The sequence below is a fragment of the Drosophila miranda genome (genome assembly GCF_003369915.1).
Source record: "Drosophila miranda strain MSH22 chromosome Y unlocalized genomic scaffold, D.miranda_PacBio2.1 Contig_Y2_pilon, whole genome shotgun sequence".
NCBI lineage: Eukaryota > Metazoa > Arthropoda > Insecta > Diptera > Drosophilidae > Drosophila > Drosophila miranda.
Window position 1 is genome coordinate 5,862,136 of NW_022881614.1, and position 107,697 is coordinate 5,969,832.

Genomic DNA, 107,697 nt, shown 5'->3' on the forward strand with positions numbered 1-107,697 from the left:
ACTCTGCCAGCGCTGACGCATCTCGGTCGGAAGATCTTCGTCCCATCCCACTTCTTGCAAGCAGATCTCTGGCATGAAGATCTTTGACCGGACAATGAAAGGCGCCAACCAGCCCGCAGGGTCGAACAACCTTGCCATCTGGGAAAGCACCGCTCGCTTGGTATTGGATGCCGTAGATGCCAGTTCTGGCGGAACGAAGAAGAAATCGTCTGTTGTCGCCTTCCAGCGAATTCCGAGAGTCTTGGCTGTGCGTTCTGCCTCGAGTTCAAGGAAGTCGGTGTGAAGGAGATGGTCATTCGGAATGGTAGTCAGGATATCCTTGTGGTTGGACGTCCATTTTCTCAGTGGAAACCCGGCAGAACTCAGGGCGGCCTGTAACTCGCGGATAGCTAGTTGAGCCTCAGTGGGAGAGTCTGCTCACGCTAGGACGTCGTCGACATACATACAGGACCGAATGATGTGACTGGCTCTTGGGAATCGGGACTGGACATCGTCTGCAAGCTGTTGCAACACCCGGATGGCGAGAAAGGGAGCACAATTGACTCCAAAGGTGACAGTTTGCAACTCATAGTCGCGTATCTCGAAACAAAATTCGCTGGAAGGGGGGGTGCTTCGGATCTACCCAAATCTGCCGATACATCTTGGTGATGGACAAGATCGGGACAGTCGGGGGTTCGAGCTGATCGTTCAGTTCGGCAAGGCATTGCGCGTAGACCGCGTAGCAGTCATCGTACATCCCCTGGACGTCAGCTGCCCCCTACTACTTCCGTTATAGCCTCCACACAGGTCTCGAACTCCGCGTCCACCTTCGCCCACAGGCTTCGGAGTTGATCTCGATGGACTTGGGAGAGCGAGCGGGTAGGTGTGCTAGCATCTGGAGCGCTGAGCTTCTGGTCGAAGCGTGTCAGTCTGCTTGCAGCCAAGGCAAACTTAGACCGTGCGGAACTGACGACCGATTGGGCCATAGTGCTCGGAACCGTGCGAGGGACGACCGAGGGGAGCAACAAGGCCTCAAAGGCATGTGGTGTGTGAGCCCTGGACGTGGTCGGACCTCGCTCAGCTGGGGCCGGACGGGAAGCTGTGGGCGTAGGGATTGAGCCGTTGGAGCTGGGTGGATGGGTCAAACTCAGCGAACTCCCCCGCCTAAACTTCTTGCGAGATTTCTTCTCACCAGTGGGCATGGTTGGCTGATGGATTTGCGATAGCGCGTATCAGAGTCGCAAAGCAGGTGTGCGGAAATGGAGAAGTGGAAGTTGTGAACAACGAACCGTGGTTATGTGGCCTTGGCGGGATTTATCGCGAGTATTTATATAGTAGAAGTCGGGCACCGCGGCCGGAATATAAAAATATAAAATACTACGATCAAATAAAAAACAAAGGGCCAACCAAGAGCGACTAATAAGGATGAGCAATGATATGGATGCACAAGGTACCCCTATATAGAGTCGGTTGCAAACGAATGTTGAAAACAATATACCCTCGAAGTGCTGGGTAGCGCTACACTTGGCGTTCCGTTACGGTCAAGCGCGGCACCGAAAAATATTCTCCCACCAACAACAGCGCAAGCAAACGGTGGAGAAGCGAAAGCGAAAGGAAAAACGAAACGAATGCACCGCTGCTGCTGCTTGTATGTGTGTGCGTATGGATGTAAGTGCTATGTACCGTGGTTTGGGTTGACGACCCAACCTTTTGGCGAGATGTAAAACAACGGTTAAAACGGTGGATGACCGTTTTATATGCAATATGTATAATTTTAAAATGCGTACGTATGTATGTATATGTAAGATAAATATATATGTGGTGCCGTATGTATGGATCGTGTCTTATTTTTGTTGGCAATATAATTAGTTAAATACGGAGACGCAGTGATTTATTTTCTTTATTTATAAAACCGAAAACCGATGGAACGTTGAGCATGGAAAAAAAAAACAACAAACCAATTGCAAGCATATGAATTTATGATTGTTGTCAGCCGCTTGGATTGCGTTGCGATGTGTACAGGTGCTTGTATGCATGTGCATATGTCAGCAACCAAAGCTCAGCTAGCTGGGAGAGGTAGGAATATATACACTGGATCGGAGGTTGACCGCAGGAGCTTGCTCGGATCAAATTAAACCTTTGGAGAAGTAGGTGGCCACAACCGTTGGCAGAACGAAGTATGGTTTAATTTGGAGCTAGAGCGACGGGTACTCGGACTGGGATGGAAAACTCGCACAAAATCACTGCCCGGGTGTTGGGCTTACTTATCTTGAACTTAGAGCGATCCGCCGATGCTGGCTGGGGTAAGCTTCTCCTTATGGGGAAGGCGAAGATCCGGCTCGAAGGACCAATGTTTGTAGGAGGGCGGATCACCGGAGCGGCTTTCCAGCGACGAGTGGGAAAATATCCAATAAATATGTTCCTTGTATTTCGGTATATATGTATGTGGACTGTAGGTGCGCGTATGTGCACGACGACAGCTTGTAGCGGGGTGGGAAACGTAACTAAAACTAGGCCTTACGATCTATGCTCCATGATGGCTTGAGCGCCGGGTGGATCGTGGGTCGTAAAGTCTCCCGAGCGCCCCTCCGAGCGCGCGAGAGCGAGTTGAGACCGGAGCGCACGAAGTTGGCACAGTGCGCGGCAATCGTCTGCTGCTGGCCTGAACACATCATATACATGAATATGTCTAAAAAATGTCAATTTGAGAAAAGGGTTTATTAGTTACGTTTTATCTTCATATCAATATTAATACTTTTGTTGTGAAATCCTCGATACGAGATTTCAATGTTGAGCAGAAATGCTCTGGGGAATCTTTGCGTTTAATAATGTACTACACGATATTGACAATTCGAGATTTATTCATTTGGACTTCAATCAACTTAAACTTTAATCTTAATCGCGTATAGAGTATGTATGTATGTAATGGGTAATACGGGTTTAAGCGCGGCCGGCTGCAACTGCTAATTGTCGTTGTGATTTCGTCGAAACGCAAACGAAGACTCTTCATGGTGATCGGAAACGAGGTTACGCCGCCCTAGCATGAAACGACGCAGTTCTCCGAGTGGGCAATCGCAGTTAGAGCGCTCTCACTCTCTTTGTAGTTTAACCCTTAGAAAACCGTCCATGCCGCCCCCAATACTGGGACCAGTATTAGAAACCAAAGGATGTCACATGTGAATGCTCTGTGAATAAATAAAGTGTTCGTTATGGTACATGTATGGTCGAATAGAGCTAGCAACGGTGGTAGGATTATTCTGAGGTCTGTGGCAACGGTAGCCGACATACTTTAGAGACCGATCGTTTGTATACGCCTGATGATGTTTTAACAGTTGCGACTCTGACTAAACTGTCAGCTCCAGGGTGAACTTCTATTATCCTTCCCAGTTTCCACTTGTTGGGTGGCAGTCGGTCATCCTTGACAATTACTAGATCGCTGACTTGTAGATTGTCGGTTTCATGTCGCCACTTTGGACGGGCTTGAAGATGTGATAGCCAATCCGAACTCCAACGTTTCCAAAATTGCCGGATCATTTTCTGTCCTTCCAGAAATTGGACTGTGAGTGGAACATCCCTTGTCGTTACATCCGTCGGTGCTAATAATGAATCTCCAATAAGAAAATGTGCCGGGGTGAGGACAGCTAGGTCCTCCGGCTCCGCGCTTAGTGGACATAATGGCCTGGAATTTAAACAGGCTTCAATTTGTGTTAGCACGGTAGCAATAGAGATGTGTTTTGACAGACTTTACATTTGCCTCCCAAAGTCCTCCGAAATTAGGACTATGCGGTGGATTAAAATGCCATTGGACGTTTCGGGCCGCTAAAGCAGGTATTACAGTTGTGGGTAGCTCTCGTTTCAAATGTATTTGCCAGGTTTGAAGAGTCCGGTCGGCACCAATGAAGTTCGTGCCGCAGTCGCTATACATGTGTTGACAGTAGCCCCGACGCGCGATAAAACGTTGTAGGGCCATGAGAAAGTGTTCGGTGGTTAAGCCCGTGACCGCTTCAAGATGAATTGCCTTTGTAGCCAAACAGATGAAAACTGCGATATCCGCCTTGTAGTTTGTGTGTCCACGGAATCTGGATGCTTGAATTTCGAACGCGCCTGTATAGTCCACTCCGGTGGCGATGAATGCACGAGTTGGCGGATTGACTCTATGTAGGGGAAGATCGGCCATAAATTGTGCTGCTGGTTTCGGTCGGTGACGAAAACATCGGACGCATTGTCGAAGAATGCGTTTGACAGTTTGTTTTCCGTTGACTATCCAGAATTTGTGTCGAATAGTGGCCAGCGTTAATTCGGTGCCGCCGTGGAGTGCGAGACGGTGGGCATTACGCACGACGAGATCGGTAAAATGATGATGATTGGGAATGATCATTGGTTGTCGCTGGCTTATCGGAAGGTGCATTGCATTTCGCAGTCGACCTCTGACTCGTAGAATTTGTTGGTCATCCAGAAATGGGGATAATTGACACAGCTTGTGTGTGCCCGATAGTGCCTTGTTTCCCTTCAACCTCAATATTTCTGTCGCGTAGACCTCCTGTTGAATGCTGCGAACGAGATGAATTAAAGCGTTGTCGAGCTCCTGCACACTCAGTGGTCCAGACAGTTTGTCCCCTTTGGCTTGAATGTTACGTATAAACCGTAGAACATATGCCATGACTGATATTAACCTGTCGTATGAGGACGAGTTTTGGATGAAGGCTTCTGGAGCCTCCGAGACTTGCACAGCATTTTGGAACAAAACTGATGGTTTCTCCTCGATTATAGTCCTGTCGATGTCCTGACTGGGAACTCCGTTTGCCGGCCATTGGCTTTCCGGCTGCTGTAGCCACGATGGTCCAGACCACAATAATGGATGTACTGCTAACTCTTGTGGTGTTAAGCCACGAGTTGCGCAGTCTGCTGGGTTTACCGCAGTAGGTACATGTCTCCACTGAGTTGATGTACTATGCTCCAAAATCTGTCCAACGCGATTTGACACAAAGGTTTGCCATCGGTGGGGATCTCCATTTATCCAAAACAAAACGATAGTAGCATCTGACCAATAGAAGGTTGCCATAGGTGGTCCTGCAGTGCGAATTTGGTCCCGGATCCATTTTGCCAGTTTAACTGCCAGCAGCGCACCCGAAAGTTCGACTCGTGGAATTGTGATCGGTTTCGTGGGTGTGACTCGACTGCGTGCAGCTAGCAAATGATTTTGAATCAATCCGTTTGGTAGCTCTGCACGAATATATGCACATGCTGCATACGCCAGTGATGATCCATCGCAGAAAACATGTAGCTGTAATGACGCAAGCTCGTGGATGTTGAAGCGCAGCCATCGTGGTACTTGAATTTGCTCGACATATGGCAAGTTCTGTATGAATCCCTGCCATCTATCAAGCAGTTCGGTTGGCACCGGTTCATCCCAGTCCAGTTGTGCTAGGCTGCCATCGTTGCGTTTGATGCGGGCCATCCATGAGTCCTTCGCGGTCGTGACACAGGGCGTGATGAAACCTAATGGGTCGTACAGTCGGGCGACTGTGGAAAGTAAGGAACGTTTAGTATGTGCGTGACTGATTTCAAAATTTATCTTGAACCCAAAATAGTCTTGATGTGGATGCCAATAGAGGCCTAAGGTTTTAACGGGATCTTGGTACTCAAACTCTAATAATATCTTATGAGACAAATGGTCTGGAGGTATGTCTTGTAGCATTGAAGCGTCATTCGCAGACCACTTTCGAAGTTCCATTCCTGCTGATCGTAAGGCTCCGATCAATTGATTTTGAATTTCTAATGCTCCTTCGCGAGTGGAAGCTCCGCTTTGTACGTCGTCAACGTATATTTCGTGTCGAAGGACCCTTTCCGCGAGTGGGTATCGGTCGCGTTCATCCTTCGCCAGTTGATGTATGACGCGAATGGCTGTGTAAGGAGCTGAAGCGGTTCCAAACGTAACTGTGTTGAGATAATACTCAGCTACTTGGTTGTGTTCGTCATGCCAAAAGATGCGTTGATATTGCGAATCCTCTGCATTCATGTCAATGCATCTATACATCTTCTGAATGTCGGCAGCAAAAACAAAACGATGGAAACGCCAATTCAGGACCACGCCGGCTCGATCGTTTTGGAGCGCTGGTCCGGTGCATAGGACGTCATTGAGCGATTTTCCGTTTGACGTTTTACAGGAGGCGTCATATACTACTCTAACCTTAGTAGTGACACTTTCCTCTTTGAATACTGCGTGATGAGGCAAGGTGCAACATGTGGACTCGATTTCATTCTCCTTGCTAATGGTGCAATGCTGCTGCTCCTTGGTTGTTACTTTGGTCAGCTGGCCTAGTTGAAAGTACTCATTCATGACTTCCGAATATTTGGCTTGCAGCTCCGGCTGCCTTTGGAATCTTCGTTGAAGCATTTGGAATCGATTAATCGCGATTTGACGTGATTTGCCTAGCACGTGCGAAGGGTCAAACAAACGCTTAAGTGGTAACCGTACCAAATACTTGCCGTTTCGTTGACGGATGTGAGTTCGTTTAAAATGCTCCTCGCACCATCGCTCTTCTGGTGTGAGCTGTTTTGCAGAACCGAGATGCTCCATTTCGAAGAATTTCTGGACGAGATTCTCTAGCCTGTTGTGGAGACATCTAATGGTGACAGCGTGTGAGCGTGTGGAAGTGGCTCGACCAAAGACTATCCAGCCAAGCTGGGTGTGCTGTGCAATTGGTTGGTTCTCCTTTCCTCTGCAGATATCTGAAAGCAGGATCTGTGGGATTACGTCCGCTCCCAGCAGAAGATCAATCCGTTGTGATTTGTAGAACCTGGGATCGGCGAGTTCTATTCCGTTCAAATGAGGACATTGCTGCAATTTGATGGATTTTGAAGGTAATTGCGATGTAAGCGTTTTAAGTATAAACGCAGTATCAATGGTAGTACAAAACTGCGAAGTACAAGAACTTAATGACAATTCTGTAGTGTAGGTACACCTGTTCTTGGAGGTGGTCCCAACTCCAGCAATTTCTGCCGAAATTGGATGCCGCTTGAGGTTGAGAGCCTGCACTGTGTGCTCTGTAATGAGGGTTCCTTCTGAGCCTGAATCCACTAACGCACGTACCACAGCTGATTGGCCAGTGTGGGGGTTGTGGATTGTGACCAGGGCAGTGGCCAGAAGGACAGTGCTGGGTCCGTGATGCGTTGCCGTAGCGGAGACTAGTTGCGCAGAGTGTGTTCTCACAGACGAGTCGGTCGCTGCAGACTGTGGATGACCACCGGAACTAGTGTTGGGAACAGCTGGGAGAGGCTGTGCAGTGCTCTGAGTAAGAAGTGGGGTCCTAGCGTAGAGTTGCGTAGGTGTAGCCCTGCCAGATGAGTCGCTCGTTGTATACTGCCAGGAGTTACCGGAACGAGCGCTATGGGAGGCTGCGTGAGGCTGTGTTGCCACCTGAGCAGGAGTTGGGAAGTGCAGCAGTGTATGGTGTCTTTGACCACACTGCGTGCAGTTCCTTTTACTGGTACATTTTGAAAGTGCATGGGAACGGCTCAGACAGTTGAGGCATGCCTTTGCATGATCGACGATGGCTTTCCTTGCAAAGCAGTCCTTGGACAAAAGGTCCGGGCAATGCCGAAGATTGTGACTGTCGCTACAGTAAGGGCAGCGAGTGTATTCGGCAACCGCAGTCTTGGCGTGGAAACTGTTGCCCTTGTATGTTACGTTGCCAACTGACTTCTTCGGGTGCCTTTGATTGACAGGCTGCGGCACAGGTGTCCGCGTCGTGGAGTGGCCTCGATTTTCGAACACATCGATGCTGACGAGACGGTCGTTGAGAAATGATTGTAGCTGAGAAAATGTGGCAAGTTCGGCAGAGCTACCGAGATGGAGCTCCCAAGCTTGCAGTGTCGTGCTTGACAGTCTGGAAGTGAGATGATGAGCCATCCAATGCTGAACATCTAGATTCTTGAAAGCATTGAGACAAACCGTCGCAACATTAAGCATATGTTTTATATCAGCAGACTGCTCCTTTGTCAACTGTGGCAAGTCATACAAACCGTTCATATGGTACATAAACTGCAGCCGTTTGTTGTCGAGACTCCAAGCTGTTGCATAGTTATTTCCCGCAAGCGCCATCTGCTGAATATCCTCGTCGCGATCCGAGGGAAGAGCTTGCTTCAGGAAATTAAACCTTTGGACGTCGGACAGTTTCTGGTTGTTATGGATGAGTTGAACAATGCATCGTGAAATGCCGGCCAATCCACAAACTTGCCTGTAAATGTCGGTACAGGTAGCTTGGGCAATTGCACTGATGATACAGATGGATTTGCTGGCTCCGGATTCTGCTGTACCGGTGGTGCTCTTGGACATACATTTTCGTAGGCCTCTGATATGATGCTGAATGCCGTTGTATAGTCTTCATCAAAGCGAAAGGCCACTTCGCTGGACACATAACTATGCGTACTTGGACATCGAAGTATTAGTAAACGTTGATGATTTTGCTCAAATTCACCTAAGAACCGTTGCAAAGTTTGTAAGCGCGTTTGAAAATAAGCTTTTGTTTTCCGATCTGCGCCATCCTTTCTGAAATTACGCACCGTTTGATTAACCCTCGCAATGAGATTTGTCTGAATAACACTGAGATTGTCGATCTCCACCTGAGGATCGGCTTCGAGGTCGTGGGACTCGGCTTTTGACATGTTGCTGTTATATGTGTATGTACCTTTCTCACCCTTAGTTGCACTCTCTTTGACCCTGTACAAAATACCCACAACGAAACACTTACTCTGGTACTCGGGAGTGCTTCTCTTTGCTTAAAGCGTAGCTTAAGAGAACTTGCGAGTCGTTGTTGTTGGTGTTGTCCGAGCGGAGAGCAGAAACTGTGCTACTGTGAGCGTTGAGTTGAGGCCTTGTGTCTAGAGATGATATGCAGCAACAGAACGCTCGTTGGTCTCTTGGTCTCTGCTTTGCACGAGAGAGAGGCTGCCGTCTAACCGTCGGCTTGTGTTGTTGTTGTGTGCTACTGTCCAGGCGCAGAGCTATCGTCTGGTCTTCTTTGTCCCTGCTTCGTGCGAGAGATAGCGGCTGTTGGATAAACCGTTGGTTTGCGTTGTGTTTGCCGTTTACAGTTACAGCCGGTAAAATATGATTTTATTTGTACATTTAACTGAGCGCGGAACGAGGTAGAATCATATGCGTATAGTACGAATTAAACGCGGTTCCCCCATGGGCCACCAAAAATGTTGTGAAATCCTCGATACGAGATTTCAATGTTGAGCAGAAATGCTCTGGGGAATCTTTGCGTTTAATATAGACAATATAGACGATATAGACAATTCGAGATTTATTCATTTGGACTTCAATCAACTTAAACTTTAATCTTAATCGCGTATAGAGTATGTATGTATGTAATGGGTAATACGGGCTTAAGCGCGGCCGGCTGCAACTGCTAATTGTCGTTGTGATTTCGTCGAAACGCAAACGAAGACTCTTCATGGTGATCGGAAACGAGGTTACGCCGCCCTAGCATGAAACGACGCCGTTCTCCGAGTGGGCAATCGCAGTTAGAGCGCTCTCACTCTCTTTGTAGTTTAACCCTTAGAAAACCGTCCAACTTTCATATACAATTAACAAAATAGGGTATACAAAAGCGTATACCACGGCTTACACGCAATATAGCGACTCTTTTTTTGTTGAACTTTTTCGTTTAAGCCTTTTTATACCCGATACTCAAAATGAGTATTGGGGTATATTAGATTTGTGGTAAAAGTGGATGTGTGTAACGTCCAGAAGGAATCGTTTCCGACCCCATAAAGTATATATATTCTTGATCAGCATCAATAGCCGAGTCGATTGAGCCCTGTCTGTCTGTCCGTCTGTCCGTCCGTCCGTCTGTCCGTCTGTCCGTCCCCTTCAGCGCCTAGTGCTCAAAGACTATAAGAGCTAGAGCAACGATGTTTTGGATCCAGACTTCTGTAATATGTCACTGCTACAAAAATATTTCAAAACTTCGCCCCGCCCACTTCCGCCCCACAAAGGACGAAAATCTGTGGCATCCACAATTTTAAAGATATGAGAAAACCAAAAACGTAGAATTGTAGAGAATGACCATATCTTTAAGACTGCGGAATCTGAATTGGATCGTATATTTATTATAGCCAGCATCAAGAAAACAATTTCATTTTTTCTCGCCCTGTCTCTCTCTAACACACACGTAGCATAGGCGGCTTTGCTTAGAGTAAAACATTAGCGCCTAGATCTCAGAGACTACAAAAGCTAGAGCAACCAAATTTGGTATCCACACTCCTAATATATCGGACCGAGACGAGTTTGTTTCAAAATTTCGCCACACCCCCTTCCGCCTCCGCAAAGGACGAAAATCTGGGGATATTCTAAAATCTCAGAGACTATTAAGGCTAGAGTAACCAAATTTGGTATCCGCACTCCTGTTAGATCTTACTATAAAACGTGTATCTCAAAATTTCGCCCCACCCCCTTCCGCCCACACAAAGGACGAAAATCTGTTGCATCCACAATATTGCACATTCGAGAAAACTAAAAACGCAGAATCATAGATAATGACCATATCTATCAGATTGCTGAATCTGGAGCAGATCGGATCATTTTTATAGCCAATAGGAACAAATCAATTTGCAGTGGCTACGCAGCGCCCGACGTCACGCTCAGACTGATTTTCTGTTTCTCGCACGCACTCTTTGTCGTGTCGTTTAATATTAGCGGCGTCTGCCGGAGGAGAGACATACTGACTTAGTATCGGGTATAGCCGTAGAGTTGCGGTGTCCGCAGCAACTCACAACGTTCCCCCTCGTTTTACAATAAATACAATAAAAGCAAAAATTAAAAACTATCCAATCTTGTAAAAAATTTATTCATCAATGGTATAAAACTATGTGGGCATTGCTGAGAGATTTAGTTAGCCAGCATTATTCAATGGAATATCAAAATTGAGCAATTTCCTTTTTCGTTTGTTTTGATTGACCTATTTCGCTACTTGTTTTTTGTTTTACTTATTTCGCTAAAAACTCTTTTTACGCAAAATTCAATAAAAGCAAGTATTAAGAATACACCAGTTAAGTAGAAAAATGATTTACCAATCGTATAAAACTATGTGGGCATGGCTTAATATTCTATATAGCTAATAATATTCGACGGAATCTCTAAATTGAGCAATATGGTGTCCAATCCTTGACGGAGAACTATTAACCTATTAAAAGCCAAGGGGGTATCTCAATTTTCCACCGAAAATAATGAAAATTTAATTATGTTAGCGAAATTCAGGTGAAAAATATAGTTGTTTTTTTTTTTAAGTTCAGATGAAAGATTGCATGAATCTACAAGAAGAATTTACAATCGTTAATATTTTCCGCCACTTACCTCAAGTAGTGGAACTATTTAAATAGGGGGGCTTTAGTGGGCTAAGGCCAGTTTTTCATCATACGAGACGCTATTGTTGGTGAGGAACCGACATTGATTCAAAAATAATCAAAGTCAAGTATTTCAAATAAGCCTGTCGAGTAGAAAATAGATTCATTAATTGGATAAAATTATGTGGGCAGGGCTGAGAGATCTAGATAGCTAGTAATATTGGAGGGAATATCAAAAGCGAGGAATGTAGAGTTTAAACTAGTCGGTATATTCTTCAAATGAGATGGTATGTTTCGGTATGTTTCTGTGGGTCAGACCGTATATTTTATGGAAAGGTCACCTTACTAGAAAGCTCAAACTTGCGCCATACACTTTTGCGAAAAAAATCAAGTAAGTTTATTATATTTATATATGTAAGGGGAGCCATTTGTTTGTGAAATATTAGCTTGTGCGTATATGCATGGCTCTTTTTGTGTAAGCAAAAGGCAAAGACTTTCGCTCTCCTATCTATAGACGTGTGCAGTCTTTGTTCAACTTTTCTGTTCAAAGTTGAATGCACTCCAATTTCGATGGCGGTCGCTATGGAGTAAACTGCAACTCATGTGGCTTACTAATGAATTGTTGAATCTTTTCAGATCTTCCAATAAAAACTAAGAATGTTCGTTGTACGTCGTAGCGTTTCCCGCCTCTACCCCGCCGGGCTCCAGTAAGTATTTAGTTGTGGCTAAACTGCTAATTAGCTGACATACCAACGTTAATATATGTACATTTTCTGGGTGGATGGGAAGGAGACTTCCCGACCAATTGTTATGTATGTATGCTCCGAATGGCAGTTTTCGTCATTATGCGATAAGATAAACAATTTCGAATTAAATGGCTATACGTTTGACCCCGCAACAGCGGCCGGCTTTCCCTCTGTCCGCCTGTGTTTGTGTGTGTATGTGTGTGTGTGTATACGGTTACTTCATTTGTTGCGTAACACTTCTCAAAGAACAGATTGGACTATCATTTTATTCTCCTGCAGGGTGGCCAAGATGAGTAGCCAGCTGGGTGATCTCGGCAGTGGAGCCGGCAAGGGCGGTGGCGGCGGTGCCTCCATCCGCGAGGCTGGCGGCGCTTTTGGCAAGATGGAGGCCGCCCGCGAGGAGGAGTACTTCTACAAGAAGGTGAGTGGAACGAGAAAAACAAGCAAATTCTTATCAGTTTTATTTGGAAGCAAGACTAACGACAATCCCAATTAATATCACGGCCCGCCGCTTAGCAGCTCTTGAACCCCGCATTTCTGTATGCGAAAGTTGATCTCTTTGAAGTTGAGTCTGGCCCCAAATGCTTTTTGCAATCGGTTCGATAGTGCCCATAGCTCCTCTTTGCCCTCGTGATTCCGCACGATTTTTAGACCGCTCGTGAACTGGAGTCGCTCCTCATACTTTATGGGCATGACCAGATTCTGATGCGTGTAGGGTGTTTGGGTGTTCCAGGCCAGAATGCTGGCTGGCTTTACCAGGCCACAGAGCAGCATTCCCGTCTCGCTCATGGCAGCAGCCACACACTGACTGCCCCGCTTCCCCAGGACCACAAACTGATCCAGAGCGGCGCTCACGTCGTTCAGCTTCCAATTGCTGCCGTTGTTGACCACGTCCAGGGGGATGGCCATCTGCCAGTCGCTGGAGAGGGAGTGGAAGTACATCATTCGCTTCACGCCCAAGGCATGCGGCGTTAGAGTGGTCGACACAGTGCCGTCCCACAGCTGGAAGCTATCTCCCGCGATGGTGAATGTTCCGAAATCGGGATGCGGATAGGTATACTTGTTCTCGATGCGCCACGACTGCTGGGCGGCCACATCGTACACCACAATTCCGTCTCCGATAGAGTCCGCCATGTACACAAATCCCACATCGCAATTGCGCGAATCCAGCTCAATGGTGGGCGATATAAAACGGCTGACGCCCTCCTTGTAGAGGCGTTTTGCCATGCGGTACTGATGCACCACTTGGCCATTCTCCAGATCAATGGCATACAATTGCGGGGCACACAGCTGAACAAAGTCGATCTCGCCGCTGTCCGTGATCCACAGCTGTCCGCAGTCGTCTATCTGAGTCCTGTAGACAGAGGTCAGGCCGTTACAGTCGGCGCCGTGAGTCTTGTGCCACTCGTAACTGGGGTAGGCTTGGAGAAGGGTCCCATTTCATCTCGTTGGTCACATAGGCCAGGGAATAGGGCACACCCTTGGCAAAGCGCGGAATGGTCACAAAGATTGAGGGCGTTGGATCGCCATCTGAACAAAAGGGATGCAATCAGAGCTGTCTTATGGGAATTTTGTCTCGAGTCTTACGCTTATAGTACACGTCTACATCGATGGGAATCACATTGGCGGGATCGTAGAGACCTTCACGCAGCACTCTATCCCGCTCGAGGTCCGAGGGAAAGGCCAACTCCAGATTGTATGCCTGATACACACTGTACAAGGCAAGGGCCTGCACATGCTGTGCGGATGCAGCCAGCAGAAACCTGAGGCAGAAGCAGACGCAGAAGCCGAAAGTTAGTAATGCTGTACCATGCTGTAATCCTTTCACTTTAGCGAGATGTGTGCTTCACTCCAACTACAAACAGAGACTGCGCATGCGCCGCCACTTACTGGCCCATGTCTTTCTAATCCGTCTCCGTCTACCACCAGCAGCAGGCCAATCGGGTCAACTTTTGCAACTGGTTTAATTGCACACAAACATTGTGCATTTAAATTCTCGTTGACTTGACTGTAGCTTGTATTTGTGTCCATATTTCAATAAACGAGTTCCTAGTGCTGGATAATTATGTACTCCACCCATTTTGGCTTCCACAGCCATGCGCCATGACGTCCAAACGGTTCATTGGCCCATTAATTGTTATCAATTGTCCATTTGTTATTAAATTCGATTTACAATCCAGTTTCGGTTTTGTCAGCAGACAAATCGCACAAATCTGGAACGGCTTTGACCAGCGGCGGGGCGTCAATAGAATTGGTACCCCTTTTTCAATCATGTTGAGACAACGCCGCTGCTGAAACCACAGTGAAAACCTTGCATAATCATCTGGCGATAACCACGAACCTGAACTTTGCGACAATTGTGGTGCCGCAAGAGACTCGTAATTGAATAACTCGAGTACATACAGTGGAGTCTGGCATGAAACTAATTTTGTTACGTTACCATATCAGATGATATTATATTATATTACAGGCCTTATTTATCAGGATTATATAAAGTTTAAAGATGCGACTGTCAGGATGAGATTATCCGGAGTTCAAGCCTAGGTCTTGTGGCTACTACTCGAATCAACCAGTTTTAGTCGGGTAGTAGTATGTTTCAGCACTTATCAAATAAATAATCACTTCGTTGGAGTTCAGTGTTCCCGCAAAAATGTTCTGCAACAAAGAGTTATATTTAGTCAATCCACAAGAGTTAGCCATGCTATCCACTTACCTGAAAGCGGTTAAAGAGCAGCCAAAGCTCCTCGTAGCCGGCCGGATTGCGGACCACCTTCATGCCGCTGACGAATTGCAGATCCTCGGACTTGGCTGGCAGGGCGCCAAAGTTTCGCGAGCTGTAGGGTGTGTTGTTGACGTTCCACACAAACAGCTTGATGGGATTAAAAGTGACGCAGTAGACATTGTTCATGCTGTCGATGGCCGAGGCGGCGCCCTCGCTCTTGCACCTGCCCAGTAGCTTAAACTGATCCGCCATGGCCTCCACTCCGCTCGCCCAGTTCTCCCTTCGGTTGAGCACACTCAGTGGCACGGCATACTCTCCAACGCTGGCCAGCGGATGAAAGTATAGGTTGCGCTTGTCGTTGTTCACCGAGAAGAGACCATCCATCAGGTCGAAGCTCTCGTCGGCAATCGTGTGGCGCCCGTAGTCCGGATCGGGGTACATGAACAGGTTCTCGGCTCGCCAGGCAGTATTCGCCTGGTGGTCGTACACGACCAGTCCGTGGTAGCTGACATCAGCAATGTAGATCATGGTGCGGCTGCAAGTGCCGCGTGGTGGTGGATCTTGCACCAGGACACTCGGCGTGGAATGTAGGTGTCGTTGGGGACCCGGTAGCGGTGCAGGAGGCTATCGGGCACAGCTGATCGGTTCCAATTATGCCCGAGTCGATCACCCACATCTGATTGCACTCAGTGCACTCTGGCGGAGAGAGGAGTTTCTGTTTTAACGAACATTCAATTCGTAGTAGGATCGTAGCATTAACTACTTACAGCCACACGGAAGGCCGAGGTGATCAGATCACAGTTTTCGCCATGGCCGTTGTGCCAGGAGTAGCTGGGATAGGGCTGCAGCAGAGGGCCTTTCCCTCCCACTTGATCGGAGACTGTAGCCAGCGTGTAGGGGATGCCGTTGGCGAATCTCGGAATCGTTGTGAACACCCGCACCATGCCATGCTGCGCCTGCACATCGATGGGGGTCCCGTTCTCGGGCACCAGATTTCCAGCTGTCTGCGCGTCCTGCCGATCCTGGGCAGTGTGGAAGCCGTACTCCAGCTGCTGCCATTGCAAAAGCGGCTCTACAGTGCGCACTGGACGGGGTGGCCGTTGTCCGCCTGCGCTGTTGTAGGCCGAATGGGTCAGGGTCAGCGAGAGGGCGATCAGCAAGATCCGGAGATGCTCCATTCTGTAGCTCGGCTGTGAGCTAAATGCTTTAGTCCGTCAATGAGGGGCCTCTTATCAACTTTGGCTTGACTTTGAATAATTTTTGGGGACCTGATAAGTGTTAGGGGAAAAGCGAGAGCAGCGCGGAAACGTATAATCGAAAGGGACAGCTTTGTCTAGCTGTTGTTGACTCTCAATTAGTCTTGTTTGAGTTCCACAGAATACGGAATTTTATTGTATTTAATAATTGGCCAGATGCGGCCTGAAATGCGCAATAATATTATACACTGACCCCAATCTTTCCCGAACACTTTCTTTGCCACCTTTTGCTTGCTCGTCGGATCGGCGATGCCAGTTGACAGTCGTGCGGCCAACTATAAACTGAAAACTGGCTCAGAAGATGAGCACGCGCAGAACAGACACTACACCTATAGGTGATGCTGAGACACACAGATACACACCTGGTTCAGGTTCTTAAACCCGGCAGATGGTTTATCCCAAGCCACTTTTAACGCACTTACAACAACACTTTGTCTTGCTTCGATCTCTTCTCTTGTGTGCCAGAGCTTTGGTCTCCCAAGGGTAAGGTAATTTGCATTAGCCTGACGTGCTAAAAATGTGTGCTACCAAATATTTGCTCGTGAAATTGACGAAGCGGGGAATTGTAGACACTGTGGAGCGGCCAAAGCCTCTCGTCTTATATTGTGACCAAAGTAGGGACGGGGCAGGTGGCTAATGATGACAGGCAGTATTGTCAATAATTGATGAGCGGCCCCGGTGGGGGGCGGAACGGTCTAAGCTAACCCGTAATTAGCTTTTTTACGATTTGCTATTTTCAGTTCGAGTACAATATGTTCTAATCTTTTGTTATGCCTGTTTCTGTCTGAAATTTATTGTAGCAAAAGAGCCAGTTGGAGAAATTGAAGAACGACCAGATCCACCAGGCCGAGTTCCACCATCAGCAGATCAAGGAACACGAGGAGGCCATTCAGCGCCACAAGAACTTCCTCGAGAACCTGCACAAGTGAGCGGCAGCTCGGAGAAAGCTCTCAAATCACAGAGACACGTGATAAATCGAGACATTTACTTAAATGCATTTCACTCAATTGTATTTGTCCTATCCTATCCGATCAGTGCGCAGTTTATACACTCACCAATTTTCAATGTTTTTAAAATCTACATGAATTAAACACAGATATTTTAAAGGCTTTAATTAAACATTAATCTTATAGGCTCTGCACACTGAGCCCATCCCGGGGGAATGGTGGAATTTTTTGACAGATGTGAAACTCCGATTCACACTGCCACCATCCACCATCCGTCAAAAACAGCTGATGCCAATAACAAGTTCATTAAATTTGCGCGGAAGATATATTAATTCTTGGTTCTTATAATGGATGATGAAGATATAGCAATTATTTCGGCTGTGGTTCAACAGCAAAATATTTTCTTGCACCAACTAATAATGTTGCTGAAAATGAATAATGATGATGACGATGACTTTAACATTGACGAGGATGAGATGACCCAGATGACTGCCCTAAAAACACAAAAGCCAGGAAGATTATGGTCGTTTGTGAGTACTTCTACTAACTTCAACCATAGTTTAAAGTACAAGGACATATTTTATGGTTTTAGAAGCGGTTCGGGACATTTTGGGCGTTTGCAATTCCTTTGGAAAAGCGCATCGCCATTGCGCTATACACTTTGGGCTCGTCCTCTGAGTACCGAACAGTTGGCAGGCTTTTCGGTGTAGCTCCAAACAGTGTGTGTAATATCCTGCACGAGTTTTGCAGAGCACTTATCGACGAGTTTTCGAAGGAGTACATGTCGCTCAATTACCTAACTTCCGACAAAATTGATGAGTGAGTAAAGGGATTCGAGGCAATTGGGTTTCCTCAGTGCCTAGGTGCAATTGGTAGGAAATCAATAAGAACTTCAGCAATATGTTTACATATAAATTGGTTTTTAAACTTCCTTTTTATTCTAGATGGATGCCACATCGAAACAAAACCACCAGCAGCTGAGGCAGTAGACCACAATAACTATAAGGGCTGGTATTCCACAGTCTTGTTTGCCCTAGTGGATTATAGGTATGCAAATATCTTGCACAAAAATATGTATTTAGCAAGTTGGTTTAATGTCCTAAATTATTTAAATCCGATTCTTTTTAGATACAGATTTACATATGTAAATATCGGCTATGCAGGAAGGTGCAAAGACTCGATGATATACCAGAAGTCAAGCCTTGCAAAACATATCGAAGCATCGGCATTACTCCAAGAGAAAGCCAAGGAAATAAGCGGAGTAAACGTCCCTGTAATGCTTATCGGGGACTCGGCATTTAGGTTTTCTAAAAAGCTGATGAAATCTTACCCGTTTTCCACAGTCGCCTCTTTGGAATAGCGCACGTTTAACTACAACCTTTCCAAAGCTAGGCGAGTGGTGGAAAATGCATTTGGGCATTTAAAAGCCAGATTTCGAATAATCGGAAAAGGTCTTGATAGCCACCACAAAAATAATAGCGCCATAATAATGAGCTGTTGTATTTTACACAATATATTAAATATGCACAACAGCGCGATTAATGAAAATTGGGAGCTTGCAACAAATGAGCAGCGCGAACAGCCCGATACCAGCAACAGTTCTGCTGACTTTAATCAGTCAGCAGAACAGATACGATCTGCAATCGCAAAATATTGTGTAAACCGTAATGAAAATTAAAAACTTATTTATTTTTATTTTTTAAAACTTCTAATAAGTCGTTCTGGAATTTTGTTTGGGTGCTGATCAAGTCCTGCACCATCTTCTCCTGCCTAACGTCGTGCTCCTCCTTCTTTCTGTGGTGGTCCTTTTGTTGTTCGAGACGCTCCTGGGCGATCTCTGCCAGCCACGAAATGTCGGTCTTTTTCTTTTTCTTTGGCGGACGCCCAGACAAGGTGCTGGAGCTACAAGATCCGTCCAGGTCCATCTCAATAATATCCGAAAAGTACTCATCAGGATCTGCAATGAACACCTTAAATGAAATATATTTTTTTAGCAATAAATTAATAAAACTTACTGTCGTTGTCCAATGTGCTCTGCTCCATGTTGTTTGCACTCAAAATGCCAAATCAGCGAACTTCAGTTCAGCGCCCTGAATGTGACGATCAACCGGCGGTAATCTGATATCTTGCACATGCCGCAAGATCAGCATTATCGCTTATGCCAAGTCGGCTTACCGACTGTAGCTTATGGTGGCTATCAAGACCTTTTCCGATTATTCGAAATCTGGCTTTTAAATGCCCAAATGCATTTTCCACCACTCGCCTAGCTTTGGAAAGGTTGTAGTTAAACGTGCGCTATTCCAAAGAGGCGACTGTGGAAAACGGGTAAGGTATCATCAGCTTTTTAGAAAACCTAAATGCTGAGTCCCCGATAAGCATTACAGGGACGTTTACTCCGCTTATTTCCTTGGCTTTCTCTTGGAGTAATGCCGATGCTTCGATATGTTTTGCAAGGCTTGACTTCTGGTATATCATCGAGTCATTGCACCTTCCTTCAGAGCCGATATTTACATATGTAAATCTGTATCTAAAAAGAATCGGATTTAAATAATTTAGGACATTAAACCAACTTGCTAAATACATATTTTTGTGCAAGATATTTGCATACCTATAATCCACTAGGGCAAACAAGACTGTGGAATACCAGCCCTTATAGTTATGGTGGTCTACTGCCTCAGCTGCTGGTGGTTTTATTTCGATGTGGCATCCATCTAGAATAAAAAGGATGTTTAAAAACCAATTTATATGTAAACATATTGCTGAAGTTCTTATTGATTTTGTAGGGGGCATGAATCGCCTTTGTACGTGTTGGAAGGTGCCTGCCGATCAGCTGCCTGGGCAGCTGACCGCAAGATTGACAATTATCGAAATCAGCCGAGGTCAGGGTTGCTCCAATTTGGCAACCTAGAGGGCGTAACCTCCCCATGCAAGAGTGCATGCAAATGTCAAGTGGCCAGAGCAGGTTTCCGGCTTCGATCTTTTCCTGTGCGATAATCAAGCCGACGAGTCGTGTTTTTTCCAATCAGTGAAAAGTTTTACATCCGCGCCTAATTCCACTAAATATAGTCGAAAGTGTGTACAGTGCCGGAAGGGTTATAAGTGTGGCCGTTTTCTGCGGGGGCAACCTCTTCTGTGGGCGTTCTAACCCCGAGAACCGCCAGAGGCTGGATTAATCTGTGTACATCCACGGATACCGCCGCCACTGCGGTAAGATAAATGTCGATCCCCGTTCTCCGGGCGAATATCTAATAGAGGTAACTCGTATTTTCCGCAGCAAAAGATTTCCTGCGGAAATTGTGGACCAGCTCCTCGGGAAGACGCCGCCTTCCGCGCCCCAGCCTAGCGCGACACGTGCTAAGGCGCCGTAAGGCACCCCACGTTTGCGGCACCAAAAAGTGACCAGCAAAGTGGAGTACTTCGACCCGCCTGGAAATCGCAGGCGTCAGCATACTGGTTCATCGTTTTTCCCGGATCCGCCGAGAGGCTCCGTAGATTCCACGTGCCGCATCAACAAGCCGAGACCGCGTCCACTGCTCGTGGGCTGATGTTCTCGTTCCGTTGGCCGCTCCCCGTCCCCAACCGGCGCCCATGTCGCCCGGCGAGGAGTTTGTGCTGGCAAAACCAGGCGCATTCGAGCCCTGCAACGTTTAATGTTCTAAAGACTTGCAAAGAAAATACGATCTACCGTTCCCGCTTCAACAGACCCCTGTATTAATAGAGTTTCGTCGCCGTAGAATCCAGATCTCGGTCCGTGTTTCAAAAATGGCGCAGTAAAGCCGGTGTTGAAGAAAGACACGGCCCGAGAGCAGCCCAGCAGAATTAAAATTAATAAATACGCTCTTCGGACCCTGATTTCAGTCCCGCCTATCCTCTCCTTGGCAGGCAGTCCGATGCGATTCGCCCAACCCAGTTAAAAAGTAATTGAGCTGCAGGCCATCCGGTCGAATTCGCCAGAGACTCGAACCAATGAACAAGACTCTAGAATCGCTCCTTTGAGCAAACAAATGAAGCTCCTAAAATTTAGCTTAAATATCAGTTAGGCCATTCCGTCGAATCCGACAGAGACTCGAACCCATGAATAAGACTCTAGAATCGTTCCTTTGAACAAACAAATGAAGTTCCTAAGATCTAGCTTTAAATACTAGTTGTACCCGTTCTAATTAAGAATTTATATGAAATATTGGAAAGAATTTAGAGGAAATTGTAAGAAATCTAAAAAGCACCCGAAACAAAACAGAAATTGATTGGATTTAGATCTAACCCCGCCTGAGGGAAATCAAAGGTCTCGAAAGCACTAATGTAAACGAAAGAAAAAGGATAACGTTCTATTTCAGCAGTTGCCGGAAGATCGATCTTTCGCCGATGGAGAAACGTAATTGCGTGAGTAAAATCCTGCGACTTTCGTTTGGTTCTAGCGGGCGCGCCCAATCCTAAGCTCTCGAAAAGTAAATAAGAAACGAATTTACGATGAAATCGCTAATGCATAGCAGCAATCTTACACTTTCCTCACTATATCCTATATTGCCAGTTGTATACAAGCAACCGAATTGAAAGAAAATTTGAATGAATTTGTGCCAGGAATACCCTGCTAACCTTAAGATACACCTTAAGTATTAACCCCACCTCATATCACTTTATATACGCCTCAGAATCTCTCATATACATATACTCGCTGTAGATCTCTAGAATTAGAAAAATATGCCATCGCTGAATATATTAGTTTTGATCGTTTATCGAACAAATATATAATGGAATTTAGATAAAGATACAAAAGGATGAACTCTGTGCCGGCGTGCGTGTAACCGCGATCTAGCTAAAGGGGCCATCTGAAACTTCCGGTTTCGAGGAAGATGGACATAGGTTGGGCGGGCAAAATAAGCTACCACACTGACATCCGTGGGATAGCAACCGATATCTCCTCCTCTTTCCCTCACTCTTCACTCTCTTTCTACTTTCCCTCTCTCTCTCTCTCCCTCATCTTCTCCTTCCTTCTCTTCTGCACTCTCCCCTATTCTTTACGGAGCGTTTCTTTTATCTTTTCGTCGATCTACCGGTAGTTCTAGCACCGTATAGTCGCAGCACGCTCAATTCTTAGGAAAATAAATCGTTAAAATTATCGCGTGATAGTGTTGCTAAATGGAGACGATCTGTACGCGCAAGAACCACCACCCCAAAGCCGACGAGCTAGAGCCGGAACATTTAAAGCGTGCCCCGCCTTTGCAGATCGCCCCTCCTGTCCGTCTAGCGTAGACGAGCGTTACACGTTACAATTTCCTACCAATTGCACCTAGGCACTGAGGAAACCCAATTGCCTCGAATCCCTTTACGCACTCATAAATTTTGTCGGAAGTTAGGTAATTGGGCGACATGTACTCCTTCGAAAACTCGTCGATAAGTGCTCTGCAAAACTCGTGCAGGATATTACACAAACTGTTTGGAGCTACACCGAAAAGCCTGCCAACTGTTCGGTACTCAGAGGACGAGCCCAAAGTGTATAGCGCAATGGCGATGCGCTTTTCCAAAGGAATTGCAGCTCGGCAGTTGGTGTCCTTCTTTCGCAGCACTTCAAGCCGATTCACTAAAATATCAAAGCAGGGCCTCTCCATTCGGAAACTCTCTTTGAAAAACGCCTCGTTGTTTTCTGGTACATCTTTCTCCCAAAATGTCCCGAACCGCTTCTAAAACCATAAAATATGTCCTTGTACTTTAAACTATGGTTGAAGTTAGTAGAAGTACTCACAAACGACCATAATCTTCCTGGCTTTTGTGTTTTTATGGCAGTCATCTGGGTCATCTCATCCTCGTCAATGTTAAAGTCATTATCGTCATCATCATTATTCATTGACAGCAACATTATTAGTTGGTGCAAGAAAATATTTTGCTGTTGAACCACAGCCGAAATAATTGCTATACCTTCATCATCCATTATAAGAACCAAGAATTAATAAATCTTCCTCGCAAATTTAATGAACTTGTTATTGGCATCAGCTGTTTTTGACGGATGGTGGATGGTGGATGGTGGCAGTGTGAATCGGAGTTTCACATCTGTCAAAAAATCCCACCATTCCCCCGGGATGGGCTCAGTGTGCAGAGCCTATTAACCACCAAAAATAATATTTTAAGTAGCTATACAGACTCTAAAGCTGCAGAGTGTTTAAGAAGCCGCATTTCCATCATTTGAAAAAACAAATTCCCCCAAACACAAGCTTGAGTTGATAAAAAAGCGAGTCATTCATTAATTAGCAAACCGGCTCAGCTTTCATTCAGTTTTTTAAGACGTAAACATTTAGCAGTCTATTGTTATGTGAAGCCAATATTTCCATAATTTCCCATTGGTGAAACCAGGGAGCCGGAAAACGGAAAGACACGTAGTGGATATTACTGAAATCTCACAAAGGAGGACCAACCCATACCGATTTCTGATGGTTGGACGGTATATTTATCGACAAATCGCACATCGCTAGTTCTGCAGACACGTATTTATTTATGTTAGATGTTTTTTAATTAAAAATTAAATTGTGATTAAACCAGGTAGCGCAGGCAGTGAACAAGTAGTGCAGCAAGTGGGTCGTCATGTTTGCCAATCTGAAGAATAAGCTGATCGAGGAGGTGAAAGCGTCACCATCCAAATTCCAACAATTAGGGACTGCTGCACAGGTAGGGGGGGAAAAGAAAAATGCAAATTGATGAAAACATACGCAGGCCAAAACAATCTCAGTGTGTGTGTGTGTGAAATTGAGCAAGTGGAGCGGCATGAAAATGCATTTTTGACCCATTTCCACTATCATAATAGACATTATGGCCAGCTGCTGGCCTAGCACGGCACCCAGGAAAACCTTGCACTAACACACATTCCCGCACATGCCTAATGACTCTTGCAGGCGGCCGTGAGCTCATCGACGAACACAACACCAAACAGCTCGGACACCAACACCAGCAGCGGCACCAATGAGAACTTTTTCAGCATCACGGAGGAGGGTGAGCTTTCTTTGCTTTCTGCCAGTTATGTTTGAGTTTCTTATCAGCCCATTTTCCATTCCATGCACACAGACACGCCTCAGAACTCGCCGTACCGCATACAAAAGCTGCCAGTGACGAGCGCTTCTTCGCTGAGGGGACGCTCCTCCACACAATCCCTCAATGGATTGGGCGGCGGAGCCATACCAAGGAGCCGCAAGCTGTCCAACTCATCCATGGCCAGCGATGTGTCCTTTCGCCTGCCCTCCTACGATTTCCCAGCCGTAAATATCGGAATATATGGAATAGTCCCACGATTACGATTTAAAATGGATTACTTTAGGTCTATCACTTGCAATCGGATCTGGATGAGACGAGCAGTGAGTTTGATGACTCTGCTTCGACGGCACGCCTGGATGTAATCACCAAGGATCAGCTGTACGATGCGTACAAGAAGTCCCTCGATCGCTACCACAAGTATCGCTGCCGCTACACGGATCTGGCCAAAAAGTACAAGGAATTGGAGCGTGACAGCACCAAGGCAAGGGGATCTATCAATCTTATCTTTACCAATCACTGATAAGCGCCTGCTTATGCTGTCGATAAAATTACTTTGCAGTCGGGTCTGGTGGAGACACAAGACAAGGCACTGCGTAGGATCAGTGAACTGCGTGAGCAATGCACACTGGAACAGCAGGCCAAGGCGCATCTGGAGGAGGCACTACGGATCGAAATGGATGACATGAGCTGCAAGATGAAGGCCTACCAGACCAAGGTCAAGCTGCTCGGCGAGAATCCGGAAAATATTTCGGCTGTCCTAGAGCGGGTCAGTCAAGGTCTAGACAGCGACAAGCTGATTGATCTGGAGGAATCAGGAGTGAGGTCCCAGCCTCCCGCGAATGGCAGTTCGACTGAGGACTTGTCCCATCTGCAGCAGTTGCTGGAGGAGCGGCAATTGCAGCTTCAAGAGATGACGGAGAAACACGCAGCTCTGCAAAAACAGGAGGAGGAGAACGTCTTGCTCTTGGCCCAGACCAAACAGGCCATTCACACAGAGCTGGAGCACAAGGATATCGAGGTGCGGCAACTGCAGGAGAAGCTGAAGCAATACGAGTCCCAGCGCGAGTCTCATACCAGCGACGTCAAAGATCAGCTGAAAAAGCTGCTGGAAATAAAACAGGAAGGCGATGCGAAGCTCATTGCCACAGAACATCTTTTGAGCACACTCAGAGGCGAGCATACAGCCAAGGAGCAACAGGTGGTAGTCCTCGAAAAGCAGCTGGAGGCTCTCAAAGCGGAAGGTGAAACAAAACTGAACGAAATGCGCCAGCACATTTCGGACCGTGGCTCCGAAGAACTGAAGAAACTACAGGTGGCTAAAGACACTGCAGAAGCTCAGCTCTCGTCCACAAATGAGCTATTGAAGTCCTTGAAGTTGCAACACACGGCAAAGGAGGAACAGGTGGTCGCACTAGAGAAGCAACTGGAAACTTTAAAAGCGGACAGCGAAAGTAAACTGAACGAATTGCGGCAGCAGAGCCAGGAGCGTGGCTCCGAGGAACTGAAGAAGCTACAGGTTGCCAAAGAAACTGCAGAAGCTAAACTCTTGTCCACGGAGGGGCTATTAAATACACTAAAGATGCAGCAATCTGCAAAGGAAGACGAGGTGGTCGCCCTAGAGAGGCAACTGGAAACGCTCAAAGTAGAAAGCGATCTGACTCTGCAAAAACTACAACAAGAGAACAATTATCTCGAGTCCGAAAATAAAGCTGCCATGGACCAACTACAAGAACTACAATTGGCCAGAGGGGAAGCAGAGGCGAGTCTCTTTAGCACCGAACAACTTTTGATCTCCCTGAGAGGCGAATTATCAGCCAAAAACGAGCAGGTTAGGGCATTGGAGAAGGAAGTGCATGCGCTCAGAACAGACAGTGAGCAGAGTCTGCAGGACCTGCGGCAGCACAACGATCAGTTGCTCGAAATTGTCCAGCGTTCCCAGCAGATGGACTTTGAGGGTCAACTAAAGCAGACCAAAGATAATTTGGCTGCGCTTGAAGGGCAGCTGGCGGAGCGCGAGCAGCAAATCTTGGAGCTCGAAAAGAGCCTGGAGATCGAGCGAGAGTCTGTGGCCGCACTGAGCACCGAAAAGACTTCTCTAGAAGAGCAGCACAAGCTGCGATTGGAGCAGCTGCAGCGTGAAATCCAAATGCTTCAGGATCAGCATGAAAGCACAGAGAGTGAAACGATAGCAGCACTGAAAGCACAGCTCGAAACACTCAACCAGGAGCTGGCCGGCAGTCGGGCGAGTCTCCTGGCCAAGGAGAAGGAACTGAAGGCCTCTGGAAATAAGATGAACAAGCTGAAAAAGGAGCACGATCAACAACAAGCCAAGACAAGCGAACAATCAGTTCGCGTAGAGCAGCTCCAAAAAGAGATGGCGGAGAGCCAGAGTCTCGCCAGGCAGGTGGAGAGCGAGAAGGAGGAGCTGCAGACACGCGTAAGCTCTATCCTGGAGGAAATCACCAGCATGCAGGCGTACTTGCAGCAAGTGCAGGACTCGCATGGTCAACTGGAGGGCGAGAACCGCAAACTGGAGACTCGCATCGAGGCTCTGCAGCGTGAGCAGGAGAGCAACAGTGCGCAGGACGAGCGCGCCACAGCCAAGATAGATGAAATTCAGAGTGAAAACACGAAGCTGTCTGAGCGCAACTGTCTGCTGGAGGAGCAGGCGAATCACCTACACCTGCAGCTGCAGGCGAAACAGGACGAACTGTCAAAGGTTCAGGCGAAGATGCAGCAGGTGCTCGACGAACACTCTAAACTGCAGAATGCACAAGAGCTAATGGATCACGACTATCGCACGCTGCAGGACAAATGCGATGCCTACGAAAAGGAGACGCTTCTGAACAAGGATGCCCTGGAGTGCCTGCAGGCGGCCAGTGAAGAGCTGCAGCGGGTCAAGACTAATCTGGAGAGAGATCTGGCCGAGCAGCAGCAGCATCTGTTAGAGCTGCGAGAGCGCCAACGCGAGCATGAGCAACAGGTGAAAGACCAGTCCGAACGCTGTACTGAACTGGAGGCCAGCCACCTGGAGAGCGAGTCCCAGCTGCAGGCGACCATCCAAAATCTTCGCCAGCAGATCGATGCGTTCAGGCTGATAGAGCAGGGCGTCCAAGAAAAAATGCAGGCCACCAGTGTGGCCCAAGCCAGCCAGATGGCCACGCTCGAGGCACGCTGGAGTGCAGCCAATGCGGATGTTGAGCGGCTGCACGAGGCCAATGATGCTCTCCAGCTGGCGATGGATCAGCAAAGTCAGCGACTGGAGGAGTTGCAGGAGACCCTCGCCCAGAAGGATCGTCAACTTGAGATCACTGTGGACTCCACCCAAAAGCTGGCAAAATATGAGGAAATTCAAGTCGAAAACGAGTATCTCCACAAGCACACAAAGCAGCTGGAGCATGAGCTGGCCGAGAATGGGGAGCTCAAGGAGAAGCTAAAGGCGCTGCAGTACGAGCTGTATGTCCTCCAGGAGCAGGTCGAGCATCACGCCACTCAAGTGACCGAAAAGGAAAGCCAAAGTGCGACGACCAATGCGGAGGCAGATCAGCTGAAGACTGCGCTGGAGGAACAGGCCCTCGAACTTACCCGCCAGCGGGAACACGCCAGTTTCGTGACCGAACAGAGCGATGCAGTCCAGACAGAGCTGCTTCAGACTCAGCAGCACCTGCAGGAGAGACAAAACGAGTTGGCCAAAGCCCAAGAAGAACAGATCAGTCTTCAGGCGGCCATTGCGGAACTCCAAAAAGAGGTGGCCAGCCTCAAGGAGCAGCCTGCGTCCTCCGCTTCCGCTGCCACAGATACCGACAGTCTGCGCATCCTCAACGAGCAGCTGCAGCGGGAACTGGAGGGTCTAAAACACAAGAGCAACGGCGCCGAGTCGAATATGCAACAGGAAATCGAGGAACTGCAGGCGAACAACCAGCAGATGGCCGAGCGCATCAATGAACTGGAGACCCTGAGGGCGGGCATTCAAGCTCTGCAACTTCTGAACAGCATGGCCCCCAAACACGTCCAGGAAGCGGCCTCCACCAGCGAGAAGGCCGTGCTGGAGTCCAAATTGAAGGAGATCATGAATGAGGTCCAGGATGTGACGAATCGAAACCTGTTCCTTGAACAAAAGTGTGAAAACTTCCTGATTCTCGAACAGTCCAACGAGCGCCTGAAGCTGCAGAATGCGAAACTCTCGCGCCAACTGGATGAAACACTAGTAAGAATGGATGAATATTTCGTTGATAACAATTTATTTCATGAATCGCCTTTCCAGGTATCCATGCAGCACAGCGAGTCGGTGCCGGCCAACACAGAGTTTGAGTATTTGCGCAACATTATGTTCCAGGTGAGTGTCTTGTCCAGAGATCCACCATTAATGCACGAAGCAAGCCCTAAATATCTATTCCCTGATTGGCAGTACTTAACCGGCAACACGAACAACGAGACTCTGGTCAAGGTGATATCGGCGGTGCTGAAATTCTCGCCACAGCAATCCCAGGTGGCCCTGGAGAAGGAGCATCAGCGTCGATCGTTGGTATGACCATCCCATCTACAAAAAAATGCTCAATGGCTTCTTTGCAGTTGAATAAACTGATCTAGCATGAACTAATGGCTCTCCACGACGGCGGCTGGTGGGAGCCATGCCCAGCCACGCTTCTAGACTTCAAATTTAATCAGAATGGTTAGCAGCCCAAGATCACAACAAGTACCTTATACCTCACCCGCCCCCTCCCAAAACACTGGGCAGAGCAGGCATGAAATATGGCAATGGATTTTGGCGTCCAAGCATTTCATTTCCAGCACGCATAGACCCCACTCCACATAAATATGTATATGTTATTATTATCGATGTTATTATTGTACAGTCCTCCGTGGAACTCTAGCTACTTTTGTCTCTCCCACTGTCTGGCATGCTATGCACTATTGTATGTAAATTTCTATTGAGATTTGCCTCTCTTCTTTCGCGCTCCCCACATCTCCCGCATAAGTGAAATCGTGTTTCTGTATTTTAGTTTAAGTTGAATATTGTAAAGAGCATCGACAAAGATTTATTGCAGTTGCAGTTGGCATTTAGTTTAATCCAAAATATCTATACATAATATACACTATAATTTAAATAAATAGTTGCAATTCATACAAAGAGAATCTCATGTGGCCGCTCCTTGGGCATGGCTCTGTGCTTGCTTCCTCTGGATATGGTAGACGCGACGCCGCTGCACAAAGCAGCGCAACATGGCGCGTGTCAGTGGCGTCAGTTGGTAATTAGGTCTGTAGTTTTGGAGAGCATCGAGAACGTGCTTGAAGCCGAACCGTTGCAGCCGCAAGATGGCTTGAACGGCTGCCTGTTGAACGCCTGCTCGAGGCACTACCACGAGCATGCGCTTGAACAGCCCAATAAAGCTGGAGATGTCGGTGACCAGGGGCAGCGGCTTCAGCACCACCGATATACACTGCAGAATACCCTCGAGTCGGACATCGTACGCATCAGTATGTGCACTTAGATCACAGTAGCTAGAGGCGAGCGGCACCAGGTGCTGGGCGAGCACATTGTTCAACACATCCACCCGCGGGCTGCGACGACAGAAGAGCGCAAGGGCGTAGCTCAGCTGGTCCAGGCGGCCCGCCTTCAGCTTGTCAACCAGGTTCTCCAGCACCTGTTCTTTGGTGGGCTCAAAGGGCTGGAAGTGATACGCGAAGCGCAGCTTGGAGAGCAGCAATCGCTCGCATCCTTTGGGATGACTCACTTCGTAATTCCGGCACATTAGCAGATGCTTGATCACAGTAATCAGGGGATCGAAGTTGTTGTACTCCCGGACCTCGCGGTGCGGCAGCACCGTGGGATGGAAGCACAACACCTCGTACACCAACTGAGTCACATCCCTGTCGTATCTATACAGTATTTTTGCTAGCAGCAAGCGCGACGGGTTCTCATATGGGCAGCGCCCGACGACATGTTCTGACTGATTTTCTGTCCCTCTCGCACATACTCTTTATCTTCAGCTGGTTACCTAACTGTAAATGCACCGTGAAAAATATTGTCTTAATTGAGCAAATATAGCTACTGCATAATTTATGAACAGCGTTTTTAAGTTAATTAGGAAGTTAATTTCATTAAACAAAAACATATGCCGGCAAAATGTACTGGGCGGAGATATGTCGTCGGAGATATGACGCTATGCCCGTCAAACTCTACCTGGAGGTGGGCCGACTGCATGCCAGCCATTAGAATCCGAAAACGGCATGGCGTCATATCTCCGACGACATATCTCCGCCCAGTACATTTTGCCGGCGGAATTATGTCGCTTTTTTTCTGGCGGACTTATGTCGTTTGAAAGCGTCATATCTCCGCCGTGTCACAAACGACATATCTCCGCGCGGAGCTATGACACTTAGAAGCGACATATATCCGCGCAGCGATTTTGAGCAAATTATGCCGATACACCATCAAAAAATACAAAAAAAAAACAAAAAAACAAAACAAAAGGAACAAATAAATTTGCAGTGGCTATGCAGCGCCCGACGACATGTTCTGACTGATTTTCTGTCCCTCTCGCACATACTCTTTATCTTCAGCTGGTTACCTAACTGTAAATGCACCGTGAAAAATATTGTCTTAATTGAGCAAATATAGCTACTGCATAATTTATGAACAGCGTTTTTATTAGGAAGTTAATTTCATTAAACAAAAATTGTTAAAGAATGCCGTGTTGTATTTAATGTAATATAAACGTATTATTTAATATGTAATATGTAGATAATTTATTGTTTTTAAACATGTGCATAGAATAGAATGTTATAGAATATTTATTTTCTGTGCAATAGGCAAAGCGTGCGAGGAGCGCGCCAAAAATATGCCGCATTATTCTGCTGCATTCATTCCGATTCGGTTGCTCAGACAGTAAGAACATGGACTACGAAAATATTAAATTTGAATTCAGAGAAGGAAGCCGAGCGGGCTTCTCGTTACTGTTGTTTTCATTATGCGAGCAACAAATTTATGTAAAAAACAAACAATTAAAACTAGGCGAACCCACATACATATGCCGGGTTAAACTCTGTAAAGCTAGAGTTTATTTAAGTGCAGACAAATCTAGAGTTTACTCAAATCCTGAATATGTTGTGCATAGCCATGGCCCTCAGAGTGATGAAATGGAAAAAATCAGTGCTCTTAGTGAAATAAAACTGAAGTGCGAAAATAATAGCAATTTCGACACCAAAAAAGTATTCAATGATGTTCTTGCTGAGTAAGTTAATATATTAATTAAAATTTTAATAATACATACTGCCTTGCTACATATGTATGTATGTATGTTTGTACAGTGGCTCACAGCTTAAATGAACCAAAGCACGTTAAAAATTTAAAATTTTCATAACTTCTAAACCATTAAACTTACCAATGAAAATCAAATGACAAACAAAACGAACTTCTTATATTTTTTAACATTTTTCTAAGACGTTTTAAATAATAAATAACAAAAATACTGCCTTTTTCCACCCCACAGCTTATTTTGTTCAAAGAGAATTTGAACCAAATAGGCTGTGGGGGTGTTTTCTAGTGCGCATTTTGTTTTTTTCCTTTTTGCGGGGTAACGGAGAAGAATATCGAACTTTTTTTTTTTGGTTGGTAAGATAAGTAAAATTAAAAAATATAAAAAACCAAGATGTTGCATGAGGAACAAATTCTTTTTCAATTTTTGTTTGACGCTTCATGGTACGGGCGCGCGGGGATATTACTTCAATTCTCTTTTACGCTACTCGGCTTCGTCAATGCCTCGGTCAGCGTCGAGTCGGTGTGTCTGGAGAGAAAGAATACAAAAACAAAATATGAATCGTCTGCGTGCCGAAACCGTAGGGCAGCGTGATCGCTGATGTCTTTGGCGCGGCACAGTGGGGACTCAGCCGAAATAGTAAAAAAAATTGTATGAGTGCTTTAGATAAATTTAATGTACGCATCTAATAGAGAATTTTCCAATCGAATTCTCAAGATTGTTTTAGTTTAAAGTTTAACATTTTTTCAGTGTGCAAATATTTATTGAACTCATCGTGATCCGGTGTTTCTTGCGAATCATGCCCCTTTAAGTCCGTTTGCGAGACTTTGGTCGTCGCTCGGTTTTTGACCGGTAAATGCTCGTTTCGAAGTCCGTCTGCGCGCATTGGCCGTGCCGTCCCCTGATGTACATACATACATATGTATGTACATAGGTGTACATGTATGTACATATGTGCATGCGAGCAGACAAGAAATGCACACAGACTGATGTATTATTTTTCTATTCAATTAATTAGGAAAACAAAAGGTGAAGCGGAGATTGAAATAAATTATGACTCTGTCAAACGCACTTTGCAAAGAAAAAGACAGCCTTTCTTGCCAAAGCCTCCATCTTCTGCAGAGAATTTTCTGGAAGCTTTTCAAGACGAAAATATTATGAACCGTTTTGGAATAACCAAGGGAAATACTGCAAATCAGTTCTATAAAAAAGTGTACGCATCGAGCTCGTTTGCTTATTGCATATTTTCATCAGACAAGGTAATCACCTTGATGCAAGCCAACATTTCGGAGCATAATAGGCATTATTTAATTGATGCTACATTTAAAGTGTGCCCTTTTGGAGATTTTAAGCAACTTTTAATAATTTATATTAAATATTTGCAGAAGGTAAATTTCTTCTTATGCTACACTTTATTTACTAACTCTAATCAAAAATTTTTTGTAATTAGATAACCCCTTTTGTTTTTGTTTTGATGACTCGCAAAACGGAGCTGTGTTATCAGCACTTATTCACATATATAGACTCGAACATTTGCTGCCTTAAAGGAGCATCCTTTATATCAGATTACGAAAAGGCAATGCGTAACGCGTTAAAAGGTCTGCATCCCAACATGAATTTTTACGCCTGTTGGTTTCATTTTACTGAAGCATGCAAGAAAAATGCCAAGCAATCGAGTGGTTTTGAAAATACGCTGAAATGCAATAAGAAAGCTTACATGCTATTTATGAAATTTTTGCACTTGCCGCTTTTACCAGAAAGCAAAATTGTCGAAGCATTTAACCTTCTAAAAGGCGAAGCAATAAACTTAAATAAGAAGCTGTTTTCTCCATTTTTAAAATATTTTAATAGACAGTGGCTTAAAAAGGTATATTTTATTTATTGTTTAATAATTGAGTTGTATTTTACTTATCAATTTTTAACCCTAATTTTATAGGAGGGACCAAAAAGCATATCCGTGTTTAAGAGGTCAACTAGAACCACGAGCTCAGTAGAAGCTTATAATTTGAATTTGGGAAATAAAATTCGAGCAAATGGGCACTTTTGTAAATTTGTTCAATGTCTTATTGATGCAGAAAATGAAAAAAGTCGCGAGTTTGCTTTACTCTTTCAAAATGGTGGTAATGGAAATCAGACCCAGAAGAAGAAATTACGTGTAAGTTGAATAAATTTTAAGTTAATCGTTCAAAATAATATGTTAGCTTAATTATTTTTGTTCTCAGGATCGCTCAAAAAAAATAATGGACGCAATGGATCTTTTTGAAAGAGGTGAAATAGATATACAGGGATTTCTGACATGCACTGTTTCCTTAGCTGACCGCTTTTCAAAGCAGGACTTCTTTGAAGGGGTGGACAATGAAAGCAATTTAACTGGAATGTCTTCTGATATGAAATCTTCCACATCGTCACTTTCATCGAATGCTTCTCATTCAAGTCAGTCATCTGATAAATCATTGGTTCAAATGAATCCATGCAATGTGTGCCTATGTAACCCAAAGTCTGTGTTGTTGCGCCCGTGCAATCACGTAAACATTTGTGGTACATGTTGGGATCAAATTGTGGCCCACAACCAAGCAAAAAACGACTTGGAAGAAAATGAAAATATAAAGCCAAAATGTCCAAGTTGCAACCGAGAAGTCGAAGAGGCCATACGCAATGTTTTTATTTACAATTAACTTGTGTAAGTTAAGAACGACAAAATTTAAGAAAACTTCTATTATGATTTCTGTGTATTTGGACTATTGCACATTTTTTAATTTCAATAAAATCATGTTATAAAATGAAATGCTGTCAAAAAAATATAAGTGTATTTTACATGCGAAATTAGTTAAACGTGCGTCAAACGGGGTAGCGACATATCTCCGACGACATATCTCCGCCGTGTCACAAACGACATATCTCCGCGCGGAGATATGACGTTTTGAAACGACATATCTCCGTCGTTCCACAAACGACATATCTCCGCGCGGAGTTATGACGTTTTGAGACGACATATCTCCGCGCGGAGGTATGTCGCTTTAAAACGTCATAATTTCGCGCGGAGATATGTCGTTTGTGGATCGGCGGAGATATGTCGTCGGAGATATGTCGCTACCCCGTTTGACGCACGTGATGGCCCAGTCCAGTTGGATTCTATCCTTTGTCACCCGGAAGAGACGCTTCTCCAGCGCACACAAGAAGCTCTGTGTGAAGGAGGGTTGGTTGGATCTGAACATTTCAAAGTATCTAAGGGCATTCAGCAGGCGATCCAACGGGTCGTTTGGTTTGGGCTCCATCCAATTGTAGGTCATCTGGCAGAAGGCTGTAATCATCACATTATCAATCACAGCCACATCCCGCGTTATCTTAAAGACCTCGTTCGAGAGGTCCCTGCACGTCGAGTCCAGTTGAATGGTGTCCATAAGATATCTTTTTATTGTAGAGCAAAGCAAATCCTTCTGCGTCTCCCTAAGACGATGCGTAGACTGCATTTTACCCTTGGGTGCATCCATCATATGAAGAAGCATAGCCTTGGGTTCGCCGTCACTCTTGCGGCACCCTGACAGCTCCAATGGGATTTCGATGGGTGGACTGTCGCTCTGGTCCGTCCACGTCGAAGTGGGTGAGGCTGGAGACTCCAAGTCATAGAAAATAATCTTCTCGTGCTCCAAATCCTTCGTCTCATTTCTCTTCGCTTTCGTTTCATCTTCCTGTGTCGGCGTCTGCTCTAATTTTTGATCTATATCTTTCGCCTGTTCCTCTTTTAGGCTATTTTGTTCCATTTGGATCTGCTTGGCTCTTAAACGAGTCAAACGAACTTCCTTTTGCGGCGACTCGCTTGCTCTTTCCTTCCTTTTGAGCTGACTAAAGGCCGGTCGCAGTGGCGACTGTGCCATCGGGGATTCTGATATCGGGGACTGTGATATTGGGGATTGTGATATAGGGGATTGTGATATCGGAGATTGTGATATCGGGGATTCTGATATCGGGGAACTTCCTTCATTTATAACTAGAATTTCCGATCCCTCGCTGTTGCTACAACCGAAATTCAACGAATCCCAAGGAATTCGCTGCCGAATAGCTCCAAATGTAAATTTGTGTGCACTGGCGTTGCTGGTTTTGGTGGATCTGCTGCTGTTTTTGCTTCTTCCCATTCCTCTCTGTCATTTTCGAAAGATGGCATATCCTTATCCTTCACGCATTCCCCCAGCAATAAATCTGAGTTACTCATGAGGATGTCGTCATTCTCATTGAGTTCTTTTTGAGGTGGCGACAGCTGTTCCACAGAAGTTTCTTCATCACTGAAGACTTGAAGATTGCATTCACCTGGCAAGGAATTTGTGTCGCTCGTAGCATCCTCCACATTGCCATCGAGTTCTTCTTGCATTGACTTTAGCTCTTCCAGAGAATTTTCTTCATCACTGGAGACTTTCGGATTGAATTTCGCTGGGACGGAATCTGTGTTCGTCGTACGATCCTCATTATCATTGAGTTCGTATTGAGGTGGCGGCTGCGGATTTCTTTCTGAATGTTCCATATTCTTGTCACTTTCCACTGTCCTTCGCATGCCATGGCCATTGGTGGACAATAAACGAAGCAAATACCGCTCTTCCAAGTCCAAATCAAAGTCTAAATTATCACAGTAGGGCATTTTGAAGGTGTTCAGATTGGTTATAAATTGAATCGCCGTCTCTGGTGCTGGGGACTCCCCTTTCTGGTGCACTTCCATTGGTTCATTGGCCATTTGGGGTAGTGCTTGCTCCACTGCTGCTTGATCATGCACAAGCTTTCGCTTGGGGATTGGCTTCAGAATCGAAGACGCTTTGCGTTTTCTTGACTTTTTCTTTCGTTCTTGCGGTGGCTTCTGTGGCAGATGTATCGGCGTGAGCTCTCCTCCGATGCTGATGTTGGACGATTCTGCGATCATGTCCATAGGATCAGTGCCAACATCCATTCCCATGCAATCTGTGCCCGACTCGTAGTTATCTGTAAAGAAAGCGCGTTGAGTTAAATCATTTAATCGAAAGAATATAGCACGAAGACCTTTTTTGCTGCTTGTACTGGAGGCATGATCCGGTTCACGCTGCTTTTCAATCACCGGATGAGTCAGTGTGCCCTCATAGAGCGCGTAGAGCCAACTTGTAAAGTCCATTTGCTTAATGCTGGGCGGCGGTGACAGCGGATGGTTCCATCCCCTGTGGAGCAGACACAACCATTTGGCCAATAACATGCCACAGCTCATCGAAGGCCTGGGGCGGCAGGTTGGCGAGGCAGCTTTGGTTTTGAGGTAGAAAGTTAAGAATCTCCCGAAACTCCTTTGCGATGCCAGCCGGCACGGTGCCCCCCGCCAATGCCTCATCCTTCACACTTTCGAACATGGTGTGCGAGGGTGGCCGAGATGTGGAGACCTTTATCTGTGACGGCACCACAGGCATGAAGTCGAACTCTCGGTGCACATTGCAAAGCATGGTGCAGTTGCCAATATTTACGGTGGATTTCTTGGGGATGATGTCCTCCACCACAAACGGAGGTTCCATTATGGGGCTTAGGGGCATGGCTACAGCGGGGCTGTGCCAGGATAACATCTCATCTAGGATTTGGCGCACATTCGGCGCGGGCTTCGGTTCTGGAAAGCATGTACCCACATCGCGGTACTTGATGAAGGCGGCCGTAGTGGTTCCTCGTGTGGTCGTGGATTTCTTATGCTGCGTCCCCTGATTGCGTGTCTTCACCAGACTGTCACCAGTCACCAGGCTGACTTGCACACCAAAGGAACACATACTGGTCTTCGGCGTTGTCGAAGTTTGTGTGGATTGAGTTTTCATTGTTTGGGTGATGCCTTTTCGCTTTGCTTTCGGGTTAGGACTTTTTAGTTCTGCGACAACAATCTTTGCCGACTTGCAGTAGTCTCTGACTTTTTTCATTACGTCATGACAGCCCGGCATCGTCGCCTACTCTGTGTGCGAGTTTCATGTAGGCCTCGACCAGGTCTTTGGCAGCCATCGGCAGGGCCCTGACCTTCAGATCCTCCTCCAGATTCTCACAGTTGGTGACTTGAGCGTCCAATTTTATTTCCAGCTGGCTGCAGCGCCCTTCGAGCTCTTGACAATGCTTCTCCAGCTCTATCCTTTGCTGCTTTTCTGTCGAGTACAGATCGGTCACCTCCTTGGCTGTCCGCTGCGTGCCGTTCAGTTGTTGGTTGTGGCTCTGCAGCTGTTTCACTTTCCGTATCAACTCATCGCTGTCGCAAATCCGCTCGGACAACCGGCGACGCTTAGACTGGGTGTTTGTGTTGATTTTGGATATCAAAGCATGCCGATACGGGGCCAGGAACGTGCCCTCGTTAGCGGACGGACCCAGTAGTTGATCTAAGTTGACCTCGGGAAACTGAGGGTTCTCCGGCATGGCCAAAGCGCCTCCTCCTCCTTTTTTGTACCACTTCACGTGTTTACGTTGGGCCGCTGGATAAACCCTTAGTTTGACTGCACCTGCGCGAGAAACTGCATATCTATTCAAACCATGAAAGTCAACTATCAATGTGGCATGGGCGCACACTACACGTCTAGTTAAATTGAAAAAACGGAGATAAACAAAAATAAAAAATATTCCGCGTTTTTTTACAACCGTCACAACAGTAGGGATGGTATATTGTCGATAAGACTATCGATACTTTTCTCCATCCCTGGAAAATACAGATATTTAAGTCTGGTATTTTAATACACTTTTAAATACCACATTTTTTACAATTTTATTATGGACAGAAAATGTATCCGTTTTCAACTCATTTATTCGCCGATCAGGTTTAAAGCCAACAAAAACAGCTCTGAAATGTAGAGGCATATATTAAAACTAAATTAATGGCAGCATCGCTCTTGTGGGCCATTTAATGGTGCTCGGCAGCCTCCTTAGCCTGGGACTCGGCCCATGCCTTCTTGTTTCCGGGCGAGTTGGCTGTTGGAAGAAATACTGATTAGCAAGTGCATTTGTTTATGCAATTTCGGCAGGAGCAGGATAACATACCCAATCGGCTGATCTTGTAGAAGACGGGCACGCAGGCAACAGCCGCAATGAAGTAGTAGCGCCAGATCCACTGATTCTTGATGTAGTGCTTGATGGGGAATTGGGCAATCTTTGCCGAGAAAGTGTATGGGTATCTCATGGGGCGGCCCGCGGGCTTTTCAGGAGTAGCTTTGTCGGACATGGTAGTTGTTGATTTGGATACTGATGAGGCGAAGAAATATCAACTTTTGATTTATGCAAATATTATGTAATTTTCCCGATTGTCGAACGTACGTAGCTCGCTGAAAGAACACAATAAAATCGTCAGGTGCAACTCTGGAGTAAATTGCTATCGGGGCTGCAAACTTATGCTATCGTGCGTGGAGATGATCGAAAATATACTGTTGCTGTGTAAATAATTTGTACTATACTGGCAGAATGTAACACAAATATATGGCTTGCTTAGTTTATCTTAATTCTAAATACAGTTTCTTAGAATCTAAGCCGATGTTACGAACCTTTGTTTTCTTCGGGGCAAGGCCGGCTAGCCAGTCATCCCAGGGCTGGGTACTTCCCAAGCCCTCAGGTCGCACAATATACCAACTAATTGGACATCTCGAACAAATTGAAACAACAAAAGTAACCGACAAAAAAAAACTGCAAACGGACTCTACTCGACAAACAACATTACAGTAACTTCCTTCAACACAGACGTGGACCAGGTCGAGGTGTCGATGTTTTTACCCCTGACGTACCCTCCCTACCTGAGATCTGAATGACAACGTTTTGGATCTCCATGCCATGCTGCCATGTGCAGCAGCCTTACCCTCTCGTTGCTGTGGCTCCTCTTCCCCCCATATGAAACGCTTAGCAATTCATTTTCTTCGTTATAATTTTCACTTCAATTTCCTACTTTTGCACGGTATCATCGCTACACTAAGCCTGCCTATTCATACCCCCCTCATCTTATCACTACGGGCGGTTAATAAATAAATAGATAAATAGAAATAATTAATATAATAAATATAAATAAGTTACATATAGATATAATATGGACGGACTTAAATTAGGGGATTAACATATACATATAAATGGAGACGTCTAACAAAAATAAATAATGGGAGTAAATAAGTTGATTGATGATTTTTTTTCTGTCCCTAAATGGGCGAGGGTATTGTGTATTCGAGCCCAGCAAAAAGCAAGCCAGGATGGCGGAGCTGTGACCTATTCCCTACGGATTGGCCAACAAAAAAATTAATTTGGGGTTTCTTTACTCCCCCCTCTGGAGCGGACTCACTCTTATGCTTCTTGGGTCTCTTTCCCGTCCCGCTAGTCCTGGTTCCTGGTCTCTCACTGATCTGGATCCCCTGGAATCACAGATTTATTTATCTTTTTTTTTTCAGGGTGATGGCCACTACTCCATCCTCATCCCACTCACTTTTTCTTTCAGAACAAAAAAATCACTAGATCACTATGCCCGGCGCGCATGCTCCTCCGTTGCGGGAATTTCTTTCTCTGAACCCCCTCTTGGCTTAGCTGCTCTGTTTAATGCTCCCGGGCCGCTGATCCCAATCGCTCTCTTCTATAGCCCTTGAACTAGGTTCAAGGGCATGGCCTGAATCGGGCTGCTGGCGGCTCTCTTTTCTTTGGGGGATGGGTGAGTTGGCTTCGGGACTCCGTTATGGGATGAGATCGGAAATCTTCTCTCATAACGGCTCCGGAGAGCGCGCGGAACTCTCACTCTCCAGGACCAGGTGGCGCCACTCTTCGCTAACCTTTTCCCCTTAAATTTTGGCCTTGCCACTCTGTTCAAACTTCTATCTTCCTCACCGCTTCTATGGGGTATCACCTATCGATATCTTCGCATGCAACACCTAGCGAAAATTCGAGCGACCATGGCCGGAGAATTATTCGCAAACATCGAAGAGTTACACGTTTCCCTAAAACTGCTGGCCTTCCCGGACATTACGGTGCCTAGGATCTTGCAGCGCCCAACGTAGGCTTACACCCACTGATCGGATATTCCCTACGTGAGTGCGTTTTCCTTGTTTCTGACTCAGTCTGAAGTTTTCGCTACAATTTTAGGTCTTTGGCTTGAAAAATCCCCACCGGCCTCCCCGACAGATCCTCCAGCTCGTAGGCGTTATTCCCTACTGTACGTACGACTCTGCATTTTAGGAATTTCCGGGCGAACTTGGCGTTGTAGCTTTTGCCAAAGTCGCTGAGGGTGAAGTTGCGCCTGTAGACTTCTTGGCCAGGTCTGGCGAAAAAGACTCGGGCCCGTTTGTTGTATCGCTGGCTGCTCCGCTCATACGCTTGGTGTAGGCTGCGTTTAATTTGCTCGCGAATGAGGTGTCGCTTATCCGCGGGGTCTAATGCGTGCACTTCATGTTCCGTCAAAGACTGCAGCTTCCTCGCTAGCTTATAGCAGTTCCCATTCAGAAACATCTGTTGTCCAAATACATCGAATCGAGACAGCGAAATACATCGTGCACCGAGTCACGGATTGACACTTCGATTTCCGGTAGGTAGATGTCCCAGTCTCTGTGATCCTTTTCCAAATACGTCCTTATTGCAGCGAGTATCGTCCGATTTAATCTCTCGGCTGCATTGCTTTGCGGCGAGTAGACTGCTGTGCGCATGTGTCGGATCCCGAAGCCGCTGACCATGTCCATGAACGCCTTCGATAGGAACTGCTTTCCGTTGTCGGAGTGGATCACCTCTGGCACCCCGAATTTGTAGAATACCTCTTGCACCAGGAATTGAACGACGTTCGCAGCGGTCGCCTCTCTCATCGCCTTCAAGAAGGTAAATTTTGAAAAGTGGTCTACGACGACGAAAATCCAGGCCTGTCCCCTTTTTGACCTGGGATACTTTCCCAGGAAGTCTATGTAGATCTTTTGGAATGGCCTCTCCTGCCCGACCACTTCCTGCCCGATCCCGACTTGGCTACGGTAATTGGGAGCTTTGGATTCCTTGCATTCGGTGCAGCTTCGGACGTATTCCCGCATTTGTGCCGTCATCGCCGGCCAGTAGTAGTGCCTTTTTAACCTATGCAAGGTCTTCTTCATTCCACCGTGTCCAGCTGTGTGGTCTTCGTGGGCCTTCGCGATGAGGGTTTTCGTCAGTGACGCGGGAATCCATAATTTCCACATGGAACCTTCCACTTGGTCGTCGATTTGCGCGAAGCCCATTCGCTTGAATACCAGGTCCCCGTCTATTCGCAGGTCAGGCAATAATTCTTTGTTCCTGCAGATTTCTTCTTTCAACTCCTGGTATTCCGTTGATTTGAATTCCGTCGTCTGGAATCCGAGGATTTCCGTTGGGTCTAGGACCACCTCCTCGATGCAGCGCGATAGTGTATCCGCCACTAAATTTTCGACTCCCTTGCGGTGTTCGATCTCAAAGTCGAACCTCTGCAGCCGCAATGACCATCTCGCTAGGCGCCCATTCAGGTCCTTGAGTGACATTAGCCATTTAAGGCTGGCGTGGTCAGTGATTACCGTGAACGGCATCAATTCCACATATGGCCTGAATCTTTCAATCGCCAATACCGCAGCTAAGCATTCTTTCTCCGTTACCGAATAATTTATTTGATGTTTGTTTAGCTTGGAAGAAAAGAATGCCACTGGGCGCTCTGCTTTGTCATCATCCAGCTGAAAAAGCACTGCTCCCACTCCAAAATTTGAGGCGTCGCACTGGATGTAGAAATGGCGTTTAAAGTCGGCATGGACTAATACAGGAGCCGTGGTGAGTGCCTTCTTCAGGGATTCTATGGCCGCCCTCGCTTCCGTTGGCAAGGAAAACTTCCCGCGCGGATGCTTCTTCGGAGCATCTGTTAACGGTACCGCGATGGTGGCGAAGTCCTTGATGAAGCGCCTATACCATCCTGCGGTTCCTATGAAGCTCCGTAGCTCCTTCACTGAACTCGGGCTCGGGATCTTTTGTATAGCCACAACCCTATCGGGATCCATTTGCAGCGTGCCGCCTCCGATGATAAACCCCAGGTATTTCAGCGACTTAAAGCAGAATTTGGATTTTTTTAGACCTATCGTCAAATTCGCTCTTTTCAGGCACTGGGCCACCAATCGCAGATATCGCAAATGCGTCTGGAAATCCGGGGCTATCACCAAAAGATCGTCCAAATAAACGAAAACGTTTGATCTGAGCTGAGTCGGGATTACCTTATCCATCACTCTGCATAACCTCTGGGCAGCGTTACACAGACCGAAGGGCATCATCACGAATTGATACAGCGGACGGCCTGCAACGGTAAATGCGGTGCACTTCCGGCTTTCTGGGTCCAATTTAATTTGCCAGAATGCGAATTTGAGGTCGAAATGTAATATGTACGAAATGTAATATGTCTGGTCAATCCTGGACAGTATACCCTCGATTCTAGGAAGAGGGTAAGCATCTTTTACGGTGAGCTGATTCAGTTTCCGCGCGTCCAAACAGAATCTATTTTTGTTTGGCTTTCGCACCACCGTCGTCCGATTGCTCCATGGACTATCGCTGACCTCGATCACTCCTAGTTCCAGCATTTTATCCACCTCGGTCCAGATCACCTCCTGCATCGCTGGGGATTGAGGGTAATGCCGATCTTTAAATGGTTCTGCGCCCTCGATCAACTGGATCCGATGCTTCTCTACCGTCGTTGTTCCTAATCCGGCATCCTCATAGGTCAGAAACTCCTTCTTTACCTTCTCCAGCTCTTCGGTTTCCGTGTCTTCCAGGGTCCAAGCTTCCACATCCACGTCCTCCTGGCGATGTTCGGCGTACTGGCTGATTGGGGACATTTGGATCTCGCCTACTTGGGCCTCGCTGGATCGACTGGGCTCTTCTCCGAGGACTGTGGGAGCCAGCGCGAAGGATCTCCAGAAATCAATACCCAGGTACATGGCTTGCTCTAGGTACGGGCATACGTAAAACAAGATCTCTTTATTCATTCCGTTATATCCTACGCAGAGTTTGGTTTTGCCGACTATGGACCTGTCTTCTCCAGAGGCTATCTTGATGATAGAGACATAATTGTCCATTTCCACCTCGAGGTCGGCAAGGAGTTCACGGCTGCCCTTTCCTAAGACACTAACGGATGCCCCAGTATCTAGGAGTCCAGCAATCCGATGTCCTCTTATCTGCACTTCGGCAAATACTCTGGGATCGCGTCCTGCTCCTCGTCTGACTGCCTCGGCCACCTCTTTGCGAGTCTGTCGCCTTTCCTTAAATCTGGAACGGGCCTTTTGGAGTCTACGACTGACACCGCGCATCCCCTCCAGCTGCCTGTCATCAAAGATCTGGTTTCGAATTTGTATGTATCTCCTCATCCTCTCTTCGGCCGGTATGAACTTCAAACTATTTTTATTAAATTTATTCGGGCTATTATTCTTAATTTCTATATTGATTAGAAATTCATTTCTTCGCGGGCTTCTGTCCCGAGCGCTGATCTCCCGCTTTCATCATGCCCGATCGTGCGTTTCCCGAGCAATTTGGACACGTTGGAGTAAACATTTCTGGCTTTCCGCAGCGGTAACAAAATATTTTGCGTTCCTTCGCCACGCAGTCTCGGAACCCGTGGTCGAACTGGCCGCAATTCCAGCAACACAGCCTGGGTTTGTTCGCCAGGTGAGTTTCTTCTACTATCCTTGCTTCGTCTTCGTCTTCCGGCTCTAGCTCCTCCACTCGCTTCCCGGCTGAATGGAATTTCGGCGCAGGACGGAACGTCGACTTCTGCTCGCGTCCGCGAAAGTGGTACTCTACTTCCAGGCACTCTTCCCTCAGCTGCTCCACGTTTCGGACTCGGATCGCGTAAACGTAGCGGGCGATCTCGTCATCGAGTCCCTTCTTCAAGACTCGCACCATTTCGTACTCAACCAAAGGTGTGGTGAGTCTAGCTGCCAGCCTGCGCATCGCTCTAAAGTACTCTTCCACAGATTCGCCAGATTGTTGTCGTCGCTCATGCAAGGTGCGTAGCCGCTCGAACTCGCCACCCACTGCTCGGAACCGGGATACTAACTCGTCCTTCAAATCCTCCCATACTTCCGGAGGCCGTTCTCGGACAAATTGCCAATACCACTCCGCCGCTTGTCCTTTGACGAGATGGTGAAAGTCGTCAAAGACCTTGTCCCACGACCGTCGGTTCTGCCTACGGAGGAACTCGACCCTGAACACGAAGTCCTGCACCGTCATCTTATTTGGGTCTCCGTCGAAGTGGATTTCCCATTTGTCGACGCGTCCCCATCTCGCTCCTCTCCAATCATCTCTCCTTTCAAATGGTGGCAGATCTGTTGGACCTCCGCCGTCTCCTGATGTCTCCCGTCTCTGCCTTCCAATACCTGGATCCAGGTCCGCCTCGCCTATTCCTCGGCGCCAGTTCTGGCTCAACATCGCCGGCTTCCTTGGAGGCGACTGGGAATTCCATGCGTCATCGTCCTTGGACCTTTTGGGAATGGTCCCTGTGTTCGGTTTCTGCCTGGGGTGAGCTAGAGGCTGCTGATCGCCGTTATTATCCTTGATTTCCTTCTGGTCTCTTTCCAATCTCAGGTCTTGGATCAATTCCACGTTCTGGCGCAGAGGCGCCATCACCTCTGTTATGGCCCCCATCAGCTCCATAAAGCCGCGACGGAATCCTCCTGCAGCGTCTTACTAAGGGTATCTGCCATGCTGCCTCTCCACGTCTCCTGTGCTTGCGCTATGGCGACATTTACTCCTGAGAGAATCTCGGAGGGCAGTGCGTTGGATTGGCCTGGCAAATTCCAGCTGTCGTCTCCACGCCCCTCAGCGCCCTGTGTGTCACCGCCTTGCATCTGTCCTTGGAGGTTACCTGGTGGAGGAGTCCTGCGGGTCATTTTCTGTTTAGACCGCAAGTTGTACGCGCTCATCAACTTGGCCCTATATTTCCCTACCTCGAACTATCCTATTTATCTTTTTATTCACTACAATTATCTATTCTTCTTTCAGAACAATCGCCTAATCACTACCTATAACGCTAACTCACTGATCTTCAGCACAAAAACACTTCATACGGCAAAACAATAATAAGGGGGAAAGGAACCACAACTACTACTAGGGCCAACTCCGCACATGGTGTTCTACGTCTTTTCCTGTCCAACGTCTAGAACTTTGCGAGCGCTGTTGACTAATCGTATCTTCCTTGGAAGATTAAGAGTCAAGGGCGCTCACTTCCCTACAGTCGCTGTTTCCGCCTACTTCCCTACTGAATGTTTGTTGCGGGATGTTGTAGCTGCTCCGAGTGCAACGCGTGGCCGACTTCTGTCCCCACGGGCCACTCAGAACAAAAATCTCATTGAGAATCTACCCTCCCGACTGCATCCAGCGGTAAGCAGGGGAAGCGAAAAACAGAAATCTTTCTGGCCATATCCTAACTTCGGGTATTTCTTTTTTCTTCTTCAGGTTCTCATTTTGCACACCAGGCACCGGGCCGGTTGCTAACTGGCTTGTGGATTCTCCTCTGCCAGTGCCAAACCAAATCCCCTCTTGAGATTTCCTGCTTCCCGTTGTCAGATAAGTGCCGAATCTTCAAACACCAAAAAAAACTTTTTACTTTGTGGATTTTCTTTGCATCCTCAGATCCCTCAGCGCCGTGCTTCTGTGAGCCAACTCGTCGAGTCCCTCACAGGCCACCGGAATACCGATGGACCCCAGATTGCAAAATACCACTCGAGATCTATCTTCCCTGCTGGATATTTATACTTTCTTCGACGTCTGTGTGATTCGCATCCGTACTCTCCCTCTTTGATGGTAGAGCCAGGACTGCGAGTCCACTTCCCTGTCTCAGATTGGGCGCCATTATTGTTACGAACCTTTGTTTTCTTCGGGGAAAGCCCGGCTAGCCAGTCATCCCAGGGCTGGGTACTTCCCAAGCCCTCAGGTCGCACAATATACCAACTAATTGGACATCTCGAACAAATTGAAACAACAAAAGTAACCGACAAAAAAAAACTGCAAACGGACTCTACTCGACAAACAACATTACAGTAACTTCCTTCAACACAGACGTGGACCAGGTCGAGGTGTCGATGTTTTTACCCCTGACGTACCCTCCCTACCTGAGATCTGAATGACAACGTTTTGGATCTCCATGCCATGCTGCCATGTGCAGCAGCCTTACCCTCTCGTTGCTGTGGCTCCTCTTCCCCCCATATGAAACGCTTAGCAATTCATTTTCTTCGTTATAATTTTCACTTCAATTTCCTACTTTTGCACGGTATCATCGCTACACTAAGCCTGCCTATTCATACCCCCCTCATCTTATCACTACGGGCGGTTAATAAATAAATAGATAAATAGAAATAATTAATATAATAAATATAAATAAGTTACATATAGATATAATATGGACGGACTTAAATTAGGGGATTAACATATACATATAAATGGAGACGTCTAACAAAAATAAATAATGGGAGTAAATAAGTTGATTGATGATTTTTTTTCTGTCCCTAAATGGGCGAGGGACCCGCTCTACGTGGCCAGGATTGTGTATTCGAGCCCAGCAAAAAGCAAGCCAGGATGGCGGAGCTGTGACCTATTCCCTACGGATTGGCCAACAAAAAAATTAATTTGGGGTTACTTTATTCCCTTCTCTGGAGCGGACTCACTCTTATGCTTCTTGGGTCTCTTTCCCGTCCCGCTAGTCCTGGTTCCTGGTCTCTCACTGATCTGGATCCCCTGGAATCACAGATTTATTTATCTTTTTTTTCAGTGTGATGGCCACTACTCCATCCTCATCCCACTCACTTTTTCTTTCAGAACAAAAAAAATCACTAGATCACTATGCCCGGCGCGCATGCTCCTCCGTTGCGGGAATTTCTTTCTCTGAACCCCCTCTTGGCTTAGCTGCTCTGTTTAATGCTCCCGGGCCGCTGGGGTATGGGTGAGTTGGCTTCGGGACTCCGTTATGGGATGAGATCGGAAATCTTCTCTCATAACGGCTCCGGAGAGCGCGCGGAACTCTCACTCTCCAGGACGCCACTCATCGCTAACCTTTTCCCCTTAAATTTTGGCCTTGCCACTCTGTTCAAACTTCTATCCTCCTCACCGCTTCTATGGGGTATCACCTATCGATATCTTCGCATGCAACACCGACTTTATTTGTAGTAAAATGTAGGATTCAAATTAGGGCTGCGAAACCATCGATGGCACTATCGATAATATGAAATCAGCTGGAGTTTTTGCCATCGTGAGCAAATAAATTGAACAATTCCACAAATCGTAAGGTAAACAGAGCCCGGGCCATAAAACCCTCTTTATAGTTAGTTACGAAGCCGGTTAATGAGGAATTGTACCATTTGCTAACATCTTTGTGTGTCCTAATAGTGCCGCTACTAAGGGCTTCTTCTCCAGGCTTTCCACTTCCTTTGCTATTTAAATGTCCATGTCTGTCTCCGTGGAAGCTATCAAAATGATTAAAACGAGCGATCAGGTGTCACAGGTATCAGGCCTTACTCACTTAAACCTTATTAGCTCCGTAGTGCTTGGTTTTGCATGCCTAATGATTTGATTTAAAATTGTATCCTAGCTTGGTAGTTATCTTAACTAAACACCCCACTCCCACAGACCGAGAGCCAGACGACCAGGGCCAAGCAAAAGAAACAGAGGCGAAATCGACCCCGAAGCAAACGAAATCGCGTTGAAGATAGCACTACTACTGCTAATACTACTACAGAATCGTCGACTACTGACTCCGCGCCCACTGAGAGTGCAATGCCAGGGGACAACAGCCAGCAGGATGCAACGCGTGAGCAGGTCATGGCAGAGCGCGAGGCCAAGAAGCAAGCCAAGCAGGCCAAGAAGCAAAAGGCTACAACACCAGACACAAAAATCATCACCGAAGTAGAGCAGACGACCATAACTACAAAGCTGACAACCACGACCACAACAACTGCAGGGCCACCAGCTCCTATTGCCGCAGTCACTTGCACTGCGTCGACAGACACGGAAACTGGGGACAAGACACGCGACCAGATTAAGGCTGAGCGAGAGGCTAAGAAGGCGGCCAAACAGGCTGAGAAGGCAGCCAAATCCAGTGGAGCCAAGGTTGAGCCCCCAGTGCAGAAGCTGGCCAACTTAAAAGTGACGGATAAGACTCCAACACCAACCGCAGCTCCATCCTCTGCAGCGAATGACGAAAAGGTAAGGTACAAATATAATTTAAAAACCCCTCATTCTCTGTCATTCACAGAAGAAACCCGCTCTCAGCAAAGCCGAGCGGCGGGCCCTTCAGGAAGCTCAGAGGGCAGCCAAGGCCCAAGGACAAGGACAAGTAAAGAAAGCCCAGCCAGCGGTCAAGGCTCCGGGTGCAGCTACGGCGAAAGTCACGGCCACGGTACTCAAGGAACTAAAACGGGAAAGCGTCTCGCCTGTAAAATCAGCAACGAGTTCTTCACCCAGCAAAAACTCATTAATCACCGCCAAATCAAAGTGCAAAGTAAAGCTGTTCAATCATTTAGTTTGGGCAGAGAAGGGCGCCAGCCTGTTCATCAACGATCCGCTGGTGCATCCCAGCATGGCTCGCCTTGGAGTGCAATATGCTCAGCGCACAGTGGTCGGCTCCAATGCGCGGTGCATTGCCTTCCTGCATGCCCTGCGGCAGGTGGTGCAGGACTTTGAGACGCCTGCTAAGAAGGAGTTTGGGCGCAGCTTGGATGCTGCAGTGAAGCATCACGTGGATCATCTGCACAAGTGTCGTCCGCCGGCCGTCTCCGTGTCCAATGCCTACAAACAGTTTAGGAATCAGGTCACGCAACTGCCGGCAGATGTGCCAGAGGCGGAGGTAAGTCTCTTCTCGTCAGACTCACTCCATCAGTAATGTTGATCCAAATCGTAATCGCAGCTGAAGGAACTGCTCGTCTACTTCATCGACACCTATATGGAGAACCAGATTGGCAAGGCTTCTCAAGCCATAAGCAGTTCTCTGCAGGACAAAATCACCGATGGTGATGTACTGCTCACCTTTGGCTGCTCCTCTCTAATACAGTTCATCTGCGAGGAGGCTAAGCGGCGACAGGTCGCTTTCCGTGTCATTGTGGTCGATTCGCGTCCCACCTGCGAGGGCCAGGGGATGCTGCGGCGCCTACACGCTCACGGAATACCCTGCACCTATGTGCTGATCAATGCCGTGGGCTATGTGATGGCCGAAGCTACCAAGGTGCTACTGGGTGCCCATGCTCTGCTGGCCAACGGCTATGTGATGGCGCGAACAGGCACTGCTCAGGTGGCCCTCGTGGCTAACGCCCACAATGTCCCCGTTCTGGTCTGCTGTGAGACGCACAAGTTCAGCGAACGATTCCAGACCGACGCCATTGTCTACAACGAGCTGAGCGATCCCAACGATCTGGTGCGCGACGACAAGTGCTGCCTCAAGAACTGGACAGCCAAGGCCCATCTCACGCCCCTCAACCTGAACTATGACATAACGCCACCAGAGCTGGTCAGCGCCGTGGTCACCGAGGTGGCCATCCTGCCCTGCACCAGTGTTCCCGTCATTTTGCGTATCAAGCCAGAAATTGGCTACTAATCGTCGCTCAGATAAATCCCGCTGCTGTTGAATAAATATTAATTTTTTTTATTACATTTTGATCAAATCGATAAACAATTTTGAATAGTATTTTATGTTCTTCCTTGTTTTTTTGCCAGGCAGGTTAATCCTAGTGGAATATGGTTAATGCGAGGGACCGCAGCTTAGGAGGGGCGGCGCTCCCGACTGCATCCAGCGGTAAGCAGGGGAAGCGAAAAACAGAAATCTTTCTGGCCATATCCTAACTTCGGGTATTTCTTTTTTCTTCTTCAGGTTCTCATTTTGCACACCAGGCACCGGGCCGGTTGCTAACTGGCTTGTGGATTCTCCTCTGCCAGTGCCAAACCAAATCCCCTCTTGAGATTTCCTGCTTCCCGTTGTCAGATAAGTGCCGAATCTTCAAACACCAAAAAAAACTTTTTACTTTGTGGATTTTCTTTGCATCCTCAGATCCCTCAGCGCCGTGCTTCTGTGAGCCAACTCGTCGAGTCCCTCACAGGCCACCGGAACACCGATGGACCCCAGATTGCAAAATACCACTCGAGATCTATCTTCCCTGCTGGATATTTATACTTTCTTCGACGTCTGTGTGATTCGCATCCGTACTCTCCCTCTTTGATGGTAGAGCCAGGACTGCGAGTCCACTTCCCTGTCTCAGATTGGGCGCCATTATTGTTACGAACCTTTGTTTTCTTCGGGGAAAGGCCGGCTAGCCAGTCATCCCAGGGCTGGGTACTTCCCAAGCCCTCAGGTCGCACAATATACCAACTAATTGGACATCTCGAACAAATTGAAACAACAAAAGTAACCGACAAAAAAAAACTGCAAACGGACTCTACTCGACAAACAACATTACAGTAACTTCCTTCAACACAGACGTGGACCAGGTCGAGGTGTCGATGTTTTTACCCCTGACGTACCCTCCCTACCTGAGATCTGAATGACAACGTTTTGGATCTCCATGCCATGCTGCCATGTGCAGCAGCCTTACCCTCTCGTTGCTGTGGCTCCTCTTCCCCCCATATGAAACGCTTAGCAATTCATTTTCTTCGTTATAATTTTCACTTCAATTTCCTACTTTTGCACGGTATCATCGCTACACTAAGCCTGCCTATTCATACCCCCCTCATCTTATCACTACGGGCGGTTAATAAATAAATAGATAAATAGAAATAATTAATATAATAAATATAAATAAGTTACATATAGATATAATATGGACGGACTTAAATTAGGGGATTAACATATACATATAAATGGAGACGTCTAACAAAAATAAATAATGGGAGTAAATAAGTTGATTGATGATTTTTTTTCTGTCCCTAAATGGGCGAGGGACCCGCTCTACGTGGCCAGGATTGTGTATTCGAGCCCAGCAAAAAGCAAGCCAGGATGGCGGAGCTGTGACCTATTCCCTACGGATTGGCCAACAAAAAAATTAATTTGGGGTTACTTTATTCCCTTCTCTGGAGCGGACTCACTCTTATGCTTCTTGGGTCTCTTTCCCGTCCCGCTAGTCCTGGTTCCTGGTCTCTCACTGATCTGGATCCCCTGGAATCACAGATTTATTTATCTTTTTTTTCAGTGTGATGGCCACTACTCCATCCTCATCCCACTCACTTTTTCTTTCAGAACAAAAAAAATCACTAGATCACTATGCCCGGCGCGCATGCTCCTCCGTTGCGGGAATTTCTTTCTCTGAACCCCCTCTTGGCTTAGCTGCTCTGTTTAATGCTCCCGGGCCGCTGGGGTATGGGTGAGTTGGCTTCGGGACTCCGTTATGGGATGAGATCGGAAATCTTCTCTCATAACGGCTCCGGAGAGCGCGCGGAACTCTCACTCTCCAGGACGCCACTCTTCGCTAACCTTTTCCCCTTAAATTTTGGCCTTGCCACTCTGTTCAAACTTCTATCCTCCTCACCGCTTCTATGGGGTATCACCTATCGATATCTTCGCATGCAACACCGACTTTATTTGTAGTAAAATGTAGGATTCAAATTAGGGCTGCGAAACCATCGATGGCACTATCGATAATATGAAATCAGCTGGAGTTTTTGCCATCGTGAGCAAATAAATTGAACAATTCCACAAATCGTAAGGTAAACAGAGCCCGGGCCATAAAACCCTCTTTATAGTTAGTTACGAAGCCGGTTAATGAGGAATTGTACCATTTGCTAACATCTTTGTGTGTCCTAATAGTGCCGCTACTAAGGGCTTCTTCTCCAGGCTTTCCACTTCCTTTGCTATTTAAATGTCCATGTCTGTCTCCGTGGAAGCTATCAAAATGATTAAAACGAGCGATCAGGTGTCACAGGTATCAGGCCTTACTCACTTAAACCTTATTAGCTCCGTAGTGCTTGGTTTTGCATGCCTAATGATTTGATTTAAAATTGTATCCTAGCTTGGTAGTTATCTTAACTAAACACCCCACTCCCACAGACCGAGAGTCAGACGACCAGGGCCAAGCAAAAGAAACAGAGGCGAAATCGACCCCGAAGCAAACGAAATCGCGTTGAAGATAGCACTACTACTGCTAATACTACTACAGAATCGTCGACTACTGACTCCGCGCCCACTGAGAGTGCAATGCCAGGGGACAACAGCCAGCAGGATGCAACGCGTGAGCAGGTCATGGCAGAGCGCGAGGCCAAGAAGCAAGCCAAGCAGGCAAAGAAGAAAAAGGCTACAACACCAGCCACAAAAATCATCAATACAGACGACCATAACTACAAAGCTGACAACCACGACCACAACCACTGCCAGGGTCAAGCCAGAACCACCTGCAGAAACTGCAGGGCCACCAGCTCCTATTGCCGCAGTCACTTGCACTGCGTCGACAGACACGGAAACTGGGGACAAGACACGCGACCAGATTAAGGCTGAGCGAGAGGCTAAGAAGGCGGCCAAACAGGCTGAGAAGGCAGCCAAATCCAGTGGAGCCAAGGTTGAGCCCCCAGTGCAGAAGCTGGCCAACTTAAAAGTGACGGATAAGACTCCAACACCAACCGCAGCTCCATCCTCTGCAGCGAATGACGAAAAGGTAAGGTACAAATATAATTTAAAAACCCCTCATTCTCTGTCATTCACAGAAGAAACCCGCTCTCAGCAAAGCCGAGCGGCGGGCCCCTCAGGAAGCTCAGAGGGCAGCCAAGGCCCAAGGACAAGGACAAGTAAAGAAAGCCCAGCCAGCGGTCAAGGCTCCGGGTGCAGCTACGGCGAAAGTCACGGCCACGGTACTCAAGGAACTAAAACGGGAAAGCGTCTCGCCTGTAAAATCAGCAACGAGTTCTTCACCCAGCAAAAACTCATTAATCACCGCCAAATCAAAGTGCAAAGTAAAGCTGTTCAATCATTTAGTTTGTGCAGAGAAGGGCGCCAGCCTGTTCATCAACGATCCGCTGGTGCATCCCAGCATGGCTCACCTTGGAGTGCAATATGCTCAGCGCACAGTGGTCGGCTCCAATGCGCGGTGCATTGCCTTCCTGCATGCCCTGCGGCAGGTGGTGCAGGACTTTGAGACGCCTGCTAAGAAGGAGTTTGGGCGCAGCTTGGATGCTGCAGTGAAGCATCACGTGGATCATCTGCACAAGTGTCGTCCGCCGGCCGTCTCCGTGTCCAATGCCTACACTCCATCAGTAATGTTGATCCAAATCGTAATCGCAGCTGAAGGAACTGCTCGTCCACTTCATCGACACCTATATGGAGAACCAGATTGGCAAGGCTTCTCAAGCCATAAGCAGTTCTCTGCAGGACAAAATCACCGATGGTGATGTACTGCTCACCTTTGGCTGCTCCTCACTAATACAGTTCATCTGCGAGGAGGCTAAGCGGCGACAGGTCGCTTTCCGTGTCATTGTGGTCGATTCGCGTCCCACCTGCGAGGGCCAGGGGATGCTGCGGCGCCTACACGCTCACGGAATACCCTGCACCTATGTGCTGATCAATGCCGTGGGCTATGTGATGGCCGAAGCTACCAAGGTGCTACTGGGTGCCCATGCTCTGCTGGCCAACGGCTATGTGATGGCGCGAACAGGCACTGCTCAGGTGGCCCTCGTGGCTAACGCCCACAATGTCCCCGTTCTGGTCTGCTGTGAGACGCACAAGTTCAGCGAACGATTCCAGACCGACGCCATTGTCTACAACGAGCTGAGCGATCCCAACGATCTGGTGCGCGACGACAAGTGCTGCCTCAAGAACTGGACAGCCAAGGCCCATCTCACGCCCCTCAACCTGAACTATGACATAACGCCACCAGAGCTGGTCAGCGCCGTGGTCACCGAGGTGGCCATCCTGCCCTGCACCAGTGTTCCCGTCATTTTGCGTATCAAGCCAGAAATTGGCTACTAATCGTCGCTCAGATAAATCCCGCTGCTGTTGAATAAATATTAATTTTTTTATTACATTTTGATCAAATCGATAAACAATTTTGAATAGTATTTTATGTTCTTCCTTGTTTTTTTGCCAGGCAGGTTAATCCTAGTGGAATATGGTTAATGCGAAGGACCGCAGCTTAGGAGGGGGCGGCGCTCCCGACTGCATCCAGCGGTAAGCAGGGGAAGCGAAAAACAGAAATCTTTCTGGCCATATCCTAACTTCGGGTATTTCTTTTTTCTTCTTCAGGTTCTCATTTTGCACACCAGGCACCGGGCCGGTTGCTAACTGGCTTGTGGATTCTCCTCTGCCAGTGCCAAACCAAATCCCCTCTTGAGATTTCCTGCTTCCCGTTGTCAGATAAGTGCCGAATCTTCAAACACCAAAAAAAACTTTTTACTTTGTGGATTTTCTTTGCATCCTCAGATCCCTCAGCGCCGTGCTTCTGTGAGCCAACTCGTCGAGTCCCTCACAGGCCACCGGAACACCGATGGACCCCAGATTGCAAAATACCACTCGAGATCTATCTTCCCTGCTGGATATTTATACTTTCTTCGACGTCTGTGTGATTCGCATCCGTACTCTCCCTCTTTGATGGTAGAGCCAGGACTGCGAGTCCACTTCCCTGTCTCAGATTGGGCGCCATTATTGTTACGAACCTTTGTTTTCTTCGGGGAAAGGCCGGCTAGCCAGTCATCCCAGGGCTGGGTACTTCCCAAGCCCTCAGGTCGCACAATATACCAACTAATTGGACATCTCGAACAAATTGAAACAACAAAAGTAACCGACAAAAAAAAACTGCAAACGGACTCTACTCGACAAACAACATTACAGTAACTTCCTTCAACACAGACGTGGACCAGGTCGAGGTGTCGATGTTTTTACCCCTGACGTACCCTCCCTACCTGAGATCTGAATGACAACGTTTTGGATCTCCATGCCATGCTGCCATGTGCAGCAGCCTTACCCTCTCGTTGCTGTGGCTCCTCTTCCCCCCATATGAAACGCTTAGCAATTCATTTTCTTCGTTATAATTTTCACTTCAATTTCCTACTTTTGCACGGTATCATCGCTACACTAAGCCTGCCTATTCATACCCCCCTCATCTTATCACTACGGGCGGTTAATAAATAAATAGATAAATAGAAATAATTAATATAATAAATATAAATAAGTTACATATAGATATAATATGGACGGACTTAAATTAGGGGATTAACATATACATATAAATGGAGACGTCTAACAAAAATAAATAATGGGAGTAAATAAGTTGATTGATGATTTTTTTTCTGTCCCTAAATGGGCGAGGGACCCGCTCTACGTGGCCAGGATTGTGTATTCGAGCCCAGCAAAAAGCAAGCCAGGATGGCGGAGCTGTGACCTATTCCCTACGGATTGGCCAACAAAAAAATTAATTTGGGGTTACTTTATTCCCTTCTCTGGAGCGGACTCACTCTTATGCTTCTTGGGTCTCTTTCCCGTCCCGCTAGTCCTGGTTCCTGGTCTCTCACTGATCTGGATCCCCTGGAATCACAGATTTATTTATCTTTTTTTTCAGGGTGATGGCCACTACTCCATCCTCATCCCACTCACTTTTTCTTTCAGAAGAAAAAAAATCACTAGATCACTATGCCCGGCGCGCATGCTCCTCCGTTGCGGGAATTTCTTTCTCTGAACCCCCTCTTGGCTTAGCTGCTCTGTTTAATGCTCCCGGGCCGCTGGGGTATGGGTGAGTTGGCTTCGGGACTCCGTTATGGGATGAGATCGGAAATCTTCTCTCATAACGGCTCCGGAGAGCGCGCGGAACTCTCACTCTCCAGGACGCCACTCTTCGCTAACCTTTTCCCCTTAAATTTTGGCCTTGCCACTCTGTTCAAACTTCTATCCTCCTCACCGCTTCTATGGGGTATCACCTATCGATATCTTCGCATGCAACACCGACTTTATTTGTAGTAAAATGTAGGATTCAAATTAGGGCTGCGAAACCATCGATGGCACTATCGATAATATGAAATCAGCTGGAGTTTTTGCCATCGTGAGCAAATAAATTGAACAATTCCACAAATCGTAAGGTAAACAGAGCCCGGGCCATAAAACCCTCTTTATAGTTAGTTACGAAGCCGGTTAATGAGGAATTGTACCATTTGCTAACATCTTTGTGTGTCCTAATAGTGCCGCTACTAAGGGCTTCTTCTCCAGGCTTTCCACTTCCTTTGCTATTTAAATGTCCATGTCTGTCTCCGTGGAAGCTATCAAAATGATTAAAACGAGCGATCAGGTGTCACAGGTATCAGGCCTTACTCACTTAAACCTTATTAGCTCCGTAGTGCTTGGTTTTGCATGCCTAATGATTTGATTTAAAATTGTATCCTAGCTTGGTAGTTATCTTAACTAAACACCCCACTCCCACAGACCGAGAGTCAGACGACCAGGGCCAAGCAAAAGAAACAGAGGCAAAATCGACCCCGAAGCAAACGAAATCGCGTTGAAGATAGCACTACTACTGCTAATACTACTACAGAATCGTCGACTACTGACTCCGCGCCCACTGAGAGTGCAATGCCAGGGGACAACAGCCAGCAGGATGCAACGCGTGAGCAGGTCATGGCAGAGCGCGAGGCCAAGAAGCAAGCCAAGCAGGCCAAGAAGCACAAGGCTACAACACCAGCCACAAAAATCATCACCGAAGTAGAGCAGACGACCATAACTACAAAGCTGACAACCACGACCACAACCACTGCCAGGGTCAAGCCAGAACCACCTGCAGAAACTGCAGGGCCACCAGCTCCTATTGCCGCAGTCACTTGCACTGCGTCGACAGACACGGAAACTGGGGACAAGACACGCGACCAGATTAAGGCTGAGCGAGAGGCTAAGAAGGCGGCCAAACAGGCTGAGAAGGCAGCCAAATCCAGTGGAGCCAAGGTTGAGCCCGCAGTGCAGAAGCTGGCCAACTTAAAAGTGACGAATAAGACTCCAACACCAACCGCAGCTCCATCCTCTGCAGCGAATGACGAAAAGGTAAGGTACAAATATAATTTAAAAACCCCTCATTCTCTGTCATTCACAGAAGAAACCCGCTCTCAGCAAAGCCGAGCGGCGGGCCCTTCAGGAAGCTCAGAGGGCAGCCAAGGCCCAAGGACAAGGACAAGTAAAGAAAGCCCAGCCAGCGGTCAAGGCTCCGGGTGCAGCTACGGCGAAAGTCACGGCCACGGTACTCAAGGAACTAAAACGGGAAAGCGTCTCGCCTGTAAAATCAGCAACGAGTTCTTCACCCAGCAAAAACTCATTAATCACCGCCAAATCAAAGTGCAAAGTAAAGCTGTTCAATCATTTAGTTTGTGCAGAGAAGGGCGCCAGCCTGTTCATCAACGATCCGCTGGTGCATCCCAGCATGGCTCGCCTTGGAGTGCAATATGCTCAGCGCACAGTGGTCGGCTCCAATGCGCGGTGCATTGCCTTCCTGCATGCCCTGCGGCAGGTGGTGCAGGACTTTGAGACGCCTGCTAAGAAGGAGTTTGGGCGCAGCTTGGATGCTGCAGTGAAGCATCACGTGGATCATCTGCACAAGTGTCGTCCGCCGGCCGTCTCCGTGTCCAATGCCTACAAACAGTTTAGGAATCAGGTCACGCAACTGCCGGCAGATGTGCCAGAGGCGGAGGTAAGTCTCTTCTCGTCAGACTCACTCCATCAGTAATGTTGATCCAAATCGTAATCGCAGCTGAAGGAACTGCTCGTCCACTTCATCGACACCTATATGGAGAACCAGATTGGCAAGGCTGCTCAAGCCATAAGCAGTTCTCTGCAGGAGAAAATCACCGATGGTGATGTACTGCTCACCTTTGGCTGCTCCTCACTAATACAGTTCATCTGCGAGGAGGCTAAGCGGCGACAGGTCGCTTTCCGTGTCATTGTGGTCGATTCGCGTCCCACCTGCGAGGGCCAGGGGATGCTGCGGCGCCTACACGCTCACGGAATACCCTGCACGTATGTGCTGATCAATGCCGTGGGCTATGTGATGGCTGAAGCTACCAAGGTGCTACTGGGTGCCCATGCTCTGCTCGCCAACGGCTATGTGATGTCGCGAACAGGCACTGCTCAGGTGGCCCTCGTGGCTAACGCCCACAATGTCCCCGTTCTGGTCTGCTGTGAGACGCACAAGTTCAGCGAACGATTCCAGACCGACGCCATTGTCTACAACGAGCTGAGCGATCCCAACGATCTGGTGCGCGACGACAAGTGCTGCCTCAAGAACTGGACAGCCAAGGCCCATCTCACGCCCCTCAACCTGAACTATGACATAACGCCACCAGAGCTGGTCAGCGCCGTGGTCACCGAGGTGGCCATCCTGCCCTGCACCAGTGTTCCCGTCATTCTGCGTATCAAGCCAGAAATTGGCTACTAATCGTCGCTCAGATAAATCCCGCTGCTGTTGAATAAATATTAATTTTTTTTATTACATTTTGATCAAATCGATAAACAATTTTGAATAGTATTTTATGTTCTTCCTTGTTTTTTTGCCAGGCAGGTTAATCCTAGTGGAATATGGTTAATGCGAAGGACCGCAGCTTAGGAGGGGTCGGCGCTCCCGACTGCATCCAGCGGTAAGCAGGGGAAGCGAAAAACAGAAATCTTTCTGGCCATATCCTAACTTCGGGTATTTCTTTTTTCTTCTTCAGGTTCTCATTTTGCACACCAGGCACCGGGCCGGTTACTAACTGGCTTGTGGATTCTCCTCTGCCAGTGCCAAACCAAATCCCCTCTTGAGATTTCCTGCTTCCCGTTGTCAGATAAGTGCCGAATCTTCAAACACCAAAAAAAACTTTTCACTTTGTGGATTTTCTTTGCATCCTCAGATCCCTCAGCGCCGTGCTTCTGTGAGCCAACTCGTCGAGTCCCTCACAGGCCACCGGAACACCGATGGACCCCAGATTGCAAAATACCACTCGAGATCTATCTTCCCTGCTGGATATTTATACTTTCTTCGACGTCTGTGTGATTCGCATCCGTACTCTCCCTCTTTGATGGTAGAGCCAGGACTGCGAGTCCACTTCCCTGTCTCAGATTGGGCGCCATTATTGTTACGAACCTTTGTTTTCTTCGGGGAAAGGCCGGCTAGCCAGTCATCCCAGGGCTGGGTACTTCCCAAGCCCTCAGGTCGCACAATATACCAACTAATTGGACATCTCGAACAAATTGAAACAACAAAAGTAACCGACAAAAAAAAACTGCAAACGGACTCTACTCGACAAACAACATTACAGTAACTTCCTTCAACACAGACGTGGACCAGGTCGAGGTGTCGATGTTTTTACCCCTGACGTCCCCTCCCTACCTGAGATCTGAATGACAACGTTTTGGATCTCCATGCCATGCTGCCATGTGCAGCAGCCTTACCCTCTCGTTGCTGTGGCTCCTCTTCCCCCCCCACGAGACGCTTAGCAATTCATTTTCTTCGTTATAATTTTCACTTCAATTTCCTACTTTTGCACGGTATCATCGCTACACTAAGCCTGCCTATTCATACCCCCCTCATCTTATCACTACGGGCGGTTAATAAATAAATAGATAAATAGAAATAATTAATATAATAAATATAAATAAGTTACATATAGATATAATATGGACGGACTTAAATTAGGGGATTAACATATACATATAAATGGAGACGTCTAACAAAAATAAATAATGGGAGTAAATAAGTTGATTGATGATTTTTTTTCTGTCCCTAAATGGGCGAGGGACCCGCTCTACGTGGCCAGGATTGTGTATTCGAGCCCAGCAAAAAGCAAGCCAGGATGGCGGAGCTGTGACCTATTCCCTACGGATTGGCCAACAAAAAAATTAATTTGGGGTTACTTTATTCCCTTCTCTGGAGCGGACTCACTCTTATGCTTCTTGGGTCTCTTTCCCGTCCCGCTAGTCCTGGTTCCTGGTCTCTCACTGATCTGGATCCCCTGGAATCACAGATTTATTTATCTTTTTTTTCAGGGTGATGGCCACTACTCCATCCTCATCCCACTCACCTTTTCTTTCAGAACAAAAAAAATCACTAGATCACTATGCCCGGCGCGCATGCTCCTCCGTTGCGGGAATTTCTTTCTCTGAACCCCCTCTTGGCTTAGCTGCTCTGTTTAATGCTCCCGGGCCGCTGGGGTATGGGTGAGTTGGCTTCGGGACTCCGTTATGGGATGAGATCGGAAATCTTCTCTCATAACGGCTCCGGAGAGCGCGCGGAACTCTCACTCTCCAGGACGCCACTCTTCGCTAACCTTTTCCCCTTAAATTTTGGCCTTGCCACTCTGTTCAAACTTCTATCCTCCTCACCGCTTCTATGGGGTATCACCTATCGATATCTTCGCATGCAACACCGACTTTATTTGTAGTAAAATGTAGGATTCAAATTAGGGCTGCGAAACCATCGATGGCACTATCGATAATATGAAATCAGCTGGAGTTTTTGCCATCGTGAGCAAATAAATTGAACAATTCCACAAATCGTAAGGTAAACAGAGCCCGGGCCATAAAACCCTCTTTATAGTTAGTTACGAAGCCGGTTAATGAGGAATTGTACCATTTGCTAACATCTTTGTGTGTCCTAATAGTGCCGCTACTAAGGGCTTCTTCTCCAGGCTTTCCACTTCCTTTGCTATTTAAATGTCCATGTCTGTCTCCGTGGAAGCTATCAAAATGATTAAAACGAGCGATCAGGTGTCACAGGTATCAGGCCTTACTCACTTAAACCTTATTAGCTCCGTAGTGCTTGGTTTTGCATGCCTAATGATTTGATTTAAAATTGTATCCTAGCTTGGTAGTTATCTTAACTAAACACCCCACTCCCACAGACCGAGAGTCAGACGACCAGGGCCAAGCAAAAGAAACAGAGGCGAAATCGACCCCGAAGCAAACGAAATCGCGTTGAAGATAGCACTACTACTGCTAATACTACTACAGAATCGTCGACTACTGACTCCGCGCCCACTGAGAGTGCAATGCCAGGGGACAACAGCCAGCAGGATGCAACGCGTGAGCAGGTCATGGCAGAGCGCGAGGCCAAGAAGCAAGCCAAGCAGGCCAAGAAGCAAAAGGCTACAACACCAGCCACAAAAATCATCACCGAAGTAGAGCAGACGACCATAACTACAAAGCTGCAAAGCTACAAAGCTACAAGCCAGAACCACCTGCAGAAACTGCAGGGCCACCAGCTCCTATTGCCGCAGTCACTTGCACTGCGTCGACAGACACGGAAACTGGGGACAAGACACGCGACCAGATTAAGGCTGAGCGAGAGGCTAAGAAGGCGGCCAAACAGGCTGAGAAGGCAGCCAAATCCAGTGGAGCCAAGGTTGAGCCCCCAGTGCAGAAGCTGGCCAACTTAAAAGTGACGGATAAGACTCCAACACCAACCGCAGCTCCATCCTCTGCAGCGAATGACGAAAAGGTAAGGTACAAATATAATTTAAAAACCCCTCATTCTCTGTCATTCACAGAAGAAACCCGCTCTCAGCAAAGCCGAGCGGCGGGCCCTTCAGGATGCTCAGACGGCAGCCAAGGCCCAAGGACAAGGACAAGGAAAGAAAGCCCAGCCAGCGGTCAAGGCTCCGGGTGCAGCTACGGCGAAAGTCACGGCCACGGTACTCAAGGAACTAAAACGGGAAAGCGTCTCGCCTGTAAAATCAGCAACGAGTTCTTCACCCAGCAAAAACTCATTAATCACCGCCAAATCAAAGTGCAAAGTAAAGCTGTTCAATCATTTAGTTTGTGCAGAGAAGGGCGCCAGCCTGTTCATCAACGATCCGCTGGTGCATCCCAGCATGTCTCGCCTTGGAGTGCAATATGCTCAGCGCACAGTGGTCGGCTCCAATGCGCGGTGCATTGCCTTCCTGCATGCCCTGCGGCAGGTGGTGCAGGACTTTGAGACGCCTGCTAAGAAGGAGTTTGGGAGCAGCTTGGATGCTGCAGTGAAGCATCACGTGGATCATCTGCACAAGTGTCGTCCGCCGGCCGTCTCCGTGTCCAATGCCTACAAACAGTTTAGGAATCAGGTCACGCAACTGCCGGCAGATGTGCCAGAGGCGGAGGTAAGTCTCTTCTCGTCAGACTCACTCCATCAGTAATGTTGATCCAAATCGTAATCGCAGCTGAAGGAACTGCTCGTCCACTTCATCGACACCTATATGGAGAACCAGATTGGCAAGGCTGCTCAAGCCATAAGCAGTTCTCTGCAGGAGAAAATAACCGATGGTGATGTACTGCTCACCTTTGGCTGCTCCTCACTAATACAGTTCATCTGCGAGGAGGCTAAGCGGCGACAGGTCGCTTTCCGTGTCATTGTGGTCGATTCGCGTCCCACCTGCGAGGGCCAGGGGATGCTGCGGCGCCTACACGCTCACGGAATACCCTGCACCTATGTGCTGATCAATGCCGTGGGCTATGTGATGGCCGAAGCTACCAAGGTGCTACTGGGTGCCCATGCTCTGCTCGCCAACGGCTATGTGATGGCGCGAACAGGCACTGCTCAGGGGGCCCTCGTGGCTAACGCCCACAATGTCCCCGTTCTGGTCTGCTGTGAGACGCACAAGTTCAGCGAACGATTCCAGACCGACGCCATTGTCTACAACGAGCTGAGCGGTCCCAACGATCTGGTGCGCGACGACAAGTGCTGCCTCAAGAACTGGACAGCCAAGGCCCATCTCACGCCCCTCAACCTGAACTATGACATAACGCCACCAGAGCTGGTCAGCGCCGTGGTCACCGAGGTGGCCATTCTGCCCTGCACCAGTGTTCCCGTCATTTTGCGTATCAAGCCAGAAATTGGCTACTAATCGTCGCTCAGATAAATCCCGCTGCTGTTGAATAAATATTAATTTTTTTATTACATTTTGATCAAATCGATAAACAATTTTGAATAGTATTTTATGTTCTTCCTTGTTTTTTTGCCAGGCAGGTTAATCCTAGTGGAATATGGTTAATGCGAGGGACCGCAGCTTAGGAGGGGGCGGCGCATTCTGTATGTGGGTTACAGCTGAAGGAGTTTATATAATCGAGTCAGTTGTGAATGAAATCATTGAATAAATAGTGTGCTTTAAAAATTAAATTGATTAAACAGTATTTTTGCAGCGGTCCCCGCTGTTTCTGTTTGTGTATATCTAACACATATTTTATAGTTTTAATATGCTTTCACTTGTACTCTTGCTTGTGTGTGTTTGTTTCTGGCTGCCGATCTAAGTTTAACAACAAAATATACAGATTTGTGCGCGACTTATGGAATGGGTCGATGCCTGGAAGCCCATCCCTCGCGGTTTAGATGTTATTGGTTTTGCTCTACTTTTTTTGTTTTGTTTTAAATTTGCAACAACTCGAAGGAGCTTCTAAGCAGCTACCACTACAAATGCAACAATAAATATAATATAAATAATAGAATTCATGGTGTTTATAATTGCATTTTCATCCATTCATTCCTCCTCCCCCAACACACAGTCTGCACGGTCGACGACTCAACCGCTATCATGCTCAACAATGTACTATGACTACGGATTAGGCTATATGTTCTGGCACCTTCTACGGGCTGCTCTTCTGCATTTGCCGGAAGCAGCCTCGGCACACGGGAACCAACTTGCCGCTGTCGTGTCCTGGCAGGGACACATTTTTGTCTATGCAGCGCTCGCAGAAGATGTCACCGCAGCGCCAACAATGTGTCTGTCGAGGGGATAGATTAGGGATAAGCTTCGAATAGCTCTGGCCGAGTTCTGCCTCACCTTTTTGCTAAACTGATCGAAGGGCGTGGAGCAGGAACAGGCGGTAACATTGCGCATGGGCTTCCAATCAATGGCCACCGAGCTGATCTCGTCGGGCAGATCTTGCGGCGGGCTCGTCTGCTCTGCGCTCAGCGAGAGATTGGCAAACGACATGTTGTTTGCCTTTAGCGGGTGGTCGTCGTCAGCAGCGGACAGTTCGCTCAGCTTCTTGTCGTAGTTGTATCTGGAATGGGGAATCAGATCTTAGAGGGGGATCATTCAACGCTGCCATTCGCTTGTACTTGTTGTCATTGATCTCGTTGGGAACAGCCACCTCTTTGGTGACCTTGGTGTTGGTGCTGGTGGCATCCTGCAGTTTCTTGGCCGACTTGGAGATGTAGCTCTTGAAGCTTGCTATGCGCTTGGTAAGATGTTGCACATGATCCTCCAGAGAGTTGGTGTGCTCCTTGCTGTCGAGCAGCAGATCGCCCAGCGGTTCTCGCGGATGAATGCCGCTCTCAAACCGGCAGTACATTCCCCGCCAGAATCTACGGGAGGAACAGAAGAAAAGATAAGTCGCTAATGTTTATCTGTCGCTGAGCAGACGCAGACTCCTTACTTGATGCACTGCGGCGCCAGATTGGCCTTGATTGCCTCATCCACATTGGGCCTGTATAGCGGATTGATATACTCGTTCAGGTGGTTGGCCATGAAGCCCCACAATGAAAATGTGCGCTCGGAGAGCTTCAGGTCCAGTCGATCCTTCTCGCAGTTGCCCACAAAGGTGCCGAACTGGCAGGAGTGCACATGGTCGTGCAGGATGAGAAGGAAGCGCTCGTTGAACTCGAAGGCTTCGCTTCGCTGCGACATCAGCTGCCAAGTGCAGTCCAGGAATTGCGTAAAATAGGCGAGACCTCCTTTGCATCCGTCTGAATGTGGCCACAACGCTCGCTGAACTTGTGCCCGAAGGCCAGCCAATCCTTCTCGATCAACGCCTGGAAGCCCTTGATTGTGCGGTAGTAGGGATTCAGCATCAGCTGCGCCAGCGAACACACCTGAGCGGTGCGGTCCCAGCCATCGGAGCAGTGGACAACCACAGAGACGCCCTTGTCCACGGCATTTGCAATGAAGCTGCAAAAAGGAAGAGTAAGAGGAGGAGAAGAATGAGTTTCTGTTTGTTCAGCTGTCACCAAATAAATACGAGCCATCTGACATCTTATTGAATGTTTACACACCTCGACGTGTCCAATATGGAGCGAATGTGCTTCAGCCAGCCAGACGACTCGAGGGCATTCAGGAACGCGCTCATGGTGGGAGACTTCTGTTCGCAGGCCTCCAGCACCTGCAAGCTGGCGCGCTGTACGTATATGTTCTCGATGCCCAGAAAATGGAACTTAATGTTCTCATAGAAGGCCTCGTTCTCGTATCCCTTGCCGGCAGCTCGATTCGCCATCGCATTGATCTGCAAATATAAAAGGGGACGGGACTATTTGCATGGTACTCATCTCTAGGATATGTCACATGGTACTTACACGCGTATCCACCACATACATGTAGTCTGTGTTAGTGTTTGTCTTCCGTATGGCCTCCAGCATTTGTTCATCTTCCAAACAGCGGGCACTGAAGCCAGACAGCAGCTGGCTGCAGCGGCAAATGGAGGCCTAAAAAGAGGGAGACATTTTTCAGCTAATTATCCAAACAATGCTGAATAGCAAAGTGGACCCCCCACCTTGTTGTTGTGCAGATAGGTGAGCGCCGGCAGCCGTCCCTTGGAGCGGAAGCGCGAGCTGCTGATGAGCATCAGAGTGGTGGCCTTCTTGGGCACGTAGATCTGACGCGGATAGGTCAGAGGCCTCGCAGAGCTCGTAATTCTCGTTCATCGAGCACAGGGTCCAATTGTCGTTGGGCACCAGTAGGTGCTTGAACTCGGCCTCCAGGTTGAAGAAGTCCCAGACAGCGCTCTTGGGGTAGTCATCCTTGGCCGGCTGATAGTTGAAGCAATACAATTTGTTGATGCATACTGTGGAGGAGGAGAATGAAGAGTTGGCGATGGATATGCTTTAAAAAAGTCTGCTCACCTGGCTGGAAAAGCTTCAGCAGTGATGTGTAGACGTCGTGGCACTCGGAGTCCTTAGGAATCACGAATGTGACCGACAGGAATGTCTTGCAGCGTATGAGGAGCGGCGATCCGGTTGTGCTCAGCGGCAGCTTCTCTATGCTGGCCACGTGCATGTGCAGAATCTGCAAGTAGTGGCAAAAACCATTGCCAACAATTTCATTTGCGACACTTGACCATGACACTGCCCAGGGTTGCGATTATGCAACGGTCGCCTCGCTGCTAGAAAAACTGAAGCAAGCGCGCCTCCCCCTAACTTTACGCCGACTCTCTATACCCCCCTTCCATGAGTCCACAGAAGTACGTGCCTGGGCACGGAGTTGCGTTCGTTCCCCACTCAATAATTGATGCGCCTCAGTGAAGCACTAAAAACAGTAATTCCGAGTAGCCTGCGAGTCCTGTCCGGAGGATTATGAGAGACTTAGGAACCAATTGTTAAGTGCCACCGAAAATCGATATGCCCTTCGTAAAATACCCACCAGTCGAAGCCCTTCAAATTTAATTAAACCTCTTCTCACTTGGCCAACAAGTGAGTTCAGAGTCTCGCTCTCTCTCTCTCTGCCTTGGGGGGCACTTGTCGCACTTGCACCGGTACTTGCCGAGTGGAGAGCATAATTAATGCAATTTTTGGGCAGGCAATTAAAATGCAATGCATGCGTGCTTTCCTGCTGACAGAATTACGCATCCGTAAGAGCTGTTGCAGCCGCAATTCAATTGCGGTTGCTGCGAACCCTAATTGGTAGAACCACGAGGATTTAATGGAAATTCAGTGGGGATACATAATATGTATATGTACGTATATATATCAAGGACGCGGTTTAAGGCAAATCAAATTTAAGGATAAGCCTTTTTATACCCGATACTCAAAATGAGTATTGGGGTATATTAGATTTGTGGTAAAAGTGGATGTGTGTAACGTCCAGAAGGAATCGTTTCCGACCCCATAAAGTATATATATTCTTGATCAGCATCAATAGCCGAGTCGATTGAGCCATGTCTGTCTGTCCGTCTGTCCGTCTTTCCGTCCCCTTCAGCGCCCCTTAGTGCTCAAAGACTATAAGAGCTAGAGCAACGATGTTTTGTATCCAGACTTCTGTGATATGTCACTGCTACAAAAATATTTCAAAACTTCGCCCCGCCCACTTCCGCCCCCACAAAGGACGAAAATCTGTGGCATCCACATTTTTAAAGATACGATAAAGCCAAAAACGCAGAATCGTAGAGGATGACTATATGTTCTAGAGTGTAAAATCTCAACCAGATCCTATAATTATTATAGCCAGAATCAAGAAAACAATTTCATTCTTTCTCGCTCTGTCTCTCTCTAACACACAGGTTTCATGGTCGGCTTTGCCAATTGCAAAATATGAGTTCAAGGATCTCAGAACCTATAAGAGCCAGAGCAACCAAATTTGGTATTCACACTCCTGTGATATCGGACCTTGACCGTTTCGTGTCCAAATTTCGCCACACCCCCTTCCGCCCCCGCAAAGGACGAAAATCTGGGGCATCCACAAATCTCAGAGACTATTAAAGCTAGAGTAACCAATTTGGTATCCGCACTTCTGTTAGATCTCACTATAAAACGTATATCTCAGAATTTCGCCCCACCCCCTTCCGCCTACACAAAGAACGAAAATCTGTTGCATCCACAATATTGCAGATTCGAGAAAACTAAAAACGCAGAATCATAGATAATAACCATATCTATCAGACTGCTGAATCTGGATCAGATCGGATCATTTTTATACCCAAAAGGAACAAATCAATTTGCACTGGCTACGCAGCGCCCGACGTCACGCTCAGACTGATTTTCTGTCTGTCTCGCACGCACTCTTTGTCGTGTCGTTTAATATTAGCGGCGTCTGCCGGAGGAGAGCCATACTGACTAAGTATCGGGTATAACTGTAGAGTTGCGGTGTCCGCAGCAACTCACAACGTTCCCCCTCGTTAATTTATTGGATTCTATTCATTACGGCTTCATGCTTTCTAGCAAATGTTTCCGCTTTGAGGCATACAAATCGCATTGGCTGGCTTAATGCAAAAAGCGCTAAGCCAGAACAGCTTGACTAAGCTGTTTGTGCAACCACCAAGAGCTGCCCCCTTCCATGAAACCACCCGTAGACTCCATGGTCCAATCCTCTTGCCTCTTTTGTTAGATAGAAAGAGTCGTCTCTGCCCCCCCGCTGGGGGCTTATGCCTGATGAGAATGTACTGTACTACGGTACTGTGTACTGTGTACACTGCTGCTTTTTGCGCAATTAATTTGGTATAGAAATGCTGGCCGGATTCAATTTGTGCGCTTGCAATGGGGCGTATACGCTACGTGCTTATGTCATGCTTTTTCCTCTGCGCACTGATTATACGAAATACACGTAATACACGAAAAGTGGCGCGCAAGCCCTGAGGCAACTTCTTAGCAGAAAAATTTCTGCACTCATGCTTCTTGAGCCAAGTGACGGAACTGCGAACAGCCGGGCCGCGCCGCATCCACGACTGTCATCCACGACATCACTCTTATTACACAGGGCTTGCCGCCTGTAAGATGCAGGAAAAGCCTCAAACTTTTTGCAAATGCGAGGTCAAGCCCAAGTCCAAGCCCAAGCCCCATCAGGAAAACACACATTTGAGCACGTTTTCACATGTCCATAAGAACGGAACGACGGCTCAGGAGACTCAAATGTCGCGACACTAAATTGTTTGCGGCCCAGGCTACGTACCCATTCCACGGGGCTTTTCGATTCCAAAAGTTCCCACACAAACAAGTTGCCCCGAGGAGGGGCATAAAACATGTAGTGTGACTTGTCGGCCAGGAAGGCCTAAAAGTATGTGGGGGAATTGGTTAACTTTCTATCTGGGATCTCTCTTGCAATTGAGTGGAAGAGCCACGTTCGGAGGAGCAATTTCTCCAAATTGGATCGGGTCCGAAGTGGCTCGACGAAGCGGTCGGCAATAAATGGGAAAAGAAAGAAGGGCCAGTTCCCAAGGAGGAGTAAAAGAGTTGAGAAGTGCGCGCTGCTACCAGAAAAAACTAACCTTTGAACCGACGCGAAAAGTTGAACGCGGCTAAAAGCAAATTCCGTCGGACCAAGCCAGTTCATCTGGGCGCCGCATACGACAGCTCCGCTTCAGGGAAGCTGGCCACGACAGCGCCTGTATCCGAAGCCGCTTCGACCTCTACAGCGACGGTATCGGAGGCGCCAACAGAACGGCTTGCCGTAGCAGCTAACATCCCCCGCGATAACGTTGGACGTTACCGCCAACAACAACAGCTAGGCAGCAGTCATTCCGCTAGTCAGCTACAGCGCCCCCAAAACAGCTAGCCTCAGCAGCCCAGTCCCCCGCGTTAGCATCGGCCGTTAGCGCCAACAGAACGGCTTGCCGTAGCGGCCCAGTTCCGCCCGCGCTAGCATCGGCCGTTAGCGACAACAGAACGGCTTGCCGTAGCAGCCAAATCCCCCGCGCTGGCTCCAACAGTTCAAGCCAACAACAACAGCTAGCTTCGGCAACCGAAATCTCCGACATCAAACAACATACAACCGGATTACCATCTAAATTAGTTTAGTCGCCTTCAGCGAAAATATTTATTAATTTATCCCAAGGGAGGGGAATGTAAACCGGGAAGGGGTATAGGAACCCGAAAGCAGCATAGCTGAAGACCCTCGCAGTCCCTCTTCTATCTTCTCCTTCGTTCCCTCTTCTCTCTACCTCAAAAAAAAAAAAATCAAAACAAAAACGAGGGGGAACGTTGTGAGTTGCTGCGGACACCGCAACTCTACGGTTATACCCGATACTAAGTCAGTATGGCTCTCCTCCGGCAGACGCCGCTTATATTAAACGACACGACAAAGAGTGCGTGCGAGAGAGACAGAAAATCAGTCTGAGCGTGACGTCGGGCGCTGCGTAGTCACTGCAAATTGATTTGTTCCTATTGGCTATAAAAATGATCTGATCTGATCCAGATTCAGCAATCTGATAGATATGGTCATTATCTATGATTCTGCGTTTTTAGTTTTCTCGAATGTGCAATATTGTGGATGCAACAGATTTTCGTCCTTTGTGTAGGCGGAAGGGGGTGGGGCGAAATTTTGAGATACACGTTTTATAGTAAGATCTAACAGGAGTGCGGATACCAAATTTGGTTACTCTAGCCTTAAAAGTCTCTGAGATTTTTGAATATCCCCAGATTTTCGTCCTTTGCGGGGGCGGAAGGGGGTGTGGCGAAATTTTGAAACAAACTCGTCTCGGACCGATATATTAGGAGTGTGGATACCAAATTTGGTTTCTCTAGCTTTTGTAGTCTCTGAGATCTAGGCGCTAATGTTTTACTCTAAGCAAAGCCGCCTATGCTACGTGTGTGTTAGAGAGAGACAGGGCGAGAAAAAATGAAATTGTTTTCTTGATGCTGGCTATAATAATTATACGATCTGGTTCAGATTTTGCACTCTAGAAGATATATAGTCATCTTCTACGATTCTGCGTTTTTAGTTTTCTCGTATCTTTAAAATTGTGGATGCCACAGATTTTCGCCCTTTGTGGGGGCGGAAGTGGGCGGGGCAAAGTTTTGAAATATTCTTGTAGCAGTGACATATCACAGAAGTCTGGATCCGTAACATCGTTGCTCTCGCTCTTATAGTCTTTGAGCACTAGGCGCTGAAGGGGACGGACAGACGGACAGACCGACGTACGGACAGACGGACAGACAGACATGGCTCAATCGACTCGGCTATTGATGCTGATCAAGAATATATATACTTTATGGGGTCGGAAACGATTCCTTCTGGACGTTACACACATCCACTTTTACCACAAATCTAATATACCCCAATACTCATTTTGAGTATCGGGTATAAAAAACCCATCCCGCCAAGCTCAAGCGTCGCTCCCGCGATCTGGGACGACCAGCGTAGACCGAGACAGGCAAACGCCGCATTGGTGCGGATGAGCGTAGGGGCTTGGAGAGCGTAATAATGCTCTCTTAGAGGTCTTCGTGTTTTCTTTCTAGCGTTTCAGCCGACGTCGAAGCGCTTCTACGTTGGAGAGGAACGAAGTGCATGTAACTGCCACTTGCAGGTAAAAAACGAGGGGGAACGTTGTGAGTTGCTGCGGACACCGCAACTCTACGGTTATACCCGATACTAAGTCAGTATGGCTTTCCTCCGGCAGACGCCGCTAATATTAAACGACACGACAAAGAGTGCGTGCGAGAGAGACAGAAAATCAGTCTTAGCGTGACGTCGGGCGCTGCGTAGCCACTGCAAATTGATTTGTTCCTATTGGCTATAAAAATGATCTGATCTGATCCAGATTCAGCAATCTGATAGATATGGTCATTATCTATGATTCTGCGTTTTTAGTTTTCTCGAATGTGCAATATTGTGGATGCAACAGATTTTCGTTCTTTGTGTGGGCGGAAGGGGGTGGGGCGAAATTTTGAGATACACGTTTTATAGTAAGATCTAACAGGAGTGCGGATACCAAATTTGGTTACTCTAGCCTTAATAGTCTCTGAGATTTTTGAATATCCCCAGATTTTCGTGCTTTGCGGGGGCGGAAGGGGGTGTGGCGAAATTTTGAAACAAACTCGTCTCGGACCGATATATTAGGAGTGTGGATACCAAATTTGGTTTCTCTAGCTTTTGTAGTCTCTGAGATCTAGGCGCTAATGTTTTACTCTAAGCAAAGCCGCCTATGCTACGTGTGTGTTAGAGAGAGACAGGGCGAGAAAAAATGAAATTGTTTTCTTGATGCTGGCTATAATAATTATACGATCTGGTTCAGATTTTGCACTCTAGAAGATATAGTCATCTTCTACGATTCTGCGTTTTTAGTTTTCTCGTATCTTTAAAATTGTGGATGCCACAGATTTTCGCCCTTTGTGGGGGCGGAAGTGGGCGGGGCAAAGTTTTGAAATATTCTTGTAGCAGTGACATATCACAGAAGTCTGGATCCAAAACATCGTTGCTCTCGCTCTTATAGTCTTTGAGCACTAGGCGCTGAAGGGGACGGACAGACGGACAGACGGACAGACAGACATGGCTCAATCGACTCGGCTATTGATGCTGATCAAGAATATATATACTTTATGGGGTCGGAAACGATTCCTTTTGGACGTTACACACATCCACTTTTACCACAAATCTAATATACCCCAATACTAATTTTGAGTATCGGGTATAAAAAAACCCATCCGGCCAAGCTCAAGCGTCGCTCCCGCGATCTGGGACGACCAGCGTAGACCGAGACAGGCAAACGCCGCATCGGTGCGGATGAGCGTAGGGGCTTGGAGAGCGTAATAATGCTCTCTTAGAGGTCTTCGTGTTTTCTTTCTAGCGTTTCAGCCGACGTCGAAGCGCTTCTACGTTGGAGAGGAACGAAGTGCATGTAACTGCCACTTGCAGGTAAAAAACGAGGGGGAACGTTGTGAGTTGCTGCGGACACCGCAAATCTACGGTTATACCCGATACTAAGTCAGTATGGCTCTCCTCCGGCAGACGCCGCTAATATTAAACGACACGACAAAGAGTGCGTGCGAGAGAGACAGAAAATCAGTCTGAGCGTGACGTCGGGCGCTGCGTAGCCACTGCAAATTGATTTGTTCCTATTGGCTAAATGATCTGATCTGCTCCAGATTCAGCAATCTGATAGATATGGTCATTATCTATGATTCTGCGTTTTTAGTTTTCTCGAATGTGCAATATTGTGGATGAAACAGATTTTCGTCCTTTGTGTGGGCGGAAGGGGGTGGGGCGAAATTTTGAGATACACGTTTTATAGTAAGATCTAACAGGAGTGCGGATACCAAATTTGGTTACTCTAGCCTTAATAGTCTCTGAGATTTTAGAATATCCCCAGATTTTCGTCCTTTGCGGGGGCGGAAGGGGGTGTGGCGAAATTTTGAAACAAACTCGTCTCGGTCCGATATATTAGAAGTGTGGATACCAAATTTGGTTGCTCTAGCTTTTGTAGTCACTGAGATCTAGGCGCTAATGTTTTACTCTAAGCAAAGCCGCCTATGCTTCGTGTGTGTTAGAGAGAGACAGGGCGAGAAAAAATGAAATTGTTTTCTTGATGCTGGCTATAATAAATATACGATCCAATTCAGATTCCGCAGTCTTAAAGATATGGTCATTCTCTACAATTCTACGTTTTTGGTTTTCTCATATCTTTAAAATTGTGGATGCCACAGATTTTCGTCCTTTGTGGGGGCGGAAGTGGGCGGGGCGAAGTTTTGAAATATTTTTGTAGCAGTGACATATCACAGAAGTCTGGATCCAAAACATCGTTGCTCTAGCTCTTATAGTCTTTGAGCACTAGGCGCTGAAGGGGACGGACAGACGGACGGACGGACAGACAGACAGGGCTCAATCGACTCGGCTATTGATGCTGATCAAGAATATATATGCTGAGTAGTGTCTCCGAACTCCCCCGCTTCCCCTTTTTCCCATGCCCCAGTTGAGGTGTTCAGAAGCTTACGCTCGCTAAAATTGTGGTTAACATTCTAGCTGTATAACATAGTTTAACATTAACATTAATCATAATCGTACATAATCGTAACATTAACGTTATACTTTATACATTTACATGTTAATTTTACAGATTAGAGATTTTTAGGGTAATTAATGTTCAAGGGGGTGCATAAAAGTTGGGTCTTCTTCTAAATAAATGTATAATGTTTGATATGTGTTAGAGCGTGATTATTGGAGCCATGCGTCGGGTATCGTCCCTGTCAAGGTAGGCCTAGTGGCCAAAGGGATCGTCAAAACGAGGAGATGGAGATGGCGATCATGGTTGGGAAAGCTATGCGCAAGCTCAACACCTGCTGCGTTTAAAGGCGCCACTATGGCCTAGACCGTTTCCGTCCTGTCTGTAAGTGTATGGGTGTTCTTTGTTGTGGATAGCGTCAAATAGCACGTGATTAGTAATTGAGTTTTTTTAATGGTTGCGAGCCCGGTGTCCGAGCGAGTTTCAAACCCATCCCTACTTTACCGAACATGGAAGCCGGATCCAGCACGTGCTTCGTGTCGGATACCACCACCACCCGCTCGATCGGTATAGGTAACATGCTACAAAGAATTGATGATGTCATATCGGTGGCTACTTACCCAGGTCTCCTTGTTGCTCTCGGGCTCGACGAATATCAAATGGGTCGCTGTCAGATAGAGGGTACCGGCTGTGGGATTTTTGGTATTGTAGCGATCTATCATCCGCACACTCTCCACCTGCCGAAATGTGGACAGAAAACCAACAGAAAGAAAAAGAGAGAGGGAGCAGAAATATGTTATGTTATTTGCACGAATATTTTACATGGAATTTAAGCCCATCTTCATTTCAGTTGCTGCTGCCTGCTGACGTCAGTCGACATCCATGCAGCCCACATTCTGAAACAACCGCACAACCCACTCCCCCCACACACACACATATTACAGAAGCCACTGCATTGCCAGGAAGAAGAGCAAGTTCAAAGGATAAAGGGATTCTTTTATTTTACTTTTAAGGCAGAACAGAACCTACAAGCGAGTGATTTAGGGAACACTTAGGGTACAAGATGAATGCCATTCATCCATTAAACAAAACCGCTGGGCAGCCATCCCATTCGGGCATTTGATGGTCCTCAAACTCTCATTCATCTCCTGCCTCCCGTTTGTGCTCCAGAGCCCCAGCCGCTGGGGCCCGCTCATCAGCCGACTAATTTCCTTTCATGTTATTTCGACGGTAGTTTTGGCTTCTGTTCGAGGCGGGGCCATTGTTGGGATAGATAAGGTCAGTTAATTGTCAGGGGGATGGGCGGTTTATTGTTCCAGGAGCACAGCAGGCGGTCAATTTAGCATGCAAATTGAACCTACATCATTACGAGTCTACTTGGATCCTTAAAGATTTTGGGCCCTTGATTGCAACCCAATGCAATCAGCATCGCTTCCGCTACTCTTCGCCAAGCAATTTTCCACAGCTAGGAAATTGAAAACGGAATGGAAAACAGACGACGACAGTTGTCAGGGGACATGGGAAACCTTTTCATTTGTCAGCCTGTTGCAGTATGCGGTGAAGTCTTTGATGGACGAGTGCAGTTTTCCTAGCCAGAAGACATTCCCATTTGTGAACATGATGGGAAACCCACACATTTAATTGGCCGCACAGCCAGCAGTTCCTCTAGAGTCCTCGACTCGTGTACTGCGGTGATAATGCAACAATTTGTACGTATTTGTGGGAGGAAATAGCTACGCAAATGGCGCCAGGAGGCAGTCGGAATGGAATGGAGTGGACTTTGGCATAGCATCACTGTGTCTAAGTGACCCAAATAGGGAAATGGTTACTGGAGAGAGGCCAAGTAGGGTCAAGTCGAGGTCCCAGAACTTATTGCTCCAGCTCGATGGGTATTTGCATAATTTCCGGCCACGAGCTGGCGGCAATGCGTAAAAAAAAGAAAGTTAGATTGATTTTTGTTTGATTTTCTTTGTAGCGAGATTTGCATAGCAAAGGCAATGAAAGGGAGCTGAGGCCATGATGGAGAATGTCTGTTACCTTCTTGAGCACACAGTTGCCGTTGTAGAAGACGGGCGCCTCATTAAACTCCTCCTCGATCCAAGAGACTACTTTGTCGGAGACAAAGGGTGGCACGGGGACGCCCCATAGCCTCTTGTTGCCATCGGGCGGATCCTCCGTCTCCGGCGATATGTTGTCGAAGCTCAGACGCAGGGCCGATGTGGGGGATAGTTGGCGTTCGATTTCGTTGAATTTATTCATAAATCTGGTAAAGTCCATTTCTGTAGTTTCGTTTTGCAGCTTATGCTAATGTTGTTGTTGTTAATGAGGTTGTTGCACAATGCCTTATTTATTTTGAATTAGCAACAGAAAGAGCGGGCACTGGCCCTTTGGCATATGTGATGGTATGGAACGGGACGGGATGGTATGGAATGGTTGGGTTCCAGACTTTCACTTTTCGCTTTCCACACGAAGAACACACAGTACGTATAAATATGAAGGTGTGTGTATATTTGGACACTTTGTTATTCCCTCTTTGGGGGTATGTGTGTGGGTGCGCGTGTGGGTGCCTGAAGACCGCAGAAGAACCAGCTCCCGACACGAGTGCTGGGAGTGAACTCAGCAGCCAGTGCCAGCCGCGCGCCTAAATGCATGCTATGCTTGGTGTTGGGAAAATTTGTGCCCAGGGAAATTTTCTCAGCCAATGGGAAGGGAGCAGCTGGCGAGCAAATAAAAAGCAAAGCAAATACTTGCATACCCTGTAAGCAGTGAGTAGTTAAGGCTTTGGTGGAGGCAAAAAAGCTGCCAGTGTGATTGACGCGCGCCTAAATACATGCTATGGTTAGTGTGTGGCCAGGGAAAGTTTCTGATCCAATGAAAAGAGAGCGAGAGAAAGATTATTGCAAAAAGCTACGAAGCAAATACTTGCATACTCTTTAAGGAGTGGGTTCTTTAGGCTTTACATATTATATGTAATTTGTAAGCGTCCTATGAATCACATATCGTTAAAGAGACTTTTAAAAGTGGTGCGTGCACTTTCGAATCTAGTATCTCAATTGCCAATGTCAATAGCCAATTGAGAGAGGGTTCAACTTGTGGGTTAACGTAGCTCAGATGTTTGGGTGAAGGCAAAAAAGTAACTTCACCTCGCCTGATTGTGTGGTTGTGTGTGGAAAAGAGCGGGAGGGGGCGGAATCCTGCATTCATTCCCATCCCCTTCCCATGCGCATGTTTTAAAGAAGTCTATATATTAATATACATGATTTGTGTGTCCTGCGGCATTAGGGAGAGAGCCCTTGGTGCGGTGCCGGTCCTTCCTTTGATGCCCGCCCAGGTTGACCATCGATTTTGAATAGCCCGAGCAGAAGGTGAAGCAAAAAAAGCATTGCTGCATGACTCACAACTCTTGTCCAGGATTTAGATTGGACAATGTTACTGTCCTCGAACTTACAATGACTGGTTAGCAAACAACACTGATTGAAGTTGAGTAAGCCATAAACATACATACCTTCGCCAGCTTGATATCGTACATTGTTTACGTTTTGCTCGAGTCTTCAAGCTTCAAGGTTGCTTCACAGCCGATCGGGATTGCAGCACGTGACACGCACTGATAAAACGTTTTAATTACACTTTTTTTAATAAATATATTAAAATTATTGATATCAGTGTGGCCGCGGATTTATCGTTAAAATAGACCGTCCGACCCTCAGAAATATACCAAAATATCTCGTTTCATTTTAAAAATATACCGTAAATATACTGACTAAAGTTCGGCTATCGATACTATCGACACAAAGCTGTCGCGCTGTATCACTAATAGGCTATGCACACTGAGCCCATCCCGGGGGAATGGTGGGATTTTTCGACAGATGTGAAACTCCGATTCACACTGCCACCATCCACCATCCGTCAAAAACAGCTGATGCCAATAACAAGTTCATTAAATTTGCGCGGAAGATTTATTAATTCTTGGTTCTTATAATGGATGATGAAGATATAGCAATTATTTCGGCTGTGGTTCAACAGCAAAATATTTTCTTGCACCAACTAATAATGTTGCTGTCAATGAATAATGATGATGACGATGATGACTTTAACATTGACGAGGATGAGATGACCCAGATGACTGCCATAAAAACACAAAAGCCAGGAAGATTATGGTCGTTTGTGAGTACTTCTACTAACTTCAACCATAGTTTAAAGTACAAGGACATATTTTATGGTTTTAGAAGCGGTTCGGGACATTTTGGGAGAAAGATGTACCAGAAAACAACGAGGCGTTTTTCAAAGAGAGTTTCCGAATGGAGAGGCCCTGCTTTGATATTTTAGTGAATCGGCTTGAAGTGCTGCGAAAGAAGGACACCAACTGCCGAGCTGCAATTCCTTTGGAAAAGCGCATCGCCATCGCTAATTGCACCTTGGGCTCGTCCTCTGAGTACCGAACAGTTGGCAGGCTTTTCGGTGTAGCTCCAAACAGTGTGTGTAATATCCTGCACGAGTTTTGCAGAGCACTTATCGACGAGTTTTCAAAGGAGTACATGTCGCCCAATTACCTAACTTCCGACAAAATTTATGAGTGCGTAAAGGGATTCGAGGCAATTGGGTTTCCTCAGTGCCTAGGTGCAATTGGTAGGAAATCAATAAGAACTTCAGCAATATGTTTACATATAAATTGGTTTTTAAACTTCCTTTTCATTCTAGATGGATGCCACATCGAAATAAAACCACCAGCACCTGAGGCAGTAGACCACCATAACTATAAGGGCTGGTATTCCACAGTCTTGTTTGCCCTAGTGGATTATAGGTATGCAAATATCTTGCACAAAAATATGTATTTAGCAAGTTGGTTTAATGTCCTAAATTATTTAAATCCGATTCTTTTTAGATACAGATTTACATATGTATGTAAATATCGGCTCTGCAGGAAGGTGCAATGACTCGATGATATACCAGAAGTCAAGCCTTGCAAAACATATCGAAGCATCGGCATTACTCCAAGAGAAAGCCAAGGAAATAAGCGGAGTAAACGTCCCTGTAATGCTTATCGGGGACTCGGCATTTAGGTTTTCTAAAAAGCTGATGAAACCTTACCCGTTTTCCACAGTCGCCTCTTTGGAACAGCGCACGTTTAACTACAACCTTTCCAAAGCTAGGCGAGTGGTGGAAAATGCATTTGGGCATTTAAAAGCCAGATTTCGAATAATCGGAAAAGGTCTTGATAGCCACCACAAAAATAATAGCGCCATAATAATGAGCTGTTGTATTTTACACAATATATTAAATATGCACAACAGCGCGATTAATGAAAATTGGGAGCTTGCAACAAATGAGCAGCGCGAACAGCCCGATACCAGCAACAGTTCTGCTGACTTTAATCAGTCAGCAGAACAGATACGATCTGCAATCGCAAAATATTGTGTAGACCTTAATGAAAATTAAAAACTTATTTTTTTTTATTTTTTAAAACTTCTAATAAGTCGTTCTGGAATTTTGTTTGGGTGCTGATCAAGTCCTGCACCATCTTCTCCTGCCTAACGTCGTGCTCCTCCTTCTTTCTGTGGTGGTCCTTTTGTTGTTCGAGACGCTCCTGGGCGATCTCTGCCAGCCACGAAATGTCGGTCTTTTTCTTTTTCTTTGGCGGACGCCCCGGCAAGGGGCTGGAGCTGCAAGATCCGTCCAGGTCCATCTCAATAATATCCGAAAAGTACTCATCAGGATCTGCAATGAACACCTTAAATGAAATATATTTTTTTAGCAATAAATTAATAAAACTTACTGTCGTTGTCCAATGTGCTCTGCTCCATGTTGTTTGCACTCAAGATGCCAAATTAGCGAACTTCAGCTCAGCGCCCTGAATGTGACGGTCAACCGGCGGTAATCTGATATCTTGCACATGCCGCAAGATCAGCATTATCGCTTATGCCAAGTCGGCTTACCGACTGTAGCTTTGTAGCTCTAAGTACATATATTTTGTAGCTTTGCATTCTTTGGCAATTAAATACTTTTGATTCAGCTTATGCCCCAGCTTGCTGGTGGCTCCTACTTTTAGTTCTGTTCTTATAACGAAAGCTAACGCTTGTTAATAAACCTTGCTCCGGCAACCAGCCGTAAACACTTTGAATTATGAATTCTATACCACTGTACCACAAGGCCAGTGATAAGAGAGACAGTTATCTCTCCAACATAATCTTCATAAAGGATTCTATACCACGGAACCCGCACGAGGACCACCGCATCATGCAGCTAAGGCTACTTGGACATACGGACAACTTAATTTACACATGTGAATTTTTGCGTGGTCCGCGCAAATCTTCAATCCTTCCATATGTCAATCAGCAGGCTCTCAAGCGCGGCACTCCATTTCACCCTGCCGCCTGCTGTTGTTCTCTTGTTTGCTGCATTGTGTAATAATATTATATATTATAAACAATAAAAAACAAATATATCTATTCAACGTACCACTGGAAGAGTTTTCTGGCACTAAATCCATTTTATTAATAAGTTTTTCGAAAATTTGGTCTGCTGTCCTTCCGAGCTGTTCTGTTGTTGTTTTTGTTTTTTGTTAATTTTGTCACAATCATTGTTTACGTTTTCGCAGTGAATACCATTTTTCCATTGTGAATGACAATTATTCAGAGTTGCATTTGAAAACCATCGGCTAACTATCGCATAGAAACGTGGGGTTTAGGAACATCCAAAATGAATGGTGGACTAATAGGCTCTGCACACTGAGCCCATCCCGGGAGAATGGTGGGATTTTTTGACAGATGTGAAACTCCGATTCGCACTGCCACCATCCACCATCCACCATCCGTCAAAAACAGCTGATGCCAATAACAAGTTCATTAAATTTGCGCGGAAGATTTATTAATTCTTGGTTCTTATAATGGATGATGAAGATATAGCAATTATTTCGGCTGTGGTTCAACAGCAAAATATTTTCTTGCACCAACTAATAATGTTGCTGTCAATGAATAATGATGATGACGATGATGACTTTAACATTGACGAGGATGAGATGACCCAGATGACTGCCATAAAAACACAAAAGCCAGGAAGATTATGGTCGTTTGTGAGTACTTCTACTAACTTCAACCATAGTTTAAAGTACAAGGACATATTTTATGGTTTTAGAAGCGGTTCGGGACATTTTGGGAGAAAGATGTACCAGTGGCTTGAAGTGCTGCGAAAGAAGGACACCAACTGCCGAGCTGCAATTCCTTTGGAAGAGCGCATCGCCATTGCGCTATACACTTTGGGCTCGTCCTCTGAGTACCGAACAGTTGGCAGGCTTTTCGGTGTAGCTTGTAGCGGGCCTGAAGCGACGTAGAAGAAGTCGATAGGTTTGGCGGGAAGGATTAATCGGCTAAGATTTGAAAGAAAAATTGAAAGTCAAGACCATGATATCGATCTCGGGGCCAGGGATACATGCTGCCACCCTTTGACAGGCACAGGGTTACTTTGACCTGTTGACAGGCGCAGGGTTACTTTGACCTGTTAACGCGCAGAGATGCTTTGGACATCTGACAGGCCATGTCAAATTCCTTTTCCGGTTAAAGATCTCGTCGAGTACGGGTGTGCGCGCAAACGAATCTTTTGTAAGAAGTGCCATCATAGGAAAATTCCATTGTGAAACAACTCGACACGGTACGGAAAAGACATACCTTTCTGTTGATCGCGATATTTTGGCTCACGCACCCGCTGATTCCCTTGATCGTACAAGTGGAGTGACGGGGCACGGGAGTCTCGCGACAGATCCCGCTCGGAGGAAAGACGCCACAGCTTCAAAGACCGGACGGTCTTTCGCTTATTGCGTGGGGCAGCGACCCACGCTATTTAAACGCACCCCATCGTCCAGTCGCCGGCTAAGTAAGCCGCAGAGCGCAGTCAGCCGGGGGCTGGAATAAGCAAACGCCTTCCCGCTTGGGACCCTTCGCCTGCGAGGAGCACCCTAGACAGGGTTAAACAGCAGCGCGCGCCAAGGCGCGTGAAGAAGAAGCAGGAGCAGATCAGGGATGCTGCAGTGCTAAAGCCACCTGCGGCCTTCGTTTTCTCGGTTGCCCGAGCGCAGACCATGCTGCAGTGATGAAGCCAACTGCGGCCATCGTCTTCCTGGTTGCCCAATCGTCGGCCAAACAGAGGCAGAATTCTCCGCCTTCGGCTGTCCTCTTCGCCCCGACTCTGTCCAGGATTCCTCTTCCAGCAGCTTCAGGGAGCACAGTTCACCAAATCATAGGGTTCAGCGGATGCTAGCCTCGTCTATTACCATCCTAATGTTTAAAGTATAAAAATCTCACAAAATTTGTATATTCATGAAGAATAATTATCAGCCAACCTCATTAACGTTCAAGTTCCCCCTGGGAGTTCGGGAAATGTGTTCAGAATTTGCAGTTATAAGTATTGTTAAGACATCGCTAGTTTAATTCATTTTCGTTACACATTCGTTAAACTCATATCATGCTTAAGCAATCTTTATAAATATTCACAAGCTATTGTTGTCAGTTAAGTTCGGATTGAATTGTCAGGGAGAAAATTCCCCCAAAAGTTCTGTGGCTCCACATACAAGGAGTAGGTCGAAGTTGGGAATTCTGAGTTGTAGCAAGAGATAGAGTCTTCGTACTGTAAACCACCTTTCCGAATTAACGCTTGTTTTCAGCCTACGCCGGAAGATCGATCTTTCGTCGTTGGAAATTGAACAGTGAGTGAGTAAGCATACCTTCCAAAAGTTGAAATGTACGTAGTTTTGAAAACCAACTGATCCTTGCCCAACCTCGCGAATTTGAAACCTCTGACCCCTGCCTATTGAGGCTTTGCCTTGAGCGATCTGATCGTTGGCTAATTAGAGATGCCATCTGCATCCAGTCATCGACTGAACTCCGCATAGGAGATCACGTTTTGTCAGCCAGACCGCCTCTTTGATTTTCGACTCATTCCGAAGTTAAAAGATTTAATGATTTTTCCACATTTGTGCGAAAAGCGAAAGTAACGAACTTAAAGTATTCAATGATTTTCCCATGTTATGCGAAAAGCGAAATTTATGAATTTAATTAGAATTTAACTCGAATTACAATATCCTTATATACCCAACCATTACGAATCACCTATTTTTAGTAGTTATTAAGATCATTTACTATGTTGCCATATCGGATTTAATTTTTGTGTTAAGGAAATAATGTTGAAGTTTAGATAAAAGAACAAAATGGACTCAATGCTAGCTCGCGCGTTTTCGTAAAAGGTCAAAAGGGGTCATCGAAGAACGGCTATTCCGTGAGGATGACCAAAGGCAGGGTGGGTTCAGACTCCGCATAACATCTGCGGACATATACACCGATGTCTCTCCGTTTTCCTTGGTTCTTACTTCCCTTTCCTCTTTATCCTTCTTTCCTTTCGCTTCCCTCTCTCTTCCTGTTCTCTATCCTCTTTAGCTTCGTATCTTCTTCTCGTCAAATCTACCGTTTTAGCACAAGTCGCAGCACGCTAAATTCTGGCAATATTATTAGTAATTGAAGCCTCGAGTCTGGGTTGATCTGAGGGAGCAACAACTCCACCCCCAAAGCCGGATGATTATTAGCGTGCCAACTCTCTCAAATCGTAACGCCCGTTTTCGAACAGGACTCGTTGCACGTTACAGTTATAATTATTAATAATATTAAAAGTGGCGCCCAACGTGGGGCCCCAGTGGGTACTTCGAAATATTCCACGGGGACTCCTGGATGATTAGATAGATTCTTTCATTTTTCCCTTTTCTAAATTTTCCGCTTTCATTTTTCGGAGGAGTTATTGCCGTGTTAGAGTCCGCTTGGAAGACAGATAGAGAGAATACCCGTATTCCCTTCTGACCGCGGATTACTGGTTCGGTGACGATTTTTCCAAATATGAAAGCGACGTTAGGCCACTTTAAGCAGAGGAATTGCAGGACGAGATCGACTCCGGTTGACCACCTGACCCTTTAGAGAGTTCCGCGTCATTGGCTTATTGGTGTTCAATGTTAGATTGGTTCTTTTACGCTGCCGCGTCGGAAAATAAATAGACAGCTTTCGAAAGTCTCTTTATCCACGGTCGCTGGAGAAAATCTTCGGTTGATTTTTCTGAAGAAGCATTAGAGGTAGCCATCGAAAGCTGGAAAACCGACAAACCGTTGTTGAACAGTTGTCTGTCCGCTTCGGTGTGAGCTGCTGACGGGAACATCGTTCGTTTTGAGGAATAAGTCTGGAGATTCCTGACTGCCCACGACCAAGCGATTTACTTGAGAGTAGTAACTCTAATCTTTTTCCGTGGTGAGGGAGATATCGGTTGTATGATTAGGACCTTACGATTCGCTGCGTAGCTGCATTGAGTTCAACCTAGTCCAAGTTAGTTAAAGTTAGTTCAAGTGAGTTCAAGTTAGTCAATTGAGTTCATCATTGGTATTAAAGTTATTATCGGAATTGTAGGTGAATAAAACAAAGTTAGGAAGAATTATAGGCACGAATTTGAGTATAGTATTTCTGGCCATGGGTTTGGACAGATCTCCCGGAAAGGAAGCCCAAGGGGCAGGTGAAGGCGTCAGCCCGCTGTGCGCGCTGTGCCAGAAAGCCATACTGACCACGGATGAGGTATTCAGATCGGTTTGCGAGCACGTGTTCCATCTTCCCTGTATGACCACCCATTTAAAGACTAGCAATGTTTGCCCGGTATGTAAAGGCAGGTGTAGAACTGTAAGCGGGGCGGTGCCGAAGGTAGTAGTGCAAAATACTCGCGCTCAGTCTAAGGAACGTGCAAAAGGGGGAGAAGAAGCGAGTTCTTCTAAAAATATAGATCTGGTGGCAATGGAACAGAGATTGCTCACTTCACTAAGCAAACGAATGGCAGAACTGATTCAAAGCTCGGTAGTTGATTCAATGCAACAGTTAACCCGAACCTCAAGTCAGTCCACTGTCACCGCAGCTTTAGACCGTTCTTCAACGGCGTTGTCCGAGCAGTTGCAAGCAACCAACTATGGTGAGGGAACTGGTCCTGGCCATAGACTAGAACCCCAAAGCATAGCTCATCCGTCACTATTGAGAAGCGGTTTTTCTGATTTATCCCAGAGACCGGACAAAGTAGTCCATATACTTAATGGCTGGAAAATTAAGTTCTCGGGAGTCGGAGTATCGATAGATAACTTCATATATAGAGTAGAGGCATTGACCCATCAAACTTTGGAAGGAAATTTTTCCGTGCTTTGCCGGAATGTGAGTGTTTTGTTTGAAGGCAAAGCTAACGAGTTCTACTGTCGACATCACAAGGCCGTAGTTGAAGTTCAATGGAATACTTTATGTGCTGCCTTACGACTTCAGTTTCGCCAAGAAAAAGATGACGTCGACATCGAAGAGCTGATCCGAAACCGAAAGCAAAGGGCAAGCGAGACTTTCGATAGTTTTTACGATAGCATCTCTAACTGGACCGATCAGTTGGAAGTACCATTCGGAAGTTGGTTCGTGTATTAAAGAACAACCTGCGTCCGGAAATTCGCCATGAGCTGTTGAATATCGATTTAAAAAGTGTACAGGAGCTCAGGGAAGTGTGCCGCAGGCGGGAGATGTTTTTAGAAGACGTCAAAAGTACACATGGGTATACCAAAGCTGTTCCATTTCGACGTGAAGTATCAGAACTACTGCTAGATCGGGAGCTACGAGAAGACTCAGACACCGAGAGGGAGTTGGCGGTAGAAGCCATCTCGTTAATCTGCTGGAACTGTCATCAGACCGGTCACAGATATCAAGATTGCGTTTCAGAACGAAAAGTTTTTTGTTACGGCTGTGGAGCCGCGAACACTTATAAACCAAGTTGCGAAAAGTGTACAAAAAACTCCAAGTCCAGCACGCCGAAGTCGCAGTACAAACTGAAGACTTCGAGTGTGCTTCGCCATCAAGGCACAAACACCGATTAACTTCGGAGCCAACAACAGTGACATCACTGATTACACCGGACTTTCAAAAAAGCAACAATGATTTAGCGTTGGATTGCAAACTCGGATCAAAAAAAATTTTAACTGGCTGTGAATTACCAGAGACCGTAGGGAAGAATAAATCTCGGGGAAAGAAGCGCATGATTCGATTCTGGCAAGAAGTAAAGAAGAGTAAATCAGGTGTGGCGTATCTAAGCGCTCTCTCTGAAATGGCTAGAGATCCTCGTCCGTTTTTACCGATTCAACTGTTAGACCGCACAGTATACGTTTTGCTGGATTCAGGAGCGTCCATCAGCAGTATAGGAGGTAACTTAGCGAGCGAAGTGATGTGCGGAAACGTACCTTACAAGAGAATCACGGAAAATGCTAAAACCGCTGATAGAAGAGCACAACGGATAGCAGGGAAAATGAGGATAGACATCGAATACGGAGGTGATAAAAAGTCACTAGAGATTTATTTGATTCCTTCATTGAAACATGACCTATATCTCGGAATTGATTTCTGGAATTTATACGATTTACTGCCTAGTAGGTTGCGGGTATCAGAAATAGAGGCTCCGCGAACGAAGGATAGTGAGGAACAACATTCGTTAACCAGAACCCAAAAGGACCAACTGTCCAAGGTCATAGACGCTTATCCCTCGTTCACTGTAAATGGCTTAGGTAAAACGAACTTAATCACACACGTGATCGACGTAGGAAATGCCAAGCCAGTAAAACAAAGGCATTTTCCTGTTTCGCCAGCCGTTGAAAAGGCCATGGACGGTTTTCTAAGGGTTAACTACTCAGTCCCCAGGCCTCGAGTGGGGAGCATCCAAAATTTAAGTTTTTATTTTCGAAAAAAAAAAATAAGAAATTCTGTGTTAAAAAAAAAAAATTGTTTGTTCCTAGTTAACAATTTTTTTGTTACTTTTTGGACTTTTGTTATCTTCTGTCCGTTCCGCATGGACATCAATTCTCAATTCTCAAGAGAGTGAGAGCGCTCTAACTGCGATTGCCCACTCGGAGAACGGCGTAGTTTCATGCTAGGGCGGCGTAACCTCGTTTCCGATCACCATGAAGAGTCTTCGTTTGCGTTTCGACGAAATCACAACGACAATTAGCAGTTGCAGCCGGCCGCGCTTAAACCCGTATTGTACTCTATACGCGATTAAGATTAAAGTTTAAGTTGATTGAAGTCCAAATGAATAAATCTCGAATTGTCTATATCGTGTAGTACATTATTAAACGCAAAGATTCCCCAGAGCATTTCTGCTCAACATTGAAATCTCGTATCGAGGATTTCACAACATTTTTGGTGGCCAATGAGGGGAACCGCGTTTAATTCGTACTATACGCATATGATTCTACCTCGTTCCGCGTTCAGTTAAATGTACAAATAAAATCATATTTTACCGGCTGCAACTGTAAACGGCAAACACAACGCAAACCAACGGTTTATCCAACAGCCGCTATCTCTCGCACGAAGCAGGGACAAAGAAGACCAGACGATAGCTCTGCGCCTGGACAGTAGCACACAACAACAACACAAGCAGACGGTTAGACAGCAGCCTCTCTCTCGTGCAAAGCAGAGACCAAGAGACCAACGAGCGTTCTGTTGCTGCACATCATCTCTAGACACAAGGCCTCAACTCAACGCTCACAGTAGCACAGTTTCTGCTCTCCGCTCGGACAACACCAACAACAACGACTCGCAAGTTCTCTTAAGCTACGCTTTAAGCAAAGAGAAGCACTCCCGAGTACCAGAGTAAGTGTTTCGTTGTGGGTATTTTGTACAAGGTCAAAGAGAGTGCAACTAAGGGTGAGAAAGGTACATACACATATAACAGCAACATGTCAACAGCCGAGTCCCACTACCTCGAAGCCGATCCTCAGGTGGAGATCGACAATCTCAGTGTTATTCAGACAAATCTCATTGCGAGGGTTAATCAAACGGTGCGTAATTTCAGAAAGGATGGCGCAGATCGGAAAACAAAAGCTTATTTTCAAACGCGCTTACAAACTTTGCAACGGTTCTTAGGTGAATTTGAGCAAAATCATCAACGTTTACTAATACTTCGATGTCCAAGTACGCATAGTTATGTGTCCAGCGAAGTGGCCTTTCGCTTTGATGAAGACTATACAACGGCATTCAGAATCATATCAGAGGCCTACGAAAATGTATGTCCAAGAGCACCACCGGTACAGCAGAATCCGGAGCCAGCAAATCCATCTGTATCATCAGTGCAATTGCCCAAGCTACCTGTACCGACATTTACAGGCAAGTTTGTGGATTGGCCGGCATTTCACGATGCATTTGTTCAATTCATCCATAACAACCAGAAACTGTCCGACGTCCAAAGGTTTCATTTCCTGAAGCAAGCTCTTCCCTCGGATCGCGACGAGGATATTCAGCAGATGGCGCTTGCGGGAAATAACTATGCAACAGCTTGGAGTCTCGTCCTCAAGCGATACGACAACAAACGGCTGCAGTTTATGTACCATATGAACGGTTTGTATGACTTGCCACAGTTGACAAAGGAGCAGTCTGCTGATATAAAACATATGCTTAATGTTGCGACGGTTTGTCTCAATGCTTTCAAGAATCTAGATGTTCAGCATTGGATGGCTCATCATCTCACTTCCAGACTGCCAAGCACGACACTGCAAGCTTGGGAGCTCCATCTCGGTAGCTCTGCCGAACTTGCCACATTTTCTCAGCTACAATCATTTCTCAACGACCGTCTTGTCAGCATCGATGTGTTCGAAAACCGAGGCCACTCCACGACGCGGACACCTGTGCCGCAGCCTGTCAATCAAAGGCACCCGAAGAAGTCAGTTGGCAACGTAACATACAAGGGCAACAGTTTCCACGCCAAGACTGCGGTTGCCGAACACACTCGCTGCCCTCACTGTAGCGACAGTCACAATCTTCGGCATTGCCCGGACCTTTTGTCCAAGGACTGCTTTGCAAGGAAAGCCATCGTAGATCATGCAAAGGCATGCCTCAACTGTCTGAGCCGTTCCCATGCACTTTCAAAATGTACCAGTAAAAGGAACTGCACGCAGTGTGGTCAAAGACACCATACACTGCTGCACTTCCCAACTCCTGCTCAGGTGGCAACACAGCCTCACGCAGCCTCCCATAGCGCTCGTTCCGGTAACTCCTGGCAGTATACAACGAGCGACTCATCTGGCAGGGCTACACCTACGCAACTCTACGCTAGGACCCCACTTCCTACTCAGAGCACTGCACAGCCTCTCCCAGTTGTTCCCATACAGAACGGATTCATACAGAACTTGCCATATGTCGAGCAAATTCAAGTACCACGATGGCTGCGCTTCAACATCCACGAGCTTGCGTCATTACAGCTACATGTTTTCTGCGATGGATCATCACTGGCGTATGCAGCATGTGCATATATTCGTGCAGAGCTACCAAACGGAATGATTCAAACTCATTTGCTAGCTGCACGCAGTCGAGTCACACCCACGAAACCGATCACAATTCCACGAGTCGAACTTTCGGGTGCGCTGCTGGCAGTTAAACTGGCAAAATGGATCCGGGACCAACTTCGCACTGCAGGACCACCTATGGCAACCTTCTATTGGTCAGATGCTACTATCGTTTTGTTTTGGATAAATGGAGATCCCCACCGATGGCAAACCTTTGTGTCAAATCGCGTTGGACAGATTTTGGAGCATAGTACATCAACTCAGTGGAGACATGTACCTACTGCGGTAAACCCAGCGAACTGCGCAACTCTTGGCTTAACACCACAAGAGTTAGCAGTACATCCATTATGGTGGTCTGGACCATCATGGCTACAGCAGCCGGAAAGCCAATGGCCGGCAAACGGAGTTCCCAGTCAGGACATCGACAGGAGAAACCATCAGTTTTGTTCCAAAATGCTGTGCAAATCTCGGAGGCTCCAGAAGCCTTCATCCAAAACTCGTCCTCATACGACAGGTTAATATCAGTCATGGCATATGTTCTACGGTTTATACATAACATTCAAGCCAAAGGGGACAAACTGTCTGGACCACTGAGTGTGCAGGAGCTCGACAACGCTTTAATTCATCTCGTTCGCAGCATTCAACAGGTGGTCTACGCGACAGAGATATTGAGGTTGAAAGGAAACAAGGCACTATCGGGCACACACAAGCTGTGTCAATTATCCCCATTTCTAGATGACCAACAAATTCTACGAGTCAGAGGTCGACTGCGAAATGCAATGCACCTTCCGATAAGCCAGCGACAACCAATGATCATTCCCAATCATCATCATTTTACCGATCTCGTCGTGCGTAATGCCCACCGTCTCGCACTCCACGGCGGCACCGAATTAACGCTGGCCACTATTCGACACAAATTCTGGATAGTCAACGGAAAACAAACTGTCAAACGCATTCTTCGACAATGCGTCCGATGTTTTCGTCACCGACCGAAACCAGCAGCACAATTTATGGCCGATCTTCCCCTACATAGAGTCAATCCGCCAACTCGTGCATTCATCGCCACCGGAGTGGACTATACAGGCGCGTTCGAAATTCAAGCATCCAGATTCCGTGGACACACAAACTACAAGGCGTATATCGCAGTTTTCATCTGTTTGGCTACAAAGGCAATTCATCTTGAAGCGGTCACGGGCTTAACCACCGAACACTTTCTCATGGCCCTACAACGTTTCATCGCGCGTCGGGGCTACTGTCAACACATGTATAGCGACTGCGGCACGAACTTCATTGGTGCCGACCGGACTCTTCAAACCTGGCAAATACATTTGAAACGAGAGCTACCCACAACTGTAATACCTGCTTTAGCGGCCCGAAACGTCCAATGGCATTTTAATCCACCGCATAGTCCTAATTTCGGAGGACTTTGGGAGGCAAATGTAAAGTCTGTCAAAACACATCTCTATCGAGCCTTTTCAGGATATAAAATGACCTACGAACAACTTGCTACAGTGCTAACACAAATTGAAGCCTGTTTAAATTCCAGGCCATTATGTCCACTAAGCGCGGAGCCGGAGGACCTAGCTGTCCTCACCCCGGCACATTTTCTTATTGGAGATTCATTATTAGCACCGCCGGATGTAACGACAAGGGATGTTCCACTCGCAGTCCAATTTATGGAAGGACAGAAAATGATCCGGCAATTTTGGAAACGTTGGAGTTCGGATTGGCTATCACATCTTCAAGCCCGTCCAAAGTGGCGACATGAAACCGACAATCTACAAGTCAGCGATCTAGTAATTGTCAAGGATGACCGACTGCCACCCAACGAGTGGAAACTGGGAAGGATAATAGAAGTTCACCCTGGAGCTGACAGTTTAGTCAGAGTCGCAACTGTTAAAACAGTATCAGGCGTATACAAACGATCGGTCTCTAAACTATGTCGGCTACCGTTGCCACAGACCTCAGAATAATCCTACCACCGTTGCTAGCTCTATTCACAGAGCATTCACATGTGACATCCTTTGGTTTCTAATACTGGTCCCAGTATTGGGGGCGGCATGGACGGTTTTCTAAGGGTTAAACTACAAAGAGAGTGAGAGCGCTCTAACTGCGATTGCCCACTCGGAGAACGGCATCGTTTCATGCTAGGGCGGCGTAACCTCGTTTCCGATCACCATGAAGAGTCTTCGTTTGCGTTTCGACGAAATCACAACGACAATTAGCAGTTGCAGCCGGCCGCGCTTAAACCCGTATTACCCATTACATTGTACTCTATACGCGATTAAGATTAAAGTTTAAGTTGATTGAAGTCCAAATGAATAAATCTCGAATTGTCTATATCGTGTAGTACATTATTAAACGCAAAGATTCCCCAGAGCATTTCTGCTCAACATTGAAATCTCGTATCGAGGATTTCACAACAGGCCATGTATACCGAAATAGACCGGATGTTACAGTTAGGTGTGATTGAGGAATCGGACAGTCCGTGGTCCTCACCGATAGTAATGGTTACTAAGCCCGGAAAGGTTCGGATCTGCTTAGATTGTCGAAAGGTAAACGGTTTCACAGAAAAGGACGCTTATCCTTTGCCTCAGATTAGTGGCATTCTTAGCCGACTGCCGAAACCAGAATACATCACGAGTCTCGATTTGAAGGACGCCTACTGGCAAGTACCGTTACAGCTCAAGTCTCGTGATAAGACCGCGTTTACGGTTCCAGGTAGGCCTCTGTACCAATTCAAGGTAATGCCGTTTGGATTGTGTAATGCCACCAGCACCATGTCTCGCTTAATGGATAAAGTAGTTCCAGCCCGGTTGCGGAACGAAGTATTCGTTTATTTAGACGATTTATTAGTTGTTTCCTCGAATTTTGAAAAGCACCTAGAGGTTTTGTCAGAGATATCTAGGCATCTGAAACAAGCAGGATTGACGATCAATATTGCTAAAAGTCATTTCTGCATGCGACGAGTGCGTTACCTAGGTCATGTCATAGGAGATGGGGGTATCCGGACAGATCCCGAGAAGATCAAGGCGATCACCAGTTATCCCTTACCCAAAACTCTAAAGGGACTGAGAAGTTTTATGGGTTTATGCGGATGGTATCGTAAATTCGTACCAAATTTCGCTTCGCTCTCTGCTCCATTAACGGACGTCATGACCACCAAACGGAAATTCGCTTTGACGGATGAAGCGGTAAAAGCTTTTGACGCCTTGAAGCAATGTCTCTGCGAAGCCCCGGTACTGAGAAGTCCAGATTTTACAAAACCGTTCTACATTCATTGCGACGCCAGCAAAACAGGAGTGGGAGGAGTATTAGTACAGTTGTCCAAAGAGGGAGACGAATGCCCTATTGCCTTCGTTTCAAAGAAGTTGAACAGAGCGCAACGTAATTACACTGTGACGGAGCAGGAATGCTTGGTGGCAATAGTATCTTTGAAGAACTTCAGAGCATACGTGGAAGGTCATGAGTTCACGATCATAACCGATCACGCCTCGTTAAAATGGCTTATGTCCAACACAGATCTAAGTTCCCGGTTAGCTCGTTGGGCCATTGCTCTGCAGAGGTATCGATTCAAGATCGAACATCGTAAAGGTGCGCAGAACGTAGTACCCGATTTTTTGTCCCGGGTCAACGAAGCTGAAGTAGCAGCTTTGGATTCACCTGATGGGTCGTTGGTCGATTTATCTTCTAAACACTTCTTATCGTCCGAATATACGGATTTAGTACAGAAGGTCCAGGCTAACCAGGACCAGCTGCCTGACTTAAAAACGGATAAGGGATTTGTGTACCGTCGCGCTGAACATCTGACCGGAGAACAAGTTCACGACGAGTACGCTTGGAAGCTGTGGATACCAAAGATAATGGTTCCCGAAGTGCTTGCGCGCGCTCACGACAATTCGTTAGCGTCCCACGGAGGAATCCACAAGACTATTGAACGCATAAGGCGACATTATTTCTGGCCTGGTCTAGTATCCGACGTAAAAGCACACATCAATGCTTGTCTCGTGTGTCGTGTGACGACCAAAGCCCCGAATTATGTTCTTCGACCTCCGTTAGGGAAAGCGCCGGAGAGTCAGCGGTTCTTTCAAAGACTGTTCGTGGATTTCCTGGGACCTTATCCCAGGTCGAGAGGCGGAAACATAGGCATTTTTATCGTACTGGACCACTTCTCGAAATACGTCTTCCTGAAGCCCGTCAAGAAAATAAGCGCTGACGTGGTGGTTAAGTATCTCGAAACTGAATTATTCATGACGTTTGGTGTTCCCGAAACAATCGTATCTGATAATGGATCCCAGCTCCGATCCGAATCGTTTCGAAAGCTAAGATCCGCGTCTCATGCTAGTATAGGGACTACCCCGTACTACATGGTGTTTGGCCAGCATATGGTCACCGCCGGGTCGACATATTCGCTACTCAGGAAATTAAAGTTACTAGACGATCGATCCTTGGTATTCAACAGACCCGACTCGCTTGAAATCATACGCAAGGGCGCCTGTGTACAAATGCAGAAGATGCACGATCAAAACGAGAAGCGATACAACCTGCGCTCAAGACAAGTAGATTTCGCCGTAGGTCAGGAAGTGTTCCGGAGGAACTTCAAGCAAAGCTGTTTCCAAACAGGGTACAGTGCCAAATTCGGACAAGCGTTTGTGAAGGCTCGAGTTCGAAGAAAGCTTGGCGGTGCGTATTATGAATTGGACGACTTGCAAGGACGATCTTTGGGGAACTACCACGCAAAGGACATACGACAATGATAAGTCGCTTCATGCTGTATCAGCCTAGGAGATGTAACCACCCCTAGTCTGATCTGGTGGGGGCTTTGTAGCGGGCCTAAAGCGACGTAGAAGAAGTCGATAGGTTTGGCGGGAAGGATTAATCGGCTAAGATTTGAAAGAAAAATTGAAAGTCAAGACCATGATATCGATCTCGGGGCCAGGGATACATGCTGCCACCCTTTGACAGGCACAGGGTTACTTTGACCTGTTGACAGGCGCAGGGTTACTTTGACCTGTTAACGCGCAGAGATGCTTTGGACATCTGACAGGCCATGTCAAATTCCTTTTCCGGTTAAAGATCTCGTCGAGTACGGGTGTGCGCGCAAACGAATCTTTTGTAAGAAGTGCCATCATAGGAAAATTCCATTGTGAAACAACTCGACACGGTACGGAAAAGACATACCTTTCTGTTGATCGCGATATTTTGGCTCACGCACCCGCTGATTCCCTTGATCGTACAAGTGGAGTGACGGGGCACGGGAGTCTCGCGACAGATCCCGCTCGGAGGAAAGACGCCACAGCTTCAAAGACCGGACGGTCTTTCGCTTATTGCGTGGGGCAGCGACCCACGCTATTTAAACGCACCCCATCGTCCAGTCGCTGGCTAAGTAAGCCGCAGAGCGCAGTCAGCCGGGGGCTGGAATAAGCAAACGCCTTCCCGCTTGGGACCCTTCGCCTGCGAGGAGCACCCTAGACAGGGTTAAACAGCAGCGCGCGCCAAGGCGCGTGAAGAAGAAGCAGGAGCAGATCAGGGATGCTGCAGTGCTAAAGCCACCTGCGGCCTTCGTTTTCTCGGTTGCCCGAGCGCAGACCATGCTGCAGTGATGAAGCCAACTGCGGCCATCGTCTTCCTGGTTGCCCAATCGTCGGCCAAACAGAGGCAGAATTCTCCGCCTTCGGCTGTCCTCTTCGCCCCGACTCTGTCCAAGATTCCTCTTCCAGCAGCTTCAGGGAGCACAGTTCACCAAATCATAGGGTTCAGCGGATGCTAGCCTCGTCTATTACCATCCTAATGTTTAAAGTATAAAAATCTCACAAAATTTGTAGATTCATGAAGAATAATTATCAGCCAACCTCATTAACGTTCAAGTTCCCCCTGGGAGTTCGGGAAATGTGTTCAGAATTTGCAGTTATAAGTATTGTTAAGACATCGCTAGTTTAATTCATTTTCGTTACACATTCGTTAAACTCATATCATGCTTAAGCAATCTTTATAAATATTCACAAGCTATTGTTGTCAGTTAAGTTCGGATTGAATTGTCAGGGAGAAAATTCCCCCAAAAGTTCTGTGGCTCCACATACAAGGAGTAGGTCGAAGTTGGGAATTCTGAGTTGTAGCAAGAGATAGAGTCTTCGTACTGTAAACCACCTTTCCGAATTAACGCTTGTTTTCAGCCTACGCCGGAAGATCGATCTTTCGTCGTTGGAAATTGAACAGTGAGTGAGTAAGCATACCTTCCAAAAGTTGAAATGTACGTAGTTTTGAAAACCAACTGATCCTTGCCCAACCTCGCGAATTTGAAACCTCTGACCCCTGCCTATTGAGGCTTTGCCTTGAGCGATCTGATCGTTGGCTAATTAGAGATGCCATCTGCATCCAGTCATCGACTGAACTCCGCATAGGAGATCACGTTTTGTCAGCCAGACCGCCTCTTTGATTTTCGACTCATTCCGAAGTTAAAAGATTTAATGATTTTTCCACATTTGTGCGAAAAGCGAAAGTAACGAACTTAAAGTATTCAATGATTTTCCCATGTTATGCGAAAAGCGAAATTTATGAATTTAATTAGAATTTAACTCGAATTACAATATCCTTATATACCCAACCATTACGAATCACCTATTTTTAGTAGTTATTAAGATCATTTACTATGTTGCCATATCGGATTTAATTTTTGTGTTAAGGAAATAATGTTGAAGTTTAGATAAAAGAACAAAATGGACTCAATGCTAGCTCGCGCGTTTTCGTAAAAGGTCAAAAGGGGTCATCGAAGAACGGCTATTCCGTGAGGATGACCAAAGGCAGGGTGGGTTCAGACTCCGCATAACATCTGCGGACATATACACCGATGTCTCTCCGTTTTCCTTGGTTCTTACTTCCCTTTCCTCTTTATCCTTCTTTCCTTTCGCTTCCCTCTCTCTTCCTGTTCTCTATCCTCTTTAGCTTCGTATCTTCTTCTCGTCAAATCTACCGTTTTAGCACAAGTCGCAGCACGCTAAATTCTGGCAATATTATTAGTAATTGAAGCCTCGAGTCTGGGTTGATCTGAGGGAGCAACAACTCCACCCCCAAAGCCGGATGATTATTAGCGTGCCCAGCTCTCTCAAATCGTAACGCCCGTTTTCGAACAGGACTCGTTGCACGTTACAGTTATAATTATTAATAATATTAAAAGTGGCGCCCAACGTGGGGCCCCAGTGGGTACTTCGAAATATTCCACGGGGACTCCTGGATGATTAGATAGATTCTTTCATTTTTCCCTTTTCTAAATTTTCCGCTTTCATTTTTCGGAGGAGTTATTGCCGTGTTAGAGTCCGCTTGGAAGACAGATAGAGAGAATACCCGTATTCCCTTCTGACCGCGGATTACTGGTTCGGTGACGATTTTTCCAAATATGAAAGCGACGTTAGGCCACTTTAAGCAGAGGAATTGCAGGACGAGATCGACTCCGGTTGACCACCTGACCCTTTAGAGAGTTCCGCGTCATTGGCTTATTGGTGTTCAATGTTAGATTGGTTCTTTTACGCTGCCGCGTCGGAAAATAAATAGACAGCTTTCGAAAGTCTCTTTATCCACGGTCGCTGGAGAAAATCTTCGGTTGATTTTTCTGAAGAAGCATTAGAGGTAGCCATCGAAAGCTGGAAAACCGACAAACCGTTGTTGAACAGTTGTCTGTCCGCTTCGGTGTGAGCTGCTGACGGGAACATCGTTCGTTTTGAGGAATAAGTCTGGAGATTCCTGACTGCCCACGACCAAGCGATTTACTTGAGAGTAGTAACTCTAATCTTTTTCCGTGGTGAGGGAGATATCGGTTGTATGATTAGGACCTTACGATTCGCTGCGTAGCTGCATTGAGTTCAACCTAGTCCAAGTTAGTTAAAGTTAGTTCAAGTGAGTTCAAGTTAGTCAATTGAGTTCATCATTGGTATTAAAGTTATTATCGGAATTGTAGGTGAATAAAACAAAGTTAGGAAGAATTATAGGCACGAATTTGAGTATAGTATTTCTGGCCATGGGTTTGGACAGATCTCCCGGAAAGGAAGCCCAAGGGGCAGGTGAAGGCGTCAGCCCGCTGTGCGCGCTGTGCCAGAAAGCCATACTGACCACGGATGAGGTATTCAGATCGGTTTGCGAGCACGTGTTCCATCTTCCCTGTATGACCACCCATTTAAAGACTAGCAATGTTTGCCCGGTATGTAAAGGCAGGTGTAGAACTGTAAGCGGGGCGGTGCCGAAGGTAGTAGTGCAAAATACTCGCGCTCAGTCTAAGGAACGTGCAAAAGGGGGAGAAGAAGCGAGTTCTTCTAAAAATATAGATCTGGTGGCAATGGAACAGAGATTGCTCACTTCACTAAGCAAACGAATGGCAGAACTGATTCAAAGCTCGGTAGTTGATTCAATGCAACAGTTAACCCGAACCTCAAGTCAGTCCACTGTCACCGCAGCTTTAGACCGTTCTTCAACGGCGTTGTCCGAGCAGTTGCAAGCAACCAACTATGGTGAGGGAACTGGTCCTGGCCATAGACTAGAACCCCAAAGCATAGCTCATCCGTCACTATTGAGAAGCGGTTTTTCTGATTTATCCCAGAGACCGGACAAAGTAGTCCATATACTTAATGGCTGGAAAATTAAGTTCTCGGGAGTCGGAGTATCGATAGATAACTTCATATATAGAGTAGAGGCATTGACCCATCAAACTTTGGAAGGAAATTTTTCCGTGCTTTGCCGGAATGTGAGTGTTTTGTTTGAAGGCAAAGCTAACGAGTTCTACTGTCGACATCACAAGGCCGTAGTTGAAGTTCAATGGAATACTTTATGTGCTGCCTTACGACTTCAGTTTCGCCAAGAAAAAGATGACGTCGACATCGAAGAGCTGATCCGAAACCGAAAGCAAAGGGCAAGCGAGACTTTCGATAGTTTTTACGATAGCATCTCTAACTGGACCGATCAGTTGGAAGTACCATTCGGAAGTTGGTTCGTGTATTAAAGAACAACCTGCGTCCGGAAATTCGCCATGAGCTGTTGAATATCGATTTAAAAAGTGTACAGGAGCTCAGGGAAGTGTGCCGCAGGCGGGAGATGTTTTTAGAAGACGTCAAAAGTACACATGGGTATACCAAAGCTGTTCCATTTCGACGTGAAGTATCAGAACTACTGCTAGATCGGGAGCTACGAGAAGACTCAGACACCGAGAGGGAGTTGGCGGTAGAAGCCATCTCGTTAATCTGCTGGAACTGTCATCAGACCGGTCACAGATATCAAGATTGCGTTTCAGAACGAAAAGTTTTTTGTTACGGCTGTGGAGCCGCGAACACTTATAAACCAAGTTGCGAAAAGTGTACAAAAAACTCCAAGTCCAGCACGCCGAAGTCGCAGTACAAACTGAAGACTTCGAGTGTGCTTCGCCATCAAGGCACAAACACCGATTAACTTCGGAGCCAACAACAGTGACATCACTGATTACACCGGACTTTCAAAAAAGCAACAATGATTTAGCGTTGGATTGCAAACTCGGATCAAAAAAAATTTTAACTGGCTGTGAATTACCAGAGACCGTAGGGAAGAATAAATCTCGGGGAAAGAAGCGCATGATTCGATTCTGGCAAGAAGTAAAGAAGAGTAAATCAGGTGTGGCGTATCTAAGCGCTCTCTCTGAAATGGCTAGAGATCCTCGTCCGTTTTTACCGATTCAACTGTTAGACCGCACAGTATACGTTTTGCTGGATTCAGGAGCGTCCATCAGCAGTATAGGAGGTAACTTAGCGAGCGAAGTGATGTGCGGAAACGTACCTTACAAGAGAATCACGGAAAATGCTAAAACCGCTGATAGAAGAGCACAACGGATAGCAGGGAAAATGAGGATAGACATCGAATACGGAGGTGATAAAAAGTCACTAGAGATTTATTTGATTCCTTCATTGAAACATGACCTATATCTCGGAATTGATTTCTGGAATTTATACGATTTACTGCCTAGTAGGTTGCGGGTATCAGAAATAGAGGCTCCGCGAACGAAGGATAGTGAGGAACAACATTCGTTAACCAGAACCCAAAAGGACCAACTGTCCAAGGTCATAGACGCTTATCCCTCGTTCACTGTAAATGGCTTAGGTAAAACGAACTTAATCACACACGTGATCGACGTAGGAAATGCCAAGCCAGTAAAACAAAGGCATTTTCCTGTTTCGCCAGCCGTTGAAAAGGCCATGGACGGTTTTCTAAGGGTTAACTACTCAGTCCCCAGGCCTCGAGTGGGGAGCATCCAAAATTTAAGTTTTTATTTTCGAAAAAAAAAAATAAGAAATTCTGTGTTAAAAAAAAAAAATTGTTTGTTCCTAGTTAACAATTTTTTTGTTACTTTTTGGACTTTTGTTATCTTCTGTCCGTTCCGCATGGACATCAATTCTCAATTCTCAAGAGAGTGAGAGCGCTCTAACTGCGATTGCCCACTCGGAGAACGGCGTAGTTTCATGCTAGGGCGGCGTAACCTCGTTTCCGATCACCATGAAGAGTCTTCGTTTGCGTTTCGACGAAATCACAACGACAATTAGCAGTTGCAGCCGGCCGCGCTTAAACCCGTATTGTACTCTATACGCGATTAAGATTAAAGTTTAAGTTGATTGAAGTCCAAATGAATAAATCTCGAATTGTCTATATCGTGTAGTACATTATTAAACGCAAAGATTCCCCAGAGCATTTCTGCTCAACATTGAAATCTCGTATCGAGGATTTCACAACATTTTTGGTGGCCAATGAGGGGAACCGCGTTTAATTCGTACTATACGCATATGATTCTACCTCGTTCCGCGTTCAGTTAAATGTACAAATAAAATCATATTTTACCGGCTGCAACTGTAAACGGCAAACACAACGCAAACCAACGGTTTATCCAACAGCCGCTATCTCTCGCACGAAGCAGGGACAAAGAAGACCAGACGATAGCTCTGCGCCTGGACAGTAGCACACAACAACAACACAAGCAGACGGTTAGACAGCAGCCTCTCTCTCGTGCAAAGCAGAGACCAAGAGACCAACGAGCGTTCTGTTGCTGCACATCATCTCTAGACACAAGGCCTCAACTCAACGCTCACAGTAGCACAGTTTCTGCTCTCCGCTCGGACAACACCAACAACAACGACTCGCAAGTTCTCTTAAGCTACGCTTTAAGCAAAGAGAAGCACTCCCGAGTACCAGAGTAAGTGTTTCGTTGTGGGTATTTTGTACAAGGTCAAAGAGAGTGCAACTAAGGGTGAGAAAGGTACATACACATATAACAGCAACATGTCAACAGCCGAGTCCCACTACCTCGAAGCCGATCCTCAGGTGGAGATCGACAATCTCAGTGTTATTCAGACAAATCTCATTGCGAGGGTTAATCAAACGGTGCGTAATTTCAGAAAGGATGGCGCAGATCGGAAAACAAAAGCTTATTTTCAAACGCGCTTACAAACTTTGCAACGGTTCTTAGGTGAATTTGAGCAAAATCATCAACGTTTACTAATACTTCGATGTCCAAGTACGCATAGTTATGTGTCCAGCGAAGTGGCCTTTCGCTTTGATGAAGACTATACAACGGCATTCAGAATCATATCAGAGGCCTACGAAAATGTATGTCCAAGAGCACCACCGGTACAGCAGAATCCGGAGCCAGCAAATCCATCTGTATCATCAGTGCAATTGCCCAAGCTACCTGTACCGACATTTACAGGCAAGTTTGTGGATTGGCCGGCATTTCACGATGCATTTGTTCAATTCATCCATAACAACCAGAAACTGTCCGACGTCCAAAGGTTTCATTTCCTGAAGCAAGCTCTTCCCTCGGATCGCGACGAGGATATTCAGCAGATGGCGCTTGCGGGAAATAACTATGCAACAGCTTGGAGTCTCGTCCTCAAGCGATACGACAACAAACGGCTGCAGTTTATGTACCATATGAACGGTTTGTATGACTTGCCACAGTTGACAAAGGAGCAGTCTGCTGATATAAAACATATGCTTAATGTTGCGACGGTTTGTCTCAATGCTTTCAAGAATCTAGATGTTCAGCATTGGATGGCTCATCATCTCACTTCGAGACTGCCAAGCACGACACTGCAAGCTTGGGAGCTCCATCTCGGTAGCTCTGCCGAACTTGCCACATTTTCTCAGCTACAATCAGTTCTCAACGACCGTCTTGTCAGCATCGATGTGTTCGAAAACCGAGGCCACTCCACGACGCGGACACCTGTGCCGCAGCCTGTCAATCAAAGGCACCCGAAGAAGTCAGTTGGCAACGTAACATACAAGGGCAACAGTTTCCACGCCAAGACTGCGGTTGCCGAACACACTCGCTGCCCTCACTGTAGCGACAGTCACAATCTTCGGCATTGCCCGGACCTTTTGTCCAAGGACTGCTTTGCAAGGAAAGCCATCGTAGATCATGCAAAGGCATGCCTCAACTGTCTGAGCCGTTCCCATGCACTTTCAAAATGTACCAGTAAAAGGAACTGCACGCAGTGTGGTCAAAGACACCATACACTGCTGCACTTCCCAACTCCTGCTCAGGTGGCAACACAGCCTCACGCAGCCTCCCATAGCGCTCGTTCCGGTAACTCCTGGCAGTATACAACGAGCGACTCATCTGGCAGGGCTACACCTACGCAACTCTACGCTAGGACCCCACTTCCTACTCAGAGCACTGCACAGCCTCTCCCAGTTGTTCCCATACAGAACGGATTCATACAGAACTTGCCATATGTCGAGCAAATTCAAGTACCACGATGGCTGCGCTTCAACATCCACGAGCTTGCGTCATTACAGCTACATGTTTTCTGCGATGGATCATCACTGGCGTATGCAGCATGTGCATATATTCGTGCAGAGCTACCAAACGGAATGATTCAAACTCATTTGCTAGCTGCACGCAGTCGAGTCACACCCACCAAACCGATCACAATTCCACGAGTCGAACTTTCGGGTGCGCTGCTGGCAGTTAAACTGGCAAAATGGATCCGGGACCAACTTCGCACTGCAGGACCACCTATGGCAACCTTCTATTGGTCAGATGCTACTATCGTTTTGTTTTGGATAAATGGAGATCCCCACCGATGGCAAACCTTTGTGTCAAATCGCGTTGGACAGATTTTGGAGCATAGTACATCAACTCAGTGGAGACATGTACCTACTGCGGTAAACCCAGCGAACTGCGCAACTCTTGGCTTAACACCACAAGAGTTAGCAGTACATCCATTATGGTGGTCTGGACCATCATGGCTACAGCAGCCGGAAAGCCAATGGCCGGCAAACGGAGTTCCCAGTCAGGACATCGACAGGAGAAACCATCAGTTTTGTTCCAAAATGCTGTGCAAATCTCGGAGGCTCCAGAAGCCTTCATCCAAAACTCGTCCTCATACGACAGGTTAATATCAGTCATGGCATATGTTCTACGGTTTATACATAACATTCAAGCCAAAGGGGACAAACTGTCTGGACCACTGAGTGTGCAGGAGCTCGACAACGCTTTAATTCATCTCGTTCGCAGCATTCAACAGGTGGTCTACGCGACAGAGATATTGAGGTTGAAAGGAAACAAGGCACTATCGGGCACACACAAGCTGTGTCAATTATCCCCATTTCTAGATGACCAACAAATTCTACGAGTCAGAGGTCGACTGCGAAATGCAATGCACCTTCCGATAAGCCAGCGACAACCAATGATCATTCCCAATCATCATCATTTTACCGATCTCGTCGTGCGTAATGCCCACCGTCTCGCACTCCACGGCGGCACCGAATTAACGCTGGCCACTATTCGACACAAATTCTGGATAGTCAACGGAAAACAAACTGTCAAACGCATTCTTCGACAATGCGTCCGATGTTTTCGTCACCGACCGAAACCAGCAGCACAATTTATGGCCGATCTTCCCCTACATAGAGTCAATCCGCCAACTCGTGCATTCATCGCCACCGGAGTGGACTATACAGGCGCGTTCGAAATTCAAGCATCCAGATTCCGTGGACACACAAACTACAAGGCGTATATCGCAGTTTTCATCTGTTTGGCTACAAAGGCAATTCATCTTGAAGCGGTCACGGGCTTAACCACCGAACACTTTCTCATGGCCCTACAACGTTTCATCGCGCGTCGGGGCTACTGTCAACACATGTATAGCGACTGCGGCACGAACTTCATTGGTGCCGACCGGACTCTTCAAACCTGGCAAATACATTTGAAACGAGAGCTACCCACAACTGTAATACCTGCTTTAGCGGCCCGAAACGTCCAATGGCATTTTAATCCACCGCATAGTCCTAATTTCGGAGGACTTTGGGAGGCAAATGTAAAGTCTGTCAAAACACATCTCTATCGAGCCTTTTCAGGATATAAAATGACCTACGAACAACTTGCTACAGTGCTAACACAAATTGAAGCCTGTTTAAATTCCAGGCCATTATGTCCACTAAGCGCGGAGCCGGAGGACCTAGCTGTCCTCACCCCGGCACATTTTCTTATTGGAGATTCATTATTAGCACCGCCGGATGTAACGACAAGGGATGTTCCACTCGCAGTCCAATTTATGGAAGGACAGAAAATGATCCGGCAATTTTGGAAACGTTGGAGTTCGGATTGGCTATCACATCTTCAAGCCCGTCCAAAGTGGCGACATGAAACCGACAATCTACAAGTCAGCGATCTAGTAATTGTCAAGGATGACCGACTGCCACCCAACGAGTGGAAACTGGGAAGGATAATAGAAGTTCACCCTGGAGCTGACAGTTTAGTCAGAGTCGCAACTGTTAAAACAGTATCAGGCGTATACAAACGATCGGTCTCTAAACTATGTCGGCTACCGTTGCCACAGACCTCAGAATAATCCTACCACCGTTGCTAGCTCTATTCACAGAGCATTCACATGTGACATCCTTTGGTTTCTAATACTGGTCCCAGTATTGGGGGCGGCATGGACGGTTTTCTAAGGGTTAAACTACAAAGAGAGTGAGAGCGCTCTAACTGCGATTGCCCACTCGGAGAACGGCATCGTTTCATGCTAGGGCGGCGTAACCTCGTTTCCGATCACCATGAAGAGTCTTCGTTTGCGTTTCGACGAAATCACAACGACAATTAGCAGTTGCAGCCGGCCGCGCTTAAACCCGTATTACCCATTACATTGTACTCTATACGCGATTAAGATTAAAGTTTAAGTTGATTGAAGTCCAAATGAATAAATCTCGAATGTCTATATCGTGTAGTACATTATTAAACGCAAAGATTCCCCAGAGCATTTCTGCTCAACATTGAAATCTCGTATCGAGGATTTCACAACAGGCCATGTATACCGAAATAGACCGGATGTTACAGTTAGGTGTGATTGAGGAATCGGACAGTCCGTGGTCCTCACCGATAGTAATGGTTACTAAGCCCGGAAAGGTTCGGATCTGCTTAGATTGTCGAAAGGTAAACGGTTTCACAGAAAAGGACGCTTATCCTTTGCCTCAGATTAGTGGCATTCTTAGCCGACTGCCGAAACCAGAATACATCACGAGTCTCGATTTGAAGGACGCCTACTGGCAAGTACCGTTACAGCTCAAGTCTCGTGATAAGACCGCGTTTACGGTTCCAGGTAGGCCTCTGTACCAATTCAAGGTAATGCCGTTTGGATTGTGTAATGCCACCAGCACCATGTCTCGCTTAATGGATAAAGTAGTTCCAGCCCGGTTGCGGAACGAAGTATTCGTTTATTTAGACGATTTATTAGTTGTTTCCTCGAATTTTGAAAAGCACCTAGAGGTTTTGTCAGAGATATCTAGGCATCTGAAACAAGCAGGATTGACGATCAATATTGCTAAAAGTCATTTCTGCATGCGACGAGTGCGTTACCTAGGTCATGTCATAGGAGATGGGGGTATCCGGACAGATCCCCAGAAGATCCAGGCCATCACCAGTTATCCCTTACCCAAAACTCTAAAGGGACTGAGAAGTTTTATGGGTTTATGCGGATGGTATCGTAAATTCGTACCAAATTTCGCTTCGCTCTCTGCTCCATTAACGGACGTCATGACCACCAAACGGAAATTCGCTTTGACGGATGAAGCGGTAAAAGCTTTTGACGCCTTGAAGCAATGTCTCTGCGAAGCCCCGGTACTGAGAAGTCCAGATTTTACAAAACCGTTCTACATTCATTGCGACGCCAGCAAAACAGGAGTGGGAGGAGTATTAGTACAGTTGTCCAAAGAGGGAGACGAATGCCCTATTGCCTTCGTTTCAAAGAAGTTGAACAGAGCGCAACGTAATTACACTGTGACGGAGCAGGAATGCTTGGTGGCAATAGTATCTTTGAAGAACTTCAGAGCATACGTGGAAGGTCATGAGTTCACGATCATAACCGATCACGCCTCGTTAAAATGGCTTATGTCCAACACAGATCTAAGTTCCCGGTTAGCTCGTTGGGCCATTGCTCTGCAGAGGTATCGATTCAAGATCGAACATCGTAAAGGTGCGCAGAACGTAGTACCCGATTTTTTGTCCCGGGTCAACGAAGCTGAAGTAGCAGCTTTGGATTCACCTGATGGGTCGTTGGTCGATTTATCTTCTAAACACTTCTTATCGTCCGAATATACGGATTTAGTACAGAAGGTCCAGGCTAACCAGGACCAGCTGCCTGACTTAAAAACGGATAAGGGATTTGTGTACCGTCGCGCTGAACATCTGACCGGAGAACAAGTTCACGACGAGTACGCTTGGAAGCTGTGGATACCAAAGATAATGGTTCCCGAAGTGCTTGCGCGCGCTCACGACAATTCGTTAGCGTCCCACGGAGGAATCCACAAGACTATTGAACGCATAAGGCGACATTATTTCTGGCCTGGTCTAGTATCCGACGTAAAAGCACACATCAATGCTTGTCTCGTGTGTCGTGTGACGACCAAAGCCCCGAATTATGTTCTTCGACCTCCGTTAGGGAAAGCGCCGGAGAGTCAGCGGTTCTTTCAAAGACTGTTCGTGGATTTCCTGGGACCTTATCCCAGGTCGAGAGGCGGAAACATAGGCATTTTTATCGTACTGGACCACTTCTCGAAATACGTCTTCCTGAAGCCCGTCAAGAAAATAAGCGCTGACGTGGTGGTTAAGTATCTCGAAACTGAATTATTCATGACGTTTGGTGTTCCCGAAACAATCGTATCTGATAATGGATCCCAGCTCCGATCCGAATCGTTTCGAAAGCTAAGATCCGCGTCTCATGCTAGTATAGGGACTACCCCGTACTACATGGTGTTTGGCCAGCATATGGTCACCGCCGGGTCGACATATTCGCTACTCAGGAAATTAAAGTTACTAGACGATCGATCCTTGGTATTCAACAGACCCGACTCGCTTGAAATCATACGCAAGGGCGCCTGTGTACAAATGCAGAAGATGCACGATCAAAACGAGAAGCGATACAACCTGCGCTCAAGACAAGTAGATTTCGCCGTAGGTCAGGAAGTGTTCCGGAGGAACTTCAAGCAAAGCTGTTTCCAAACAGGGTACAGTGCCAAATTCGGACAAGCGTTTGTGAAGGCTCGAGTTCGAAGAAAGCTTGGCGGTGCGTATTATGAATTGGACGACTTGCAAGGACGATCTTTGGGGAACTACCACGCAAAGGACATACGACAATGATAAGTCGCTTCATGCTGTATCAGCCTAGGAGATGTAACCACCCCTAGTCTGATCTGGTGGGGGGCTTTGTAGCGGGCCTAAAGCGACGTAGAAGAAGTCGATAGGTTTGGCGGGAAGGATTAATCGGCTAAGATTTGAAAGAAAAATTGAAAGTCAAGACCATGATATCGATCTCGGGGCCAGGGATACATGCTGCCACCCTTTGACAGGCACAGGGTTACTTTGACCTGTTGACAGGCGCAGGGTTACTTTGACCTGTTAACGCGCAGAGATGCTTTGGACATCTGACAGGCCATGTCAAATTCCTTTTCCGGTTAAAGATCTCGTCGAGTACGGGTGTGCGCGCAAACGAATCTTTTGTAAGAAGTGCCATCATAGGAAAATTCCATTGTGAAACAACTCGACACGGTACGGAAAAGACATACCTTTCTGTTGATCGCGATATTTTGGCTCACGCACCCGCTGATTCCCTTGATCGTACAAGTGGAGTGACGGGGCACGGGAGTCTCGCGACAGATCCCGCTCGGAGGAAAGACGCCACAGCTTCAAAGACCGGACGGTCTTTCGCTTATTGCGTGGGGCAGCGACCCACGCTATTTAAACGCACCCCATCGTCCAGTCGCTGGCTAAGTAAGCCGCAGAGCGCAGTCAGCCGGGGGCTGGAATAAGCAAACGCCTTCCCGCTTGGGACCCTTCGCCTGCGAGGAGCACCCTAGACAGGGTTAAACAGCAGCGCGCGCCAAGGCGCGTGAAGAAGAAGCAGGAGCAGATCAGGGATGCTGCAGTGCTAAAGCCACCTGCGGCCTTCGTTTTCTCGGTTGCCCGAGCGCAGACCATGCTGCAGTGATGAAGCCAACTGCGGCCATCGTCTTCCTGGTTGCCCAATCGTCGGCCAAACAGAGGCAGAATTCTCCGCCTTCGGCTGTCCTCTTCGCCCCGACTCTGTCCAGGATTCCTCTTCCAGCAGCTTCAGGGAGCACAGTTCACCAAATCATAGGGTTCAGCGGATGCTAGCCTCGTCTATTACCATCCTAATGTTTAAAGTATAAAAATCTCACAAAATTTGTATATTCATGAAGAATAATTATCAGCCAACCTCATTAACGTTCAAGTTCCCCTGGGAGTTCGGGAAATGTGTTCAGAATTTGCAGTTATAAGTATTGTTAAGACATCGCTAGTTTAATTCATTTT

General features: G+C 46.8%; 9 protein-coding genes, 4 long non-coding RNA genes and 4 pseudogenes across 23 annotated transcripts; 8 read left to right on the forward strand and 9 right to left on the reverse strand.

The window, feature by feature from the left end:
• The first annotated feature begins 11,700 nt into the window (after nucleotides 1-11,700).
• Nucleotides 11,701-17,013, forward strand: LOC117192290 (ATPase inhibitor mai-2, mitochondrial-like). Its single transcript, XM_033396949.1, has 4 exons — nucleotides 11,701-11,722; nucleotides 11,968-12,038; nucleotides 12,357-12,498; nucleotides 16,856-17,013. The coding sequence occupies exons 2-4, from the start codon at nucleotides 11,989-11,991 to the stop codon at nucleotides 16,982-16,984; spliced, it is 321 nt and encodes a 106-aa protein (XP_033252840.1). The 5' UTR covers nucleotides 11,701-11,722; nucleotides 11,968-11,988; the 3' UTR covers nucleotides 16,985-17,013.
• On the reverse strand, nucleotides 12,522-13,990 carry LOC117192287 (annotated as a pseudogene).
• Nucleotides 14,542-16,473, reverse strand: LOC117192291 (annotated as a pseudogene).
• Nucleotides 17,014-18,670: 1,657 nt separating the features above from the next.
• Nucleotides 18,671-22,930, reverse strand: LOC117192289. 3 transcript variants are annotated; one of them, XR_004474276.1, is made up of 5 exons: nucleotides 22,743-22,930; nucleotides 22,281-22,680; nucleotides 19,611-19,713; nucleotides 19,018-19,523; nucleotides 18,677-18,959 (listed from the first exon to the last, which is right to left on the reverse strand). XR_004474276.1 is itself a non-coding variant. In XM_033396948.1 (2 exons), exons 1-2 carry the CDS (start codon nucleotides 19,043-19,045, stop codon nucleotides 18,685-18,687), a joined length of 303 nt encoding a protein of 100 aa, XP_033252839.1. In that variant the 5' UTR covers nucleotides 19,046-19,314; the 3' UTR covers nucleotides 18,671-18,684. The 3 variants fall into 3 exon arrangements, 1 of the variants encoding a protein (XP_033252839.1); XR_004474275.1 differs by having other exon boundaries at nucleotides 19,018-19,529; XM_033396948.1 differs by lacking the exons at nucleotides 19,611-19,713; nucleotides 22,281-22,680; nucleotides 22,743-22,930 and having other exon boundaries at nucleotides 18,671-18,959; nucleotides 19,018-19,314.
• On the forward strand, nucleotides 19,778-29,155 carry LOC117192285 (golgin subfamily A member 4-like). 3 transcript variants are annotated; one of them, XM_033396941.1, is made up of 9 exons: nucleotides 19,778-20,209; nucleotides 20,277-21,382; nucleotides 23,884-23,980; nucleotides 24,053-24,243; nucleotides 24,303-24,506; nucleotides 24,579-28,226; nucleotides 28,284-28,355; nucleotides 28,428-28,544; nucleotides 28,592-29,155. In XM_033396941.1, exons 2-9 carry the CDS (start codon nucleotides 21,365-21,367, stop codon nucleotides 28,607-28,609), a joined length of 4,365 nt encoding a protein of 1,454 aa, XP_033252832.1. In that variant the 5' UTR covers nucleotides 19,778-20,209; nucleotides 20,277-21,364; the 3' UTR covers nucleotides 28,610-29,155. The 3 variants fall into 3 exon arrangements, with proteins under 3 accessions (XP_033252832.1, XP_033252830.1, XP_033252831.1); XM_033396939.1 differs by lacking the exons at nucleotides 19,778-20,209; nucleotides 20,277-21,382 and adding an exon at nucleotides 23,507-23,659; XM_033396940.1 differs by lacking the exons at nucleotides 19,778-20,209; nucleotides 20,277-21,382 and adding an exon at nucleotides 23,507-23,659 and having other exon boundaries at nucleotides 28,428-28,540.
• A 1,897-nt stretch (nucleotides 29,156-31,052) lies between these two features.
• LOC117192286 lies at nucleotides 31,053-34,101 on the forward strand. 4 transcript variants are annotated; one of them, XM_033396942.1, is made up of 5 exons: nucleotides 31,053-31,254; nucleotides 32,297-32,666; nucleotides 32,729-33,145; nucleotides 33,215-33,433; nucleotides 33,501-34,101. In XM_033396942.1, the coding sequence occupies exons 1-5, from the start codon at nucleotides 31,160-31,162 to the stop codon at nucleotides 33,951-33,953; spliced, it is 1,554 nt and encodes a 517-aa protein (XP_033252833.1). In that variant the 5' UTR covers nucleotides 31,053-31,159; the 3' UTR covers nucleotides 33,954-34,101. The 4 variants fall into 4 exon arrangements, with proteins under 4 accessions (XP_033252833.1, XP_033252836.1, XP_033252835.1 ...); XM_033396945.1 differs by lacking the exon at nucleotides 31,053-31,254 and adding an exon at nucleotides 32,064-32,130; XM_033396944.1 differs by lacking the exon at nucleotides 31,053-31,254 and adding an exon at nucleotides 32,202-32,220.
• A 179-nt stretch (nucleotides 34,102-34,280) lies between these two features.
• LOC117192288 (little elongation complex subunit 1-like) lies at nucleotides 34,281-37,875 on the reverse strand. 2 transcript variants are annotated; one of them, XM_033396946.1, is made up of 2 exons: nucleotides 36,301-37,875; nucleotides 34,281-36,243 (listed from the first exon to the last, which is right to left on the reverse strand). In XM_033396946.1, the coding sequence occupies exon 2, from the start codon at nucleotides 35,409-35,411 to the stop codon at nucleotides 34,296-34,298; it is 1,116 nt and encodes a 371-aa protein (XP_033252837.1). In that variant the 5' UTR covers nucleotides 35,412-36,243; nucleotides 36,301-37,875; the 3' UTR covers nucleotides 34,281-34,295. The 2 variants fall into 2 exon arrangements, with proteins under 2 accessions (XP_033252837.1, XP_033252838.1); XM_033396947.1 differs by having other exon boundaries at nucleotides 35,516-36,243.
• A 151-nt stretch (nucleotides 37,876-38,026) lies between these two features.
• LOC117192195 lies at nucleotides 38,027-38,546 on the reverse strand. Its single transcript, XM_033396862.1, has 2 exons — nucleotides 38,278-38,546; nucleotides 38,027-38,208 (listed from the first exon to the last, which is right to left on the reverse strand). Exons 1-2 carry the CDS (start codon nucleotides 38,456-38,458, stop codon nucleotides 38,141-38,143), a joined length of 249 nt encoding a protein of 82 aa, XP_033252753.1. The 5' UTR covers nucleotides 38,459-38,546; the 3' UTR covers nucleotides 38,027-38,140.
• An 8,123-nt stretch (nucleotides 38,547-46,669) lies between these two features.
• On the reverse strand, nucleotides 46,670-47,240 carry LOC117192196. Its single transcript, XR_004474244.1, has 3 exons — nucleotides 47,017-47,240; nucleotides 46,878-46,947; nucleotides 46,670-46,811 (listed from the first exon to the last, which is right to left on the reverse strand). It is a non-coding gene; the product is annotated as an uncharacterized LOC117192196 (long non-coding RNA).
• Nucleotides 47,241-47,410: 170 nt separating this feature from the next.
• LOC117192199 (translation initiation factor eIF-2B subunit delta-like) lies at nucleotides 47,411-49,890 on the forward strand. Its single transcript, XM_033396866.1, has 5 exons — nucleotides 47,411-47,495; nucleotides 47,596-47,710; nucleotides 47,836-48,411; nucleotides 48,461-49,051; nucleotides 49,112-49,890. Exons 2-5 carry the CDS (start codon nucleotides 47,648-47,650, stop codon nucleotides 49,793-49,795), a joined length of 1,914 nt encoding a protein of 637 aa, XP_033252757.1. The 5' UTR covers nucleotides 47,411-47,495; nucleotides 47,596-47,647; the 3' UTR covers nucleotides 49,796-49,890.
• Nucleotides 49,891-51,068: 1,178 nt separating this feature from the next.
• LOC117192201 lies at nucleotides 51,069-51,721 on the reverse strand. Its single transcript, XR_004474245.1, has 3 exons — nucleotides 51,416-51,721; nucleotides 51,277-51,346; nucleotides 51,069-51,210 (listed from the first exon to the last, which is right to left on the reverse strand). It is a non-coding gene; the product is annotated as an uncharacterized LOC117192201 (long non-coding RNA).
• Nucleotides 51,722-51,808: 87 nt separating this feature from the next.
• LOC117192198 lies at nucleotides 51,809-54,236 on the forward strand (annotated as a pseudogene).
• A 1,175-nt stretch (nucleotides 54,237-55,411) lies between these two features.
• On the reverse strand, nucleotides 55,412-56,093 carry LOC117192202. The gene is made up of 3 exons (XR_004474246.1): nucleotides 55,763-56,093; nucleotides 55,624-55,693; nucleotides 55,412-55,557 (listed from the first exon to the last, which is right to left on the reverse strand). It is a non-coding gene; the product is annotated as an uncharacterized LOC117192202 (long non-coding RNA).
• A 44-nt stretch (nucleotides 56,094-56,137) lies between these two features.
• On the forward strand, nucleotides 56,138-58,664 carry LOC117192197 (translation initiation factor eIF-2B subunit delta-like). Of its 3 annotated transcripts, none has more exons than XM_033396863.1 (5): nucleotides 56,159-56,241; nucleotides 56,342-56,456; nucleotides 56,582-57,190; nucleotides 57,240-57,830; nucleotides 57,891-58,664. In XM_033396863.1, the coding sequence occupies exons 2-5, from the start codon at nucleotides 56,394-56,396 to the stop codon at nucleotides 58,572-58,574; spliced, it is 1,947 nt and encodes a 648-aa protein (XP_033252754.1). In that variant the 5' UTR covers nucleotides 56,159-56,241; nucleotides 56,342-56,393; the 3' UTR covers nucleotides 58,575-58,664. The 3 variants fall into 3 exon arrangements, with proteins under 3 accessions (XP_033252756.1, XP_033252754.1, XP_033252755.1); XM_033396864.1 differs by having other exon boundaries at nucleotides 57,243-57,830; XM_033396865.1 differs by lacking the exon at nucleotides 56,342-56,456 and having other exon boundaries at nucleotides 56,138-56,241.
• Nucleotides 58,665-60,597: 1,933 nt separating this feature from the next.
• LOC117192200 (translation initiation factor eIF-2B subunit delta-like) lies at nucleotides 60,598-63,083 on the forward strand. The gene is made up of 6 exons (XM_033396867.1): nucleotides 60,598-60,674; nucleotides 60,775-60,889; nucleotides 61,015-61,324; nucleotides 61,357-61,610; nucleotides 61,660-62,250; nucleotides 62,311-63,083. The coding sequence occupies exons 2-6, from the start codon at nucleotides 60,827-60,829 to the stop codon at nucleotides 62,992-62,994; spliced, it is 1,902 nt and encodes a 633-aa protein (XP_033252758.1). The 5' UTR covers nucleotides 60,598-60,674; nucleotides 60,775-60,826; the 3' UTR covers nucleotides 62,995-63,083.
• Nucleotides 63,084-63,261: 178 nt separating this feature from the next.
• On the reverse strand, nucleotides 63,262-76,062 carry LOC117185690 (annotated as a pseudogene).
• Nucleotides 76,063-77,928: 1,866 nt separating this feature from the next.
• LOC117193576 lies at nucleotides 77,929-79,332 on the forward strand. The gene is made up of 3 exons (XR_004474626.1): nucleotides 77,929-78,133; nucleotides 78,206-78,308; nucleotides 78,390-79,332. It is a non-coding gene; the product is annotated as an uncharacterized LOC117193576 (long non-coding RNA).
• Nucleotides 79,333-107,697: the final 28,365 nt, after the last annotated feature.

What these genes read in the sequence shown, in the direction of transcription:
- LOC117192290 (XM_033396949.1), top strand. Translation starts at nt 11,989, where the DNA reads ATGTTCGTTGTACGTCGTAGCGTTTCCCGCCTCTACCCCGCCGGGCTC. An exon ending in CTCTACCCCGCCGGGCTCCA is followed by an intron (nt 12,039 to 12,356) that starts GTAAGTATTTAG and finishes ATTCTCCTGCAG; the next exon opens with GGTGGCCAAGATGAGTAGCC. An exon ending in AGGAGTACTTCTACAAGAAG is followed by an intron (nt 12,499 to 16,855) that starts GTGAGTGGAACG and finishes AATTTATTGTAG; the next exon opens with CAAAAGAGCCAGTTGGAGAA.
- LOC117192289 (XM_033396948.1), bottom strand. Translation starts at nt 19,045, where the DNA reads ATGGAGCAGAGCACATTGGACAACGACA. An exon ending in GAGCACATTGGACAACGACA is followed by an intron (nt 18,960 to 19,017) that starts GTAAGTTTTATT and finishes TGTTCATTGCAG; the next exon opens with ATCCTGATGAGTACTTTTCG.
- LOC117192285 (XM_033396939.1), top strand. Translation starts at nt 23,576, where the DNA reads ATGTTTGCCAATCTGAAGAATAAGCTGATCGAGGAGGTGAAAGCGTCA. An exon ending in GCCAACTGGATGAAACACTA is followed by an intron (nt 28,227 to 28,283) that starts GTAAGAATGGAT and finishes TCGCCTTTCCAG; the next exon opens with GTATCCATGCAGCACAGCGA. An exon ending in TGCGCAACATTATGTTCCAG is followed by an intron (nt 28,356 to 28,427) that starts GTGAGTGTCTTG and finishes CCTGATTGGCAG; the next exon opens with TACTTAACCGGCAACACGAA.
- LOC117192286 (XM_033396942.1), top strand. Translation starts at nt 31,160, where the DNA reads ATGGAAAAAATCAGTGCTCTTAGTGAAATAAAACTGAAGTGCGAAAAT. An exon ending in ATAGACAGTGGCTTAAAAAG is followed by an intron (nt 33,146 to 33,214) that starts GTATATTTTATT and finishes CTAATTTTATAG; the next exon opens with GAGGGACCAAAAAGCATATC. An exon ending in CCCAGAAGAAGAAATTACGT is followed by an intron (nt 33,434 to 33,500) that starts GTAAGTTGAATA and finishes TTTTGTTCTCAG; the next exon opens with GATCGCTCAAAAAAAATAAT.
- LOC117192288 (XM_033396946.1), bottom strand. Translation starts at nt 35,411, where the DNA reads ATGGGAAGAAGCAAAAACAGCAGCAGATCCACCAAAACCAGCAACGCC.
- LOC117192195 (XM_033396862.1), bottom strand. Translation starts at nt 38,458, where the DNA reads ATGTCCGACAAAGCTACTCCTGAAAAGCCCGCGGGCCGCCCCATGAGA. An exon ending in CTACAAGATCAGCCGATTGG is followed by an intron (nt 38,209 to 38,277) that starts GTATGTTATCCT and finishes TTCTTCCAACAG; the next exon opens with CCAACTCGCCCGGAAACAAG.
- LOC117192199 (XM_033396866.1), top strand. Translation starts at nt 47,648, where the DNA reads ATGTCCATGTCTGTCTCCGTGGAAGCTATCAAAATGATTAAAACGAGC. An exon ending in CGAGCGATCAGGTGTCACAG is followed by an intron (nt 47,711 to 47,835) that starts GTATCAGGCCTT and finishes CCACTCCCACAG; the next exon opens with ACCGAGAGCCAGACGACCAG. An exon ending in CAGATGTGCCAGAGGCGGAG is followed by an intron (nt 49,052 to 49,111) that starts GTAAGTCTCTTC and finishes TCGTAATCGCAG; the next exon opens with CTGAAGGAACTGCTCGTCTA.
- LOC117192197 (XM_033396863.1), top strand. Translation starts at nt 56,394, where the DNA reads ATGTCCATGTCTGTCTCCGTGGAAGCTATCAAAATGATTAAAACGAGC. An exon ending in CGAGCGATCAGGTGTCACAG is followed by an intron (nt 56,457 to 56,581) that starts GTATCAGGCCTT and finishes CCACTCCCACAG; the next exon opens with ACCGAGAGTCAGACGACCAG. An exon ending in CAGATGTGCCAGAGGCGGAG is followed by an intron (nt 57,831 to 57,890) that starts GTAAGTCTCTTC and finishes TCGTAATCGCAG; the next exon opens with CTGAAGGAACTGCTCGTCCA.
- LOC117192200 (XM_033396867.1), top strand. Translation starts at nt 60,827, where the DNA reads ATGTCCATGTCTGTCTCCGTGGAAGCTATCAAAATGATTAAAACGAGC. An exon ending in CGAGCGATCAGGTGTCACAG is followed by an intron (nt 60,890 to 61,014) that starts GTATCAGGCCTT and finishes CCACTCCCACAG; the next exon opens with ACCGAGAGTCAGACGACCAG. An exon ending in CTGCAGCGAATGACGAAAAG is followed by an intron (nt 61,611 to 61,659) that starts GTAAGGTACAAA and finishes TGTCATTCACAG; the next exon opens with AAGAAACCCGCTCTCAGCAA.